This window comes from Tenrec ecaudatus, chromosome 2 (assembly GCF_050624435.1).
Source record: "Tenrec ecaudatus isolate mTenEca1 chromosome 2, mTenEca1.hap1, whole genome shotgun sequence".
In the NCBI taxonomy this organism is placed as follows: domain Eukaryota; kingdom Metazoa; phylum Chordata; class Mammalia; order Afrosoricida; family Tenrecidae; genus Tenrec; species Tenrec ecaudatus.
Window position 1 is genome coordinate 160,350,870 of NC_134531.1, and position 144,179 is coordinate 160,495,048.

At 50.2% G+C, this 144,179-nt stretch overlaps 1 protein-coding gene across 1 annotated transcript; it reads right to left on the bottom strand.

Moving 5' to 3' along the window:
* Nucleotides 1-8,141: 8,141 nt before the first annotated feature.
* On the bottom strand, nt 8,142-75,947 carry FAT2 (FAT atypical cadherin 2). The gene is made up of 23 exons (XM_075543162.1): nt 72,686-75,947; nt 68,369-68,683; nt 64,529-64,587; nt 62,669-62,980; nt 57,929-58,139; nt 55,477-55,616; nt 54,294-54,575; nt 52,479-52,689; nt 46,289-50,347; nt 43,302-43,498; nt 39,292-39,445; nt 37,018-37,251; nt 33,359-33,742; nt 28,725-28,939; nt 27,652-27,789; nt 27,101-27,244; nt 22,132-22,329; nt 17,303-18,113; nt 14,458-14,603; nt 12,478-12,919; nt 11,113-11,236; nt 9,704-10,167; nt 8,142-8,754 (listed from the first exon to the last, which is right to left on the bottom strand). The coding sequence occupies exons 1-23, from the start codon at nt 75,945-75,947 to the stop codon at nt 8,222-8,224; spliced, it is 13,035 nt and encodes a 4,344-aa protein (XP_075399277.1). The 3' UTR covers nt 8,142-8,221.
* Nucleotides 75,948-144,179: the final 68,232 nt, after the last annotated feature.

The window sequence follows — 144,179 nt, forward strand, 5'->3', positions numbered from 1 at the left end:
CCCTAGGCCCCCTCTCTCGGCTGCAGGAATCACTAGCTTCCACCACCGCAGCTTTTAGGTGAAGGGCTTACAAAACCTCTTCTGAAATATTAACCGAGGGTCAGACGGAGCAGTTTTGCAGCTTGTTTTCCTTCCACAGTCACTCATTAAGGACCAACTTACTCATTTCCTTTGTGCAAAACACTCGCCCTTTGTACATTGTCCTCCTCTTCAGGTCTGCCTCTTGCGTACCTCCAACATCCACAGCGAATGGCTCTTGACTTAACCCCCCTTCCTGGTAAACAGCCTTGCAATTAGCCCACTGACCTGTGAATGGCAGTGGACAGAATTAAGAGCCTGAGCTCAGACTTAGGTAAACTGACTTCCTAAAACTCATAAGCCAGTACTACTATATATGTATAATCAATACTACTATTGTGTTGATAACCGAGTCATAAACTAAAACCAAACCCAGTGCTGTGAACTTGATTCTAACTCACAGGGACGCTGGGACGATACATCAGCACAGGAGCAGACAGCATCATCTCTCGTCTACGGAGTGGCTCTTGGGTTTGAACTACTGATCTTGCAATTAGTAGCCCAATGTCTACGCTGTAGGACCACCAGGGCTCCTTAGTTGTTGTTAGGTGCTGCCAACTCACAACGACCCAGTTTCACAGAAAGAAACACCACCGTCGTGCCAGCGTCACAGTTGTGCTTCAGCCATTGTTGCAGCCACTGTCCGTTCAGTTAGTTGAGGTGTCTTGCTCTTTTTTCACTAACCCTCTACCAAGTATATGATGTCCTTTCCCAGACACTGGCCTGTCTTGATAACATGTCCTAACTATGGGGGACAAAGTCTCACCATCCTGGCTTCTAAGGACCATTCTGGCCATACTTGTTCCAGGACAGATCTAGTTATTCTTTGGCAGTTCATGGGATTTTCAGTATTCTCACCAGAATTCAAATGCATCGATGGTCCAACTTTCACTCGCATATGAGGTGATTGAAACTAGCATGTCCTTGGGTCACCATGTGCTACCCTGCCTCTTAACACTTTGGGGAAATCTCATGCAGCGTCATTTGATCTCGTGACTGCTGTGTCAATGGACATTGAGGATAGGTCCAAGCAGAATGAAATCCTTGAGAAGTTCCATCTTTGACACCTATTGGTCCTCACAAAATCCTGTTGTGAGGATTTTGGTTTTCTTTATACTGAGTTGTAATTTATACAGAAGCCTACAATTCTTTTTATTTTTTAAATCATTTGATTGGGAGTTCTTACAAATAGTATACCAATCCACAACTCAGTTAGATCAAACATAATTTTACAATTGCTACCACCATCAGTTTCAATACATTTTCTTTTTTCTTGAACTATTTGATATCAGCTCCCCCCTTTTTGGAGGGGAAGTTTTATTTTTTATTATTATTTTTTAATCATTTTATTGGGGGCTCATACATCTCTTTTCACAATCCATACATACATCATTTGTGTCCAGCACATTCGTACATATGTTGCCATCATCATTCTCAAAACACCTGCTTTCTACTTGAGCCCTTGGTATCAGCTCCTCATTTTCCCCCTCCCTCCTCACTTTCCCTGCCCCTGAACCCTTGATAATTTAAAAATAATTATTATTTTATCATATATTACATCCTCCAATGTCTCCCACACCCAGCTCTCTGCTGTCCGTCCTCCAGGGAAGAGGTTACATGTAGACCTTGTCATCTGTTCCCCCTTTCTCCCTCACCCTCCATCCACCCTCCCAATATCACCACTCTCACCACTGATCCTGAGGGGTTCATCTGTCCTGGATTCCCTGTATTTCCAGTTCCTATCTGTGCCAGTGTACATCCTCCTGTCCAGCTGGATATGTAAGGTAGAATTGGGATCATGATAGTGGGGGGGGGGAGGAAGCATTTAAAAACTAGAGGAAAATTGTATGTTTCATCGTTGCTACACTGCACCCTGATTGATCAGCTCTCCTTTATCCTCCCCCTCCCCCACCCTACCCCCCAGGGACCCTTTACACACACACACACACACACACACACATATATATATATCTATATATATAATATACTTGAGTATAAGCTGACCCACATATCAGCCAAGGCATGTAATTTTACTACAAAAACTGCATTAAAAATGTGCTGAAAAACTCGGCTTATATATGAGTATATACTATATATTTTTTTTCTTCTGTATCCATTCATCTGCAATTCTGTTATTTATTCCCCTTCAGTGGGATTATACAATCATCCTTGCTATCAGCTCCCCCTTCCTGCCCCAACTTTTCCCTTACTCTCAGGGAGCCATTACTCCCATTACTGTTTCTGAAGGGTTATCTCTCTTGAATTCCATGCATTGAATGATCTTATTTATACAGATGAACCTACCCAGGTCTAACACGATTAATGAGGTAAAATAAAAACCATAATAGTAAGGGGAGGAAATATCAAAGAACTGGAGGATAGCTGTGTTTTTCATTAATGCTATACTGAACCCTGGATATAACATCCCTTCTGGGTGGCCCTTCTGTAAGGGACAGTCCAATTGTCTTACAGGTGGGTTTGCCCATGCTCCTTCACATCAATTTGATGGCTTGTTTTTGAACTTTTGATCCCCATCCCTTTCGACATCTCGTGATCTCACAGGCTGGTGTGCTTCTTCCATGTGGGCTTTCGTGCTTTCCTGCTAGATGGCTGCTTGTTTAACTTCAAGCCTAAGACCCCAGATGCTATATCTTGTAATAGCTGGGCACCATCACCAGCACCACATTTGCTTATGCACCCATTTTGTCTTCAACGATTCTATTGGGAAGGTGAGTATCATACATTGTCACATTATTAGAGCAAACCATTCTTGTCTGAGATAAGATTTAAGTAGAGGCCCAAAGTCTATCTGCTTCCTTGTTGGGTGTGTGTGTGTGTGTGTGTGTGTGTATACACATAGACAAATGCACCTATCTTTACATATTTATATATTTACATATCTATATTTATACTTATATATATAATTTTCACTCTTCTTCTTTCCTCTTTTTCTTTTTTCTTTCCTCCTGCCCCACTATTGTGTTTACCCATTGCTCACCTCTCAGTAATTCCTCTTGGATGCATTTCAATTGATCAAACAGGACCAGGAATGCTACACCCTCCTCACCATCAGTTTTGGAACCCTTGCTGTTCCCTTCTCAGTTGTAATTGGCGCTCTGCTCCCCTCCCCTCCTCCCATTCCCACCCATCTCAGAACTGCAGGCCCGTTTGCTGTGTCTCCTTGGGATTGCTTGGCCTGCAAATCTTATACAGATAGGAAAAGACGGAGAAGAAAAAGAAGAAGAAGAAAGGCCACACCAATAGTTCCAAGCCTAACTGTTATCCGGAACCAGAGTAGATCGGTATCTCTGTTAAATAGTGGGCAGGACCTGTTATAATCCATCAGTCCAATTCCCTTTTCTTTCAGGGTTCCATATCTGCGGACCTCTCACCATTACATAGCCACAAGTAAGCCTTAATATTGGCAAGAGTGAGTCCTCACACATTGTCTTTTTAAACAATTGTTTGCGCTACTTTAGGGCCTTCCCTTTCAATATAAGTTTTAAAGTGGAGTTGACAGATGCCACAGGACTCTGTCCTTTGACACTGCAATTGGTCACCTGGCCTCAGAGCCCTTCCCTGCTGCACTATCACCCATTCATCCTGTAGGACAGCAAGGATGGGGCGGCCGCTCTGTTCAGAGCCAGGTGTGGGATCTCAGGCTCTTCACTCCCAGCCCAACACTGCACACACTGTGTGTTTGCCTCGCTCTCTCCTTACTGTCTTTCAGAGCCTCCACAGTACTTGTTCCACAAGAGAGCAGTTTTCCCTCACAACCTTGGACTCAGTCTTCTAAATCCTCACATTTGGGGGTTCTAGCCATGGCTTCAGTCCTCTCTCTAACATGGAAGGGCCTCCCTCCAGAGCCCTGCTCTGATTTTGAAAGGATAGAGTTATCCTGCCTCTAAGACCTTACAAGGAGCCCTGGTGGCCAGCTGATCCATAAACCGTTCTGTCCCCCTAAAGATGTATAGACTTGGCGATCTAAAGCAGCAGTTCTCCTCTGTCCCTTAGGGTCCTGGTGAGGTTGCTGTGGGTTGGCATGAACTCCATGGCTGGGGGTTTATAAGGCCTCATGAGAGTCCTGACGGTGCAGTGGGCTGGGTGTTGGGCTAACTAGTCAACATGTTGCCAGTCAAGTCCCCCAGCTGCTCAGAAGAAGAGAGAGAAGGCTGTGTGCTCCTATAAGGACTTCCAATCTTGGAAACCCACGTGGGGTCACCATGAGTGGAGCTGACTTGATGGCAGTGGGTTTGATAAGGCCCTCCAGGAGCATTTGCCTGCTAACAGAAATGATGGTTCAGCCCCTCCCAGCAGCCCCTTGGGAGAAAGTGCTGGGGATCTGTTCCTGTAAAGACGGGCGGAGAAAATGTTATGGGGACATTCTACTCTGTCAATGGGGTCACTGTGAGTCCAAACAACTCAGTGACACCTGACGGACACCACCCATGCAATGACAAGGCTCATGAGCCGCCCACCCTCCATCACCAAATGAAGGAAGCAAGTGGACCACTATCTTTCCCTTCGTCTCGGTGAGTGCCGCTTCCATGCTCCTCCTGTCGGAGCAGCTTTCCCTCCCTCCTGACCTCCATCCCCCAAAGAACATGGCCGTCAGCACTCTTGTCCTCCTCCGTCCCTTTCGTTTTAACCATAGTCCAGGTTGCCCGGTCCCTCCGAATTCACTGTCCCCATAACTGCAGACATTACAGGAGTGGCCCACGGCCTGAAAGTTGGACACTCTGGTTCTAGTAATGCCACTTGATTTGCTGTCAGACCGGCTACACATCTAAACGCTGCATTAGACAAACCCCTCAACGTCGCACTAGCCTCCTGATTTTCATTTGCCGTGACTCTATTTGTTTAAGTTCGTTTGTGTGTTTGTTGTTAACATGGGGTGGCGCTGTTGGGTAAGTGTCCAATGGCTACCTCCAAGGTTGGTGGTTCACACCCACCAGCTGTGGGAGAAAGTTGAGGCTGTCTGCTCTCATGAAACTTCACAAAACCACAGAAGCCCTCTCTCGAGCTGCGCTGAGTCAGCATGAGCTCAGTGGCAATGGGTGGGTTCATGAACCCCAACCAAGGCGGAGAGCTGGAGTCAGAGGGCCCTGGCTTCAAATCCTGGTCTGGCACTCATGAGCTGGGCACATCCATCGCCTTCGTTGAGTTGCTAGCATATGTTACTTAATTTCGCCGTGCCTTGGTTCTCCGTGTGTAAAACGGAGACCAAAGAGCCTACGTTGTAGGCCTCTGGTGAAGATTAAATGAAATAAAATGTCAGGGCTTTGCAGAGAGCCCAGCATATAGTAAGGACTCTGTAACAAGAGGCTGTCCTGGGCTAGGTCAACGGTAATGAGGAGGATGGCATCATGGGGAATAGTGGGGGGGGAAATGCCCGTCCTGGTGATCAGGAGACCCAATTCTGCCTTTCTCTCGCTAACATTGTGTCAGATTCTGCACATTCAGGACCAGAAATTCTGATGACCTAGGATGGGAGCAGATAGCTGAAAGTCCTTGTGCTCTCCCCAGCTCAGTAGGCTGGGTCTTGATCTTAGGGAGCCCTCTGGTGGTCATCCCTGAAACTGCAGGCCAGTAGAGCGAAGGAGGGAGGGGGTGTGGAGAGATTCTCCCTCATTGAGGAAATTAAGGGCACAGGGAGACTGCCAGGCTGGGTGTCAGCCCTACATTTGGATCTTAACTTCTGTGATGTTCTGTGTGTGATCACAAATCCCTTCTCTGGAGTTGGGGACATCAGGAACTAGGGGACTGGGCTAGACCAGTGCTTCCCAAAGAGGATTTGGCGACCGCATTCCCTGAGCAGTCATTTTAATCCGAATAGCTGGGCATTTTGAGGTGTGTTAGAGGACATGCTGTTGCTGTTAGCTTCCTGCCATTGGCATTGACAGATGACAACCGTATGGATAACGAGTGGCTGGCCCTGCACCATCATCATGACCATCGGTAAGTGTGGGTCCCTTGTGGCTTTGACATCAGTCCATCTCGCTGAGAGGCTCCTGTCATCCTGGTCCCCACTTCTCACTGACTCTGCTGTGAACTCCTCCCAGTCATTGAAATGCGCTGCTACCGACTCACAGCGACCCCACAGAACAGGGAAGAATGGCCCCTGTGGGTTTCTGAGACTGTAACTCTTTGTGGGAAAGCCTCAACTTTCTCCTATGGATAGGCCTGTGGTTTAGAACTGTAGACCTTGTGGTCAGCAGCCCGCTCCACCACCGCTCACTCCACCTATCAAGCCCCCATGAGTCGGAGTCAACTCAATGGCAGGAAGGTGTTTTGTTGCCCTTGCTTTCTCAGGGGCCAAGGGTGCTGCTGAGTCAAGGCCCACTCAGGCAGCAACCCTGCAGGACAGAGAGCACCTGGCTCCCCGCCTCCCCCCAGGACTCTCACGGTTAGGCATCTGTACAGAAGCTCACTGCCTCACTTGTCTCCTGCGGAGCCGCTGGTGGGTTCAAGCCGCTGGCCTTTTGGTTCACAGCAGAGCACTTTAACCGGTGCGCTACCAGCGCAGGGCTTAGACCCCTGCCACATGGCCAGTGCAGCCCGAGCACTGCCAGGCTAGGGCTTTCCTGTTTTGGGTGATCTCCAGCATTCATTCCGACTTCCAGATTCCCCAGTCTTTGCTTGAAGGTATCCCTAGACTTTGCTCTCCTCCCTTGGACCCAGCTCCCTGCCCCTCCAAAACACAGGCTAAGTGACAATGAAAATAACAGTAAAAAATATATTTTATTGTTAAAAAAAAGGACAACCAACGCATCGAGGCATTCCGTCACTCACGCTCATGGACACACACACAGCCTTTACTCATTCATCCACTAGGTCTCCCACCCATACCCAGTCACTCTGTCTGTCTGGGGACGGAAGTCCCGCTGCTCTTCCTTCTGGCTCAGGCTCCAGAAACAGCACATGTGAAACGGCAGTGGACCAGAGGAGGGAAAGATGGCGGGGAGGGAGTGATGAGGCGATGCAGGCGGGCGGTGTAGGGGCTCTGGTCCCCACCCCTCCTGGCTACATACAGTTCACACAGGTGCACACATTTACTGTACACGCATGCCCACGTATGTAAACGCCTGCCCACACTGACCCTCCATGCATAGGGTTGAGTCACTGCAGGGAACACTTGGCTTGGCAGGCATCTGGGGTGGAGGGGGCGGGGAGGGCAGGGTGGTCCATCTGGACACGTGAGTGTCCAGCTCCTGACCTCAGCCCTGCCCTGAGTGGGAAGTCGGGAGTTCCTTGCGTCTAAGGAAGACATGTCCCTTCGGGGAAACTCATCCAGACAACAAGGCTGAAAAGTGCCTCAGAGTTTCGGAAGGAAGAACTAGTTTCTTCTTGACTTCGGCCCAAAGTGTCTGGGAAACTCGCGCCGAAGAGCCCAGAGTCCCACGAGGTCTGATGCTTCCGCGGAGAAGGTCCTGGCGGGCACCAGCTGGGAATGGACAGCCGTGTGACTTGCACAGGCCACGCAGGCTCCCTGCAATCCGGGTGGTCGCTGGGGGCTGTTGGGAAGCTTCACCGGGGGCCTCTGGCCTCTGGTTCTTCCTCGTATCTCAGCGTCCGCCTGCTCATGATGTGGAGCAGGCACCTGAACGTGACCACGCACAGACGTCACGGTGCACGGGCTACGTTTGGTGCCCGCTGACCGTGGACCACCTCTCAGACCCTAGAGGACCCCTGAGCCCCCCGAGGGACAGAAGACCGCGGAGCACACCTCTCATAGCAGGTGTGGTGGTCGTGTGTCAGACACAAACCTGCGCCTGCGTCAGGACACATCCTCCAAGAGCTGGCCCCCAGGCTCGGCCCGCTGTCCCTGGGGACTGAGAGATGGCCATCAGTCGCGTGACCGAGACCCCCGGTCTCACCCAGCTAGGACGCAGCTTTCCCGGCTCTGCTGCTCGGTGCGTCCTCCCCTCCTGAGGACCCTCGTGTAGTCTGTGAAGCTCGACCCTCAGCCTCCCGACACCTTCAGGACTGGCTGGGGACCCGGAGAGCACATATTCAAGGCTGGCAGCCTGCACTGAGCCTGGGGCTTCCCTCCGTCTCTCCCAGCGGTGCGGTGCGGCACCCTCCCAGTGCGGTGGCACCAAAGGCCGTGGCGGCTCCCTGCCCACAGCGGAGAACCACGGAGCTAGAACATGACCTCTTCGCAGCTCCCGTAATCACTCTCCACCATATCAGAGCCCTCGTAGTGAGGGGGTGCCCTTGGCTGGCCGCGGACAGCGAGAGGTCCACCCGCCAGCTCGCAGTCTGCATAAGAGGGCCCAGCGCGGCTGAGCCGCATGCTCACCCCCTTGTAGCCCGCCTCGGCCAGGCTGTGCCCTCCCCCTTCCTGCCGGAACTGGGAGTGGTAGTAGCTGATGGCTGTGTACTCATTGAGACAAGGGTCCAGCAGGTGCTCGTGGGGGCTGGGGGTCCGCGGGGGCATCAGATCTTCCAAGTTCTGGTTGCTGTAACGGGGCGGGAGGGGGGCCCGCTTGTTTTCCAGTCCCAGTGGAAAGGGGAAGCCCCCATAGAGGACAGTAGGCTCTGGCATCGTGGCCTGGGATGCATGGTGATGAGTGGGGCCTGGCACAGGGCTCTGGGTCATCTCTGAGTGGGGGTGCTCCCAACGTTCCGTCCTGGAGGAAGTCGGGGGCCAAACTGCAGTTCCTCCAGGGTACACTGAAAGAGATCGAGATAGGGTAAGCCTCCCGTTTCCCTGGTGAGGGCTCTGCTGATGCCCGTTTCCCAGCGGGGCAAGGGGACAGTCAAAGGTGGGGAGGCAGGGCAGCCCGTCCCTGTGTATGGCCTCAGGTGGCCCAGCTGGGTGAGGCAAGGCCAGAGGTCTAGCTCCAAGCCATCTTGCTATTCTGTGACACGGATCCATTCGCCAGTGAGCAAGGGAAGGGTGGAAGTGTCAGTCGATCCCACTGCTGGCTTAGGGAGCTCCCTCGGAGAGGAAGGGGTCAGACACACGCCATCACTAGGAGGTGGATGGAGTCTATACAGAGGGGCCGAGAGGCCACCAGGCCTGGAAGTCAGAAGATCAAGAGGCCTTGGTCCTAGCTCTGCCCTGCGACCCAATCGTTGGCTGTGCTGCGCCATTTGTTTCACGGTTATGGGCCCTTGTTCTGCGCTCCCTCTCTCTAAAGAAAAGCATGTAAACATCCAGCTGACCTGTGGGCAAATAAGTCAGAAAAGATAGTGCTTTGCACATTCACTTCTGTCGGAGTCAAAGATGGAAATGAAGTGAAATGCCCAGTGGCCAGTCTCTTTTCTTCCTTCCCAGAAAAGCATGTATGGAAGCCCCGTCTTCACTCCAGATCCCACCCACCCACAGCAGGGTCCATAGGTTTGTTTCTTCCATAGGCACGAGCCCTGTGGGATGGCCTGGAATCTAGAGGACAGGGCCATGATGAGGCTGGAAGGAGCCCAGAGGCTGAGGACAGAGTCCTGGTGGTTAACCCAGCCGTTCGAGCACTGTGGTCTTGCACAGGCCCCATCTAATCTCATCCCCAGGGACGAGACAGGATGGTGGGCAAAAGCCTCTGAGCCTCAGATAGTGGAGCATTTGGGTCTCCATGTCCCCATCCATCAACCCCGGAGGCTAAGGAGTTCTGACCATACTGACCTATTTCCTCACCTGACCAGGTCCTCTTGATGATGGATTCATTGTCTGAGCTAGAAGGGGCTGTAGCAGGTGGGAGTCTAGGAGGTACGCTGCAGACCATTGGCCGTTGCTTAGCGCTGGGTCCAAAGGTGACAAGTTCATTTGGGAGCGAAGTCTTGCTGGGCTCTGTTGGGTTCAGGTTGTTGCAGGAGCTAGTGCTCAAGGGGTCAAGCTCCAAGGCAGGCATGGTTTGGGTATCAACACCAATGCTCCTGGCCAGCAGATCTGGGTCCTCTATGGCCACAGGCTTGTGGGACTTGCAACGGCGGCAGTAGAGAAGGAACCCGACTATGACCATAATGGAAAAGATGACCAGTACTGCCACTATGATGATCAGTAGCTCCTGCTGCCCCCAGGCCCCCTTTGTTATCTCAGGAGTGACCAGGCAGTGTCCTTCCAAGCAACCTCTTGCTTCCATTTCGCACCTGAAGACAAGAAGGAGATATCAGAGACCGCGTCATGGTACTGTTCAGTCATGTCCTCCCTTGCAAAGATCTATGCCATCGAGACCCCTGCCCTCCAGTTTCCCCCTCTCCACTTTCCAAGAGAAAAAGAGAATGATAAAAAAAAATCAGTGACATATCAACTTCAGTACACTCTCCAACCTTGAGACCAGAATAGCTAGATGGTGCCCAGCTACCTCTACCAACTGCTCTGAATAGGATCACATTAGGAGATCTTTGGCAGCATGAGAGAAAAGCGTGGAGAAGAAATCAAACTCAAAGCAGAGATCTGTGGGACCCCCAAGACTAAGGCCCTTACCCTTCAGGTCTGTAACGAAAGTCACCCCGGGCTTAGAATAACCAGCTATTTAAGATCAAAGGGAAGCATTTACCCAAGGACATAATTTAGAGGTTAGGCTCGAGGGAGAACTGCCAAGAGGAAATATGGGGAGGGGGGATAAGCAAGGGTGCACTGAGGGGACTGCAATGGGTGAGTGGATCAGAGTGCTATCCATTGTTGAATATAAAGCTCTGCTCTGCTCATCAACCTTCATCTAAGTCACACGAAAAAGTTAACTGCAAAAAAAGGAATTAGCCAAAGAGAAAACAAGCATGCCACGGTCCAAGGACCCGGGAATGGCACCTAGCATTATTGGTACCCGCTAGTCTTTATAAATAGATTACGGGAACCCAACTTGGCCCCACAACGATCCATTGCCTCACATTGGATAACATTCTCAAAGAAAAGGTTTGAGCCATGGGGCAGTCCAGGTGTAGCATTCCAGAAGCCGTTTCTCAAGTGCAGGTTGCTGGAGCACCCATCCTCTGGTCTCAGTTGGCTTTACCTACCAAAGTGTACCAGCCATTCCTTAATGGTACCAAGCCCCGGGTGAGGAGCCGATGGTAAGTGGCCTCTCCTTTGCTCACCTGTGTCCACTATCAGGGGAAGGGCAGCTGCAGGAAGCGCCTTCCGAGGATGCGGATGTGCAGTTCTCCCTCCGTTGTTCACAGCGCTTCCCAGTGAACTGTGGGGGGCACTCACAGACATAGCCTAAGACGACGAGACGAAGGGTGAGAAGACACAGAGGCTGGGCAGGTAGGAAGCCCCAGATTGAAGGGCCCTTCTGGCCTCATGGTGTGTGTGTGTGTGTGTGTGTGTGTGTGTGTGTGTGTGTGTGTGTGTGTGTGTGTGTGTGTGGAAATCCTCACTCATGTTCATAAGGGACAGGTAGGAAGATGTTCACTCCATCACATTGGTGCTGGAGGTGGGAATTCAAAGCCCAGGGATTCTTTGGTAGAAGAAAACTGTGGAGTAGACATGGCACGGAACACGGAGCAGAGATGAAACTCGGTGCGTACATGCTTTCACAGCAGGGCGAATGCATGCTACAAAGAAGTGGCTGAGTGAGGGTATAAAGCAGAATATGCGCAATGCTGGTGCTGTTTGGTGCCACTGAGTGGATCCTGGCTCATTGACCCAGTAAAAGACTAGGACTGCCCACGTCACTGCTGGACGTGCGACAGGATCGCTGAGTTGGCATGGATGCCATGGCAGTGGGTTTGGTTGGCTTTGGTTTAATCTTTACGGGAGCATATCACCAGGTGAAGCGCTGCTAGGTGAGTTTCAACTGCATACCCTTCAGCTCCCAGCTGGAGCTTAACCTCTCCATGGCCAACTTGAACATGAAGTTGATCCTTGAGCAAGTGCGAAGATCCATGTCACAAGAACTCATTGAAAAATTGCCATCGTAAAAAAAGAAAGAACATCTGCCATCGTTTGCCTATGGGCTTGGGATAGGGACTAGGATGGGGTGTAGATGAAAGGGGAATAAGAGGTTTCCCACGCAGCAACGAGGACAGCGAAGTGTGGGATGAACTCAGCCCTATGCCTGAGGCCCCATTTATGCCCCACTTCCACCCAAAATCTGAAAGAAAATTCAGACGGAGAAGGATGGCTGCTGGCACCCCCGAGTGTAGCCTTAGCTGATCCCAACCCTTTATCAACAAGATGGTAAGGGGAAGTGGGCCAGAGACTTTGGAGTCAGGAGTCCTCCACGTTGTCAATCTGCCCTCAGAACAAGGGGGGTCTCTGGATCACAAGCCGAATGACCTTGGACACTGCCTGGGCCTCACTCACACAGCCGCCCAGCATCCTGGGCACCTAAATGGAGCTCTGGGGCTCTCCCCTCCCCTGTCCTCATGGGGCATGTGCAGGACATTCCAAACTCTACACAGCTACCCAAGTCAGAGTCTCGAGAGAAGCCTCTAGGCCCTGCCCTGCCCCACCCTTACCTGCTTTATGTGTCTGGAAGCACTTCCCACCGTGGAGGCACGGGTTCTGGCTGCAGTCATCCCTGAGGGGGCAGCACTGGGTGAGGGCCTGCATCTCCAGCACCCGGGCCACCTTCTTGCCGTTGACCAGCAGCTCCAGGGCCTCTCTGTTGACCACAACGGCATCCAGGCATCCCTCAAAGCCCTGGGAGACGTTTGAGGAAGAAAGAGAGGGGACCAGGCCACCTAGCAAGAGGTCTCTTCTAGGCCCCAGGCCCTCGCAGTCCTCTGGGAGCTCCAGGGAGTCGTTGCCTGTGCCATCCACCCACAGGCGAGCGGAGGTGGGTGTCTTCTCCAGCAGAACCGTGTGCCACACCTGGTCATTCACGTGGCTCCGGGAGGACAGGTTTCCGTGGAAACCACCTGGGCAGTGATACTCCAGCTGGAGCATCCCATCAGCCAACTGAAAAGAAAAACCCACTTCTGAACCAACTGCGTGACTCTCCGACTTGTGTTTACCGTCAGTCTCCACCCTGGCAGACAATGGAAGTTCTAAGAAGGATTTTTGTGTTGTTTGATGCTGAGACCCAAGCACCTAGAACAAAGCTGCCATCATGGTCGTGCTCAATACATGTATTTCAGTCAACAAGTAAATACATATATACACACACAAATATAAAATACAAATGTATATATGTATATCCTCATAAATATGTATCCCTGTGACTCCGTGCTGGGTCTGCCGACTCCAGCACCCTGGGCAGCCAGCTGGCACTCCGCTTTGGGAACACCAGTCGGCCAGTGTGGTAGAGCCCGAGTGTGAAGCAGCCTCATCCATCTCGGGTTCTGTTTTCAGAGTGTCTCTTATGCCAGAGAGCAGCCTGGCCTCCGGTTGTCCACTCAACCTGTGTCTTCAGGTGGCGTGGCTGTGGTGGTCTAGGGCAGGAATGTCCTGTCTCTTGGCTCAGGCATTACACCCAACATCCCCCAAAACCAAGCAGACTGCTTTGCCTGTCAGCCCTGCTTACCTATCCTCCAGGCAGCCCCCCTCCCACCCCAGCCCCATTATGGATGGAATTGTGGTCCCCCCAGTAGGTTTTAGAATCCTAACCTGGGGCTTCCATTTGGGAAGGCGGAGTGGTTCTGTGATCTTAATAGGGCCCTTATCAGGGTAGGGTATGTCCTAGACCGAACATGTCTGTGGTCTAAAAACAGCAGAGCAGATGCAGAGATGAGCACACACGGGGTGCAGCTAGAGGCCAGTGAAGCTGGCTGAGTGGGGCAGTTAGATTTGAACTCAACTGGATAGTATCTGGGTAAAGGTAGGGGTGGCCCTCAACCTGTCAATCAAGTGGTAGCCTGATGACACCTCCTTGAGGTGGAGTATGTGCGTGGAGCCTTTTGTGTAAGAGGGAGAGAGACACTGAGAAATGCTCTCTCTGCCTGCTGGGTCTCTATGCCTGCACCCAGGGGCGGCCCCATGTGGGCTGCCCAGCCCCGAGAGCTGTTGGAGCCCTGCCGTGTTTCCACTGCACCCACCAGTCTGTGGTCTCCCTGCTTCCGGCTTCATCTTTCTGTGTGAAGCTGTGTGCATATGTCTGCGGAGGGCCCTGGCCAGCATCAGACCCTTGGGCTTCATTTGGACTCGGCTGGGATGCTTTCTTGAAGTAAGATCCCTTCTTGATAGAAAACTCTTTCTTACAGATATAGGCATGTCACTGGCTTTGTTTCTTTGGACAGCCTGGCCTAACACAGAAAGCAACCAGGGACTGCTCCAAGAGACAAGGGTCTGCCCCCAGAACCAACAGAGAGAGAGAGAGAGAGAGAGACTTCCCTTAGAGCTCCGCCTCTGAATTCCAACTTCCCACCCTAGAAAATAAATGTCTGCTCTTTAATGGCACTCCCTGGGAAGCAAAGACTCCCCCCACCCACGCACGCACGCATGCACCCCCTCGGAGCCTGGCAGGCCACATGGACTCTCTCAGGCCAGCAGAACCTTACCCTCAGGGAGATGGACACACTCCGATTGGCGAGCAGCACGGTGGCCTGTGGCTGGAGTGTTTTCAGACGGAAGTGGACGTGCCAGTTCTGGGTGTCGGGGAGGAGGTACCGCACGTAGCTCTGACCGCTGAACCGCACAGCGGTCCCTGCAAAAAAAGCAGCAAGAGGTGTCACCTCTGTGCCAATTGGTCCCCGCAGAGTACACCGAGCCGGCTTCATCTCATACAGGCCTCGCGTGGCAAGGAGTGTATTGCTCACACTTCACAGACACAGAGCCTTGGCTAGGGGATTTCTTGTCTAGGGTCCCACGGCTAGATGGGGGTCACTACCCTGCACACCGTCCTGTGGCCACCAGGACCATTGCACGGGCCCAAGACTGGGTCCAGAACTAGGAGCACAAACGATGCAGCATGTGGGAATCGAGTCAGAAATGCCAGCAGGCATATCAAGTTGGAACAGCAAGTGTGGAGAGCCAAGTCTTGACCTTACACGGTTTCTAAGTTATTTCGGGCATCATTTGAAGAAGAAAGAGGTAGTGTTGGATGTTGGAAAAGAGTTTGCATATGTGCATGTTTTGAAGCAAGTGAACTTAACTGACTGGACCCATAAAGGACAAGCCTGGCAGGGATGAAGGTGAGCGGAAGGTGTGTTTTCCTTTTGCCAATGCTCTTGAGCTCGCCCAGAGCAGCGGCCTTAAGGTTTGGGTCACGGGCTGAGTCTTTTCAGACACCATGCTCCAGAGCAGTGTGAGGAAGAGCTGAGGCTGAAGGGTGGAGTCTGCCAGGATTTACCCAGCTCTTCATTAAAGGCAGGAGCCCTGATGGCGTAGTGGTTATGGTGAGCAGCTCTGGGCTGCTCACCAAAAGGTCAGCAGTGCAAAACCACCAGCCACTCTGAGGAAGAAAGAGAAGGTTTTCTACTCCTATAGAGAGTTACAGTCTCAGAAACCCACCGGAGCAGTTCTACCCTGTCCTATAGGGTCACTCGGAGTCAGAATCAACATGACGGCAGAGTGTGGTTTTATTAGATGGTAGCATTTCAGTCAACCCAATGTCATCGCTACACTTCAATGTCAGGACTGAACTGGGTCCCCTCAAAAAGGCATGTTGGAGACCCTAAGTCCTTTCTTTATGATCCCACGTGGGAATGAGTCTTCTCTGTTGTCTTCAGTGAACAGGATGGGTGCAGGGGATGAGTGAGGGCAGGTGTAGAAAACAGAGACCCAGGGCCTGGCAGGTGGGACAATGTCGGCTACCAAGGGAATGGAGGCCACCACTGGTTGGGTGGTGATTATGGACCAGGCATGGGTGCTGGCAGTGCTGGGTGCCGTCATGTTGATGTTGACTCATAGGAACCCCAGGGGACAGAGTAGAACTGCTCTCTAGGGTTTCTAGACTAAACTCTTCCAGAGGACAGCAGAGCCACTGAGTGAGTGGGCCTTGAACTGCCTCCCTGTAAGTTAGCAACTGAGCTCTTCATTGTTGGGTGACCAAGGCTTAAGGGTTTTCTACCCACGATGTAATTTACTCTCCCAGGAACAAATAATCTGTCTTGGAGGAATTACAGCCAGCAGCTCCTTAGAAGCCAGGATGGGGAGACTCTGTCTCATGCACTTTCCACAGCGGTCAGAGGAGACCAGTCCTTGGTACAGGGCATCCTGCTTGGTGAAGTCGAGGGGCATGGAGAAAGAAGAAGACTCTCGAGGAGTTGGATGGACGCAGTGACCGCGTCGATGGGTCCACACAGAAGCACAGTTGTGAGGATGGCCCAGAGCTGGGCAGTTTTTCCTTCTGTTGTGCACAGAACGTGGCCATGAGTCAGAACCGACTCGACAGCACCTGACAACAACCACACAAGGACAACTAACTAATGCCAGGAGGCACGTGTTATTATTCTCCCTGTTTTGCAGAGCAGAAACGAAAGCGCAGAAGCCCATACTAACCCACCCAAAATGTATCCTTCTAGTAAGTGAAGGTGTAAGGATTTGAACTTGGGCTATCATAGTAATCATAGTACATGTGAGTAACCGTACCAAGGCCGAAACCAAGCCAGTGCCACTGAGTCGATTCCACTTTCTGATGACCTGTGTGTGTAGATTAGAACTGGTGTCACAGGGCTTCCCATGACTGACTTTTCAGAACCAACTCTCCACATCTTTCTTGCCAGGCACTTTGAGTAGATGTGACCCTTGAACCTTTTGGTGCTTAACTGTTTGTGCCACTAGGTGACCTCAGCAATAGTCGCAGCTCACGTTTATTGAGCACTTGCTATGTGTTTGGTGCTGTTCTAAGCAAGAGATTCATATATAATATTGATTTACTCCCCACAACAGCCCACAGGCACGAAGAGTTAAGTGATTTTCCTGGCGTCATGGGGCTACTAAGCGGAAGAATTAGATGCCTGCTGCCAGGGAGCTGTGGCACCACAGTGGGCTACGCACCACCACATGGAGCTACTGACCATAAAGCCAGGGGTTCAAGCCCACCTAGTGCTCCGAGGGTTTGGGGTTCGGTAAAGCTTTACAGTCTCAGACACCCAAAGGGGCAATTCTAGAGGGACCCTAAGAGTCAGAATCAACTCGATGGCAGAGAGTTTTGGAGTAAGTCCAATCCCGGGGTCTAGCTATACTCCTTGCCACAATGCTAAACCACTTCTTGTATTCTTATTTTCAACCCCCCCAAAGTGGCCAGGAATAGGGTGTTATGCCATGACTAGTCATTATGCGCCTACTCCCTGTCCAGTGGGAGTTGTGGCCTTGTTAACACGCCCCCGATCTCCCGTGGAGGCTCTCCCTGGGACCCCACCCCGAGTCTCCCTGCATCCCCGGGGAAGGCCCCCTCCTCACCATTGCAGGAGCAGCTCTTCCTCAGACGGTGCCGGGGGGTCAGGATGCTGAGCCGGGCCGTGCTGTAGGTGGGCCCCACCTTGGGCTCCAGGTGTACTGTCTCTTGGCAGTCCTGGCCCTGGCAGCTTGGCCCTTGGCAGGGCACCACGGGCATGGCTGACCTCATCCGAATCCCCACCGAGTGCTCCAGCTCCTTGGCGGAGCGAGTGATGACAGATGCCAGGTCCTGGAGCTTGTAGAAGGTTCCGGAGTGCCCCTCGAAGACCAGGAGCACGTCCACACCGGCCACAGCCTCTGCAGGCTGGAGGCTGGCCAGGTGGATGTGGGCTCGTCTGACATCAAGCTTGTTGCTAAGGAACCTCTGCAGGTTCCTCCAGTGGTCGCTCACCAGCTCCTCCGGGCTGACCTGGTGGAAGCCCATCAACACGGCCTGCTGCAGTGCCTCCCTCCCCGCGTGCCACACGTGGACATGGACCCCGGCGGTGGTGGTGAAGGTTCCATCGCTGACGGTGACGTTAAACGAGTAGCGGCCATGGGGCAGTCCCTGGGTGGCAATGATCTTGCCGTCAGAGGCCCCTACTGAGAAATGCCTGCCCAGGGTCTCTTCTCCTGCCAGTCTGTAGGTGAGCGTGTCCTGGGGGTCTCGGTCTGTGGCATGGATTTTCCCCACCATGCCCCCCGGGAACTCCTCCTCCCCGACACTGATGAAGATGTCCAGTGGGAGGGCAGAGGGCGGGTAGTGGCTCTGTTCCGTGATGCAGACGCTGACAGATGTCAGAGAGGAGAGGGGAGGGACGCCGCTGTCTGATGCCTGTGAACAACACCAATACCACCATTACCCACAAGGCTTACTAATTCCTCTTCTCTGGCCCCTCTGAGAACGGGTCTCATTCTTGTTGCTCCCGGCCATCAAGTGGGCCATCGTGTACAGAGTAGACCTGTGTTCACCAGCGTTTTCAACGACACAGCCTCTGGGAAGCTGACTAAAAGACCTGCCTTTTGAGGCGCCTCTGGGTGGATCAGAACTGCCAACTGGTTGGCTGCTTAGCCATCTGTACCACTCGGAAACACCGGCGCCTCCTTAGGGAGCCGCATCTCTGTCCCTCACGCCCTCGCCCAAATTGAGGTCAAATTCAAGTGCACCACTGATTTCTAAAAACCGATGGAGAAGGCCAAGTGTAGCTCAATCCCCGCTAGTGTCTCCTCTCTGAGGCTCTTCCTACAGCTCCCCAGTCACAGGCTCTGGCCTCCTGCCTCTTGCAGCTCCCTCCTCCTGACCTGGTCGCTTTCCGCACCAGAGGTGTCTTAGCATGTCCTGTACACAGTGCCCAGAGAAGATTCTCTTTGGGACTCCCCTTTGGCATAGGAGATTGAGGGGTCAGGCTTCAATGTTTCTTGAGTGCCTTCTTTGGGCCAGCCCTCTGCTGGGTACTAGGGATGTGGCCATCTTCCGAAGAAGAGGCAATGCATGAGTTATCAGACATAAGAGGCTCTGACTCCGAGGAGGTGCACTGGAAAAAATCAGGAGAATGGAGAATGAAGAGCCGGATTTAGATCCGGTCTTAGGAGGGCTGTCTCAGGTGATGTGGGAGCTGAGTCCTGAAGGCTGAGAAAGGGGATGGACAGAGGGAACCGCAAAAGCAAGGGCCTTATTAAAAAAAGTTTGGAAGTGCCACATCACACTGTTGTTGACGGCTTTTTTTGCTGGTCTGTGGTGCCCACTGAGTGATGGAGTGAGTTGGGGAGGCCAGAGGGCGGGAGATACGCAATTAATGAAGCAGTGACATAACCTTAGCTAAGGGAAAGAATGCACATTTTCTAGAAAGACATTTCTCTCCCATCGATTTCAGTTCCTGTGATTGGAGGCCACATCTCTGTGACCGGCTGCCGGGGCTCAGGGAAGACAGTGCTCCCTTCCCCTCCCCGGTGAGCTCACTGCACCCTCAGCTGTGAGCAGGGCTCCCCTAGGCCTGCCTTTGGAGAGCAACCCAAACAGGCCACCCATCACCAAATGTGTCCACACACAGCCCAGTGTTTTAAGTGAGCGAGGACACTGCAGAATTTCACCTATGGGAGGGAATCGTGTGTGACTCGGGTGAAATATCAGTAAGACCAACAACTATCCACACTGCTGGTCATGACACGTAGCCGACGTCCACCAAGAACAAATGGTGTGCCAGTCCTTTTGAAATGCTTCAAATGCGCACAACAGGTAAGAGCCGGGTAGAACTAGAACTTGTATCTATGGCCATAAACAGGCACGCGCGCACAGTGGCCATCACCAGGATTCTGGCCCATGGGGACCTCCGTCGGAGTGTGTCGCAGCAACACCAGGCCCAGTGGGGACTTCCCAGGCTGATAGCCAGGCCTTTCCCCTGGGTGCCTGCAGGTGGGCTCAAACCTTCAAACGTTCGATTATCACCTTCAAACTTCTGACTATCACCCAGGGATCAGTGTCCACAGCCTGTGAGGTTTCTATTTACTTTGTTTTTGCTGGTCTGTAGTGCCCCCCACTGAATGGAAGTGGCAATCCGGCTGACCACGAGAGGCAGGGATGATGTAATCCCTGAGTGCCTGGCTGGGCCATGCCCTATGCCTGGACTGAGAATACAGAGGGCAGGATGCTACTCCCTCCTCTCTCTCCGGAGGCAAATGTATCCATGGCCCGGGAGGAGCCATACAGATGATGCTCAAAGCCCAGGCTTCGTGTCCCCTGCTACATCCCTGGCAGCTAGCATAGGACCCAGAGCATGGCAGGGCCTCAATAAATTCTTGAAAGACAGATCACTTATGAATGGACGAGGTATAATCTTTACAAATTATGCCAAGAAATAAAGTAACTGCCCCTCGTGTGAGATGCAGACTGCTCCTAAGTCTGAGAGGGCTTGGGAAACCTGAAACAAAGATTTGCAAAGCCAAGCCGTCATTTCACCCCCTCTGCTGTCCTTACTCCCTCCCGAGTCTTCCCAGCTGCAGACATGGCACTACCGCCTACTCTTCATGGAAGCTGGGGTCTAGAAGTCTTCCCGATGCTTGTCTTTGCTGTCCTTCCCTCGCACCCTACCCGTCACCAGCTCCCATCCACGTGCCTCCAAAAGATGTCCCACATCTTACAGCTTCGCCATCCGCTCCATCTCCGGTGGGCTGGCTTGTCATACATAGTCTTCCTCACCCACTCCTGCCATCCTCAATTCTCTGTAAACTTTCACAAAGGAGTCTCTCAGGACATGGGAGTGGTCGCTTTCCTGCTTGAGAACTCTCCTCAACATCTTTTACTTTGGGAATCCAGGAGCATTACCGAGGCTCGCAGTTAGGTCAGCCAGGGAGCCCTGGTGGCATCGTGGGTCACCCACTAGGCTGCTAACTGCAAGGCCAGCAGTTTGAAACCACCAGCTGCTCCACTGGAGAAAGCGGAGGTTTGGGGCAGGGAATGTATGGATGTGCTTTATACAATTGATGTATGTATATGTATGGATTGTGGTAAGAGTTGTTTGAGTCCCTAATAAAATGTAAAAGAAGAAAAGAGAAAAAAATGATTAGGGCAAAGACTGTACAGATGTGCTTTATACAATTGATGCATGTATATGTATGAACTGTGAAAAGAATTGTATCAGCCCCAATAAATTGTTAAAAAAAAAAAAAGCGGAGGTTTTCTACTTCCATAAGCAGCTACCACTTTGGAAACCCACAGGGGGCGTTCTACCTGCCCTATAGGGTCACCATGAATCAGAATCCACTCAAGGGCATGCCTGGAACAGTCAGGTTGGCCCAGGGCAGTCTCAATCTCCACATGCTGTGGATCTCGCATTCTCAAGTATGTCCCGTTTGGGTTTCAATCAGATGGTCGCCCTCGCCGGGAGGCCCGGCATCATTCCCACCACTGCTGACTGTGCTCTGACCCGTGAACATTGCCGCAGGTCAATCCACTCGCGTTTTTCCTAACGCAGGGCTTTCCTAACCTGCTCGGAACACCTTCCTGTGCACCTTTCCCAGGACTGGCCCCTTGGCCCTCAGCTCAGAGGTCCCCTCCTTGAGAGGCTGGATACATGTCCGTGTGCCATCTGACGCTCTCATTTTAGTCCCATATCATAATTTATAAAGATGGTATGTCTTTCATCAGATGTTTGACCTCAGTTTGTCATCACAATATGAAATGAAAATCCCTGGAGAAAAAGACCATCTTCTTTTTGTTTTCTGCTATATGCCTAGCCCGGCTGGCGTGTGGGTTACATGTTGGGCTATGGACTGCAAGGTAGCAGTTCAAGTCCACCAGCTGCTCCAAGGGAGAAAAGATGAGGCTTTCTATTCTTATAAAGACTTATAGTCTCAATCTCCCCACCCCCCCTTCCTGAGAGCATTCCACTTTGTCCTAAGGGATACAGTGTTCTTTGGGGCAATCATACCACCACTAGCATAACCCTGCTCACTGCCAACTCAGTGACCCTACAGGACATCATAGAATCGTACCGACAAGAGTAGAAAACCTCATCTTTCCCCTGTAACACCCCACCCCCCTCCCACACATCAGCATGCTCTCGCTTGGGCCCTACGGAATTCTGTGAGGAAGGGCTTGCTAGCTGGGGAGGTCAGAGAGCTGCCTTGACCAATCTCCAGGAGGTCCCGGTGGAGGGTGGGCATTCTGCCGGGATGCCGTGTGGGGCTGAAACACGGGGGCTCTGTGGTCAGGGCACTGGGGTTTAAAGAAACGTGCCTCTGATTGTCCTTGGGAGCACGGGGAGCAGGTAGCCTAGTGCTGGTCCACAGCAAGTGCCCCACAGAACACTGTCCGCACCGCAGACACATGGCCGCACCTTTCCTGGCACACCCACCTCGATCTGAAGCTCGAACCGTTCCTGCGGCCTTCTGCTCAGGCCCTCTGTGGTTACCAGCCACCCGTCTGGGGTCACATGGAAGGCTGAGCCCGTGTTCCCCTTGGTGATCCGGAAGGAGAAGGGAGGGCCGTTCTCTGGAGAGTCCGGGTCGCTGAGGACCAGCTGCAGGATTTTGCTGCCGATAGGAGAGTTCTCCTGACAGTGAGAGGAAACCGAAGAATGACTCCTGGCTGCTCTGCTCACACCTTCCTGGGCCCCCTCCACCCGGACAGACATGGCCCTCCGACTGCCCCCCAGCTAGGCTCGGATCTCAGGTTCACACTCACCTAGTCACCTTCGCTTTGAGTCCAGTGGTGACCTGTGTCAGTCTACACCAGTAGGGGGTGGGGGTGTCTTAGAAACACAGCCTGCTGGGGCTTGCAGGGCCCTGAGAGACTAGAAGGTTCTCCTCCTTATTACACAGTGGGGACTTGCCCAAGGTCACACAGTGGACCGTTCCTGTATAGAAGCTACCATATGTAGTGCCTGTCAAGAGTGTCTAGGGGACACAATCAGGCCATCCGCCCAGAGGCACCATGGGAGAAAGGGCTGGTGATCTGCTTCTAACAGGTCAAAGCCACCCACACCATATGGAGTGACGCTCCACTCTGCACCGATGGGGTCACTGTGTCAGAGCTGACAAGATGGTGACTAGGTTGGTGTTTGGTTTGGGCTCTCATGTGGGGACTTTGTGATTTGTGGGGTCAATTGCACACCTAGAAATAGCTTCCTACAAAGAGGACCAGTGCAGCACATGTTCAAACAACCCAGGATCATTTCCGTGTTTGTCCTGTAATGTGGGGGTTCCAGTTACTCCATGACAATGCTAAACTCGCTTTTGAGCATCAAATTTTTATCCACACAGAATCATAAATCATTCTCTATCCAGTGGCCCTTCTCCCTTCCTGCAAACCTGCCTTTGCTCAAGGGTGAGAGGGCACACTCTCAGAGCAGGCGTGGCCTCCTGAGACGAGATGGACTGCGCTGTTTGTGGTTGAAGGACGAGCATTTGTCGTGGGTGGGAATGAGCCTTCCAATGATATGTACAGGGCAGTCGAGGGGCGTGGAAAAGGGGAAGGCCCGCCTCTTTTTTTTAAGCGGGCTGGAATCAAGGAGGGTGTCTTGGAGAAGAAGAAGGTCCTGCTGTTCCAGAGACCCTTAGGAAAAAGTGAAGGAATTTCACAGAACTAAGGATCAAATACCTGAGAAAGAAGTTTGCCCAAAAGATGCTTCGACAGGCAAGGAGGAAGCTGATCTACGAGAAAGCCAGGCATGATCACAAGGAACTCAGGCAGATGGACAGAACTGCAATCCGAACGACTCGGATGGCAAGAAAAGCGGGCAACTTCTATGTGACCGGAGAGCCCACACTGGTGACATTTGTTTTCCGGATCAGAGGTGTCAATGGTGTGAGCTCAAAGGTTTGAAAAATGTTGCGGCTTCTTCGCCTTCGCCAGATTGTCACTGGCACCTGCGTAACGCTGAGCGAGGCTTCAGTGAACCTGCCGGGGATTGTGGAGCCAGACGATGCACCCACCCATACCCAACCACACCCAGACCTGAAGTCGGCGAATGAACTCACGTACGAGCGTGGTGATGGCACAATCAATAAGAAGCGTATGGCCCTGACAGGTAGCGCTCTGATTGCCCAGTCTCTTGGTCAATAAGGCACCACCTGCACGGAGGTCGCATTCATGAAAGTGCACTGTGGGGAAACGCTTCAAAGACGCAAATAACTTCCTGTGGCCTTTTCAAGGATCTTCTCCACGAGGGGGAAGGCGGAGATGCAGGCAACAGGGAAGACCAGAGCAACGGGCTTATTAGAAGGATGAACTAAGGTGTCTGCCATGGTTGGTTTTACAATCGGGCCCCTTAATAAAACAGTGCTTTTGAATGAAAAAAAAAGAGAAGAGAGGACGAGAGGAAGACCCTCAACAAGACTGACTGACACAGTGGCTGCGGCAATGGGCTTGAACTAAGAACCATTGTGAGGCAGGCGCAGGACCAGGCAGTGCTTCATTCGGTTGTTCACAGGGTCACTCTGTGCCGGGACAGACTCCATGGCACCTAACAGCAACAGTAACAACAACGAAGAGATGTGAAAGCCCTAACCCCTGCACCTGTAAAGGGGACCCTGCTTGGATGCAGGGGGGATTTATGCTGACAACATCATACCAGAGTAGGGAGGTCTCCCTCTAATCCTTTCTGAGTGGTATCTTAGAGAAGAGCAGAAAAGACTCAGACATCCATCCACCACGGCAGATGGGCGCCAGGCGAGGGCCTGACCAAGCAAAGGCGTGCACGCATCGCCAGCACGCTCCAGACACTGCACACCTTCATGTGGATGCTGAGCCTCTAGAATGTGAAAAGGAAATCCCTGTTTCTGAAAGCCACCCACTTAGGGATTGCCGTTTTGTTACGCAGCACTAGCTAGCTAAGGGAGCAGGACAGGGTCTCAATTCAGACGCTGGAGAAGTCTACCAGGTGGACGTTCTAAAATGAACCCTTCTTTGATCAAAGCAGATTCCTCAGCGAGGTAGGATGAGGTTCCATGCAGCAGATCTTATAGAACAGCCTCTGAATAATGGAAATGGCCATGTCTACGCACACGGGTCGATGATGATCAGGTCTGCATACCGGGACCCCCGACCCCAGCCTCTCCTTCCCTGTATCAGTAACTGCAGGGATATGGCCCCTCTGGCTATAGTCTTTCTGACTCCAACTAAGCAACTGGACAGGACAATGTAAATATGAGGTGCTTGTGGTCCACAAAGGGAATGGTTAGCTTGCTAGCACTATTAATAAGTGTGTGCAATGGATGGATGGATGGATTCTGATAAGAGTTGTTCGATAAAATGAAATGATTTTAAAAATGTGTATGACACCCTCATTAGGTGGGACCATGTAAATAAGGTGTATGGAACCCTAACAGAGCAATTGGCCAGTTTTGCCATACGACTAGGCTTAGAACAAGCCATTTCAGAGACAGAACCGAGGCCCTCATTACCATCAAGAAAGAAGAACCAGGAGTAGAGCATGTCCTCTGAACCAAAGATCCCTGCCCTGTGCTTCTTGAATCCAGGAGACAGAGTGCTGTGAAGTGAGAGACAGCAGGAGATGGCAAGAAGCAGAACAAGGAGGCTGGCAGCAAACAGCGATGGGCTTCCTGGTCCTCCGAGAGAAAACACTGGGTGTCTTCAGGCAGCAAGCTTGCTGGCAGAGTGGCATGCTTCTGAGCACTTGTCTAGGGAACTAGGTTTGTTGGCCCATGGAGCGAGAGCTGAATGCCTTTGGGCTGAAGCTTGCTGGCAGAGCAGGGTGCTTCAGTCCACATAATCAACAGAACTAAAAGAACTTTGTAACACTTTCTCTGACAGGTTCATCGTGGCTGAAAGGCCCAATGCTGGAGAGAGGTGTATTTGTGGGCCTGGCTGAATGGAGGCTCTCCTGATTCAAGAACTGTATTCCAACCATTTCTGATCCTAAATGGTGACCTGTTGCTTTCTAATAAACCTCATGGCTGTGAGTATTGCCTGTGAGTTCTGTGTGGCCGATACAGTGAATTCTGGAGAGGTGATTAGTATCAGCACTAGCAAAAGGGTTGGCAGATGGAGGCATGTTTGACTTGAACCTTGGAGGGATCGGCCTTGGGCTGACGCTGATGCTGATTGTCCTCCCGCTGCCCCCTTGTGAAGCTGGAGGAGGTCACACATTTCCTTCACGCCATCTCACAGTAACTCACCTCAAATAGAGGCAGTGACTATATCTGCCCTGTGGCCTGCGTGATCGTGGGGGTCTATTTTAATTGTTCTCAAATGTTATGCTGATTTCAATCACACAAATGTCAGAGAGTTTTATGTAACCAAATCAACATTTTCCTTTATATTTTTGTTGCGTTGCTTTTATGCCTAGAAAGACCCTTCCCTTATGGATGTCAGCTACGTATTAAGTGATATTTTCAGAGTCTATTCAAGATGGCGTCCTTCTGAAGTTCAACCCTTTATCCACTACGTATTGTCATTTCTGATGTCATGTGCGTTCTGACTGGCCTTTTATCCAAAGGTCCCATCTCCTCAACATCAAACTGAGTAATGGTTGCTTTTTCCATTGATTGACAACTCTATTCTTTATCATGTGTTAGGCTCTTCTGCCACCAGTGTTCCTCATCATGGTCCTAAAGCAAATGGATGATGCTGGAGAATCCCTTTCTGGTTGCCTGTGATAAGGCGTGACCAGGAGGGGAACGCTTGGAGCTACAGTGGCCACCTTGCAACCCTGAAGGAGAAGGCGAGGGAGCTCCGGGGAGGATGACACGGAGCCCGGACACCACTTTCCTGCCGAAACTCCCAACTCTGGAATGGGACTGCCCATCCAGAAGTAATACACCTTTATGACTCAATGCACTTCTAGTCCGGTATTCTGCTCTTTGCAGTCAAAGCGTCCTTCTTCGGACCCTAACACATAAAACAGGTCCAAGCAGAGCAGCCCTAGCTGAAGCTGGGCCCGGGGCTCGGCGTCTTTATCTCCCTCTCCTTCCGCCATTCCTGACAATTCCCCATGGACTCCAGGGCTCTCTCCCAAAACCTCTTACCCACCACCGTGTGGTGGGAATAGCTTGGGCTCTGGAAAGCCCCTGGGATTTCCTTGCAAGTTTGCCACCTGTTAGATGTGGCGCTTTCCTGTGCCTCCATTCCAAGAATCTGGAAGCTGGGTACTCTCTACTCTGCATGGTTGTTGTCAGCCTGGGATAAGACAATGCCTATGGGAGATACATAGCCTGATTCCTGATGGTTTAGACAGCCCACAATTCCCTTCAGCGGGGTGTGTTGCCTTTGGGGCTATCAGTGGGCAAGAAGGACTTGTTGATACCACTGGAAGGACAGGGAGGAAGACAGGCCTCAGGGCCTATCTGGAAGTTTGTCCTTACCTGGACAGTGGTGCTGTAGTTGAGCTGGAAGAATCTAGGGGAGTTATCGTTGACATCAATCACTTGGACATCGATGTCTATGTCCCCGTGGAGTGGGGGCCGCCCGCTGTCTGTGGCTCGGAGCGTCAGTGAGTAGCTGGAAGTCTGTGCAGAGATGCCCAGTAGAGGGTTAGCAATGAGGCCCTCAGTTCTAACCCCTGCCTTATATCTAATGTCTTTGAGACAGTACTCTGTGCCCGCCCCTGTTGCCCACCCCTGGTATAGAGGGCTCAGGTTCTGAGTCAGACAGAAATAGAAATGATTTCTAAGTCAGCTACTTCGTAGCTGTGTAACCATGGACCGGTGTCTAAGCCTCTCCGAAAATAACAGTGATTGCTTAGGACTGATTTCAGAGTCAAGTGGGATAATGCATGTAAATCACTGATCAAAGTGTCTGTCACAGAGCAAGTGCCCAGCACATAGTGGCTATCATTGCCATATGATGACAACAGAGCAGTGGGGGCATCTCGGTGCTCTGGCGAGGTGAGTTGGGGCCACTCCCCATGACTCACCTGTTCCCAGTCCAGGGCCTTGGCCACTTGGAGTGCCCCGGTCTTGGGGTGGACGGAGAAGTGTCCCAGCTGGTTCCCGCCTACCAGGCTGTAGGTGATGGCACTATTGAGGGGCCCATCTTCATCGGTGGCTGACACCTACAGGGGGGAGGTGGGCTGTGAATGGGGGATATGAGGGACCAGAATGGAATCCTGGCCCCTGGAAACACACGGGAGACAGGTGTGGCCCTGCCCCTGGCATTGGGTCGGCAGTCCCTGGGCCACACCCATCCCTGCTGAGTGAGTCTCTTCACTCACATCCTGCTAGGAGCTCCACATGCCACCGTTCACTTGTTGGTCCAGTCATTCACCATTCACTCACTCCGGCAGGGGGCTGGGGGTCGTGGGAGGTGGAGCAGGGGTCCTCGAACATGGCCCGCGGGCCACATGCGGCCCACCGAGGACAATTATCCAGCCCACTGGGTGTTTTTGCTTCCGCTGCCTGTCCTGCTTAGCAGCCGACTTGTCCAGTGTGCATAGGAATTTGTTCATAGTATTTTTTTAAACTATACTCAGGCCCTCCAACAGCCTGAGGGACAGTGAACTGGCCTCCTGTTTGAAAAGTTTGAGGACCCCTGACGTGGAGGCTGCTTTCCTGCATCGCAGGAGAGAGCAATGACTTACTTAAGGCAAAGGGGTGGTTTTTAGGGTTTCCCCAGCCCCCACCCCTGCTCACTGGCACTCGTATCAGTCCCTGTGACCAGGCCCTCTGCAGGCACTTGAGCCTCTGGCAGCCCACTGGGGGCTGTCTCTGCTCTTCTCTCTCCTAAGCGTGAGAGTCCCCTGTCCCACTCTATCAGTAGCCAATCACATCAAGCCCCACCCTGAGACACTATGTCATGAGAAGCAGTTTGGCCAACTGGCTAGCCATCAAGAGTCAAGTTCACAGGGTGTTAACTTGATAAATAAATCCATGTTCATAGCTGACTAGGTGTGAGTGTGTGTGTGTGTGTGTGTGTGTGAGTGAGGTGGGGTGGGGGCGAGAGTCCACCCCTGAGTCCCTGCCCAACAAAGAACAAGGCTGGAGTCCTTACCGTGAGTACAATGTCACCCACAAAGGCATTCTCCAAGACCGTCACGCTGTACAGGTGCTGGGGGAACCTGGGCTGGTGTTCGTTGACATCAGTGACATTGACTACGATTGTGGTCATGTCATTGAGGGAGGAAGAGCCCTTTCGGCTGCATTCGATGGACAGGAAGTACTTGGGGCTTGTCTCGAAGTCCAAGCTCCTATTGACATACAGGATCCCTGAAGAAGCAAGAGGTGAGGGTAGCAGTGAGGCCATTGGAACCCCAGAGGAAGAGGCCTGAGAAATCTTGAGCAATGTCCCAGTAGAGACAGCTCAACAGAGCTTCTCGCAAAGCAGTCTCCTTCCCCCATCTTCAGTATCATGCTCCAAAGCAGTGTTTCCCCAGCATATACTTTCTGTAACATGTCATTGAAATCTCAATGAAACCTGTAATAGTAAATGTGTCCCAATTAAATTGCAATAATCTTATAAAATAGGAAGAATCACTGATGTCCCTTTTCCAGATTAGTCGATTGATGTTCATCGGACAGTAAGCGACAGAACTGAGATTACACAAAGAGCTTAATAATAGCCCAAGCTGTTCAATCCACTATTAGGACACACACTTATTATTCTGAAAACTGGAATAGAAAAGGGCAAGGGCCCATCGTTCCTTGGCTCAATAACCAAATAGTTAAAGGTAGAAAATAGATCCTTAAAAAAAGAATTCCAGCTAGTAAGTGAATGAGGAATGAACAGATTAGAAAAATGTTATCACTTCTAATGGCGATGATCCTGTGAACCAGGCATTGGGTTGCTAACCAGAAGGTTGGTGGTTCAAACCCACCAGCTACTATGCAGGAGAAAGATGAGGCTATTTTCTCCAGGAAAAATGTGCCATTTCAGAAGCCCTATATAGGATCACTATGGGTTCGAATCGACCAAGTGGCAATTAACAGTCCATACAAGCTGGGTTAAAGCAGCCTGCTGCTAACCAAAAGGTGAGCAGTTTGGACTCACTCTCTATGGGAGAATAGCCTAGCAGTGTGCTTCCATAAAGATGTACAGCTTTGAGGGAGAACCGATAACAAGGATCTACATATGACCCCCTCCCTGAGGGACAGACAACAGAAAAGTGGGTGAAGGGAGACGTCCAAAGAAATAATAATAATATATAAATTATCAAGGGTTCATGGGGAGAGAGTAGGGAGGGAGGAGAAAAATGAGAAGCTGATACCAAGGGTTCAAATAGAAAGCAAATGTTTTGAGAATGATGAGGGCAAGAAATGTACAAATGTGTTTGACACAATGGATGTATGTATGGATTGTGATAAGACTTTTATGAGCCCCCAATAAAATGATTTTTAAAAAGAGAGGAACTGATACAAAGGGCTCAAGTAGAAAGAAAATATTTGGAAATGATGGTGGCAACATATGTACAAATGTGATTGATGCAATTGATGTATGGATTATTGTAAGAGCTGTAAGAGTCCCCCAAAATGATTTATTTAAGACAAAAAGTAAAAGATGTGCAGCATAAAACCCCTATGAGGCAGATCTAGTCTGTGAGTCATAATGGACTCCAACTGCAGTGAGTTCGATCAGGTTTAAAAGAGCAAACACACAAGGGCCCCAGCTTGAGTCTACCCAGGGACCCTGGAAGAGAGGCGTGGCTACCTCCTTCAGAAAAATCAGTTCTTTAAAAACCCTTTGACACACAGTTCTACTCTGACACCCACAAGGTCACCACGTGCAGGAGCCACTATGGTGCCAACTGGACCCATTGAAGGGCTCGTGGGTGAAGAATGAGATGTCTAGGGTTGGCTTTGAAATCCCTCCGCAGTGACTGGCGTGGGGCGAAGCGTAGAGGTGAAATGCGGATAATTACAGAAGACGGTGCTGCAGCATGCGCCGCCTACGCTGTGCGTTTCAGGTGCATGCAATGCACACGTGTTGGAGGCACCGCTGAATGATACGAGGGCTGTGTAGGAAGTTGGTGAGAGAAAGACATCCTTTCGAACCAGTGGAGAGGTCTGGGGGGTGGGGGGGGGAGGCTGCCTCAATCCCAACTACTAAGTGGACCCTTGCCCCTCCCCCCAGAAGAATGTATTTCAAAGGACGGCATTGAATTTGCAGCTCCGGGAGAGGGACATATCTGATCAGAGCATACAGGAGCAGATGAAAGGGGAGGAGGAGAGAGTGGAGCACATCCTGACCTACCAGGCTGTGAGGACTATGTTCCCAAATAGAGCAGCCAGTCCACAGAGAGGACCACATGGCCGGCCCCATTATGAGACATGGCGTCCTTCACTGACCCATAGCCCTACAGGGGACACCACCAGAGACACAGTGTGAGAATTGCACCCGATCTGATCCCACCACACTGAGGCAAAATACTAAGGGGGTGCAACAGAACAGCAAGGGAATGGAGCATTGAGTTCCCCAGGGAATGCTGAAGGTGGACTTTGGGACCAGGGCGTGGTGTCCCAACAGACTGAACTGGAAAACACTCCTAAAGGCCAACAAACAATCCTTGAACTAACTACAAGCTTTTCGTTCTTGTTGTGTTTTGTCTTGTCATTGGTTTGTTGTATATTGTTGCTTGGTTTTGCTCTGTCTTGTTTTTGTGCATGTTATTATCTCTGCAGGTCTGTCTGAATAAGATAGGTTGGATGAACAATCTGGAGGAGAAAACAACGGGACTGACAGTTCCGGGGGACATGGGAGAGGGGGACATGGGGGGAAAGGTAGTGGTGTTAACAAACCCAGGGACAAGGGAACAACAAGTGATCCAAATCGGTAGTGAGGAGGGTGTGGGAGGCCTGGTAGAGCATGATCAAGGGTAATGCAACCAAGAGGAATTGCAGAAACCCTGGTGGGGACTGAGCATGATAGTGGGACAGGAGGAAAGTCAAAGGAAATAGAGGAAAGAGCTGGGAAGCAAAGGGCATTTATAGAGGTCTAGATAAAGACATGCACATATGCAAATACATTTATATGCGAGGAAGGGGAAATAAATCTATGTGCATATATTTATAGGTTTAGTATTAAGGTAGCAGAAGGACATTGGGACTCCACTCAAGTACTCCCTCAATGCAAGAATACTTTCTTCTATTAAATTGGCATTCTTTGATGCTCACCTTCCTGACACAGCCGCTGAAGACAAAGTGGTGAATAAGCAAATGTGGCAAAGAAAGCTGATGGTGCCCAGCTATCAAAAATACAGCGTCTGGGGTCTTAAAGGCTTGAAGGTAAACAAGCGACCATCTAGCTCAGAAGCAACAAAGCCCACATGGAAGAAGCACACCATCCTGTGCGATCACGAAGTGTCAAAGGGATCAGGTATCAGGCATCATCAGAACAAAAAAAACTCTTATCATAGTGAATGAGGGGGGGAGTGCGGAGTGGAGACCCAAAGCCCATTTGTAGGCCACTGGACATCCCCTTACAGAAGAGTTATGGGGAGGAGACAAATGAGTCAGGGTGCAATGAAGCATCAATGAAACATACAACTTTATTCTAGTTCCTAAATGCTTCCTCCACCCCCTATCCCCAATTATCATGATCCGAATTCTACCTAGCAAGTCTGGCTAGACCAGAGGATGTACACTGGTACAGATAGAAACTGGAAACATAGGGAATCTAGGACGTATGATACCTTCAGGACCAGTGCTGTGAGGGGCAATACTGGGAGGGTGGAGGGTAGGTGGATTTGAAAGGGGGAACTTATTACAAGGATCTACATGTGACCTCCTCCATGGAGGACAGACAAGAGAATATTGGGTGAAGGGAGACATCAGACAGGGCAAGATATGACAAAATAATTAATAAATTATCAAGGGTTAATGAGGGAGAGGGGAGCGGGGAGGGAGGGGTAAAAATGAGAACCCGATGCCAGGGGCTTAAGTGGAGAGCAAATGTTTTAAGAATGATGAGGGCAATGAATATACACATGTGCTTTACACAACTGATGTATGTATGGATTGTGATAAGAGTTGTATGAGCTCCTAATAAAATGATTAAAAAACAAAAGACACCCTTTCTTCTCGGGTCAAGCTACAGTGCCGGAAACTCACAAGGGCAGTTCTGCCCCGTCCTATAGGGTCGCTGTGTGTCAACATCGACTTGGTCCATGGCAGTAGTCTTGCTTGGGCTTTGGGGTTTGGCACAGGGGGGCAGCGCTGTGCCATGTGGGAGACCCCTCCAGGTAACTGTGAAGCTGACCTAGACCCTTCTCCTGTGAGAAGGTGAGAACATGCATGGATGCTCAGATCTTGGAACGAGGCTGGCAGCCTTTTCCTGAGCTGCACAAGCACCAGCTTCCAGCAAGTGTTTCGGGTTCGGTGGCCGAGGGTCAATCGAGCCTCACCTCCAGAGCTGCGCTGAGCCCAGGAAGCCTCAAGACATGCCTGAGGAATTGGGTCCCCGAGGGCCCGAGCACCCAGTCCTGGGGTGGGGGGCGGTGACGAGAGTGGACAAGGGGGGTTCCCCACTCAGCCAGGCCCAAGTTGGAAGAAGGCACGTGAATAGACGCAGGGAGTGGAGGACAGCTTCGTGAGTGGGCGGTGTGGACAGACATCTGCTGGTCCTCCCCAGCAGGCCCTCTCATCCCGTGTCGGGGCGTGCGTGCAGACGCGTATATGTGCGCGCTGCCTCACCTGTGCGAGCGTCGAGGCGGAAGCGGCCCTCCTGGTTCCCACTGACGATGCCATAGCCCGTCTTCTCCGCGCCGGAGCGAGTGAGGGCAGCCACGTGCAGCACCTCCGTGCCCGGCTGGACGTCCTCGGGCACCCGCACGTTGTGCTCCGTGCTCAGGAACACCGGCAGGTAGTCAGCCAGGCCTACCACGGAGATGGTGACGGTGCCCAGTGTGGACAGCGGAGTCGGTGTGCCCAGGTCAGAGGCACGGACCGTGAGCTCCAGCACAGCCTGCGGCCTGTCTCGCAGCGGCTTCTCCAGCCTGATCACGCCAGTGGTGGCCTCGATGGAAAAGTGCCCATCAGCGGAGCCCGGCAGAGAGTACACCACCTGGGCATTGGCACCTGTGGGGGAGACGGAGGCATGGTGATACTGAGGCCCCTCACAGGCTCTGCCTGTGGCGAACCCTTCAGTGAGAAGCGCTTGGGAGAGGGGTCTCCATACGGATAATATGCAGAGGCTAATTGAATGGGTCACGCTTGCCTGTCACGTTTTCATACTGTGGTGGATTGCATGTTGCTGGCATGCTGGGAGCTTTGTCCCTGGTATTTCAAATGCCAGAAGGGCCACCCAGGTGAACAGGTGTCAGTGGCGTTTCCAGACTAAGAACAGACAGCGAAGAAGGAATCAGCTTTCCGCTTCTGCGGAACCTGCCACTTAAAACCTTCTGAACAGCAGCAGGGCATTGTCAGATACTGCCAACTCCGCGGGTAAGCAGCCCAGCGTCGCCAGCGTCCTCAGGCACAGTGCTGGGAAATGAGTCTGGAAGGCATTCCAAACATGGCTGAGGAAGAACTCCCTTCTCAAAGTAGAGGCCACCAGAATTCTGTTGACACAGGAAAGCCTTGGGGATCTCCGTTTGCTGATGGGGCACTACTCAAAACAGCGGAAACAGCTGCAGACATCTAGTAATCATTGGAACTTGTAATAGACAAAGTAAATTTCTCAATCTGGGAAAATCGGAAGTCGTCAAAGTGAAGTGGAACACATGAAGATTGATCATCTGAGGCATTAGTGAGCTGAAATGGACTGGTATTGGCCATTTGAACTGGGTGATCATATGGTTTACTATGCCACTGATGATATTCAAGAGGAATGATTTTGCAGTCGGGGTCAAAAAGGACATTTCAAGATCTATCATGGAGATGCTGCCCGTGATTGGGGAATATCTATGTGAATATAAGGAAGTCTAGTCAATATACATGATATTCAAATGTAAGCAACAAACACTAAAGCAAGTGATAAAGAAATCAAAGAATTCTACCAACTTCTTCCATCTAAAATTGATCAAGATGCATCGAAAATTATTGGCAACTGAAACGAAAACGTTAGAAGCAAAGAGGAACAGTAGTCAGAAAATATGGCCTTGGTGATAGAAATGAAACTGGAGATCATATGACCAAATTTTGCAAGACCAACTACCTTTTCATTGCAAATATCTTTATCAAAGACACAAAAGGGGACTACAGGTGACTTCTCCAGATGGTACACACAGAAATCAAATTGACTACATCTGTGGGAAGAGATTCCAGAGAAGCTCAATATCAGCAGCTAAAACCAGGCCAGGGGCCCACTGTGGAGCAGACCATCAATTGATCATATGTAAGTTCAAGTTGAACTTGGCTCCTCAAGAGCCAAAATACAACCTTGAGTCTACCCCACCTAATTTCAAGACCATCTCAAGAGTATATTTGATGGATTGAACACTAGTGACAAAAGATGTGATGACGTCAATAACATCATATATGAAGAAAGCAAAAGACCATTTAAAAGGCAGGAAAGAAAAAGATCAAAGTGGCTATCAGACAAGATTCTGAAGCTTCCTTTTGATCCTAGAATAGCTAAAGCAAATGGAAGAAATGATGAAGTCAAAGAGTCAAATGGAAAATTTCAAAGGCAGCTGGAGAAGATAAAGAAAAGTATTAACATGAACTGTGTGAAGACCCATGCAAGTACCATGAACTGCAGGATAATAAACAAACCTGTCCTGGAAGAACTACAGGCAGAACACTCTGTAGAGGAGGGGATGACAAACTCCATCTCCTGTACTTGGAACGTATTACCAGGAGGGACCAATTCCTGGAAAATGACACCATGCTTGGTGAAAAAGAAGGTCCGTATCAAGGAGGAGGATTGTCAAGGAGACAGACTGAGAGAGTGACTATCACATTGGACTCAAACAGCGATTGTGAGAGTGGCATAGGAGTGGGCAAGGCTTTGTTCTGTCGTAAATAGGATCATTATGAGTAAGAACTGACTTAACAGCTCGTAACAACAATATCCACACATTCACACCTGGATAATCCTTCTTACACCTCACCACACAGGCACAATCTCCACACACATTCAGACACACACACACACACACAAAATCTCCACACACATATATAAATGCAGTTTACACTCACACATTCACATATACACACATAAACTCCACGCATACACAAACACAATCTCCACACACTTATACATACACACATAAACTCCACGCATACACAAACACAATCTCCACACAGTTATACATACACATAAAACACACACACACACACACACATACACACCTGGGTTTCCTGCGTTTGCACTATTTGCCTTTCTAGAACCTCAGCATCCCACAATTCCCCACCTCCTTCAAAGTCAGGCTAACACTCTCGTCCACTAGAGAGTCTCCAATTCCCCTTGCAGGTGTCAAACTAAGGAAAGTTTTGTTCCCACTTTTATTATATTGTTATCATTATCCATCTATACTGGCTGGAAACTTTGATCTCAAAGGTTTTTCTTACCCTTCTTGAATGACGAAATTTAATCCAGGAAAACCAGCTATACTAATGAAATGCTAGCTTGTGACTTGTATGGTCTATGAATACACATAATCTACACATACGCGCACACACACCCCACTGCACTTCAGGATGGCAGAAGCGAGAATTTATATAATATGATAGAGATGATGTGGATGCCTCCAATTCACCTTGTAAATTTGAAAAGAAAAAAATGAACCCCAATGAGAATAGCATCAGGAATGTTACTCTGGAGCAGTGGTTCTCCACCTTCCTCCTGCTGTGACCCTTTCATACAATTCCTCATGTTGTGGTGACGCCCCAACCACAAAGTCATTTTTGTTGCTACTTCATACCTGTCGTTTGGCTACTGTTACGAATCAGGCGGCCCCTGTGAAAGAGTTGTTCCACCCCCAAAGGGGTCGCGACCCACAGGTTGAGAACCACTGCTCTGAAGCATATTGGGGATGATTCAAGTTCACTATATAGATAACCCATTCAGGAGTTCACTAGACTGTAGGAAGTGTGTGTCAAAGTTCTTCTGGAAAATTGTGTTGAAATCGCTGTAATTGGTATGTTTTGGGTGAAAACGTTTCTATGCAAAATGCCCGAGGTTGAGTGGCAGGATTGACGCACTCCCGGGTCTGGGTGCCGGGACAAACAGTGAGGATGAAATGCCCTATACCTCCCTCACAAGGTGGTTATATCTTGAGCTTGTGGACGCACATTTCCCACTTTTCCATAGACTCGGAGAGCAACGCAGAGAGCAAAGCCATCACCCACAAGGAGCCCAGGAACTAATGGCAGAGCAGAAGTGACCCCCCATCCCATCTCCCACCTACCTTGGTCAGGATCCCGGGCAAATACCACAGCCACGGGAGTCTTAACTGTGGTGTTGTCGAAGACAGCCACAGAGCAATGGCTGGGGAAGAACCGGGGGGCATTGTCATTCACATCCTCCACTCGGACCGCCACGTCTGCCTGGCACGACCGGCCTCCTCCGTCTGTCGCCTTGGCAACAAGGTTGTACACATCCTTTCTCTCTCGGTCCAAGGCTGTGATTGTGGTCAGCTCCCCTTAAAGGAAAAACAAGAGCAGGTGAGCTTTCTTTGGGGACATACCTCAGTATGTGCCTCTATCCCCCAGACCTTTCTGAACCCCAATTCGCCCCCAAAATCCCACCACCAGGATCTCCAATCTAAATTGCCACCAACAAATGACAGAGGCACAAGGGCAATTGGGTAATTTTTAACAACACTAAAAATGTTACCCTTTGACCCATGCTTTTGCTTCTAGGAATGTATCCAAGAAGGTGGAAGAATTCACCCAAGGGTCAACATATCTGCCACACGTCAGCCTCTGCAGCATTTTTTAATCAAAGGGACTGGTTACACATATTGTGTTAGCCATATACTGCAAAATACTGAGTCCACAAACAAGAATTGTGATAGAGTTTTACATACTGTCTTACTAGAATCTCTGAGACATTGCTAAGTAAAAAAGTGCAAATCATAAGTGAGCACTCTGTTTGTGAGAGTGCAGAGTGCGGAGCTGCACAGAGGACCAGGCTGAGGGAATATATATCCACAGCGCTTCTTTTTGCTGGTGAGGGAGGAGGTGTCATGAAGACTTGCCAGGTTCTGCATAATTTGAAAACCATTAGTCAAACACAGGGCTTGCAGTTTTGTACAATGAGCATGCATTATTTCCATAATCAGAAAGACCACTGTGTGTGTGTGTGTGTGTTTTAACCCCCACCAATTCATCCTGCAGCTGAACAAACAGCAGCAGAGAGAGGTAGGTAAGATGCCTGGGTCATCGCTGAGCATGCCCATGCTGAAGGCAGGAAGGACAGTGCTGCCTGCTGTCCACTCAGACAGAGTCCTGGGATACCATTCCTACCTCCCTACTCAGGAATCTCCAGGCATCCTTTGAACTACTGGGTCCAGGCCAAGTGTTAGCAGCTGGCCCTCTGTGACCTGGGCCTTCTGTGCTCCACAGGCCCATGTCTTCCCCTATGGCAGCAAGTTAAGGACCCCATGCTCTCCCACCAAAAGCAGGCCCCATTTGGCCCTCCCAACCAGGATCTCACAGCCCAGCTTCCCTAAGATATTGGTCTCCTGGGGACACAGTGCCCAAACTAATCATGATGATAATGACTGAAACTCTGTATTGAGTTCTTATCAAGTGCCAGGCCTGGGTTAAGCCTCCACTTCTTCATCGCCCACACACCTCACAGAAGCCTGTGAAGTCTTCTCCCGTGAAGGCACAGTCACCTGGAAAGCAGGGAGGGAGCAGTCCCTGACCCGACACTCACCTGCCTAAACCCCCCATACTCTAAAGGTGGAGCTGGGCCTGGAGGGGCCCTAGGGCCTCGCCCTTTGCCCGCTCCTCTCACCCCTTTTGTACCAGGCTCTCAGAAGCACCATGCTGTTTCTGACACAAGATTCTTGTATAAATTTACTTTTCTGCTTAAATGTCCTTCCCTGTGACTCCACTACTTCCCTACCCATAGACAAATTCTCAAATAACACATAAAACAGAATTTCCTCAGAGAATTTATACCTACCTCCTCCCAACCTAAATCAAGTCCACCTATTGAACACCCCCGTAAGCACCCAGCATTTCACCTGAACTCAACATATTTCAACCAGTCATCCATTAGCTGCCTTCCTCACTAGATTACGAAGCGTGAAGTCTTGTCTTATGTTGACTGCTCATGTCTTTAGCCCTTCCTAGGGCATCCTGGTGGCGTTGAGGGCTAGACATTGGGCTGCTAGCCACAAGGTCAACAGCTTGAGCCCATCAGCTGTTCTCAAAGAGAAGGATGAAGCTCTCTGCTCCCATACAGAGCTACAAGCTCAGAAACCCCCAAGGGCGGGTCTGCTTTGTCCTGTCGGGTTGCTACAAGGTGTAGACTGGGTGGCAGTGGCTTTGGGTTGCTTTGAGTTTCAGCACCTCGGACTAGGCCTCACACAGAGCACGTCCTCGGTACGTGTTTGCTGAGTGGATGGACGGATCTGAGACCCCCTGCTCTGGAGAGTCTATCAGGGTGCTGGGCACTTAACACTCAGTGAATACGTTCTTGGCTTCATCCTGCAGCTTCGGAAACGCACCTGTGTGTGGGTCCAGCTTGAAGTCCTCAGACCCCGGACCGTGGAGAGAGTACGTGATCTGAGCGTTGGTGTCGGTGTCCAAGTCTGTTGCAGAAACTTTCAGCACGAAGAGCCTTGGAGCCCCGTCTTCGCTGACCTTGCCGGCATAGAGAGGCTGGAGACGGTCAGGAGAGGGCCAGTGACCCAGAGGGCAGCCAGAAGCAGAGAGAGGTGGGAAGTGAGGAAATACAGAGAAGGAGAATAAGATATAATATGCCAGGAACTAGGAAACCAAATATGGGGAAGGCTGATGAGACGTCGTCAGAATAGACTGACAGAGAGGGCGGCTGCACCCTCCAGGAAGCACACACCCAGGGCTGGGGGACCCCTCAGCGGCCTTTTCAGCTTCTGCAGGAGGTGGGTGGGATGGGCATTCCCAAAGGAGGCAGGTCAAGGCCGTCCTCCCACCAGGCTGGGGGTGGGGGACCTGTGTGCTCACCTCCCTATCCACACCTCAACTCAGACCGTTGGCTGTCTGAGTCAGACTAAACCCCAGAGCCACCACCACCTGCCTCCTGCACAGGCTCCTCTCCGCTGCAGGAAACATTATGGGATGACTGGGGAGGTGTCATAGGGAGGCCAAGTAACCCAGTTTTTCTTTGCTGCTGGCCTTAGCTTCCAAGCATCCCAGTCTCAACCACTAGAGGGGGCGAGTGAGCACAGATCCCTGTCCATGCTCTGGGTGGATGCTTCGTGCCCCTGCTGGCTCTACCTTAGCTGGTGGCCACCCCACCCCAGCCTCTCCCAGCACAGGGCTGCTGCCCAGGCCTGGGAGGATGTAGGCTGGCTGTAAGGACGGTCTAAGGGAACGAGGAAAAGGACATGGGCGCTGTTCTCTCCTCAAGGGCTGTTTTGAGGCCACCCAAAATGTTGGATCCTGCAACTAATTTTCTATATATCCTAATAACTGTTCTTAGACCAAAAAGAAAGAGAGAGAGAGAGAGAGAGAGAGATGGGATATATATGTGTGTGTATATATATATATACACATTCCAAAGTGTGCATGTGTGTGTGGGGTGGGGGCATTTCAGAAAGTTCATGGAAAAAATGGAATGAAAAGATAATGGAAGGGGAAAAATGAGGAGCTGATGCCAGGGGCTTAAGTGGAGAGCAAATGTATTGAGAATGATGAGGGCAATGAAAGTACAAATGTGCTTTACACAATTGATGTATGTATGGATTGTGATAAGGGTTGTATGAGCCCCCAATAAAATGAATTAAAAAAAAGAAAAGCTAATGGAATTTCCCCCTATCAATTGTTAAAGCCTCCTCATCATGTACACATGAATATCTATGTGTAAATATGTAGAAGTAAGTATGTTTGTAAATTATGTGTAAATTTATTGTCCTATGAGGTATATATACAGAAAATGTGTGTAATGATGTTTGTGGATGGGTGTGTATTATAAATGCAATTTTCATGTGTGAGTGGATATACACATGAATGGAAGCTGTGGCTATATAGATACATGCTTCTGTGTACATGTATGATTTTATAGGTATCTGGTGTAATCATGTAGGTTGCAAATGATACTCTATGCAGGTATATATGTGTATGTATAAATGTACATTTACATATGTAAATCTGCTACATGAGACCTCTTTAGAGTACTGAAGAGCAAGGATGTTACTTTGAGGACCAAGATGCATCTGACCCAAGCCATGGTATGCTCCACTGCATCACATGTATGTGAAAGTTGGACACTGAATAAGGAAGGCAAAGAAGAATCGCTGCATTTGAACTGTGGTGCTGGGGAAGAATATTGAAAGTACCATGGACTGCTGAAAGGACAAACTCATCTGTGTTGGAAGAAGTAAGACCAGAGAGCTCCTTAGAGGCAAGGATGGCAAGACTTCATCTTACATACCTTGCACATATTATCAAGAGGGATCGGTCCCTGGAGAAGGACATCATGTTTGGAAAAGTGGAGGGGCAGGGCCTCACGGGATTGACACAGTGCCTCCGTCAATGGGCTCAGGCATACACACGATTGTGAGGATGGCACAGGACCAGGCAGTGTTTCATTCTATGGTGCATATGGTGCGTGGCTGTGAGTCGAAGCCTACTCAATGGCATGGAACTAAACACACACACATACACATATATGCATGTACACAGTGGCTGCAACAATGGATTCCGGCACAGGAATGATTATGAGGACTGGGTAGTGTTTTGTACTGTTGAGCAAAACACTGAGTTGGTCACTAGGAGTCAGAATGGACTTGCAGGTACCTAACAGCAGTATACCTATGCAGAATGACTACATTTTATCCAAATTTGAAATATGCCAGTTTTGATGTTAAAATAGTAATACTTTCGGGTCATCCGTAAATCTCCCCAAATTAAGATTATTGGCTATCCAAAAAGAAAAACAATTAAGCACAGTTATATAATAATGATGTCCTCTGAGAAGATAATTCACACACACACACACACACACACACACACACACACGCACGCACGCACACACACGCCATGTGATCCAGAGCATGGTCCTCAGTTTGGCCCTGACTCACACAAGGTCTGCAGGACAGGGCCCTGTACCAGAGGGAGCTGCCCCCTGTGCTTTCGTGTGCATGGCCCTGCTCTGAAGTTGTCCGTCTACAATCTGTATTGCATTTCTCTTGCAGACGTGTGGAGGTGGGCAGAGGGCCATCTCGGGGCAGGCCTCAGGACGTTGGGCCATGCCAACCAGTGGAGCAGTGGTGGCGGGGTTTCTCATTGCGTTTGGCAGCATGTGTTTGGAGAATGCAGAACTTGCTTTACTTCTGGATATGCTTCACAGATACCTAGGGCTTGGTTACAAAGGAGGGGCACGGGCGCGGATGGCCTAGTGGGTTGCTAACCCAAAGATCAGCAGTTTGAAACACCAGGCGTTCTCGGGGAAGGATGAGGCTTTGTCCTCTTCTAAGAGTTATAGTCTGGGAATCCCACAATAGCATTGCTACCCTGCTCTGCAGGCTCGCTGTGAGTCAGAGTTGACTTAACGGCAGTGCATGCGTCATCTGGGTTTGGACCCTGGTAGGGACTGTGGGACAGGAGATGTACACTAGTGGTCCTGAAGAGCTGGGTGACATCCTGGTGGGGATGAAGGAATCACCTGTGGAATATAAAAAGACTTTCCCCCAGCTTCTCTCCCCCAAATATATGCCAGACCTAGGACACTGCTTGCAGCTTATGGTAAATGACTGTCAAGTTATCCCCCTGAAGGTATCAGCCATCCAGAGCAAGCAGACCCTATTGTCTGTCCCGCCATAGGCGGGGCTCACTCCCTACTGTTAGGACAGTGGAGTGCTTTCCTGGAAGGACTCAGAATAAATCAAGTCTCCAGCTCAAGGACAATCCAGGTTAGGCCGTCATCATGAATCTAGGATCCGCCCATCTTGTCACATGTGTACCCCTTAATCCCTCCCCTTCCTGTAGCATGTACACCCCTAGATCATCCCTCTCCCATTACTGTATTACCTATAGTACAACCCCATCCTGTGACATATGTTTTTAACTGTAAGCCGGGGGCTTACATGCCTCCAAAAGCTATATAAGCCTTGGTTAGAAAGAAATTGCTCTCTCTCTTCTGCCCTCTCTGCCCCAGCTGTGTGCGGACCTGGCTGTTGAGGTCATGGCCGTCCAGAGGGTGAGCGTGCTACCAGGAAATGTGTCAGACTCCTTTATTTTACTTTCTGTTCTATCTCTCTTATTCTCTATGACTTTACTGTAATCTTTACATATTATTGCTGTACGATTGCGTCTGCCGGGCCTGTGACGATTTGTTTGGGGCTGGTTACCCTGGCAATCACCTACTATGACCCTTGCTCCCCACACGAGTCTGAGGGGAGCTGGGCAGTAAGGGTAGGTGCGGTCAAGGATGTCCTGCCTCAGAAGTGACCCTCTGAGTCATTCTCCCTCCTCTAGATCTTCCCCCCTCCCCCAGCTTGCATCCACTCCCACACACAGAATGTTGGGTTCTCACCTGTGAGCACTGGGGGCTGTTATCATTGATGTCCAGCACAAAGATCTCCACAGGTACTGATGCCTGGAACTTGCCATCAGAGGCTGTGATGCTGAGAAGATACTTGGGCATGAGCTCGCGGTCCAGGGTCTTCCTTGAGAAAATCCTCCACTCACCCTCAACTTGGCTGATGCCAAATTGGCCCAAGGGATCTCCCTCTAAAAAGAGAGCACAGAGCTTTCAGAAGCCAAACCACAAGAATATCTGCTTCGTGGACATTTGGGCCTCGACGCAAGCACTCCCTCAATGCAAGAACACTTTGTTCTATTAAACTGGCATTCCATGATGCTCACCTTCCAGACACAATTGCTGAAAACAAATAAGTGCATAAGAAAAATGTGGTGAAGAAAGCTGATGCTGTCTGGTTATCAAAAGATATAGCATCTGGGGTCTTAAAGGCTTGAAGATAAACACGTGGCCATCTAGCTCAGAAGCAACAAAGTCCACATGGAAGAAGCACATCAGCCTGTGCGATCATGAGGTGTCGATGGGATCAGGGATCAGGCATCAAAGAACAAAAAATCATATCATTGTGAATGAGGGGGAGTGTGGAGCAAAGCCTCAAAGCCCATCTCTAGGCAACTAGACATCCCCTTACAGAAGGGTCTTGGGGAGGAGATGAGCTAATCAGGGTGCAGGGTAGCAACGATGAAACATACAGCCTTCCTCTAGTTCTTTAATGCTTCCTCCTTCCCACTATCATGATCCCAATTCTACCTTACAGATTTGGCTAGACCAGAGGATGTACACTGGTACAGATAGGAACTGGAAACACAGATGAACCCCTCAGGACCAATAATGAGATTAGCGATAACAAGAGGGTAAGGGGAAAGTGGGGGACAAATGGGGAACCGATCACAAGTATCTACATATAACACCCTCCCTAAAGGATGGACAACAGAAAAGTGGGTGAAGGGAGACGTTGGGAAGTGTGAGACATGATATAATTATAATAAGTTATAAATTATCAAGGGTTTATGGGTGGGGGCAGGTGCAGGAAGGGAGGGGGGAAATGAGGAGCTGATACCAAGGGCTTAAAGCAAATGTTTTGAGAATGATGAGGGCAACAAATGTACAAATGTTCTCAACACAATGGGTTGATGTATGGATTGTGATAAGAGCTGTATGAGCCCCCAATAAAATGATTGAAAAAAATATCTGCTTAGGATTTCTGGGAGAGACAACCATTTCTCCAATAATGACTTTCTGAGCTGTTATGACTGGGCGTCAACTCTTGGTGTCCCCATGCCCAATAGAACTGCACCATCCCCATCATCGGTTATGGCTGGAGCCACGGTGATCCACAGGGGCTTTCACAGACTAATTTTCTGGAAGTGGATTGCCAGGTCTTTCTTCCTAGTCCGACTTAGTTTAGAGGGGTCCCTGTTTGGCACATAATGTTCAGCAACCCACAACCCACCACTGAGAAATGGATGGTTGTTTTGCTTGAAGTGCACTGGCAAGGGATCAAACCCAGGCATGCCAGGTGAGAGGGCAAGCCCACTGCTGAGCCCCATGCTGTGACGCTTTCTTCCAGAACGCAAGTTGAGGAATGGACTGCCAGATCTTTCTTCTGAGGAGCCACTGGGGAAGCTTGAACCTCCTGCCTTTCTGTTAGTAGCAAAGTGCTTAGTTATCTGCACCACTCAGGGACCCCTTAATGGCTTTGTTCTTTTCTTTTAAATCATTTTATCGGGGGCTTATAACACTCTTATCACAATCCATCCATCCATTGTGGCAAACACATTTGTAGATTTGCCTTAATGGCTTTCTAAAACCCAAACTAGTTGCCTTTGAGCTGATTGCAATTGATAGCGACCCTGTAGAACTGAGTAGAACTGGCTCTTAGCGTTTTCAAGGCTGTAGTCTTTGGCTCTCTACTCCTGTGAGGAATTACAATCTCGGAAGTCCATGAGGGCAGTTCTACTCTGTCCTATAGGGTCACTGTGAGTTGGAATCGACTCGATAGCAGTGAGTTTGGTTTGGGTTTGGAATCATAGAAACTTCAGACTCATGAACTCTCCCCAAGACAGTGTGATGGAGCAGTGCCTATAGAATGGAATGTCATGCACCCGAGGAGGGGAAGGAAAAGATGCTGAGAAGTGAAGAAACTCTCTCACGACCAATGGTTGCCTGGTCCAGCCATTGGGAAGGGAGTGGGTCATTCTTCAGTCCTGGCCCTGATGCAAGCTCAGGCGTGACATTGGCCGAGCTCCCACTCCTCTAAGCCTTGGCTCCCCCATCACAGAAATGAGAGGATTGGACTGGAACCCTATCTAAAGAAGCACTGTCACAGCAATGTTTAGACCCTGCGATGGACTGAGAAGTATTACCTACTTCCACCATTTTCCCTGAACAGGACACTGCTCTAAAAGCCAGTCATCTGCCAATGTCCCTGGGTTGTACAATTGTTGATCTCTCCTCCTCCTCTTGGAAGCTAACTGACAATCTATTCCATCTAAATCCAAATCCAACCCACTGCCATTGAGTTGATACTGAGCCATAACAACCACTTGTATGTTTTCCAAGAGTGTAAGTCTTTCTGGGAGCTGACAACCTCGTTTGTCTCCCAAGGAGTGGCTGGTGGTTTTGAGCCACCAACCTTGTAGGTTGCAGTCCAGGGCATCCTGAAGCATTACCAGGGTTCCTACTATTCAACTGACATCACTTTAAACCATCTACCTTCTCTTTGCACCACCTGTAACAATAGGGGCCATTAGGGATTTCTCCAGTTAGATTTCCCAGCATCCTTGAGAGGTTAATGAGAACAAGAATGCTGTCTGTAGATGGACAACTGAGGTACTGGAAGAGCTTGAGGTCCTAGAGGACTTGCCCAAGGTCACACTGTTAATAAGTGACAGCGCCGGTCTCAGCTCCAGGACTGAGGGCCCCCTTACTGAACTTTTTCCACACAACCCATGCTTTCAGTGTAAGACAGGTATTCCTACCTGTGATGTAACAGTTGACTTGTCTATTCTCTTCAGAGATATCATCATCCAGAGTCTTCAAAGTGGCGACAAGCTCACCAGGCTCACTGTTCTCAACCACAAATCCTCTGTAGTCTTCAGAAGCGAATCGGGGAGCATTGTCATTCTCATCTGTGATGGAAACCTCGATCAGGGCCTGAGAAGAGAGCTGGAGGGGATGACCGTGGTCATGGGCCACCACATGAAAGTGGTAGGTCTGTCGAGTCTCACTGTCAAGTTCCTGGAGTGTGGTGATCCAGCCACTCTCGCTGTCAATGGTAAAAAGCTCATGGGCGTTGCTCCCAGGGTCCGTGGCCAATCTGTAGCTCACCTGGCCATCGCTCCCAGTGTCATGGTCATTGGCAGTCACTTGAATGACTGTGGTGCCCACTGGCATATTCTCAGTGAGGAAGGCCTTATATGGATCAGCCTCAAAAATAGGCCTGTTGTCATTGACATCCTTCACTTGGATGTTGATGGATACCAAGGAGACCAAGTCAGTGTCCTTGTGGGAGCAATGTGCCATGGCATCAATCTGGTACCACTTGGTGGACTCATAGTCCATGGCCTTGCTCACCTTTAGGACACCTGTGTTTTGGTCCAAGGAGAAGACACCATCCTTGTTGCTCTCTGGTGTGGTGCCCTGCACTAGACTGTAGATGACTGGGTCCTGGGCTGCCACTGCTTTCACCAGTCCAACATCAGAACCTTCTGGAAGATCTTCAGGGGCAGAGAACGTATACAATGGCTCAGAAAACTTGGGCAAAGGAGCTTCATTAGAAACCACCTGGAGCTGTACTGGCACCAGCGAATCCCAGTGAGGGGGGCCCCCATCTTGGGCTTTGACCTTGAAGTCAAAGGCTCGGTTTTCCAATCCCACCAGGCTCTCTTTCACCCTGATCACACCAGTGGTTGGGTTGACTTCAATGACCTCTTCAGCCAAGTCCTCCATCGAGTCCACTGAATAGGTGACATCCGCATTCCGGCCTTCATCTGCATCATAGGCCAGCACCTGGATAACGGGGGAGTCCTTACTGACATTGGATTGAACGGACACAGTGTACTCAGATGCTTTGAACTGCGGGGGGTTGTCATTTTCATCTGTGAGGATGATCTTCACAGTGCAGAAGGCCACTTTTCCCCCACCATCTCGAGCCATGACCTTAATAGCTATGACTCTTTCCGTTGAGTTTTCCCGATCCAGTTTCTGCAGAGTGGTGATCTGGCCATTGGGGTTTATGGAGAACTTCTCGCCGGCTAGTTTGTTGATGATGGTATAATCCACAGTGCCATAGGGACCACTATCTTTGTCGATGGCTAACAACTCTATCACCTTGGTCCCCACCCTTGCATTTTCTGCTAATTCGGCCTCATAAAGGGGCTGCTGGAACTCGGGGCTGTACTTGTTGGCATTCGTGGTGTTGATGTACACAGGCACGGCCGCTCGGAAGACGCCATCAGAAGCACCCACCTTCAATTGGTAAGAAGAGTCCAGGTGCTTTTTGCAAAGGTTGAGCATGGAAATGATCCCCGATGAGCTGTCGATCGAGAAGTGCCGGTCCTGATTGCCAGAAAGGATCAAGTACTCCAAGAAAGAGGCGTCCCTGCTGTCAGGGTCAATTGCTTGGACTTTGAGGACCAGGTGTCCACAGGTTGCTTGCTCACTGACATTGGCTTCATACTGGGGTTGTCCAAACTCTGGGGGGTTGTCATTGATGTCAGACACGTTGACCACCACGAGGGTTTCACCGGTGAGTGGAGGTTCTCCTTTATCCAGGGCCCTGACCTTCACATGAAAGTATTGTTGAGTTTCATAATCAAGTTCTTGAACTGTGGACATTTCCCCCGTACTCCCATTGATCTGGAAGAACTGGGAAGCATCTGAGCCATCCTCCACGATCTGATAGGAGACATCACGGTTCCGCCCTGAGTCCCGGTCAGAAGCCAACAGTTGGATTACAGGAGTTTGTGCAGGCAAGCCTTCGGAGACGGACGTGGTGTAGACCAACTGGGAGAAAGTGGGAGGGTTATCATTGATGTCCTCGACCAGGACTTCCACTGTGGCTTCAGAAAATGACCCTAGAGCTGTGTCTGTGGCTCTGACTGTGAAGACGTGCTTGGTCTTAGACTCAAAGTCCAATGGCCCTGTCACTGTGAGGACACCGGTCTTGAAGTCTGTGGTGAACAGCGTCAAGGGCTCTTCCTCTACAATGTTGTAGATGAGCCGGAGCCCCTCCGGGCTCCGGGCCTGGGTATGGAGGATTGGGGTGTAGAGGGTAATATTTTCAGGAACCCTGACTTTGTAGTAGGGTCTCTGAAACAGAGGGTTAGATTTATTTCTCGCGGTGACAAGAACTTCCTCCTCCGTCTGGAGGGACGGACTTCCTCTGTCCTGAGCAATGACTTTGAGGCGATACTTATTTAAAGCTTGATAATCAAAGGGCTTCTTGAGTGATATGTCCCCAAGGTAGGGGTCAATTCGGAAATATGCGTAATCTTCGGCAAATGCAAACGTGACAGCCCCATTTACCCCCAAGTCCTGGTCAGTGGCAGATACCTGAAAGAGGACATCCCCTGGCTCCATGCCATCTTGGAGGACCGTGTGGTAGGGCAGATGCTGAAACTGGGGGGGATTGTCATTGACATCCTCGACAGAAACCCGGACGACAGCCTGGGCCACTCGCGGAGGCGTCCGATTGTCCCTCACTTCCACAGCCACCGCATGCATAGCCTGCTGCTCCCGGTCCAAGGCCACACCTCTGGTCTGCAGCACCCCTGCGGACCTGACCATACAAAACTTATCTGTGCCGTTCAAGAGGAAGTAGGAAAGGGTATCATTCAAGTGATTTCCCTGGACACCAAGCATCACCAGTGCTGTCTTGTTCTGCAAGTTCTCCAGCACGGCTGCCTTGTAGACAGCTTGGTCAAACCGGAGGCTTGTGTTGAGAGCTGGAGTCACCGTGATTTTTAGCAGTGCAGTGGCTTCATACAGCCCATCGGAAGCCCTGAGGGTGAGCTCTCGAGAGACAACCAGGACCGCAGGTTGCAGCACCGATATGAGGCCAGTGGTGGGATGGATGGTGACAGCTTCATCAGCATTGCCAGTTTTAATGCCATAAGTGATCTCTGAGTCATCGTCACTGGCCCGTACCGTGAGGAGCTCCATGCCCCGATGGGTGGGCTGAGCAACTGCTACCTCATATACCGGATCTAAGAACACGGGAGGAGAGTCATTCACATCTCTCACGTTGATGGTGACCTGGACAGGCCTGGGTGCAAATAAGAGGGGGTTTCCTTGGTCGTGGACAAAGACACTGAATTGGAAAGAGGGCCAGCTCTCGTAATCCATCTCCGATATAATGGTCAGCGTTCCCATACTGGGATCAATTTTGAAACACTTCAAGGCTTCCGGATCCAAAATCTGGTAAACCAATAAGGAATTGGCTTCCTCGTCCCGGTCAGTAGCGTGAATCACAAAGGGGTTGTTGCTTTCATCCAGGACCATGCTGTGCAAGGGGGCCGCTTCACTAATTTGGCCCATGAATGCTGGCTTCGAGAACATGGGCGCGTTGTCATTTTCATCAATTATGTACACAAGCACCTGGACATCAGTCGATGCGCCCGCCAGATTGCTGCCTCGGATTTTCAGCTGGTAAGATGAGATTTTCTCATGGTCCAAGTTCTTCTGGGTAGAGATGAGGCCAGAATATGAGTTCATAGAAAAGACGCCATCCTTGTTTCCCTCTCTTAACTCGTAGGTAACTTCTGAGGAGCTTGTGGCTGAGACGAGGAGGATGGGAGAGCCGACAGGGATTAATTCAGGGATCTCTACAAAGTACTCAGGCTTTGAAAAGACGGGGGCGCTGCTGTCTGAGGGGTAGACGTGAATGACCACTGTCGCTAGGTCATGTCGCTGCGGGGAGCCTTGATCTTCCGCCTTCACGGTCAGAGTGTGCCGGCCATGATGTGCCTGACCCAGTTTCTGGGCCACCGTGATGAGGCCTAGCAGGGTATTGATGCTGAAGAAGCCCTTGCTGTTGCCTGAAACAGAAGACAAGACCAACTTCATCACAGCCGCCAGCTTTCTCGATGAGTAAAGAGCTTATCCCACAAACCTGGGCCGCGCCAGGGCCACATTCCCGGGGCACTCAGGGTTAGCATGGCCTAGTGACTATCAAAAGTGAACAAACAAACAAACCCACCAACCCACCCCCCTAAACTGAACTCACGATGGCCCCGTGAGTTTCAGCCTAGAACTACCGCATAGCACTTTCTTGGCTGTGATCTTCCAGGAAGCGAGCACCAGGCCTTTCTCTGGTCTGGTGCTGGGTGTGTTTGAACCACCAACCTTTGGAAGAGCAGTTCAGCACAGTTTGCACCACCTAGGGACTTTATTGAACAACAAAACAAAAACAAAAAGGCCAACTCATGGCCATCAAGTCAGTGCTGACGCAGCTCAGCCCTCCGTAGGGTTCTCCAGGTGGAAGCGGCTCTGTTGGAATTAGTCAAGCACCTGTCTAAATGGAACTGCGGTTCTGCCAGTTAGACTGCATGGAGAGAAAATGGGGCACAGATTTGCATATTTGTGATGATCTCAATATTGCACATGGATGCACAGAAAAAAAGATGTGTGGGACATGCCCCAAAGTACTCTCTATGGGAAGTGAAAGTCAAGACTCCTGCTCTTTTCTTTTTCATGGATTTCTGTTCTACTGCTCTTATTTCCTTTTTGAAAATGCACAAACTTCTTTGTATGTAACCAGAGAAGTATTTTCAAAATCCTCTTGTCTATAAAATAAAATTATTGTCTGGATCAGCAGTGTTGTAAGTGGATACATAGGATAAAAGGTATGATTATATTTCATAAACCACAAAAATCAATCAATAAAGGGATTATGATTTATACTGTTATTCTTCAAAGATGAACAGAGTGCTATCATCTGAGAAAGTACAATACTCTCTGCTTCTGCCAAAATGCTGTAAAGGCTCTGATTTACTGAAAGTGTTATGAAACCAACAAGCCACAAAAGGACATTTTGTTCTGGGAGGGAAGAGAGCAAGACAGGCTCGTCCTTGTCCCTCCACAGCACCCAGCTCGGTGAAGCGCCCATTATTACTAAAGCTAAGCATTGCTAGGAAATGCCATTAATTACGCATTACTGACCACCATACATTCTCACTAATGATTTATGGAAGGCTGCTTACTATCATTTTGTTAAATTAGGTAGTGATAATAATTAACATGTACCAATGAGCATAACAAACCTTGACTCTTGTGTGCTTGCTATTTTACCATTTGTAACATATGTCACCACACCGTTTTGGGTTCAGTCTTTAGAAAACCTTTGTGGCACAAGTAATGTTATTCTCGCTTCTGCGATAAGGAAAACCATTTCATAGATGTTACTTAACGATGTGTCATTAGCAGAAAATGGAAATTACTCCTCAAACGATACCGTGCGCCTTGTAATGGACCCGCACATGGGGCCCAGGATGGTGCAAAACTGCCCTCAGCTAGTCACCACAAAGTGGGAGACTCGAGCCCACCCAGAGGTACCTTGGAATAAAGTCCTGGCAATTATGCCTGAGGAGCCAGCTATTGAAAACCCTATGCAGTTCAGTTCCATCCGAACGCACCATGAGTTGTGGGTGACTTCATGGCCACTGGCTGATTCCTACCACACACACGCCAAGTTATTACATTTGAAAATTTCGCACGGACTTCCCACACAAAGGGCCAGGCTGCTGCCCGCAAAGTCACAGTCAGCCCTTGAAGCCATCAGCTGTTCCACAGGAGCAAAGCGAGGCTTTCTGCTCCCATGGGATTGACACCTCTGGGACCACAAGGGCAGTTGTACGCTGTCCTATAGGATAGCCATGAATCAGAATCAACTACGGGGCAGCGAGTTTGGCGTGGTTTGGGTTTCCCTGTGCAGACGGAGGCAGGTCTATGCAGTAGAATGTCTATGTCAGTGTGTCCACAGTCTGAGCTCATCTCTCTGTTACTTGGTTATTACCATCTTTGGAAGTGCACTAACCTAGGTCATTATCGTTCTGTGGAGTGCTTTCAAAGTGCACTTTGTCAAAGTGGAGTAGAGAGCTTGACGCTCGTTTCATTTGCTTCTGCTGTTTCCCTTCCTCCCAAGGCACCACACGTGGCCGCGGCTCTCACCTTTCTGGAAGGAGTAGTGGACCTCGGCGTTGGCTCCCCGGTCGTCATCCAGGGCTCGGACCTGCAGCAGGTCTGTGCCGGGGGCTGTGCTGTCAGGAACACTGGCCTCATAGTGGAGCTGGGTGAAGCGGGGTGGGTGGAGGTTTCCGTCCTCCACGTGGATAGTCACCCACACAAAGTTCCTCTTGATCGGCATCTCCTGGTCTCGGACCTGTGGGCCCCAAAGGGCACGGAGGGGACCGCAGAGGTACAGGAGGAGGCAGGGTTGGTTTAAGGTCCATGAAATACAAGGAGAATGAAAAATATACCCAGCTGTAATTCTCTGCATTCTTTTAAATACTGTTCCAATGTATGCTTTTTAAAAAAACCAAAAAACCTTTTAACAAATTTAGCAATTAGTAGCTATTGGGCTTAGTTATTTTAACGGACAATTCCACCTTAGGAGGAAATGAGCAGAGACGTGTACTGAGTACTTCAGTATTTCCAAATTAGTCTTCAGTAGTATTAGTTCTTCAAGATATTGACATGTTATACTCCCTGCAATAGAGTCAGTTATAACTCATCAGGACCTTATTGGACAGAACAGAACTGCTCTGTGGGTTGCCTAGACGGCAACTCTTTCTGGGAGTCAAAAGCCTCATCTTTCTCCCAAGGAGATGGTGGTGGTTTTGAACTGCTAACCTTGTACTTAGGAGCCTGACATGTAACCACTATACCACCAGGGCTCCTTCTACCATGTTTGTTATGTAGGGGGGGCAGGGGGGGAATTCAATGATGTTAGGGTTTGAATTGTGTGCCCTAGAAAATATAAATCGAGGTCCTGGCCCTTGTACCTGTGAACATGGCCTTATTTGGGGGATAAAAAGGATCCTCTTGTTATGTTAATGAGGTCACACCAGCGTTAAGGGGGTCCTAACCCTAATGCCCTCTGAGCTGTCAAAGAGCAGCGCAGCAGCAGGCTGGCGAGCGGAAACAGAGCCCAGGGAATGCTGTGGAACACCACGAGCACCGAGGGCTCCAGGCCTGTGCAAAAACGACAAAGGATCTTCTGCCCGAGCCATGGCCTGAACGGGCCTTCCAGATCCTGAACTGTGAGGAAACACGTGTCTGTCCTTCACAGCGCTTCTCTTGTGGTCTTTTTCGTTAGAGCCACACTAAGACATATGGCCGGTGAAATTTGGGGACACCGGGTTAAGTGAAGTTAAGCAGTTTTCTTTGTGGGGAAATTTTTCATTACGATGTTAGCTTTTGTACATATAACATAAAATGTATTCAATATAGGAATGCACCCAGAGAGACGAAGCTGACACACAAAGAGACGCACAGCTCCGTGAACAGGCCCCTCTGCCATGGGCCCCCACGAACACCACAGACCCGGGCTGGGGCAAGAGCGAGGCAAGAAATGGGCCGAATCGGTGCAGACGCTCAGGCTCAAAGTTGTATCCTTGAACTTTCTTTCACACCCGTGAGTACCTTCTTACATGCAGTGCCCTTCAAAGCTCTCTTACCCCTGGGTGGGCTGGTCTCTGGACTCCTTCCACCTCTGACACCATGTGAATCCACAGTGGTGGTCATGGAGCAGGGAGAGGAGAGCTTGGAGCTATCTGGGGCGAGTCCAGGAAAAACAGCCATCTCTGTCCTCACTGCCAGGTATTCCTTATGGGAGGACCCTCTGGCCAGGCCTGAAACGCCACACTTCTGCTGTATAAATTGCCATATGGACATCGGGACACCTGGCTCCTCAGGCCCCTCCATTGGTGTCCCTCCCCATGCACTTGCTTTTGGGACAACCTCATGAGTTCTCAGTTGACTCACCATCACTGTCAGTGTGTGCTGGGAGGGCCCTGAGCCCAGGTCCAGTTTCCCCACAGTCACCAAGATACCACTGCTTGGGTCCAGTTGGAAGAGACTGGCACTTCTTGGGTCTTGGCTGCCATGTATGGTGTAGATGAGACCTTTGCCCTTGTCTTGATCTGTGGCCTGGACTTGGAGAAGCTCAACCCCAGGCAGTGTGTCCTGGGGAACCCTGACCTCATAATGAGGCTCCAGAAACTGAGGCCGATGGTGGTTAATGTTGGCAACCACGGAAATCTGGACCTAGAGAGGGCAAGGAGAGAAGGTGGACTGTAAGCGCCATAGTGCCCTAGCACAGAGCAAGCCCTCCGCGAACATTTGCTGGATGCACAATCCCACTTTTCCAAATCCCAAGGCTCCTAGATGCTACAGTCGTGTGTGTGTGTGTGTGTGTGTGTGTGTGTGTGTGTGTGTGTGAGACAGAGAGAGAGAGAGAGAGAGAGAGAGAGAGAGAGAGAGAGAGAGAGAGAGAGGTGGGGGGAGCTTCAAGAAGTTCATGGAAATGGAATTAGAAGGCAAGGGAGAGGTTGTAGAACCGGAGAATGTTCTGTTGTGCATATTTTTGCTACATTTAGGAAAAAATGATACGAATAAGCATGACTTCAAGGAAGAAGAAAATGTTCTAGAATTGAATATGGTGGCAATGGTATAACTCTTCTTGATATGGTTGGATTATTGAACTGTGACATGTGGATGAATTGCTGGTAAACACAAGGCAGCGGAAATTGTTTTTAAACACAAGGCAGTGGAAATTTTTGATGAATTTTTTTGAAGCCTCCTTAAAGGTAGCTTAAACATAGATAGATATTTAGCGAAGGATCTTTTCTTCCAATTTGAAGTCCCAATACATGAACACGTAAGCGCCACTTGAAGCTGCAGAAGTCAAACGCCCCACTTAGCACTGGTTCATACCACCACAGCCCCAGTGTGACCCCATCTTTCATTCAAAAGCACCCATTCAGACAAAGCCTCTCATTTTACAGAGACTCAGTATGAGAATCGAATTTCCTCAAGTATACAGAACTATGAAGTGGGACAGGTGGAGCAAACCCAGAGCTTTGACTCGGAGTTGAGTGTGATCTCAGAGAGACGCCACCTCCTTACAAAGCCTCTCCTTCCCAAGTCCTCTGCCGAGGCCTCTCACCTGGGTGGCAATGCTGTGGGACCCATCCGTCACCTCCACGGTCAAGTTGTAGGCCGCCTTTCTCCTTGTATCCAGGGGCCTGGCGATGACGATGCTGCCTGCAGTCTTCTCAATGTCAAAGTCCATGTCCTTATCCCCACCTGGAATTGGGGGTGGGAGGTGGGGGGCACACGCAGAGCGTCCATGACTGAGGCGGAAGTGGCCCAGCATGGGATTTGGTCATCAGATTTGGAGGGGCAGTCCAACCTGGGTTGAGGGGATTGTGGGGATTTCAGGACAGGCCAAATCAGAAACTCTGAAACTGTGCAGACACAGTATGATGTTTCTGGGTGGCAGGCTATTGTTTATCCAAAAGGCTGCGGTTTACCTGTGAAGTTATCATAAAGGTTCAAACAATGGCACAGAACAAGGCTAACCTGTAAGGACCGAAGTGCCCCAGAAAGAGACCAACGTCTGACTCAGAGCTCGCGCTGTGCCTGCGATGGAGAGCTACTCCTGCCACGTGGGTAAGGCCACTTCCCCTCCTACCTTAGGCGTGTGCAGTGCAAGGGGCCAACAGGGAGGGGACAGGGAAATAGTACATGTTCATCAAGAGCTCTTTGTTTCTTAAATACAAAAATCCAAAACACCGAACACCCGGCAGGGCTTTACATGTCCTAGGAAAGTATCTTGTGGCACAGAAATAAGTTTATGACTGATCATGTTTTTAAACGATTACAAAGGACTCCATTTATTTAGATGTGCTGAAGAGACAGCCCACAGAGTCAGGAATGAGGCTGGCGGTGGCTGGGAGAAAGGGAGAATGGACCGAGAGGTCTGGGGAATGGATACCGAGGCTTCTAGGGCCGCGACACACATGCGGTGGGACGAGAGAGCGCTGCACAACATTGGGGATGTGACATGAGTGCCACTTTAAAACAGTGAACAAGCTTCACCTCAATCTTTAAAAAACGTGTTTTAGCTGTCTGTAAATAAACCCTTCAGGTCTGGAACTGAACCTACTCCTGAGTTAGGAAAGCCCAGCCATTTAGGAAACAGGGAGGCAGCTCTGAAAGCGAAGGTGCGTGGAGGGGATTGCGGGGATGAGCTGAAACGCCGTGTGCGGGGAAGTGTCGAGTGGACCACTGATGGTGTTCTCTGCAACCCTTCAGCTGACCCGCAAGGAAAACCTTTCACAAACCAAATGAAAAATGAAAGACATCGAGCGTTGGAGATTTTTTAAAAGTCTGTAAGACAGCATCTTAATATAAATGTGTGTGCGCCCATGTGCGCCTGCGCGAAGGGAATTGACAAGAAGAGCGCATGTTAAAATTGTAAAACCGATCCCCTGATTGGTGGGACTTACGGGGGGTGCTTATTTTCTTTGGGAAACCTTTTGTACCTTCTAAACCAGTGGTTCTCAACCTTCCCAATGCCGAGACCCTTTCATATGGTTCCTCATGTTGTGGTGACCCCCCCCCCCCACCCATAAACTTACTTCTGTTGCTACTTCATCACTGTCATTTTGCTACTGTTATGAATCGGGCGAACCCTGTGAAAGGGTCGTTCGACCCCTGAAGGGGTCTCGACCCACAGGTTGAGAACGGCTGTTCTAAATGATCGCCAGGGCACACAAACGAATTGTGCGGAGAGCAGGGAGAAGTTCAACAAAGGAGCAGTGAGGTCCGAGGGCTTGGGACAGCTGCAGCCGCACCTGGGCCAGGTGGGAGCACTTGTAATAGGACTGGCTCCATGGTTCCGAGGGAGCTTAGACGAGGGGCTCTCCGCCTGGATGGGCTGCTAGGTAAATTCATGTGTGTGTGTGTGTGCGTGCAGTGTTCTGGGAGGAGGGCCTGTGTGTACATCAGACTCCCTTGGCTGTGAGCCTCAGCTGTGTAAACAACACCTTGATTCAGAGACAGAAAGGAACGCCCAGGCGACATGACCCTCAGTGTTTGGACCCAAGAGCCTCCTGGCGTGGGAACGGGCACCCTCCCCCAGCCACTAGATGGCCCCAGGGGGCAGTAGTCTCAGGCTCAGGGTCAACCCAGCATTGAGTTTCACAGGAAGTCAGAGGAGACAGCAGCCCCTGGGCTTTCTCCTCTGAGGTTCCCTCCACCATTTGTCTTCGGTCCCCCAGTTGTTGGGGTGGCTGAGGCACTGCCCACTCTGACCGGAGTACCCAGTGAGATCAGCAGGTCAGGGCGTCCCCCACCCCCCCTGAAAGCAGAACATGGCCATGAACTGAGAGCCACAGCCTCGGCCTGAGATAGAGGGAAAGCTGGGCAGAGGGATGCTCCTGCTGCCCCCACCGTAGAGAACACAGGGAAACAGAGGTTACCACTCTCGGCCAGAGTGGAGCTTTGAGGGAATGTGACCTTAAAGGGGTCAGGAGGATTTCACCACGGAGCCTGGAGCTAGTCTATAAGGATGGGAGGGGCTGGCTCTTTCTGAGTCCTTGTTCCCTTCTTACCTGCGATGTTGAACCAGAAGAGGCCAGGGCGGCCCTCCACACTGATGACCCCCACCATGTGGTTCACAGGGTCGGTCTCCATGACTGTAAAGCTGTAAAGGGTCTCGTCAAAGGCCAGGGCGATGGAGGAGGGTTGGGGATGGGGGATCCACTCGATGTGCAGCCGGACACTGGCCGAGAGTGGTGGCTGTCCACTGTCTGTGGCCCTGACCTGAAAAGTAACAGAAACAGGAAATGAGGCTTTGCCTAGAGGGTGAGAGCCAAGAGACAGGAAGGCCAAGGCAGCCCAAATGAAGCCAGGCATGAGACAGAGGGCCCGGGACTCCCTCACCCATTTGTTCATTCCCTCAATACACTGTTAGGCAGGTGCTAATCCAGTTGCTGTAGACAGGGTGGTAATGACACAGATAACCTCAAACTTAGTGGAAACATAATAAGAGCGTTGTTAATTGAAGGTTGACTGTATGCTCATCACAATGTGAGATTCTGTCCACGTTGTGTTCTTTACCTTTCGTGTCAGGGATTGAATGGTGTGTCCCCATCCCGTCCCCTACCACCAAATTTATGTGTCAACTTGGCTCATCCACAGTTCCCAGTATTGTGTGGTTTTTTGGCGATCGGATATAGTTATCCTCCACTTCATGTGTTGGAAACCCTAATCTCTATGTGCTAATGAGGCAGGATTAGTGTGGGACATATCTTATAAGACTATGAATTAAGACTCAAGTCAAACACTTACTCAAGACCCACCCTAACTCAAAGTCATTCCCTTGCCTGACGCATATCTTTTATCTTACAAGAGATAAAAGGAGAGTGAAATGAGCCGAGAGGAGAGGTACTAACTACCACCAAGTGAGAAGATCCCGAGGCAGAGCAGGTCCATCAGGCTCAGGGTCCCTACAAGGAGAACCTCCTGACCCAGGGAGAGATGGTTGCCAAGACATATGGAGATCTCCAAGGAACGATGCCCACGCCCACGTATGCGGAAAGGGGACAAGAAACTTTCCCTAGAGGCTGAATTCGACATCTACCGGCCGGCCCTAGCAGCATAGTGGGTACGTGGTGAGCTGGTTGAAACCACCAACCGCTCTGTGGGAGAAAGCTAAAGCTTTGCAGTGTCCGGAGCCCACAGGACAGTTCTACTCTGACCTATAGGTTTGCTATGAGTTGGAATCAATTCGATGGCAGCGAGTGTGAGTTTTTGAGTACCCTCCTAAACATGAGAAAGCACATTACTGTTCAGTAAAGTCATCCACCTGGGGCATTTCTTCAGTAGCAGCACTAAGACCCTTTCCAATAACCATAAGCACAATAAACTAGAAATTATTGATCCCTCACTGTTACCAGGCCCTATTTTATAAGGGGTTGTATGTCTGGCAGGGTATCAGGCTGGGGTTCATCAGGCTATCGGGCACCAGAGTTCATGGCCTATCACTTGCCATATTGGCGGTCTACACGGAAACTGTTCTTAGACCTATTTCACAAATGATAAAAATAAGACTCAACGTTCCAAAATCACACAGGCAGTAAGTGGCCATGCTGGAACCAAGGCTTATCTAGACTCCAAAAATCAATGCTCCTTCCACTAGTTTCCTTATCTCCTAGAACAGAGGAGGTTTCCCAGGCTAGAACTTTATTGCCCTCAAAGCAACAGGCTCCAGCTTCTGATCCTTTGGCAAAGTTGGGAATCTGGTTTCTCTGGGAGACAACCAGGCGGAGCACCGCCTCCATGCCTTCTGGCTGTCTCTCTCCCTTCTTGTTCAGTTCCACTGAGCTGGTTCCAACTCAGAGCAACACTCTGTACCCACAACAGAATGAAGTCCTGCTGGGTTCTGTGCCGTCCTCCCCATCGCTGCTATAGTTGGGTCATTGTTGCAGCCCCTGCTTCCGTCCTTCTCATTGAAAGTCTCCCTCTTTTTTCACCGACCCTCTTCTTTACCGAGCATTGAGTCCCTTTCCAGGCATGGTCCCCTACTATACACATGTCCAAAGCACGTGAGACAAAATCCTGCCTCCTTTCTATGAAACCTGGAGATGGTTCTCCTGAGACAGATCCAGTCATTCTTTTGTCCACAGTGTATTTAATATTCGTTAATGGCACCATAATTCAAAGGCACCCATTCTTCTTTGGTCCTACTTATCCCATGTCATGCTTTTTCATGCATGTGAAAGTATCATGACTTGGGTCAGGAATATCTTAATCTTCAAGATAACATCTTAGATTTTGAATACGTTAAAAAGGTCTTGTGCAACCCAGGGGCAAGGGAATGACAAGTGATCCAAAGTCAGTGGCGAGGCGGGTATAAGAGGCCTGGTAGGGCTTGATCAAGGGCAATGTAACTGAGAGGATTTCCTGAAACCTAACTGAAGACTGAGCATGATAGTGGGACAAGAGGAAAGCTAAAGGAAATAGAGGAAAGAACTAGGAGGCAAAGGGCCTTTAGAGAGGTGAAAATATGGGCATGTACATATGCAAATATATTTTATATGATGATGGCAAAATAGATATGTGTGCATATATTTACAGGTTTAGTAAATATAATAAGCTAGCAGATACACATAGGGCCTCCACTCAAGTACTCATTCAATGCAAGAACACTTTGTTCTACAAAACTGGCATTCCAGATGGTCACCTTCCAGACACAATCGCTGAAGACAAAGCGGATGCATAAGCAAATGTGGTGAAGGAAAGCTGATGGTGCCCGACTATCAAAATATATAGCATCTGAGGTCTTAAAGCCTTGAAGATATTAAAAAAAAAAAGCGGCCATCTAGCTGAGAAGCAACAAACCCCACATGGGAGAAGCACACCAGGTTGTATGATCATGAGATGTCGATGGGATCAGGTATCGGGCATCAAAGAACAAAAAAATCATACGATTGTGAATGAGGGGTGGAGTGAGGACCCAAAGCCCAGCTGTAGGCAACTGGCCATCTCCTTACCGAAGGGTCTCAGGGAGGAGACGAGCCAGTCAGGGTGCAGTGTAGCAACGATGAAACATACAACTTTCCTCTAGTTCCTAAATGCTTCCTCCCACCCCACTATCATGATCCCAATTCTACCTTACAAATCCAACTAGACCAGAGGATGTACACTAGTACAGATAAGAGCTGGAAACACAGGGAATCCAGGACAGATGAGCCCCTCAGGACCAGTGGTGAGTGTGATGAAACCAGAAGGGTAGAGGGAGGTAGGGTGGAAAGGGGGAACTGATTACAAGGATCTACATATAACCCACTCCCTGGGGGATAGACAACAGAAATGTGGGTGAAGGGAGACATCAGGCAGTGTAAGACATGATAAAGTAATAATAATTTATAAGTTATTAAGGGTTTATAAGGGAGGAAGGGTGCAGGATGGAGGGAAAAAATGAGCTGATACCAAAGGCCCACATAGAAAGCAAATGTTTTGAGAATGATGGCAACAAATGTACAAATGTTCTTAACACAATCGATGTATGTAGGAATTGTGATGAGTCGTATAAAATAATAAAAAAATAATGATAAAAAAGCTCAAGCTTGGGGAAAAAAGGTCCTGTGCAGCAAACTTGCTGTGCTAATTACATAATCTGTTGTTGATTTGAGACTAATAAGAGTGAAGGGGTGGAGTTTAGCCTGTCAATCAGATCGCAGCTAGATGACCTCATTTGGAGGCGCTAAGGAGATAAATAGCTGACTGGAAGCAGGACATGTGCTCACTTCCTGCGAGACATCCCTGCTGACAAGACACACGGAACTATGCAAATGCCCTGGAGCTGGGGGAGGCACGTGGAAACCCCTGCCAGTGCTGATATGTCTCACTGCCACTGGATCCACAGACTTTCTCCCCTCTAGCCTGTGATCTTCCTGCATTCAGTGTCATTGCATTTTTTGCATGAGTTTGAAGAGGAATTTATACATTGGTATCGGATATATGGGCTAATATCGAATTTATGGACTTGATCTGGATGGGATGTTTTCTCAATATACAATTACTCATTTATGTAAAGGTCTTTCTTACACACATAGACATATGAATTTGTTTCTCTGGTCTACCCGGATGAAGACATCGATTTCTTGACTTCTGCATCCATGAGGATTGAGTGAGTGTGCTTCCAAGTGAAATGAAATCCTTCTATGTTTTCCCCATTGTCATCATGCTGCTGACTGGCCCCATTGGGAGCATTTGCTTAGATTCTTTATGCTGAGATGTAACCTGATCTGAACGTTGGAGTCTCTGACCTGCAGCAAGGGCTTCCCGAACGTTCACTTTCAGCAGCAAGGGTGTGTCCTCTGCACCTTGCAGGTTGTTTAGGAGTTTTCCTATAATATCAAGTTCTTCTTCATGTTCTCAAAAAATTCCCTGCCACTGAGTTGTTTCGCACTCATAGTGATCCTACAGGACCGAACAGACCGGCCACTGTGGGTTTCGGAGGATGTAACTCTCTCTGGGAGTAGAAAGCCCTGTTTCTTTCCTGTGGAATGGCTAATAGTTTTGAACTGCTGACCTCGTAGGTAGCAACCTAATGTGTGACCGACTACCCTACCAGGATCTCTTCTCTTTGCCATGTAGTCCAAGGGATCTGTTCAGCACACAGAATGACTGGTCTGGGGAAAGGATACCACACTGATTCTAAACCGAGCAGTCTGCCCTTATTCTGAGCAAGGGGAGCGGTATCCCACTGTCCCCCTCCTGTGTCACCCCAAACACTGCCAACCATGGGAGCCACTACTCCCTCGGACCGCCATCCATTCGCTTACCGTTAGGATGTTGTACTCCCCCGCTGCAAACGTGCTACTAGAGGACACCACGCCTGTGACGGGGTCGATACTGAAGCCCTCCTCGTCACTCTCCTCGATACTGTAGGTGACCTGGCCATTTAGACCCTCATCCACGTCTGAAGCCACCAGCCTGTACACAGGCCCTGGGGTTTCCTGCCTCAGCCTCTCTGGAAGGCGGACATTGAAGAGTTTGTGGGAGAACACAGGTGAGTTGTCGTTGACGTCCAGGACGCGGACCACCACCCTTGAAGTGGATTTTAGGGGTGGCTCCCCATTGTCCAGCACAGTCACCTGGGGAAGGAGGGGAACAAGAACACCTGAGCTGTCAACGGCAAAACACTGCATGTATTGCAACCGTGATCAATTGACCCCTCCCCTGGACAGCCTGTGTGGCCCCCTGTGCCAGGTTGTCTTTGCTTCTGGCTTATTATTTTATTACCATAATCTCACCCACTTGGAACTTGGGCAGCCTCACCCATGGGAACGCCGGTGGGAATAGAGAATGGAACCAGAAAGAAGCGGAGGAAGACGGAGTCTCCGGCCCAAGCTGCCACTCTTTCCCAGGAAGGCCCTGGGTCATTGCTAAGACCACTGCCTTTACACCTCGTAAGACTTGTGCCTGGGTTTCCTTAAGCGACTCGAGGTTGGAGAAAACAGCCACGGAGATGTTTCTAAAGGAGGGGATTATACCCTTTCAGCCAAAATGCCACCCAAGGCATGAAATGAAAGCAAAATGATTTCAGAGTCAGGAGTTATTTCAGGCAGGATGAATTGTCCCACACACCAATAGTCCCAAGGCATTGTGAGAGATAAGACGTTTCCACCCAAAATGGTTCCGAATTTTAAAAGCATGTTGGTGTTTAAAAATTAAATGTTGACCTGAGGAGAATGATTGAGTCCCTAGGAACATTAGAAGACCAGCTAGCTGCTGCTTTCCAGTCAAACCTCCTTCTTACAAAGCGGGGAGAACGGGCAGAGCTTGGAGCAAAGAGCGCAAAATACATCTTAGATCTGTCAAGGAATATATACCCTCCCCTCCTGAGGCCTTTCAGATGAGGAAAAGATGTGTGCTTATCAGTTCTGAAGAGCTCAGTAGGGTACCTAACTAGAGTCTCCAACTGACATGGATGGGTTAAGCGTTGGACTACTAACTGAAAGGTCAGTAGTTGAAATCCCCCAGCTGCTCCCCTGGGAAAAGGTGAAGCTGTCGGCTCCTGTACGACAGTCTTGGAAACCTAATGGAACAGTTCTACACTGTTCTCTGTGTTGGAATCAGCTCGATGTCAGTGGGTTTGTTTGTTTGTTTTGTTGGTTGGTTGGTTGGTTGGTTGGTCGGTTGAAGTCAGTGACCAATATCTCCCATTGGAATAGGCATTGGGAGGCTTATGGGATTTTAGAAACAGCTGGGAAAAATCTGGATCTAAAGGATAAAAGGTACGAGTTTACATCCTAGCAATGCTGCTGACCTGGTGTTTGATCTGGGAATGACCCTTTCTCTAAGCCAGGGGGGATGGACTTGAAACCACATTAGACAAGTTCATAGCACATAGCTATACTCTGCATTCCTGTGCTTCATGCAGACATTACTAATCAATCAATGTCTCCCACCCAGGCTTAACATGGTTTCAGATTCATCTACAGAGCTGAAGAGCCAGCAAAGAGCTCTACTGTCTCCACCACCAACCATAGCCAGAGTTAGCTCAAGTACCACCTCTGTCCTGAGCCTGCACCCTCCTCAGCCCAGATCTTGAATGCAAGCATGTGGTCTCAAACCTGAACTCCTTCAGGAGCCTTGCCACCTCTGGAATCAAACACGGTGGCTTCACCATGATTACTCACCTCCAGGAGGTGCTCATCTTTGTTCTCTCTGTCCAGATGCCTCGCGGTAGATAAGAGGCCTGGTGGGAAAGAGGGCAGGAGGAAACATGAGTATGGAGCTCCAAGGCTACTTGTCTGGGGTAAGTCCAGAGCAGAATGCTTCTGTTCTTTCATGAGTGGGTACACTTAGGGGAAGTGGAGCTCTGCGGAAGGGAAAGTGGTGGGAGACTACAGCAGGGACAGTAGTGTCACCTGAGGTGCCCACCCACTTCCCACCATCGCCATTATACGGGAGTGATAGTTTACGGCAACCAGGCAGCAGGAACGCCTCTTCTTTTTCTCCTCCAAACCAAGGTTTCCCCATCTCTCTCTCTCTCTCTCTCTCTCTCTCTCTCTCTCTCTCTCTCTCTCTCTCTCTCTCTCTCTCTCTCTCTCTCTCTCTCTCACACACACACACACACACACACACCACTAGAAATCTCTGGCCCATCCTCGGCTCTTTTCTCTCTCCCCTCCCTCATCCAGATGTTTGCAAATTGCTATTGGTTCCCTCCCTGCTCGTTTCTGTCAACCGTATCCATCACAGTCACGATGCCGCTCAAGTAACCATCCTGCTCGATTTCCCCCTCTCTCCTGCCGTAACATCATGAGCCAACACTCACCGACCACTCATATGCCTGGCGTTCTCCTAAATTTCTTACAGTGTCTCCATAGGTAGTCACTTAATCTTCCCCACCCCCACCCACAGGAGGTTAGTACATCCATCTTGCTAGTTTGGAGGAAAGAAAGTACCTAGGAAAAGTTCAGCAGCTTCCCAAGACCTCACGGTTCACAGGTGGTGAAACCAGGATGTGCATTGGGAAACTCATCCGCCCCACAAGCTCTGGGTCGTCTTCTCTCCCAGCCAAGGCTTGGGCCACACTCTCCCCATCTACCAGCTGCCTGGTCCTCCCACCTCCAGCTCAGCACAACCACCCTCGGGCCCAGGGGCTGAAGCAGAGCCATCGCCCTGAGCAGCTTCCACCCTCCCCTCTTCCTCAATACCAACAGGACGCGCCTGTCTTTGGAGGGGCGTGCTTCCGTGCCCTGGCTCCGCGGTTATTTCCACCCAGCTCTCCGGGCTTCTGATGGCCGCAGTGCCTCGAGGCCTGAGACCATGTTTTATTGACCTGCACACTTCTGCGTCACCCATGGTTTTGAAACCCCGCCAAGGCCTCCTAAGTGGTTTCTGAGTAAATGAAGGACTTTGACTTAACAAGAGAGTCATGGATGTATTTAGCTATTCCCAATGGAGCTCTGATGCATGCCGTGCACTAGGGATATTATGGTGAGCAAAACTAAAGTGAACCAGACCAAACCAAAAAGTCAAGGTGTGTTTCTCTCAGGAACTAATCTTCAGGATGATGAATGGAATGACCACACAAATAGTCTTAATATTGTGGACGGTGTTCGCGAAGGGGGGGGGTGCCAGTAGGTGTTATGAGCCCAGGAAAAACATCTTTAAGGAAAGAACAGTGGGAAGCAAGATGTAAAAGATGAAGGGTGAACTCGGGAAACAGTGAGGAAGAGAGAGCCCGGGAGACAGGAGCAGCATGCGCACAGGTCCTGTACCAGGAGGGAGCGTGGAGACAGGTCCCGTGGCTGAGCCAGGAGAGTGGCAGCTGAGAGGAACAAGCTGAGGCCTGCCAGGCTGGCCAGGTCTGAGGGAAGTCTAAGTTTGTGAGCGCTGGCAGGACCTGGCTTCAGTTTTGAGGCCACGAGAAAATCATCCCAGGTGTCCAAGTGGGTGTGGGACCATCTGATGGTGATGCTGAGAAGGAAGCCTGTGCTTTTTACTCTCTTTTCAGAGTTGACTTAATGCTTTATTTTTAAAGATTAAAAGAACGTGTTTAACTTTACAGCTTTTAAAAGTTTTCTGCTCTGCAGATTCAGAAAAACTAGTGACATCTCTGCCCTATAGGGCCTGCTGCCAGCCCTGGTGTCAGGGTACTGTTGACAATCAACAGAACAAGGCTCTGGCTGAAGTTGAGAAACTAAAGCCCCAGGCAAGTGCTCTCTTCCCAGCATTGAAAAGGGAGGGAAAGGGCAGCCTGGGGAAAACCAGCTGTGAGCTGTTCCCTAGGCTTCAGGGAAAGGCGTCCTCCTTAGAGGAGGACTAATCCCTACCCTGAGGTCCAAGGTTAATAGGAAAAACTCCCAACAATATCAATGGATCCATATATGCTATCTCATCCACCAGCTGTCTGCCCCCAAACTCTGCTCCGGGCTGCTCCTGATTTCCTGTTGTCTTGAGGTTGGGGCATTCCCTGCTTGCTACCTACCTCTCTCCTTCCTCCAAGCACACCAGAGTTCTGCCCTCCAGAGACAAAGGGTACTCTTGTGGACCTGAGGCATAGGGCACCGGTTCTGAGTGAGAACATCAGCCTCTCTACAGTAAGCTTGCAGTTCATCCTACAGGAGTCAGGTGTGGGCCCTGAGAAGTAGTCGCAACCCTTAAACTGACGCGCAGACTCCAAGGCAGTAGGAGCCAGGCAGGTAGCACCGATGAGGAGTGTGCTACAATCGGGCACGGTGGGACCAGTGAGGTTAGAGGGCCCGTGCCTGGCCTATGTGAGGAGCGGCTGTCAGCGTGGGAATATGGAATCAGTGCCGTCAGATCTTCCAGTGCTCCAGGAGCAAGCAGCAATCTGGAATTGCGTGTCTGTAAAATTTCCTAATTTTTTAAGTGTTGGCAATGATTGGGGGAAAATAAAATTGTTCAAAGATTGTCCAAGGCCAACAAAACTCCTGAGCAGGCTGCATCTGGCCCACTGCTGCTAGCCACTGGACTGCATCTGGCCCACTGGACTCTAGCCATCCGTCCGCCATCCTGGTCCCAGACCATTTGTGCTCAAGGACAGATGTCAGCGAGGTAGTTGCGTGGCTTGTTGTTGTTGCTAGTTGCCAATAGATTTCGTGGCAAGTCCGGGTTTGAATTGGTGTAACCCAGAGGGCTTTTCCTGGCTGATTCTCAGAAGTAGTTTGCTAAGGCCTCACCTCCTAGTCCATCTCAGTCTGGAAGCTCCCCTGAGACCTGCTCAGTGCCACACAGGCTTCCCCTGACAGATGGGCGGTGGCTATATATGAGGTATACTGCATGACCACTGAACCCCGTCTCTTACACAGAAGGTGGGGAGAAGTCTACCACTGCCCTTGATTTGACTTCATTGGGTTCTGATTGTCACCTCTTGGTGGTCAGGCTAGGAATTCACCTGGAACTCGGGTTAAGAGATTCTACCTGTGGTTTGGGGCTCAGTGGGGGTGTAGGGGGTATGCGTCTAGGTGGGAGCACTGCAAGGGTCTGAAGTAGCCCCAGTAGGCAGTGTGGGTCCCAAGGCCCTAAGAAAAATGGAATTGTTTTTTCTTCATTTTCCGCGAAGCGGATTTTGCAGACTATGGTTCTCAAATTGGCGTACACACCAGAATTGCCTGAAGGGCTTGTTAAAGCCAAGATGGCAGGGGCCTACCCTCATAGTTCTGATCCAGTAGATCTAGGGTGAGACCAGGCAGATGGATTTCTAACAGATCCTTAGGTGATGCTGATCTGGACCCTCACTTTGAGAACCACTGCTATGCAGAGCCTGGTGGAGCAGTGATTACGCATTGGGGTGTTAACCGCAAGAACCCCAGTTTGAAATCACCAGCTGCTCCTCAGAAGAAAGATGAGGCTTTCTACTGCACAGAGTTAGTCTCGGAAACTCACCAGCGCAGTTCTATCCTGTCCTATAAGGTCGCTATGGGTGGGCGTCAACTCAATGGCAGTGAGTTTGGGTTTGGGTTTGGTTCATGGCTTCTCATCAGGAAGCTGTCCAGGGTCCTTACCTGTGAGAGGATGGATAACAAAGAATCCCATGGGGTTCCCACTGGTGATGTTGAAGATCAGCTTCCCGTCGGAACTGGAGTCTGGGTCCCACGCATGCAGCTGGATCACAGAGGTGTTCAAGGGCGCGTCCTCCTGGACCGAGGGGTAGAACACAGGTCTAGACATCTGCGGAGGGTTGTCATTGACATCCGTAACCTCGATGTAGACTTCAGTGATAGAAGAGAGGGGCGCGGAGCCCCTGTCCACTGCCAGCACTGTCAACCAGCAGTAAGATGTAAATTCTCGGTCCAGGGGAGTCAGTGTCTGGATCGCTCCTAGAGACAAGGAATCACCAAATGCAATTATGTTTGTGGTTTCTTAAAAACTCGGAGGGACTTTAGAAATCACCTTACCCAATCCCCCCCCCGCCCCCCAGTGTACTATGGACAGGATATTAATTAGTGTTCCTTTTCTTTCTTTTTCAAAGGAAGCAGGTGGTGAGAGACTGTTGCCCATACAGTGTGGGAGGTGCTGAGTTAAACAAGAGGACTTTTGGATAATCCCCTTCTGGTAGAAGCTCTCAGAGCCTGTCTCTGCTAAAATGGGCCTATGTAGGTTTCCCACGTTTATTTAACCCGAAGTCACTGAAGCCCGCGCTCTTGACTAGCGCCGTGCAGGAGCTCCGTCTGGGAAGCCACCCGTCTCCCTGTTTGCAGACAGGGAAACTGCAGGAAGCCCCTTCTTGAGTTGATTTGATTTCACCCTGGAATGGCATTTGATGTATTCGAGAGAGAGCACTGCCTCTAGAGGCACACAGACCAGGATTTGAACCCTGACTCAGCCACTTCTTGGCTCTGGGACATCAGGCGCATGACATCTGCTGCTGAGATGATGACTTCCTTTTGTAAACTGGGTGATGCCTTTCAGGGTGTTGTGAGGTTCGAACAAGGCACCACTTACAGAACATAGCACAAAGCTTAGCACAAAGTGACAGGTCAGTCTGTGGTTCTTGACCTACTTTCTCCTGACTCCTCCAACCCAGGCATCACTGGTTTGTTTCACACTCTGTCAAGAGGGGTTGCTATGACAATAAACAGGTTGAGGTAGTGGTCACATGCAGGGCTGCTAACCATAAGGTCAGCAATTGGAAACCAGCAGGCACTCTTCAGGAGAAGGACGAGGCTTTCTACCACTGTAAAGAGTTAGAGTCTTGGAAACCCACAGGGACAAGTCTACTGTGTCTCACAGGATTGCTTTGAATCAGAACCGACTCAATGGCAGTGAGTTTGCTTGTTTGCTTGTTTTTGGTAAACAGTTTCAGTAGAGTTCCTAGACGAAGATGAGCCAGAAGGAAAAGCCTGGCAATCGACTGTTAGAAGTCAGCTGATGGAAATCCAATGGGTCACAAAGGTCCAATTGGCAACCAACCTTGAGGATGGTGCGGTCCGAGTATCACTTAGTTCTGTTGTGTATGGGGTCCATGGGATTGGGGACCAATTCAGTGACAACTCACAATAACCACAGAGTGAGGTTTTTTTACTAGTCAATCTGTCTTGTTGTTTGTGCTTGGGGACTCTCTTGTGTCAGGGCTGAGAGCCGTGCGCCATAGGAAGGTCAAAAGCTGATTTCTCAGACGTAGATCCTGAGTCTTCTCTGCTGATGTGCCTTTGGATGGGCCCAAATCCAAACCACTTCCAGCACTCCAGGGTTGCCGCACAGCTGTCTTACAGCTGCTTCCTTCAAGCTCTCCATCCTCTGATTTTGGTGAATGCATTACCTCCATCATCTCCAGTTCACTCACACCACAACTGTGCCCTGGAACTCGGTCCCTGTGGGCCAGAGCTGTTCCAAACTCAAGGACTCACCGGTGAGCATCAAAGGCTTGCACCCTGAGCTCTCTCTCCTGAGTCACATCCAACTGGCAGAGCCTATGGGGAGGGCAGGGCCCGTGTGCTCACAGACACAGCATGTCTCCACCGAGGCTCCTTTACCCCCCTCGACAGATGGGTAACAGAGACCCAGAGAAGGAGCATGACTTGGCTAAGACGTAGAGCATGTAAATGGGAAAATGGAGACTAGCATGCCCTTTCCCTCACAAGGCTCTCAGTCGAACGTTGTGTTAGTCTGGGTACTTCGGAGAAACAAATCCATAGCAACTCATGTATAAGAGAGAGTTTTATGTAAAGGTTAAGTGAACATCAAGAAAACATCCCAACCCAGTGCTGCCCAAGCCCACAAGTCCAACATTAACCCATCTGTTCGACACCAATCCGCAAAGTCCTCCTCCATCTCAGAAAACACACGCAATGATGCCGACTGCAGGAGGAAAGCTCAACCAGTGAATGTGTAAGCATCTCAGCACTGGCAGGGGTCTCCACACCGGTGCTCCAGCACCCAGGGCTGCATTGGGGTAGATCCATGTGGCTTCTCCTTGGTGACATCTTGCAGGAAGCCAGCCTTGAAAGCTGAAGCAGGGAACTGCTAAGGCAGTTGCACCTTGGTACGACCATCACAAAGCAAGAGACCCGAGAACTAGAAAGGCAAACCATTTATCCCTCCACTCTTCAATGAACCCCACATATGTGTATCGGCCAGGCTGGCACAATAAACTAACCACCTCAGATGCCCTTTCCACTAGATGGCACTGGCCTTTCCCCTGTATTCTCCTTGGCTCTCTTCCAAGTGCCCATCTTAGGGCATCACAAGTAGCAGGTACTCAGTCCATGTTTGCTGACTTGCACTGGTTTTTCTGACTCTATCAAGAAGGAAGAACTGGGTGACACATGTTTGGAGAGCAATTTAGAGATATCCATTCACATGAGCATTACATTATTCGTTGTCCCAGCAACTTCATCTTTAGGAAATTTTCTATAGTTACTCGTGCATACGAATGAAATTATGTGAACAAAGCAGTTATATCTATAAAACAAAAGAATATCAAACTATTTCTAAAAGAGTAAAAAAGACTTATACACTGCCCCCATTATCATTAATAAGGAGCCCTGGTGGTGTAGTGGTTAAGCACTGGGCCGCAATCTGCGTGGTCAGCAGTTCGAAACCACCAGCACCTCTGAGGCAGAAAGATGGGGCTTTCTACCCCTGTATCGGAAACCCACAGGGGTCACTATGAGGCTGCATTGACTCAATGGCAGTGAGATGTATCCTTATTTGAAAAAAATTAGTTTCAGAATCCGTGTCTGTTGTGTCCTTACAACAAAATAAACAATGCTAACATATAAAATACAAAAAGGCTAACGAATAGATTATGTACCCAATTGTGAATAAGGAGATAGAGCCAAGAGGCACTCATTTTTAATTATAAAGAAAAATTGACAGTTGGCATGTATTACTTTTATAAGAAGACTATATATATATAACATGTTATATGTGTGTATAGCTATGTCTAATGTGTACGTGTATGTAACATATGTGTGTATACATGTGTATATATATATATAGGCGCACGGAGTTATTCTGGTCCACCACAATGAAGCGAACATCACAATACAGAGAGTCAGATGGAGTTATGTTTCCTAGTGCAGATAAAAGTTGCCCTTCTCTCACACTGCAGTCCAGTAAAGGAGCCTTGGTGATGCCTTGGGCTCCTTCCCATAAGGCCAGCTGTTCAGCCCCACCGACTGCTCCAGGGGAGACAGATGAAGCTGTCTGCTCTCCTACAGCTGTGGGGTTAGAAGTCCTACATAGGGTTTCCCCGAGTGAGAATTAATTTGATGGCAGTGGGTTTAGCTTTCTAGTTGACTATCTTTACCCAGTGAAGACAAATTGCAAATAAAAAACAAACCCATTGTCATGGAGTCGACCCGGCGGGGGGCGGGCTACGGAGTAGAACTAAGCTCCCGGGGGTTTGCTCGACTGTGATCTTTATGGAAGGTCATCACCAGGCCTTTCTTCTGCAGGGCCATTAAACAAACAAACGCATGGCTGCCATCGAGTCAATTCCAACATACAGCAACCCTCCAGGAGGACAGGGTCGAATTGTCTCATGGGTTTCTGAGACCGTGACTCTTGATGGGAATAGACAGCCTTGTCTTTCTCCCTCAAGGCAGCTGGTGGTTTAGAACAGCTGACCTTCTGGTTAGCAGCTCAACACATAACCACAATGCAACCAAGCTCCTGTGTTTGTTCAATGCCCCCATCCCTTCAGTTAGTAGTCAAGCACAAACCTTTGTGCCACACAGGGACCCAGAGGAAGGAGCGTCCCCCTTCATTATTTCCTCCACGGCCTGCAACCTGATTTCTCTCAGGGCAGCCCTTGATTTCCCTTGGGCTCATCCTGCCTCGGACCCAGTGTGTTCATCCTCCCCCACTTCCAGTACCTGTGTCTTGGTTGATGCTGAAGGCGGAAAGGCTAGTGCCAGCCCGCAAGAAGTACTGGAGCTCCCCGTCCAAGCCACTGTCCTCGTCATGAGCAGTCACCACCATGACCGGGGTTCCTGATGGGCTGTTCTCTTGCACCTGGCCTTGGTGCACAAAGGAGGTGAACCGGGGAGGGTGGAGATTCTCATTCACATCCAGGACTATCACCTCCACGTGGCAGAGCGTCCTGCGGGCCAGGGGCTGCCCACTATCACTGACCCACAGGCTCAGGTTGTACCCAGCCCGCCTCTCGAAGTCCAGCTCCTTCTCCAGAGTGAGCGCTCCAGTGCTGAGGTCCACCCGGAAAGTGCTCTGGGCGCCATCCACCAGGATGTAGTGCACGTCTCCTGCAGCGCCCAGGTCAGGATCCGAGGCATCTAGAAATGTCAGGATGGTCCCTGGCGGCAGGTCCTCTGGGACCTTGAGCCTGCTCAGTTCTGTGAAGCACTGGGGAGAGTTGTCATTGACATCTTCCAAGGTGACGATCAGGTCGGTGACAGAGAAGAGCTGCCGGTCCTTCCTAGGCTGGTCCCTGGCCTCCACTTTGAGGATGTACTGAGATTCCGATTCCCGGTCTAAGGGTCCTGTGACGACCAATTCCCCGGTGAGCGGGTGGAGGGAGAACTTCTCCGCGGGACTGAGCAGGGCGTAGCGGACCCTCCCGTTGTCCTCTGAGTCTGCATCTTTTGCTTTCAGCGTGGCAATTGTGCTGCCGACATCTGTGTCCTCCGAGATGGTTACCTGGTACCCACCAGCAGGAAATCTGGGTGCATTGTCATTGCAGTCGATCACGGTCACTGTCAGCAGCTTCCAGGAAGACTTCTGGGGCGTGCCCAGGTCATACACGGTTACATTGAGGATGTAGAAACTAGTGGCTTCGTAGTCCAAGGGGGCGGCCACACTGAGCAGCCCTGTCTCCAGCTCAATGTCAAAGCAGCCATCTTCATTGCCGTCTGCAACCACGTAGACCAGTTTGCCATTGAAGCCAGCATCGGGGTCAGTGGCTGCCAGGTGGGCCAGGGGGGTGTTCACAGGAACACGTTCGAGGATGTCGATGGCCTGGGGGAAGTGGGCCTCAAACTGCGGGGCGTGATGATTGATCTGGTACGTGCTTAAGAATGTGAATTCCTCCGCACCGGACTCCTGACTCTGAAGCCCAACCGAGTGAAGAAGGATGGCCTTCGTAAACTCTGTCAAGACTCCTGTTTTATCGCACGTCACGGGGACCTCAAGGCGAGGGTCCTTTACCACGGTAATATTTAAAGTGGTGGGTAAGGCATAGTATTTCCCATCGGAAGCTGTAATTTTCAGGGAGTACCGGGTAGGTTGGCCCGCAGTACGATTCAGAAAAGCGCGGTTGAGGGATACCTCACCAGAGAAATGGTTGATATCAAAATATCCGAGCTCATTGCCAGACACGATCTCATATTTCAGATTCTGCAGCTCATCCACATCTATGGCTGACACGGTCATCACAGATTTCCCCACTGGCGAGTCTTCGTGGATAGACCCAGTGCAGTTGACTTCCTCAAACATGGGCTGGTTGTCATTTAAGTTCTTGAGCCTGAGAGAAACGGACACTTCCTTCACCCGGCGAAATGGGGACCCCCAATCTGATGCCCACACCTGGAAGGTATAAATTCTTTTCATGAGCTCATAGTCCATGGGTTTGGAGGTAGAGATGACCCCCAGGTAAGGGTCAATAGAAAAGGGCACAGTTGGGGCACCAGCAATGGAATAGGTGACTTGCCCATTCTCCCCATGATCCTGGTCGGTGGCAGTCACAGTCAACACACTAGTGCCTGGCGGGAGGTTCTCGTCAAAGGTGGCATCATAGGAAGACTTGCTGAACACGGGGGCATGGTTGTTACAGTCCACTATGTCAACGGCCACCATGGTGGAGGCCAGGCCCAGCGAGGTTCTGATGTGGAGCTGGTAGTGGGCTCCGGCTCGGAAGTCCAGGAACTTGGTAGTGGTGACTAGCCCCGTGTGCACATTAAGCTTAAAGCCCGCACTCTCTGAGGAGGGCTTCAGAACATAGCGCAGGCCGGGGAAGGCCGGGGTGGCCTTCACCATCACCACCCGGCTGCCAGGAGGGGAGAACTCGCTAAGCTGCACTCTATAGGCAGCCTTCTCAAACTTGAGGGAAGCCAGTTTGGTGGGAGGTAGGTGAAAGCCCCGGATCTGAGAATGAAAAGCCGGCTTGCTCCTGCTCCTGGCCTGGAGGCTAAGGTTGAATCCATGAAGGTATTCCACCCAGTTGATGTCTTTGACGGACACCAGACGGAACTCATTGCTCTGGGCATACGACTTGATGGCTTTGAAGTGCTTTCCAGGGTCACCACCCACAATTTCCATGGAGTCCAGGTCAACTCCTGAGCTGCTGGCACCCACCACTATGGTGGCATAGGTGTTATCCTCGTTGCCATCGGGTGGCATCAATAACACCGAGGCAATGGCTGGGGGCTTCCGGGGCACAGGCTCCACCTGGATGACCAGTGCAGCCACGTTGCCAAACCCATTGCCCTCTGAGATTTTCCGCATGCGGTCGACAGCCAGCACCTGGAGCTCATACTGTCTGCGCCAGGTGACGTTGAGCTTCCCAGCCACGGTCACCATGCCACTGGTGGGATGAATGGCAAACATCTCTGACCTGGTGTGGAAGGCATAGTAGAACTCAGCGTTCTGGCCCAGGTCAGCATCAGTGGCGCTCACCTTGCAGATGGGGCTCTTGAGGGGCGTGTCCTCAGAGATGGTGACTTTGTAGGAAGGCGGGGAGAAGAGGGGCTTCAGGTCATTCTGGTCCAGGATGTGGACCACCACTTGGGTCAGTGCTTCGAGCTCCGAGGTCTTCTCGGTGGCTTGGATGACGAGGGTGTAGCTGTCTCGCACCTCCCTGTTCAGAAGAGCTGTGTTGCTACTTTTGGTCCTGACTCGCAGAAAGCAGAAGTTGCCCACCACGTACTCCTCGGTCTTAAACACGTTGGCCACGTCCCCAGAGATGATCCGGTACCTCACTGCCCACTGGGGCTCGGCCAGGTAGATGCCCATTTTCACCGAGCTCTCGACGTAGGTCTTCGGAGCTGAGTTTTCACAGATGGTGGCGTTGTAGAGCGGCTGAGTGAAGTGCCATGCGGAAGGGGAGCCGGCCCCCTCAGGGGGCTTCTCACAGGTCACGCAGTAGAGAAAGAAGAAGGCAAAGCCCAGCGAGGGAGTGCTCATGGTGGAACGGTTCCTGAAACCCTGGGCATAAAAAAGGAAAAGATCAAAGTTAAGGAAGAAACGGGTCCTGCTATTTGGGCTTCAAACAGGGGTGAGGGCAAACAAGTGTGCCCCCACCCGCACCAGGGGACATTTGTCAATGCCCGAGGGGATTTTTGTTTGTCACGGACAGAACACTATCACTACTCTACTGGGTGGGGGCTCAGATGCCGTGAAACACCAGACAATGCCCAGGGTAGGGTTACCTGCCCCAAATATCAACCGCGGCATGGCTGAGAAGCCTTGTGCTTGAAGAAGAACAGACTGGTTTGAAAAGCTCTCGGGAGCACCCAATAGAGACGCTACCATTCTGTCTACTAATGCCTCCCCCAAACCTTTGGTGGTTCATCAGGCAGGCAAATAGTCAAGCTCTGCCACCGTGCTTCCCCGCCAGCTAGCCCCCACCCCCACCAGCCCCATTAGCTGCCTCTGCCCAGGAAGGGGCTGCAGAAAGACAGCGGGCCTCAGTCCCGATTCCACCACCGATGAGCTAGGTGACTTCAGCATGGAGGTAAGGTAGCCTCTCTGCGGCTTGGTTTCCCCTCTGGTGGTGCTGTGGGTTAAGTACTGGATGGCTAACTACTAGATGGGCAGTTCAAACTCATCCGTCCCTTCCTGCCTGTCCCACGAAGAGTTACAGTCTCGGGATCCTTAAAGAGGATCACTGGGAGTCGCAATGGACTCAAGGGCAGTGGGGTCTTGCGGGGAGAGGGGGACAGTTTCCACCTTCTGATGTATTGAGTTCCGACAAACTGCATTCTTGGCCATGGTTTGTTTGCTGTGTGTGACTTATCATTTGTAATATACGCAACACGCACCGAGACCACACATAGGCTGCTGATGTTACCATTCCCAGATAGGCAAGGCTGTGATTCACAACGGCACTGACAATACGGCAAACTAAACATGTACTAGGTCAGAACCCACTGAACACAGTCACGGTGGGAACAGCCTCCCGTCTAGTCTGGGATGACCGGGCTGCCTGTTGTGAACACTGAGTGCACTTACAAGGTTGCCGGCACGTGGTAGGGTGCACAGAGGTAGTTTTAACTAACATTGGTCGGTACCAGCAGTAGGAAACTGAGGTTCAGAAAAGAGTCTGTCAGTCCAATAGTCACCGTGTTCCCCTGCTAACCACAACCCTCGAGGACCTTGCCATCTGCTTTCGCCCATCGAGCTCTGTTGAGAAAGTCCAGCGGGACAGTTCTCGGCTCTGCAGGATCACGGGGAGAAGGAATCCACTGTATGGTGCACAACCAGGCCCAGAACGGGAAGGGATCGGCCCGGGGCCTTCCGTCTAGCTCGTGTCAAATCAAGAGCTAGAGCTCATGCCTTGAATCACAGAGCAGCGCTTCTCCCGTGGCAACTGCCCTCGTGTCAACTCTTACCCGTGGTGACCCCTCTGTGTCAGAGGAGAACTGTGCTCATGGGGTTTCCAGTCACCAGGTTTCCAGAAATGCTCTACTTTGCACCTCTGGGTGGACTAGAGCCTTCAATCTTTCAGATTGCACCTGGGGACTATTGCTGCACCCCTATTGCAGGCTCACCCACACCTTTCCTCCAGGGCCTTTATGGGCAGGGACTGTGGGGAAGGGAAATGAATTTCTTCGTATGGCTCTTCTATCCATTTCTCTATTACTCTCACCCACTGATTGGCTGGGACCTTGCCGATAAGATGCAGAGTGTGCTAACTCAAGGAATGGTCAGTATTACGATGCCCCCCTGTGTACAAGAGCCATCCCCGAATTAGGAACTGAAGGACCATAAAAGACGAACAACTGCCAGGAAGACCAACCATTTACCATTCCTGCCTGACACGGCAGAGGCAGCAGAGGGCCTATCTTACCGGGAGCAGATCTGAGGCCAGAAGGCGGGAGACAGAAAGAGGAGCAGAGCGAGGCTCAGACTGAGGGGCAGAGCAGTGGGCCGGGTTCCTGGCCTGTGGACACTGGAGATCCAAGGGATCATGTGGCTGAGAGGCTGGGGACCAGAGAGACAGACTGGGCAGCTGGCCAAGGAGAGGTGTTGCTGTATCCGTAATGCTGGTGTCCGTAATGCTTTCTGACCCCGGCTTGTGCTAGCTGTTAACGTCCCTAATAACAGCCCACCCCACCAAATTGTGAGAGTATCCTGTGCGGTCTGAGTGGCTGCTACAAGGGCTACTGAAGCCAGCAGAGAAGGAGAGCGTTGGGAGAGGCTGGGCTAGAGTCAGACTATAGTGAAGAAGGAGGGCAGGTGGAGGTGGGTCTGACCTCTGTGTTGTGGTCCTTGGCCTTGAGCTGGTGTGAAGATGCATTCTTCCCCTCCCTTCTGAAGCCAGAGGAGGTCAGATGTGGTCTCCCAACAGTTTGCCCAGGGATTGATTCTGACTCATTTCATAACCAGAACACATAAAATTCCTACCCACCCCCCTGGAATGTTAGAGCTGAAATGGACCTCAGAGAGGACAGCGTTCTTAGCTCCCGGCCCCAGTGCACTGAGAGGGAAATGCCCTCCCAGAGGCATAGGGGTCTCCTCCTGTCACAAAGTGAGCCGCCAGCTGAGAACTGATGCTAGGAATGGATGGATGCGCTAACCAAACAGGACTACTCCGCTCCTGTGGGATTTGCGAGGGGCCCGTTCTCTTTCTTACCTCTTCCCATTACTGAGCATGAAGATCATGGGGATGAAGGGCTGGGCAGTGGGTGAAGGGGAGGGCAGGGTTCCATTGCCCCTGAACATCCTCAAAGCCTCGAATATGGGCTGGGCCTATCAGAGCTTGACTACCACCTGATGGTTCCAAGCCAGATAAGCAGAGCATTCCTGGGTGAAAACAAGCAAGACTTGTTCTTCCAGTTCCCTTGTTCTTCAAAGGCTAGGAAAAGTCAACCTTCCAGGACAGTGGAAAACGGCGGCTTGGAGCCTGGTCTCTTTGAGTCCTGACTGAACAAGCCACAGGTTCCACAAGAAAGATCCTCTTGTGCAGTGACCGTGGAAAGCGATATGGCACTCCCTCTGACCGTTGGGCATAAACATTCCCTATGAGCGAAGAACCCCTCTGCTAGGGACATTCCCTGAGCCACAGAGAACAGACATCTGCTCGTCTCCGCACTGTTCACAAGAACACAGGGATAGAAACAGCCCCAGTGCCCATCAGTAGGAAAATTGATGAAGCAACGTGGGTGCCTCCACACTCGGGAATCCGATGCATCGCTAAAAACGATGATGAAACCAGTAAGCACCCCATGACATGGAAGGACCTGCAAGACAGTACGCTCAGGGAACTTAGTCAATCACAAAAGGACAGCCATGTTGCGAGCCCACTGCTATGGGGACAAACTCCAAGATGAAGGCTCGCTCACCAAAGGGAACCGACTCCGGAGATTCCCCAAGGAGGAGAGGCCGGGAGGGAAGAGGAAGGCAATGGGCTGGAACAAGGGTGGGCAAACTTGTGGGAAGGAAGAGCCGATCCTTCCACTCACAACAATTGAAATGGTCTGAGAGTCATAAGTATATTTTTACAAACAAATGAAATCATCATTTATCTGAATCATCTCCTTTGATTTTACTTCAGAGCCTCATGTATGTACTGAAAAAGCCACATATGGCTCTCGAGCTGCAATTTGCCGACCCCTGGACCAGAAAGTTGCCTAGTATAGACTTGGGTGAAAGGGAGGGTGGGGATTCATAGAGAAGAGAAATAAGTGGGGGGTGGGGGCAGGGAGGATAGACTAGGGGGGTGACGAGTGGTTTTTATCTGTTGAATGCAGACTTGATGGTCTGAAATGTAATCTCTCCACCTAATTCTCTCTCTCTCTCTCTCTCTCTCTCTCTCTCTCTCTCTCTCTCTCTCTCTCTCTCTCTCTCTCACTACACACACATCATCATCATCATCATCATCGATAGAAAGAAAGAAAAATCCTGCTGGAGGCATCTTGAAATGAGGGGCAGGGTGCAGACAGGAAGCCTGTGGCCATGAAGAACTTGAATTTGTCCCATCCACCAGCCTCCCTCCACCCTCTAACCCCCCTCCCCCAGCGGTGGCATCATGCAAGACCAGGCACCTGAGAGGAGAAGGGGGCTGGATAGAGATGGAAGATACACTTAAGCCAGTGGCAGAAAGAGCTTCTGTCTGCTCTCCACCCTTGCTGCCCCCTACTCCCATTCCTTGTGTGCCGACAGTCCCCAGTGGAGCCCTCCTGGGGCAGAAGCCATAGCCGCCCCACCTGTGGCACCTCAGACACAAGCAGCAGGAGACCCTTGAGCCAATCACCCCACTCCCACCCCACCCCTCCTGGCAGGGTGGCATTTCTTTTGACGCTGAAATCCCTGGGAAAATGAGTCCTTACCCCAGTCCCGGGTCATCTTATGTCCCCGCTCAGGGAGCCTAGGCCGCGTGCAGCCTCCACCTTTGCCTGCCAGGCTTTGCTGAGAACTTTCCTGTTTACCAGGTCAGCCCCGTGTCGGGCAGGCCCCAACAAGACCCACCGCTGGGTGGCTGCACCGGCGCCTGGCAGAGCCGGAGCCGTTAGGAGATGCTGGAGGGACTGGAGTTGGGGTGAGGTGTCCCCTGGAGGAGGATGAAGTGTGGGAGAAGGTGCCCTAGGAGGGCCATGTGGTACCCCTAACTGCACCCAAGCTGCAGGGCCTGAAAGTCTGGCGAATGCTTAGCTCAGGACGTGTGTCTCCTGGCACCAGGTCTGGGCAAGTGAGAGGCCTGCAGGTGCAGAGACCTGGCCACAGCACCCTGGAACTCTATTTTGAAGCATCTTGAGACAACATACATTAATTCCTATCTCTTCCCTGCCTAAAAATTTCCAGTGGCTCCCTTTGGCAGTTCGATTAGAATCTATCTCCTTAGCATGGCAAGGCCCCATACCATCTGGGCCCTGCCTGCCCCAGCAGGACTGCCTCTTCCCACTCTTCCCGGCCAATGAGCGCCGCCCCACCAGCCTCCTGCCTCCCCTGCAATGGCACCAAGTCGGGGCCTGCCTCTGGGCCCTGAGCTTGCTGCGTCCCTCTACTTACGATCCCACAGGGCTGGCTGCTTCTCGTCACTCAGCTCTCAGCTCGCAAGTCACCGGCTCACCCCTACTGTGCCCTGGGGGCTAAAGAGGGCTACTCTGTCTGGCTGTTAATGGAAAGACTGTAGGTTCCAGCCTTCCAGGGGTGCCTGGAAAGACAAGTATATCAGTGAACCACGTCTGGAGACTTGGACACTGGAACCCCCTGGAGCACCGCTCTATTCAGACACTCATGGGTCGCCTTGAGTCAGAAGCAACTGGATGGCAGCTGCGTTGGTAACTGGTAGCCCCCAGTTCAAAGTGACCCCCTCCCTCACCATCCAGCACACTCTGGATTCTGTGTTGGACTGCTACCCCACTAGACACTCCACGCAGACGGCAGCAGCCTGGCAGATCCCCACTGCCTCTTGAGAAATAGAAGGGCTTGGATTTAGGGAAAGTATTGTCGTGGTGGAAGCTGAATGACCCTTTAGGGACCAGGTCCTCTTTTGTGAAGTTGGAAATAAAGTCCCAAAGACATGAGGGGGTCTTGCCCAAAGCCACAGAGTGAAAGCAAGAGCCAAGTTCTTTCTTTCTGACCCTGCTGCCGGAAGAGAAGCCACGGTTACTTGGTTTGGGTTCAAGTCCCACCTGCACTGCTCACAAACGGGAGTAGTGAGTAAGTGACTTCACACCTCTGATCTCCAGTGTCCTTATCTGCAAGATAGACTCATTAAAGCACTCTTCTTAAGGAGCTTTATTAAAACTAACTAAGTTCAATTTCTGGTCAATGCACCTCATACACAGGCAGAACTCATCCGTCAGAAGAGGCATGTATGTTGCTATGAGGCTGATAGGTTTCAGCAGAACTTTCCACCTAAAAGAGACTAGGAAGGAAGGCCTGACGATCTACTTCTGAAAAAATCAGTCAATGCACACCCATGGCTCAAAGCACACCCATGGATCCACAGCTCATCTTGGAAATGAGGCACCTTGTCCCCTTGTGGAGGGGTCCCTGTGAGTCAGAGGGCGGCAGCAGCATCTAGCAACAATGCCAACAAATAAGATCACATACAACTTCGTGCCTACAAGGCCTGGCGCATAGACAGCACTTAATAAATATTAGTTACCATTAACTTTCAATGCCAAGGTAGAATCAAAGCCAGGGGCTGAGGTGAGGGCTTGGTACGCTGAGCCTTGTAATGCCTGGAGAAGCTCCAGCCTCTGGCCCAGTGGAGCAGGAAGCCCTTGGTCTCTGGTCGAGTCTAAGCTTGCTGGTCCACCATGGGCTGTTCTGGGAAGCTGCGAGCAGGCGCTTGTCAGGGGTGGGGCCGTCGTGTGCCTGTGTTCCGAGGGGCCAGGGGGAATTCTGCATGTGGGTGAACATGCATGTTTGCAAGAAGGCACACACACACACACACACGTAGGGGACACCTTGCAAATAGTTGTGTGGGTCTCTTCGTTGTAAGTGTGTGTTTGACAGAAGGAAGATGGTGTGAGTAAGTCATTGTGGGTGTGGGGCTTGTGTGTGCATCGGTGCCAGTGTGTGCAGGTGTGGGCCCTGGTATGAATCAAACTCTGCCTCCCAAGAGCTGCTGACCCCCTTCCACAGATGGGGAAGGCAGCCACAAAGGGTCGACACAGACTGGCTCTGCGACCTTGGTCAAGTGGCTCATCTTTTCAGAGACCCCGTTTCCCTTCTTCATGTGATGAGGCTAAGAAGTAACCCAGTTAATGCCCACAAAGACTGAACATGGGACATGACACATAGTCATCAACAAATATTGCCCAAGACCGTTTGTGGTCTCTTTGACCACTCATCTGTCAGTCTGTCACGCTGGGGTGGCCTGCCTGATGCTGGAAGCTGGGCCACTGGTGCTCCAGCACCAGCAGAATCCCTTGTGATGAAGACGTTTCAGCAGAACTTCCAGACTAAGACAGACCAGGAAGAAAGGGCTGGTGACCTACTCAAGGAAGTGAGCTGATGAATACCCCACAGACCGCATCAGATTGACCTGCTGCACGACACCGGGTGGGAGATGAGCTCCCGGGTGGCAAGGTGCACACAGAAGCCTCCGCCATGGAGTCGCACAGACAAGGGATTGAGAAGATGCCCGTTTAGTGAAGAAGCTTAGTGAAGCACATGGGGCACAGGGATCACTACTACGTTTTAGACGATGACACTGCATCATGGAAACTCTCACAGGTACCGTCGCACACTCTCCAATCCGTCCTTGCATGAGCTGGCCTACAGTGAAAGGCCGGGGGCCTTGAATCAGATGTCAGTTCATTCCACCCTCTTTCAGCTGGTCCAGCTTCTCAGAACCTTGATTCTGACATTCAGAAGCTTGGTGATGATCACATTTATGGCTGTGTCCAATTCACTGAGAAGCGGTTCAACACAACAGGGTAGACCAGTGTTCTGACATCGGTCCTTGTTTTCTTGGCTACCAGAGATCTCAGGACTGAGTTTTCTACTCCTCCCAACAGTTACACTCTCAGAAACCCCTGGGGGGCTGGGGGGTTGGGAGTTTGATGGCAGTGGGTTTGGGAGGTTTTTTTGGAGAGAATTCTCAAGTATGATCATGGAGCAAGTATCTCAAAAGGTAGGCAGCTCCTGGTCCCAGGGGGCGTGAGCAGAATTGGGGTGGCCAGTTGCAAAGGATGCTTTACTCAGATTCGGGGCTGGGAACTGGGGCCAGAAGAGCAATAAGTTCCTCCAACCCGGGGAGCGGGTCCCTCCTGACTGCGCATGCCTCTGCTCCCTTCTGGGGTGCCCCAAAGGGAGAGCAGGTGTTTGCTCGTGGTCATTGTAGCAAGCTGATCATTATTACCTTGGTTCTCAGGAGACCTAGTTCTAAAGTCACCCTTCACCTGTGTGGCCTTGGCCAAGTGGCTCATGTAACCCCTGGAGACCTCTCTCCTTATCTACAAGTATTGGATGGCTCCTTAGGGGACAGACTGGCAAAGATCAGTGGTTTCAAACCCTGCTACTGGGTTCAGGGGCAGACTCTCCTTTTCCCGATGAAACTGTTCTTGGAAGCATGGTCTATACACAGACCCATGCAGAGCTTCAGAGTTAGAAGCAGGGCAGAGTCAAGGGCCCTCCCCCAGGCTGGTCCATTACCTGCCTGGGGAAACACCTGTCTGCAAACTAGATGGGCAACCTCTCAGAGCTCGTCCGGGTCTGACAACCCAGGACCGCTCTCTCCGTTTTATTCCATCCTTCAGACGTCTAAGCTGGCTGGGTGGGTGTGTTGCAGTTTCATGCGCTGGGACCTGGTTGTGCAGTGGTCCCGGAGCAGTGATCCCCATGTTCTGGTTCCAGGAGCTGAGGGCACTCCCCTTATCCTCTGTCCATGGGTGGCTGAAAGCCTGGCCTGTGGGAGGACCCAAGGGTCTGGCAATTTGCTTCAGCAATGTCATGACCATGAAATCCCAAAGCACACGCAGAGTTCTGCCCTGGCCCGCATGGGTTCGCCATGGCTCAGAATCTACCCAGGGACCAGTAGCAGCCACCACAGTGTGTGTGTGGTTCTATGACTAAGTTCATTCCTTCCATGGAGAACCAGCTGTTCTGGGAGGCCTTTGTAGCTCCTGACCAGGTTTGTTCAAAACACCAAGCTTTGTTTCTGACAAGGGGGCCCCTCCCATCACTCCCAGAAGTCAAAACGACAGGCACAGGTCAGGTCCTGTGACCTCCCTGTGACCCAACAACTCCCCCTTTCTCAGGCACTTCAGACATTAATTGGTAACCCACGTCCTCCCCTTAGGAAACACCTCTGCCTGTTTCCCCCCATTCCTCAGACAAGGGAAACTGAGAGCTGGCGGCACAGCTAAGGCCACCGAGGCAGGCAGTGGCGGAGGCTGCACTGTCAACAGTCAGGATCTGGAAGCTGGATGCCCGGCTTCCTCAATGGTGGGGAGGACTGCAGAGATAAGATACACTGAAGAGCTCAGAGAGCCTTTCATGAGAGAAGGGGCTGCTGGTGTCCTTCTTCTGGATTGCAGAAAGCTCCTCCTCCACCCCCTCTAGCGGCGAATCGAACTGTAAGCTTGCAGTGGGCTTGGGCATTCCCCGGCCTCACGCCGCTTCTGACCCAGGGCGAGGACTTCGTACTGTGGCTCCCAGTCTTTGTCTGAGAAGAGGTTCAGCAGTGGGGAAATCATCGGGAGGGATTGTGCCTTTAAACCAGGCTGAGGGTCTCCAACTCCTGGCCCCAGCCTTACTCCCATGGCCGCACAACCCACCAAATAGCTTGAGTGCTTGTGGATTGTGAGTTGGATTGTGTTAACCACAAGGTCAGCGGTTTGAGCTGATCCTTGAGCGCAAGAAAAGGCTTTGTGCGCCGGTAAAGACCGACAGCCTCCCAGAACTGGCTCCCGTGCCTTCGAACCGCCCTGAAACCCGGCACAGAGCCTTGCGCTGCAAGCAGCAAACAGCTAGTCAGGAAGCAGAAGAGACCACAGAAAGGTGAATTCAGCTCCTGCAATCACCTTTCTCCTCAGGTCATAGGGAGCCATTGAAGATTTTTGGAAAGAAGCAAGACCATAAGAGAGCTGCATTCTGGGAAGAGCAAGCTAACATCAGATCAAAAGGAGGATTTACTTTTTCATTTAAGACTTCCACTTCTACGAGAGGAAAATAAAAGGAAATAGAGAAAAGAAGTAGGAGGCAAAGGACATTTATAGAGGTCAAAATACAGGCATGGACATATGTAAATATATTTATATCTGATGATGGGGAAAGAGATCTGAGTGCTTTTAAAAAGCTGCAAAATGTTTTAATTTATTTGAAACTCAGAAGTGAAAAAAGGTTTAGTTTGAATAAAATTGTTTAATATATAATATGAATCCATTCTTCCTTCTACCAATGCTGTTGTAAACTAAACTTTTAGTATTTTTTTCAAGAGGAAGGGGCTGGCCAAGGCCACCGTGCTGAGGGCCCACAGGAGTGGTGGTATGGTTCTGGCCACTTGAGACCAACAGCATCGGCCCCAGAGCACGGGGAGAAGGCGGCATTGGGGAGGGAAGAGGAATGAGAGTGAGAAAGACAGGGGGCAAGTGGAATTTGTGAGGTTTCATCATGGGGCTTGCAGTCAAGGGCATGGTCAACAGGTACGTCCAGGAACTGTTGGCAGGAAAACCCATTTGTTGGGGAAGCCTTCATCCAACTCACAACAAGAGTTAAATAAACAAATAAAAGAAACAAAGGGTGTGTAGGCACCAGGGCTTTGGGGAGAAAAAGAAAGAAAACGGACAAAGCATGGACCAGTAGAAAAATATTCCACCTCCTCTTCTCAAGTTAATATACCTCCTCTTCACAAGTCATCCATTCATTCAATGCATGCTCATTGAGGGCCCCCCTGGGTGACGGGAGCCCCTGAGTGGAGCTGAGGGGTAACAGTGAGCTGCTACCTGGAAGCCCGGGCAGTGGGTTCAAGCAGAAGCACCTCAGAAGAAAGGCCTGGCGCTCTACTTCCGAAAATCAGCCACTGAAAACAAAGGAGTGAAGTTCTCGCCTAACACCTACAAGGTTGTCCTGAGCTGTAGCTGGCTCCACGGTAACTGGCAACGGCATGTATGGTGCCCATCCCACTCTGCCCCCGCCCTCCCTGGGACTGCCCCACAGGAAACTGAGTGCTGACCGTTAGCCCCTTCACATCATGAAAGCCATTGTCCTAATAGAAGAGAAATATGCGTGCTCACATCTCTATCCACACTCTAAAGAACGTTAGCAACTCAGGGGTCACAGGTTTCATACGCTGGGCCATCCTCACCCTGACACCTCGTGCCTGGCTGCTGGAGACAGGGACCCCAAGCTTCCACAGATCCCAAGGAGAAAGTAAGAGGGGTGCCCAGCTTCCCCTCTGGGCTTGCCTGCTTTGACCTTAAAGAGATCCCAAGTCCAGAGGGCAAAAGAGGAGACAGGACGTCTGAGGCCGCCGCACTTCTCTGGGACTCTCCAGTGAGGTGGTGGGGTAGGGGTGTGTATGTAAGATGTGGCAGAGGATAGGCCAGGAGAGATCACATGAAAGCTTGGGAGATGGAGCAAGGGGAGTGGGGGGTGGAGCACCTCCCAATGTTCTAGGGTGGCCCCCGAGAGGGAGAAGAACCTGAGGCTGGTGCAGGCACAAGTGTGAACTCAGCACTGTGGGCAGGTCCGGGGCAAACCCTGGCTCCCCCCTCCCTTCTCCTTGCCGCTGGGCCGCCTCCAGCCCGGAAAGGAGTGTGAGACCCCAGTGTGGGAGGGATGGCTGGGGGGGGGGGCACTCTTTGAGAAAATGCATAGACTCGCCAAGAGGACTGGAAAGCCTCTCTTTGGGAAAGGATGGAATGATTTGGGGGAGCAGGACGAGCCTCGTCTGGTGGCTGTGGGGAACTGACAAGTCAATTCTGAGTCATAGTAGCCCATGTGACAAAGGCAGACTTGCTCAAGGGGCTTCCTTCCTTCCCAGGCTACCATCTTTATGGGAGCGGAGCACAGAGCACCCCCCACCTTTCCGTTAGCAGCAGAGTGCTGAACCCCTGGGCCACCAGTGCCCCTTGAGCCTGGTCTAGGGAGGCACTGTATTTGCCATCTCCTGTTCCTTGAGCCAATGGAGTTCTCTGCAAAAGGATTTGTTTTCAAACAGAGACTTCCACACGTGACTCCGGGGGCCTGGGATTATTGACTTAACCTGTGAACGTGCATTTACTCCTCTTCAAAAGAAGGGCACTCTCAGAACCCAGATCACTGTTCTAGACAACTGACAAGTAAACATGGAGCAAAGCAAGCGCTGCAACAGCAACAACAACAACAAACACCTAACTGTTGCTGTTTCACACCACTACTAGTGTGTCAGCGACATTGAAGACTTCCAGCCAAAACGATCCTTAGAAAGGACAGGTTTGGGACACACCCACAGGAGGGGCTGCTCCTTGGAGAAAGAGACCATGACACAAAAAAATATTGTATTCACTGCTGTCCAGTCACGGCTGACTCAGAGCGGCCCTTTAAGACAGGGTAGAACTGCCCCCAGGGAAATTCTACGACTATCTCTTTACGGGAATAAAAGTCCCATCCTTCTCCTGGGAGCTGGTGGTTTCCAACTGCTGAACTTGCAGTTAGAGCCCAGTGTATAACCACTATGCCACCAGGGCTCCAAAGAAGTACTGGGTGGAAGACAAAGAGGAAGATTGTCAATGAGCTGGGCTGGCCCCGTGGCTGCAGAAAAGGGCCCAAGCAGGATGGCCGCTGTGCAGCTGGCCTGGGACCAGGCAGTGTTGTTGTTTTGTTTTTAAAATCATTTTACTGGGGGTTCATACAACTCTTATCACAATCCATCCACACATCCATTGGGTCAAGCACTTTTGTACATTTGTTGCCATCATCATTCTCAAAACATCTGCTTTCCACTTGAGCCCTTGGTATCAGCTCATTTTTCTCCTCCCTCCCCGTCCCCCTCTCTCATGAACCCTTGATAATTTATAAATTATTATTATTTTTGTCATATCTTACACTTTCCGACATCTCCCTTTATCCACTTTTCCGTTTTCCGTCTCCCAGGGAGGAGGCTATATGTAGATCCTTGTAATCAGTTTCCCCTCTCTACCCCATCTTCCCTCCACCCTCCTGCTATCGCCACTCTCACCACTGATCCTGAAGGGTTCATCTGTCCGGGATTCCCTGAATTTCCAGTTGCTATCTGTACCAGTGTATAACCTCTGGTCTAGCCAGATTTGTAAGGTAGAATTGGGACCATGATAGTGGGAAGGAGGAAGCATTTAGGAACTAGAGGAAAGTTGTATGTTTCATCAGTGCTACCCTGCACCCTGACTGGCTCATCTCCCTGCAACCCTTCTGTAAGGGGATGTCCAGTTGCCTAAGGTGGGCTTTGGGTCCCTTCTCTGCACTCCCCCTCATTCACAATGACATGATTTTTTCCTGGGTCTTTGATGCCTGATACCTGATTCTATCAACACCTTGTGATCACACAGGCTGGTGTGTTTCTTCCATGTGGGCTTTGTTACTTCTCAGCTAGATGGCTGCTAGTTTATCTTCAGGCCTTTAAGACCCCAGACACTATATCTTTTGATAGCCAGGCTCCCTCAGCTTTCTTCACCACATTTGTGCATGCACCCACTTTGTCTTCAGCGATTGTGTCGGGAAGGTGAGCATCATGGAATGCCAGTTTAACAGAACAAAGTGTTCTTGCATTGAGGGAAGTACTTGAGTAGAGGTCCAATGTCCATCTGCTACCTTAATACTAAACATATAAATATGTGCACATAGATCTATTTCCCTGTCATCATATATAAATATATTTATACATGTTCGTGCCTGCATTTAGACCTCTATAAATGCTGGTCAGTGTTTTGTTCCGTTGTGCACAGGGCTGCTGTGAGTCACAATGGACTCTACCACACTCAACAACAACAACAACAACAACAAGTGAATTGAGGCAGGGCAGCAGCCCTGGAAGTGTGAAACTGGGGCAGTGGGGAACCCTACCCCACCCCCACTCTTTGGCTTCTGAAGTGCCTCTGAAATTGTAAGCCTCCTCAGGGCAGCTAGAAGGCCATTGATATCATTCTGTGATGATGGTTAGCTGTGTCCAAAGCCACATAGCATGTTAGTAGCAAATCTGGAACCAGAACCCAGGCTCCCCACCTTGGCTCCTGCCACCACCTAGGAGGGCCTCAAAACAGGAGCCCGCACCATCATCACCTCTCTACCCATTGACCAAGAAGTGAGTTCAAGGGGAAGAAGCCAGGTTGCCCCACTTCCTGGCTTTACCCCCACCCTGGGGCTTGGCTTAGCCTATCTGAGCCTCTATGCCGCCCTTTGGGACACGGGGCTAGCTGCGACACTCTTCACTGGATGATGGAATGAGCTCAGGTCTGCAAAGCAGGGACCCAGCGCCAGGCCCTCAGTGTTCATTACTGGGCTGTAGCTGTGATGGTTACAGGAGGCGCTCGGGAAGTGATAGTTGAAAGAGGGCATTGTTCTCGGTACGTATGCTGCTTCTGACCCTGGTGGCCCCAGCAGGAGCCCGCGCACCTCCCTGGGGGCTTTTTAATATTTGGAATATTCCTTTCGTTTATGCAGTGATCGGAGGCAAAAACAAAGCTCGAGTCATGCTCTGAGAAACATCGATGTAATAAGAATAATTGCAGTTCCTCTCCCTGTTCCCATGGTGGGTGCGGGGTGGTCACAGCCATGGTCCCATTTGAGCCTAAGAAGGGGTCCAAGGGATGGGTGTGGAGTGATCCAGAGAGGAAGGACAGTAGAAATAAGGGGTAGAAGATCTTCCCCATGGGCGCCCTGCAACAACTTGGCCTGACCTTTTGTACTCTGCTGCTGATATACTGGGGTGGCCCTTTAGGTCTCATTTTTTTATGATCTATAAATGGGGGCATTCATCACAATTCCTTTCACTGTCCAGAACACAAGAAAACTCTGCCTTCCCATTTATGAAGATGCCAGCAGGCCTGTGGCCACCAGTGACGAAGCTACTGAATGGGCGCTTCTCCTAGTTCCCTGCGTGTGACCCCATCAGCCACCCCCGGCCACTTGCAGCCAGTTTTTGCCTCTAAGTCGGGCACCCCCAGAGGTGAGAATGTGGGAAGTTCCTGTCAGGACCATATGCTCCATCTCAGCTAGGCGCAGGCTCTGGGGAGAGGTGGCCTTTCTTCAGGTTCTATCTTGTCCCATTGCTGGCTATGTGACCTTCACCTTGCCCCTTAACCTCAGTCTCGCCAGACAGGAGGGGTGGATGTCCAGGCTGTTGTGAGGATCAATGAAGGTCAAATGCACCAAGCAGGCAGCACAAGACTTGGAATGGGAGTTGTCATGTGACAGCCACTGTGATGAAGATGACTCTCCCGGGGTTGGAACCCTGCCCTCCGTTTTCTGGGAATTGGAGCCTGTCCTTGCTCGCCTGCCTCCTTGTGCTTTTGCCAAGTGGCGTCCCGAAGGTGATAAGATTTGGGAACTAGTAATGCGTACAGAGGCACATCCAGGGCGGCTAGAACAGCTGCCTTTTATTGAGCACTTACCATGTTCATGGGTGTGTGCCAAACCCTTGGTAAGCACTTCCAGCAAGCTGGCAGCAGCCCCGTGATTACCCTCATCTTGCAGATGAGCTCCACGAGGCCCAGAGAGGTTAGCCAAGCTCCGGGGTGGCACAGCTCGCCTCTGGCCAGGCCACGATAAGCAACTCAGCTCATCTGTGTATCTCAGAGTTCCCTAGCTTGCCTCCCTGTGCCCACAGGTGGGAAAAGCCACGAGAAGGGGGAAGGTTATGCGATCCCTTCCCCGTATCAAGGATCATAGAACAATTGATCGTCTTATGCATGCAAACTCAGATCTCAGCAAAGGGTTCGGCTCCAGTTCTCCCTCTCCCTCCCATTCCTTATTGGTGCCATTCCCTCTAGCCCAGCCCAGCTGTCTGTCCGTTCTATCACTGCAGAGCTGAACAGCTTAGGGCAAGGCCAAGCAGGCAGGCAGGTCGTGGCAAGTAGTTAGCAGTGGGGCAAGACTGCCAGTTCCGCTGTCTGAGGCATCCAGTCCTGTTGCTGAGCTGGCTGAACCTCAACCAGAGGCCCAAGAGGGGCTAGAGATGATTTAGGAGCATCCTGAAGTGACCCACGGTGCATACTGAGGAAAGTCACAGGAGCTCTGCCGGCGGGCTCCAGACCAAGCCCGGAGTCCACAGTCAGTCCCCTCAGCTCCGTCCGCAAGACGCCTGCGTGCCCGGCCCAGCCACAGGAGACACGGAGCCCACCAGGGCTGCTGGGCCAGGAGGGCTAGGTTTTCATCTAGAAAGCTGGTGGTTCAATTGAACTAGAGGTTCCCACAATTGGGAATCCCCTAAAGGGGGGTGGCTGGAGTTAAAAAAATTCCCAGCCCCACCCGAGATCTACTGAATCAAAATTCTCAGGGGTGGGGCTCAGGAGTCCATGTTTCACAAGCTCCCTGGGTGATTTTGATCAGGCCAGGCAGGACTAAGAGCCCTGGTGCCGCCAGGAGTTCTGTGTGGGCCTGCTAACCCCAGGTCAGCTGTCTGAACCTCCAGATTCACAGTCTCAGACACACACACGGGCAGGGCCACCTGCCCTCGGGGATGGTTAGGGGCCTGAGAAAGTTTGCCTGGGGAGGAGGGGTTTGAGTGAGCTGAACCAGATGACCATCTCTTGGGTTTCTTTAGGATTTTACAGTCTCTTGTGTCTCCTCCAAAATGAGTATCTTTGAGGTCCCAAGGAAGAGGGTGTGAGAGAAATGAGGGGTGCAGGACAGTCTTAGTTATCACGAAGAAACGGAGTCAGTCAGACAGCATGCTATGGGGTCCCCCTGGAGAACAGGCACGTGCCTGGAGACCAGAAGGTATGAGTGGATGGGGAGCGGGGCAGGAAGGCATTGCGTACAGGACACTGAGCTTCTGTGAAGTGGTAGAAAGAGACCGGGGGGACTGTTGTCAGCAAGGTGCCCACGTCCATGCCGCTGGGCTGGGCCCAGAGAAAACCCACCACCCCGAGATCGATTCCCCTCATAGCCGCCCTGCTCCTTTGAAGGGTGGGTAGGTTTGCACCACTGACCTTGCAGTGAGTAGCCCAGCACTTAACCCACTCCACCACCAGGGCTCCTGAACTTGGGTTGTTACACGTATTTGATCACAATTACTAAAAACAAATAAGCAAACAAACAAAAACCTCCTGTCTTCAAGACGTCTCTAGGTTGGAATCACGTTAAAATTAAGAGCCCCACATTCAGGAAGCCTGATTGGGTAGGGCTATGTGGGTCCAGAGTGCACTTCCATGCCTCTCGGTAGTCCTCTGACTGCACACACAAGGTGATCTCAAAAAGTCTAGCAGAGGGCAGGCAGGGTGGGGAGAGGAGGCAGGGGCTCCGCTCTCACACCTGACTCTCACCTGGAAGTGTCTCAGAGGCCTATCTCCCTGCTCATCAGCATCTCAAACCCCTGAGGTGACTATTTACCTTCCCGAGGACAGATCTGTCTGCCTCCCCGCTAGAGACCCAACCCCAAGATCCACGCTCTACCTGCAATAAGTAGAAGCGAAGCTGAAAATAAGCCTTCTGTTCATGTATGCCTACCTCACCATCTAGCAGTTCCACTTCTGGGGAACCTACACGGCAGGAGGGAGTTCACCAAAAGGTTCATCCAAGTATGTTCGCGACCACCCTTTACAGGCACCGCACACGGAAACAACCCAAATGCCGCCGCAGAACAGCTGATCGAACCGTGGTCGGGTCATGTAAGGGAATGCTATAGAGCAAAGAAAATGGACAGGCAGTCAGCAGGGAATCAAACAAAGGAACCTAGCCTGCTCACGGAGGATGGACGAAGCCAGCCTCATCTACCAGGTAATATTCCACCCATCAAAAGTTCAAGCCACACAAATTAAGCTGTGGGTTCCATGAGGACAGAGATACCCTTGGGGGGGTTAGGACTTCAGCATGAGCACACAAGGGTTTCCGGGATGGTTGGATGGCTTGCTGTTGATCTGGGTGCTAGTCAGTTTGTGACAAGTTCTCTTAGCGGGGTACCTATGGTGTGTGCAGGTTTCTGTGTACATGCTGCCCACCCTCTCCTCCCCATAAAAATCCCACTATCATTAAATCGATTCTAACTCATAGTGACCCTATGCAGGGTTTCCAAAGTTACATATCTTTATATGAGCCGAAAACCTCATTTTTCTTCTGAGGAGCGGCTAATGGGTTTGAACTACCGACCTTAGAGTTCAAAGTCCAGTGATTATTCAGTAGTGCCACTAGGGCTCCTTTTCTATATGCATTTAAAGATCAAGCAAAAATCCCACAGTCATCAAATCAATTTTGACTCATAGCAAACCCATAGGACAGGGTGCATTTCTAGACTTTCACTCTTTATAGGAGCTGCTTATGGTTGCAAAGTGCTGACTTCTTGGTTAGCAGCCCAGAGAGAAAGCCCGAACCACACTTAAAAGTTTACAAACAAAACCAAACACTCACAGTCCCAGTTGCCACCCTGTGGATTCTGACTGGCGAACCCGTGAGGCTCGGAGCGGAACTGAGCTCTTTCTGTAGGGCTGGCTGGCTCTCAGTGACCGGTTTCAGAAGTGTATCACCGTGTAGACTAGCGCCTTCAAGCTCTTGGTCAGCAGCCAAGCACTATAACTGCCTGCACCACCCAGGACTCCTTTTAAAACACCAGTGAAGAACTTAAAAGAAGACTTGAAGAAAAGGCTATAAATTTAAATAATAAGGCCATTCTGTCCATGGGCAAACTGCAAGGAATTTCATAGCCAAGCGATGGGATCTGGAAGGAGGCAGTTCTCAGAAACCCAGGGGGATGGGAGCCGTGCCAGGGCATACCAGGGCACAGCAGGCTGTGGAAAACCACCGCCTGAGCCCTTCCCTTCCCCTAGCTCTACCCAGCCCTGCCCTCCGGGAACGGCAAGGACAGTGGGAACCCACTTCCCACCCTTTCCTGGGGGTTACTTTATGCATGTTTTTCTCTTCTGAGAGCAGTGTCTGCTCCATTGTATTATTCAGTCCCCGTAAAGGCTGTTTGAGAGAGGTAAGGACCGTTCCTATCCAACAGATGGGAGAACTGGAGCTTAGGGAGGGCAGCCAGAAACCTTGTTCAAGGTCACACTGGAGCTGGAGGTCCAGTCAAAACTCACACACCAGGCATCCGATTCCAACATCTTTCTAACAGTCCCTTGGCTAGCCTGCCCAAACCAGTGGTCATCAAGCCAACTTCAACTCATGGTGCCTGAGTATGTTTTATGAATTGAATGATTGATGTCCCACAGGTTTTCATTGCAGCGAAAGATGGGGCTTTCTGACCCGTGAAGAGCTGCGGTCTCGGAAACCCACAGGAGTAGTCCTACCCTGTCCTATAGGGTTGCTATGAGTCAGAAGTTACTCAATGGCAGGGATTTGGGCTCTAGGATTTTTTTTTGGGGGGTGGGGGTGGGAATCAGTCATTGGCTGATATTTTCAGAAGTAGCCCTTGTTCCAAGGTGCCTCTAGTGGGGATTTGAATACACAACCTTTCAGTTAGCAGCTGAGTGAACTAGCCCAGAGACTCTGGCTACACCATAGTTGGGTTCCTACCCACAAGAGTCATGCTGACTATAGGACTCCCCTCATCCCACCCCACCCCCACATTCACACTGAGCATGCTTCTACTGATCTCTTTGAATTCTTCAACAACTCAAATCAAACTCATTGCCATCGAGTTGATGCCAACTCCTAGTGCCTCTACAGGAGGGGGTAGAACCGACGCTGTAGGTTTCCGAGACCATAACTCTATATGGGAGTAAAGTCCTGCTAATCCTGAGGGGTGACTGGTGGCTTTGAACTGCAAATGGAACAGATAAAATGAAGATCAAAAGGGGACAACAGCCCCACCCAAGGCCAATGCCCTGGAAGCACGCAGTGTGGGTGAGCAAATGCTCCGTCTGACACTGACACCCAGCTGTGGCGCACCAGCCAAGTGGTTCCCAAAACTACTTGAACCTTGAGACCCCTTAGAGCTTGTGAAAACGCAGGTGCATTGGCCCCACTCCCGGGCCCCAGACGCTGAATTTGTGGGCACAGACTAGGGCTGAGGAATCTGTTTTTTTAATAACAATCGTAGGCATTTGGGTGCTTAACTCTAAACTGGGCACTGTCTTTGCCTCTGAGTTATGACAAAGCAAAACAGCTGAAAGGTAAAATCTAATGTAGCAGCTTCCAAACTGGCTCACTGGAGCATGCTGGTGTCTAGAGTTCTCTGAAAGGAGGAGTGGCTGAGCCACTTCAGGAGAGCCGGGCTGGGCTGGTGGACAGCAGGTGCCACTAAGGGGACATCTGAGGGCAGGGGATGTCTGTTTCTTGTCCTGGTTGCCGGTTAATCACAGTGGATGTTCACTTCGTAAACAAGCCTTGTCATTTACGCACGATCTTTTGTGACTATTTACCAGAAAGAAGTAAGGCTGATGACTTCTCAGAAAAATGACATGAGGGATCGTTACAGAGTAATGAGTTATGCTAAAGGGAGCATTCTTCTAATTACAAGTTTCCAAGAGTTTGAGGTGCTCAGATTTGCATTCTCCAAAATGCTATGATTCTCTGGGCCAATTTCCAAGAGTTGACAAGTGTTTCCTGAATCTATAATGCTGTTCTGTACCTGCAAGTGGATTCTTGACTTAGAGCAACCGTCTATGACAGGGGAGAACTGTCGAGTTTCCTAGGCTGCCATCTGTACAGGGGAAGACAGCCAGATCTGTCCTTCGTGGTGGTAAGTTCAAGCCACTAACCTTTCAGTAGCAGCCAAGCATTTAACCAGTGTGCCCCCAGTGACCCCGTAAAATTATAATAAGAATGCTTAATGTTAAGTGCCACCACCTGGTGGTCAGCTTATCGTGCTGTCGTGGCTCGCTTGATGCGATGATGCTGTTCTCTGCCACCGGTATTTCAAGTACCAGCAGGGTCACTCGTGGTGTACAGATTTCATTAGCATATACAGACTAAGACAGGCTAGGAAGAAAGGCCTGGAAATCTATGTTTGATAATAGCCAAGGAAAATTGTCTCAATCAGCAGAAGGGGAAAAAAAGAGTCACAAGAGGGTCACAAGGAAGGGATGCGTCAACCAGGGCAATAAAAATCAACAGTATAGCACTGATGAAACACCCAATATTTCTGTGGTTCCTTGAGCCGTCCTCACCCCCACCATCATGACCCCAGTCCTTCCTTTCACTGCGGGCTAGACTGGAGCCTGAGCAGCGTTACAGGTAAGAGGTCAGGACACATGGGATCCAGGTCAGATAAAGCCCTCAGGAACAGAAATGGGAGTATCAATACCAGGAGGGTAGGGGAAGTTGGGGGGAGGAGGGGTGGAAGGAGGAACTGAGTGCAATGATTGATGCCTACACCCACCCACCCGCCCTGAGGGAGACAAGCAACAGAAATCATGGGGGGAAGGGAGACAGTGGTTGGTGTAATATATGAAAACAATAATAATTTATCATTTATCATGAGGGTGGTGGGGGAGGGAAGATAAAAAGAGGAGCTAAGCCAAGGACTCAAATAGAAAGTATATGTTTTGAGACCGATGATGGCAGCATCTATGTACAAATATGCTTGATACAATTGTTGTATGTGTTGTTATAAGAGCTGTAAGAGCCCCTGATAAAATGATTTTTAAAATAAATAAAAGAAAAATGTCAAAAGCAAACAAAAGAAATGAACTGTGTGGGTAACTGTCTGCCCGAACAGCAAGCCCCTTTGCCGTGAGACCAGCAGAAGAGAGCGGGGCCCCTCTCTCCGTGTTATCATTCTGATCAAAGAGCCTACAGAAGAATCCTGAACAAAAGTGGGCGGATTTTCAATTTCTCATGGAATCCAGACTTGCTGGAGATATGGAGTCTGGATGAACCCCTGAAACTTGGCCTGGGACCTTCTTTCAGCCTTAAGTCAAACATAGCCCCTAAAGCCCCAATCAAAACCAATCGTCGTTTAGCTTACTTAGTAGAGACCGCCAGCCTTGAGTATTTCTGCTCTTTTGAGAATATCTAGTTGGGATCGCTCTGGTCACAGCAAGTCAAAGGGCGAGCTAGGAAGCTGACGGAGCAGAGGGTTTATGTAAAAGGGAAAGGAGACCATCGCCAATGTCCCTGGCCTGGCCACGTAGACTTGGTTGAATAGGTGGATGTTCTGCTGTGCGTATTCTCAACAATAAAATAAATAAAATTGAGAGAGAGAGAAAGACAGAGAGAGCAAAACCATTTCTATGATCACAGCAGAATAGTCCTCAGTGTAGGCTGGGCGATGACCCTGTAAGTGGGGGGTGCTCAAAACATACAGTAGCCACTATAGCGGGCTTGAGCGGAGCAAAGAACAAGGAGATCGGCTAGGATGGGGACCCCCATGAACAGGAGACGACTCATCCAAGGAACCACAACAATGACAAATCAGTGCTTAGTGTGTGCTGCGAAGCCCTGGTGGAGCGTTGGATTGCTAACTGCAAGGTGATAGGTTTGAGCCCCCTAGCTGCTCCGAAGGAGAAAGATGAGGCTGTCTGCTCCAGTCGAGATTACAGCCTAGAGACCCTAGAGAGCAGCCCTAGTCTGTCCTATAGGCTCGCTGTCAGTGTGACTCCACCCACAGGCCTTCCTTCATCATAGTACAGCCAGAATGCACCTTAGAAGTGAGGATGGTGGGACTTTGTCTGGCGTCCTTTGGCCATGTTTTCAGGAGCGACCAGTCCCTGGAGATGGGCGGCATGGTCGGTAAAGTGGACAGGCATTGGAGAAGAGGGCGACCCCCAAGGAGACGGAGTGACACGGTGGCTACAAGCGTGGGCTCAAACGTAGAAGTGATAGTAGGAGGGGCGGCGCTCCCTTCTGTTGGGCACAGGGTCCCTGACCGCATCTGTGAACAACACAGATCAGTATGGGAACTGCTTTGCATGTGTCCGCCACGTCTCTGTCAGCAACCAGTCTCAGAGGGGCGAGGAGAAAGAACGTGCTTGAGCCACCACAGGGACTCAAGCAGCGCGCATCCAGGCCTCACCCCCTCCACCTGCGTCCACCGGAGATAAGCGCCTACCTCTTCCCCAGGCTGCTTCCAAGTGGGTAAAAGGATACATTTTGCGTTGCTTAGCCTTCCACTTGATGGGAGAGGAGGGGGCCAGGACAGGCAGCGGCTCTGACCTGGGGCACGTGAGCACACGCAGGCCTACACGCACACACATGCTGACGTTACCCCACAGCTGGCATGCACGGTCCTGCTCAGCTTGCACCGAGGCCAACTGCTGTGGGCACTGGAACTGAAGGGGAACTGGGGAATTCTCCACTGGGCGCCCCACCCCCCCAGCCCGCGTGGCTAGCTGCCCTTTTCCTGCTCCCTCAGGTGGCCTCAAAGGGGCCCTGCCAGTCTCAGGGACAGAAAGTCAGGGGCAAGGGAGCTGGTGCTCCCCTCTGCGGCCTCCCACCTGGAAGCTGCTCAAGGCATCGCCCCTCTCGGGAGAAGCTGGAGCTGAGCGAGTCATTCTTTGTTCATCTACAGGTGATGGAATGTCAGGCACCATGAGAAGCCCAAACCAAACCAAACCCATTTCCATGCGGTTGATTCTGACTCATGGGCAGAGTGAACTGCCCCCTAGGGTTTGCAAGGCTGGCAACCTTTACAGAAGCAGACTGCCACGTCTCTCTGCCAAGAAGCGACTGGTGATTTCAAACCACTGGCCTTTTGGCTAGCCATTGGGTGCTGACCCTCTTGTCCCATCAGGACTCCTGGTGGTATGCCCAGAGGGAGCCCCAGACCAAGCCAAACCTGTTGCCCTTGAGTGGATTCTGACTCATGCTGACCCCGGCCACTTCAGAATACAGCTGGGCTCCGTAGGGATTTCTTGGCTGTGATCTTTATGGATGCAGATCACCAGACCTTTCTTCTGTGGTGCTGCGACACACCGGGTTTGACAGCCAAACTGTCAGTTCACTGAGTGTTACCATGTTGACCTTCCCATCTGATAGCCCTCATTAATTCGCCCTCCACCCCACATAAACCTAACCAAGGCTTTCTGACGCTAACACCTTCAATGGTTCCAATACTTAGAAAAACACACGAGATCTTCTATGAACGGGCTCCATCCTGTCTCAGACCTGCCTCCAATGGCCCCCTGCCCCGTGTATAGTTCTCGGCACCCAGCCTGCCCTGTTCTTATTTCTTAACCTCTGCGTCATTGTGTATGCTGTTTCCTCTCCCTGAAATGACTTTTCTTACTCAGCTCTTGCTCACCTTTCAAAATTGATATCCACCAGGGTCAGCTCTCTTAAGAAGCCATGGTGGAGCTAACTCTCCCCGCATCCTCTCGGCAGCCTGAGGTTGCCTCTATTTGCTGCTCAAACTCACCAGGCGCTTCTGGGGAGGAGGTGGCAGCTATCTGCTCCTGAATAGACATCTGCTCAGAAACCCAGTGCAAGCTTAGTGAGTCAATCGACTTGATGTCATGGGCTCATGGTGCTAAACCATCCATTGTGAATCTACTCCACACACTGGGAGTCCTTGGGCCCGACCCGACAACACGCTGTTCATTAAGGACCTATTGAGATAGCAATAGTTGGGGGCATCTACGAAGCCTCCCTCTCTGAGACTTTCTCTATTCATCTCCACCAGGAAATCAGCAGCAGCAACAATAAAAAGAGGGAGAATTGTGGTTTGCAGACCTGCACCGCAGTTGTGCAAAGTAGAAGGGGAGGTATTTTTACAAAACGGTCTCATCTGGCGACAGGCGCATAGAGGGGCTCAGGAGACCAGAGTGATCCATGTGTTGTCTAAACCCCATGATCCGCAGTGGTCCTCTGTTAGGGGATACTGGCCAAGGACACCAGCTCAAACTGACCATGAGATTCTAGACCAGTGGTTCTCAACTTTCTTAATGCCTTGACCCTTTAATACAGTTCCTCATGTTGTGGTGACCCCCAACCCCAACCATAAAATTATTTCCATTACTACTTCATAACTGTAATTTTGCTACTGTAATGAATTGAGCGACTCCCATGAAAGGGTTGATCAACCCCAAAATGGGTCACCACCCACAAGCTAAGAACCACTGCTCTAGGCAAAGAAAGCAAAACCTATGGTCCTGTCTCTAAACCAGGACCAAGAAGGCCTACAGGGAGGCTCCAAGAGGCTCCTGAGGATCCTTCCAGTGCCGTAATGGCAGATACCTGCTAGCAATGGTGATGAAGATGTGCACATCTGTGTGTGTGTGTGTGTGTGTAAAGAGATGTCTTACTTGTGAGCCTTATGATCCCTGCAGGGTGATTTATAGCTTAGGGCTCAACCCTTTTGCTAATCTCAAATTGCATCTAGGGAGTGTGTGTGTGTGGGGGGGGGGGTTCACTGGCCTCCATGATGGAGCGCCCACATGGGAAATGTGAATGCTTCCTGAGCCTGACTAGGCAGAGAGAGGCCGAGCAAAGTCAGAGTTCCCTGTGAGTTCCCTGTGACAGTCCTGCCTTCTGCACCCACTTGCTGTTTGACCTCCATCAAGTTACTTGTCTTCTCTGATCTGCCTCAGCATCGCCACCTGTCTGACCCCGTTCTTTCTGAGGACCCTCCAGCTCTGGACTTTATATATGATGGGGGTGTGGTTAATACCTCGGCTTTCCAACCAGCTGTTCTCCTCCATCAATTAGAGGCAAAGACTCATTCCTTCACTTCACAAAGGTGCACTGAGCCAGGCAGTGTGGTAAACTCAAGAGCCAGACCAGTGAGCCAAGGAAGAGGCACGTGTTGCATTTCGGTAGGAAAGACGAGATATCAGCAAATTTAATACAATTTTTTTGTGATGGTTATGATTTGTCTTAGGAAGGAAAACATCGCAGTGCTGATACAAGGCCCAGGGAGAGCCGAGAGGGGCTAATGAGTCATGGTCATGAACATGGAAAGAAGGCCGGGGTCCTAGTGTGCCTTCCTCATTTCAGTCTCCACCTGTTCCCTGTGGAAAGGACTATTTCTCTCCCTGTCCCTCAAATGAGGAAACTGAGGTGTCGAGAAGTTGAGACTTGGGTTCCCGAGGAAGGGTATGTCTAGTACTTTGTGAACCACACACTTCTCTGTATAAACCAGTCTATAAACCTCCATCATACGCATTGGCATCACAGGTGGTAGAAAAACTAATGCCAGGCTCTAAACTTGGCTCAGCTTGTCCTGGAGAACCAGGAGACTGAAAGGCTTTCAGGGGCGACGCTCACCCCACCCCACACTGAAAGGAACTGAAAAGGCAGGGCCCTTCAGGGGGCACAAGAAAGGCCTGCAGGTGGTGTCAAGCCCTTAGTCCATCAAGCGCCCACAGGGTTCCTCAATGCTTATCACTGGCCAAGAAGCAGCTGGAAGGGTGCTCACAGGCCAGGGTGAGGTCAGCAGCACCCGGGGCAGGGTCCAAAGTGAGCAGAGACTGGCAGCCAAACGCACGGCAACCAGGCACCAGGGAAAGCACCAGCCCCACCAGCACAGGGGCCGGACTATCAGAGGCCCTTGGGTCTGGTTCCTAAAGTCCGTAAGAAGACCCCTAGAACCACAGAAACATGGGACATTCCAACGAAGACGAGATTCACTTAGTTTCTCCCCCATTTCACAGATGGGAAAGATGAGGCCTAGGAAGCGAGTGGTAGAGGGGGGACAGGCATTGAGGTTCTGCGCATCAGAGGGGCCCAGTACGTGTAGTCAGTACCTCCCTCCAAGGAGTGTGCTCAATGGGTCATTGAGACCTTCCGGGGCTGCAAAATGTAGACCATTTTTTCTCCTCTGCCTCCTCAGTGGGATTGGTGGGGTGAACTGATCAAGAACCAAACCCACTGCCATCCAGGCAATGCCATCTCAACAATCCTCTAGGACAGAGTAGAACTGCCTCTTGGGGTTCCTAAAGCTGTAAATCTGTCCAGTAGAGAGCCGTGTCCTTCTCCCACACAGATGCTGCCTTGGGGTTAGGTGCTCCCAACACCTAATCCACTATGCCACATGGCTCCAAGAACAGACCCGAACAATAACCCACCCCCTTTATGCAGTGAGAGAGGCCCGGAGAGGTAAGGGACTTTCCAAGGTCACACAGCCCATGAGCCACAGAGGCATGACTAGTAACAGCTCTACCACACGGCCTCAAATTGTTCGAAAACCCATCGGCGTCAATCACTCGGCACACCCTTCACACGGGGAGCATCCAGTGGGGAGTTGCGATGGTAATAACTGTGAGCAGTATTTGAGATCCCTGGGTAGTACACAGGGTATGACCTTGGCTACTAACCTAAAAGTGGGCTGTTCAAACCCAGCCAGTGGCAAGTGTGGAAGAAAGGCCTGGCCACCTACTTCCATAAAGATTACATCCAAGAGAATGCTTTGGAGCGCAGTTCCACGTTGAAGCACACGGGTTACTATGAGTCAGAATTGACTCAATAGCAGCCCCCCCACCATTTTGTATAATAAAACATTTGTATAATAAAACACGAGCCTCTTTTAACCTGTGTCAGCCTCAGTGGCCTCCTTGTGCAACAGGGCTGAAGGAGCAGGCATTCTCAGGTCTTGGGGTCCTCTACCTGCCTCCCTTCTCTCCCCTCCCAGTGTGGCTACCTTCAGTAAACCTGTCCAAGCCTTGCTGCTGTGCACATGGGCCACCAGCACCCCCACCCTCAGTGTCCTGGGCTGTGGGTACCTGAACCCTGGCCCAGTGAGTGGTTCAGCTCAGTGCTCCACTCTGGCTCTCTTGCCTCCAAAGATAGGCATCTGATTCTACTTCCCCCAAAGACAGCGGGTGGGGGGGAGGGGAGGAGCTAAGTTGCTGTTACCTCTCACCTCTCACCTACCTCTCCCCACCCCCAATGTCTCTCAGGCTCCCCGACTTTCCGCAGGCCTAGAGTCTGCGTGCACCCCGTTTTACAGCCAGGAAAACTGAGTTCTACTGAGGTTTCCCCTGAAGAGACACAGTAGAGGGTGCAAGTGACCTGATGTCTAAGGCCTCCTCGCCCTTCCTCGCTGCATTCCGTGCCCCCCCCCCACAGCCCCCAAGCACTTTGCCCTGAATCTGAGGAAGAACTTTCCCCCAGGGCCCCACTGCAGGCTCACCCAACAAAATATACAAGCAGGGCTTCTGATTCTTCCAGGAACAAGAATCCGCTTTTCCAACATGCAAATATGACCTTGCTCTTCCAGGAGCTCACAAGCCCCAAACCCCACACGGGACACTTCCATTTTTATTCCATGTGCTCAGGTGCTCCAGCCCCAGGTGACCTTGCCTGTCCCAGTCACACCAGCCCTGTCAGCTGCCTGCTCCTGCTCTGGACTTCCCGGTGCCCCCATTGCCACCAGCTCAGAGACCAGGCACAAGACCACCAGCTTTGCAGCCCCTCCCCTAGCTCCCCTTCCTGGGCAGCTCTTACCTGTGCCCTCCGGAGAGGAGGGCGCCCTGGGGTGGGCTGCTGGGCTCAAGTCCCTTTCTGAAAGGCCAGGCTGACGCGCTCAGGTAGGAGGTGCAGAGCAGCTGAGCAGGAAGGAGCTCCGAAGAGGCACTGAGAAAGTTGGAGTAGGTGTGTCCCAGGCCTGGAGGCGGAGGAGGGGAAAGGAGGTGGGGAATGAGGTGGATCATCCTCTCCTGCCAGCCCTCTGTCTCTCCCTCCGAGAGGGAGGGAGCAAGCCAACTGGTTTGTGGCCCAGAATGACGGGGAATGATGGCTAGGAAGGAGTTTAGGAACCCGGCCTGCCTCCCCCTGCCACCTTGTCGGCTTCACAGAGGGATTAACTGAGCGCCCCCCCTCCCCCCCCCCCGCAGGCAGTACTGCCCCACAACTCAGAGACCATGCAGAACTGAGCAGAACTAGCTCTCTGCATACCTCCTCCCCCACCCAGATTGGAAACTTCCCTCTAAAAGTCAGATCCCATAAAGCCCAGTGATTAAGTCTGTGGGGCCACAAAGAAGACCTAGTTCAAACACTGATGCATCACCGGCCAAACCAGTGAGCTCAGGTGAATTACTTAATTGAGCCTCAGTTTCCTTATTTGAAAAGAACAGGGATACTAGTAGCTCCTACTTCTCTGTGTTGTTCTCTCTCTCTCCTCTCTCTCTCTCTCTCTGCCATCAAGGCTATGCCAACTCAGAACAGGGTAAAACGGACTCTGTGGGTGGCTGAGATGGTCACTCTTTACACGGGAGTAGAAAGTCCTATCTTTCTCCCTCAGAGTTGCTGGTGGTTTTGAACTGCTGACCATGTGGGTCACAGCCCAATGCCTGACCACTGAGCCACCAGGGGTCCTCTCACTGGTTGTTAGAAGAATGAACTAAGCCAAAGGTTGATGAGAGAGATTTAGCAGAGAAAAAATCCACCACCCAAAGGATTTCTTGTCCTTACTAGCTCAATTTCTTGTCCCGCCTAGATCAATGGCTGAAACCTCTGTAAACTTTGATTGCCAAGAGTTAGAATGCAGCCCTAGAGAAATGGGTGCTTTTAAGCTTTGCTTTCGCATCTGTAAAGTGGTCATGTAACAAGAAGACTCTCATACGGCTGTGCGGGTTCATGAGACTTAAACATGCACAAAGTATAAGGTGCGATGTGCTAAGACATGCTAGCTTTGGTACTTTTTATGAGGTGCTCTGGGGGCCACGGGCAGAGGACATCAATGACAAATTTAGAGAAAATTCCAGAGACACGTCTGGGGAGTCAGTGCCCGTAGAAGATGGCTGTCTCCTAACCTGGACATCAATCCTGAGTGCCAGGCTGTGGCTTCCAGATGAAAGATACAGTTCCTAGACCCATGAGCAAGCTTATCAAGCTTCTGGGACCTGGTGGAGTCAAGTCCTGGCCTCTCCCTGGGCCTTGGTCTATCCTGGGAAGATGAAGGGGGTGGGCTGGACCAGTGACTTTCAAGCTGTGGCCCCAGGACCAGCAGGATTAGCATCATGGGGAATTTGTTAGAAATGCAAATTCTCAGGCACCAGCCCAGGCCCACTGAGTGAGAAACTGGTGGTGCAGCCCAGGAATCTAGGTCTCAACAAGCCTTCCAGAAGATTCTGATGCTCCACATTTGAAGCCCATGGACTAATTCAAGACCCTTCCCTGATGTCATAGACTGCCAATTGCCAGGACCCCCCAGGAGATAATGGACTGCTGCCTTCCTCCTCCTGCCCTTGTCCTCTCTTTCCTGTCACTGGATTCCAGTTGGCTATAGCCATTGATTGAAATCAATGTCATGACATTGGAAAGGTGCCAAGGGCAAAATGTCCCTTATAAGGTGATGGCTTTCAGAGGTCCTCCACCCAGCTCCACGTTGTTGTTGTTGCTGTTGTTGGTGGTGGTGGTGGTGTCAAGTCGGTTCCAACTTACACTGACCCTACCCACAACAGAACAAATGCCACCCGTCCTGCACCCCCCGCACACTCGTTCTTGTTTGAGCCCATTGTTGCAGCCGCTGTGTCAGTCCATCTCACCCAGGGCCTTCCTCTGTTTCACTTTACCGCAGGATGTCCTTCTCCAGGGACTGGTCTCTCCTGACAGGTCCAAAGCACGTGAGACTAAGTCTCACTCACCAGCTTGGGCTCTAAAGGAGCCATACTTTTTCCAAGACAGACTTGTTTGCTCCTTTGGCCGTCCATGGTGCTTTGGAGCTTCTTCACCAGCATAGCTCAAAGGCATCGGTTTGCCTTCTGTCTTCCTTAGTCAGCATCCAACTTTCACATGCATCTGAGGCCATTGGGTCAGGCGCCCCTTAGTCTACGAAGTCTCATTTCCACCTGTTAAAGTGGCCTTGAGCAGCAGACTTACCTGGTGCAGTGCATCATTTGATCTCTTGACTGCTGCTTCCATGAGTGTTGATTGTGGATCCAAGCATGATGAGATCCTTGGTCCAGTTGTGAAGACTTTTGTTCTCTTTGCTATAATCCTTGATCTTCATCAGCAAGGGCTCCAAGTCCTCACTTTCAGCAAGGTCGTGTCATTTGCATATTGCAGGTTACTAATCCTTCCTCCAATCCTGATGACACATATATTTAAACTTCTCTGATTACTGGCTCCACCTGAGGCCGGGTTCCAGCCTCCCTCGCCCCAATGGGTGAGGCTCGGGCATCGGCATGATTCTGTTGTGGAGCCCAGGCAGAGAACCAGAGTTTTGAGGGAAGAGAAGTGTTAGGTGGGAGCCAGCTCTCCTCTCCCCAGTGCTACCCCTTTTAGTACAGCACACCGTCCTTTGCTTGTTTGTTCCTACCTGTGTTGGTCCGGGTAGACTAGAGAAACAGATCCAGAGACACTCATATATATATTAGAGAGCTTTATATCAAAGAGGAATAATATATTATATTAGTATAATATATTAAGACATCCCAGCCCAGTCCAGATCAAGTCTTTAAGTCTGATATGAGCCCATATGTCTGATACCAGTATATAAATTTCTCCTCAGACTCTTGCAACACATGCAATGTCACTGAATGCAGGAAGATCACAGGCCAGTGGGTGGGAAGTCTTGTGGATCCAGTGGCATGGACGCATCTCAGTGCTGGTGCATGTCTCCGCGTGGCTTCCTCCAAATCCCTGAGTGTGTCTCAACAGCAGCAGGACAGTGAAGCATAGAAAGAGTGGCCCACGTACAGAGAGAAAGAGAGGAAGTTCCCAGAATCTTCAAGAGAAGGCCATGCCTACACAGAGGCCTCATTGGCTATGATGTGATGGACAGGTTAGACTCCACCCCTTTGCAAGTTGACAGGAGGTTATATAACTGCCACGCTACCTTCTTTCCAGGCATACCCCAGGCATAAAGAATATAGAAATAGGTGAAATAGTCCCTGCTTCACAAAACTAGAAATGATTGTGTAAGCGTACTCTCCAGTCCCTTCTCCAGCCTCCCCACTCCCCCCCCCCACCACCCCAGGGCTTAAAGCCCCTCTACAGCACCCCTGGCAAAGGAGTGAGTCTTTGCTTGCGCAACTCTACCTGCCAGGTTCTCACTAGCTACTGGGCCTCTGTGGGTCAAAGTCGACTGTGGCAGGGATTGGTTTTGAGCTCATTACCTATTTCAGAAGTCAGTTCAGCCCTTTTAGCCATTTGACCTGATGTTCAGCTGAGCAGCAACCCCGGTGAGTAGACACAAATTCTTCCTGATCGATTACTATTATTATTGTAAGCGATGTCCTCTCAGGCGGCTGACTATGATTTGCTAGGTTTCCATTTCCTCCAGGCTAAGGGATATCACAATGGCTAGGGACAGAGTGCCTTTGCTCCCTGTGCAGGGGGGACCAGGGCTGAGCCCTGGATGCAGAGGGATAGTGTGGCTGGGCGTTGGTCATGCCTGAGCCCAGGCTGGATCCTGGAAATACATGGAATATCAAAGGTCCTGGCCTTGCAGCTGATGCAGGAGTAGAGGCCCTTGGCCATTTCCCAGGCCTCGGTGGGATGTCTCCTCTCAGAGCTGCTGCAGGGCTGTGGGCCGGGCCCAGGGGATGCTGGCTGGCCACTGCTGCCGTGGTGTTTTCCAGGATGTCAGAGGATTCTCTGGCCATCAGAAGCTCAGAGGCCTCCCTCCTACAATTTGCCGAAGCCCTGGGGGTGAGGCCTTGAGGTTTGCTCCTGTGTCTGACTCTGGGGAGGCTAACCTGGGAAATTATCCACTTGGCTGATTGCTGCCCAAGCCTCTGAGTCTGGGCAGGTTAGGCATTAACTGAGGCACGGTGCTAGGTGGCCCCACCAACCTTGACTGCTCACGTGCAGAGCAGCAGTATCTTCTTTCAGGGCCCCACTTGAGCCCAGGCTGAGCTCCAGCCTGTCCCCCTCATGCAAGAGCTATCTGCAGACTGACTGGGGGTGGAGATGGGTATCAGATGATATCCAGAACCCCATCCTGTTGTCCACAGTTCCCTTTCCAGGTCCCCTGGCCTTGTCCCTATCTGATGGGAAGAGTCTCTTATGCAACAGGAAAATTGGAATCCCACAAGGAGCTTGGTAGTTCATTGGTTAAGCACTCAGTTGCTAACTGAAAAGTTGGAGAAAGCCCTGGACCGGGGGAACTCTACCCTGCCACGAGGTTGCTACGAGTCAAAAGCCCCCAGGTTGCCTAGCGGCTGTCCCTAGCAGACTTGAACCCTTCTCCTTCCTGGCCCTTCCCTGCTCACAGCTTTCGGGACATCTAGAAATCCTCCTCTTCCTACAGAAATTGCGCCTACCCATCTTGAGTTGGGCTGCTAGCCTGAAGGTGAGCAGTTTGAGACCACCAGCTACTCCAAGGGAGGAAGATGAAACTTCCTACTTCCCGTAAAAAGTGAGTCTCGCAAACTCACGGGGGCAGGCCTACTCTGTCCTATCGGGTCTCTACGGGGCCAGAATCCAATCGGTGGCAATGAGTTTGAGTTGGTTTGGGTTTGGATCTTGGTGAAGCTCACATGCCCCTCCCCTGTGTGAACTCCGCTGACCTTGCCCTGAGCTAGAAGTAAGGGTCATGATCATCATCTTTATCTTTCAGGGTCTGGCCGAAGCAGTCTGCAGGGATCGCATCTTCATTTCTCTGGACACCAACATGGTGCATTGGGCACTTCTTCAGAGACAGAAGTTGACGCTCAGGCAGGCTGTACTTGCTTGCCTACAGTCACGGCTCTGATTGCAAACCCTTTCTCGTCTCAGCTTCTGAACTTCCACTCAGAAGTCTCCGCCTCTGCCCACAGGGTTTTGGCTGACCCTCCTGTTTGGTCCTTTGTGTTTCAGTTCTGTGTGGACCCCTGATCGCTTCTGCTCCTACCGTTACTCTATGTTAAGTTCCTCAGGGATGGATCGGTGTCTAAGCCAGAGGTTTTCAACACTGGCTGCATATTGCACTCCCTGGGGAGCATTTACAAGCCCTGATGCCCAGGCCATACTCCAAGACAGCTGTGTCAGAGTCTCTCAGGACAGAGCGCAGACAACCAACGTTCCATCCCAGGGCAGGCTCCTTGTGGGCCGTACAAGTGTTTCTGTGGGAGTGGGAGAAAGAGGAAGTCACTGCTGGGTGGGAATGGGATGGGGGACATTGAACTTTAAGAGAGATGAGAGAATCTGGAGATGGGCAGTGGTGATGGGTTCACAGCACGATGGCCATCATTAACATCACTGACCTGAACATATAAAAGATGCCGAAATGGCCAACTGTTAGACATACACTGGCTGTTGTGTTGCTGGGAGATGTCGAGTCAATGCCAATGGAAGCTGGCCTCCTGTGAGGGTAGAACCGTCTCATAGAGCAGAGGCAGATCGCCGGGTCTTTCTTCTGCAGAGCCCTTGGAGGAGTTTGAACCACCAGCCTATGAGTCAGCAGCTGAGCATTTAGCCATCTGACACATATGACACTTTCCATAATGTATTCTGTAAGTTACATATGATTCTAAATCCCATACCTGGACCTCAGTTTCCCTATCCCAAGAATGCAGGTTCTCTGACTGTCTCCATTTCTAATCTTCTTTCCTGGCATGTTGTAATGTTGTAGGCTTGGAGGAAGAGTCCTGCAGACAGTCCATTTCCCCTGCCTGCTCTGGGGCAACGGTGCTCGCCTTTCTCCCCAACTCTTAGACTTTCCTTTCTAGAGCAATCCAGCCGTAGTTAGCATGAAGGGAAACGAGGGGACTGAGCAGTGGCATAAATGCCAACCAGGTAGGCAAACTTCAGGGTGGTCCTCAAGTCCAGAAGCATTGAGAACATTATTGCAACGCTTAAAAGACCAAAGCCCCTTAAACTCTACTTCTGGGGCAAGCTAGCAGCTAAGGTTTATTCGGTGAAAGTTACCCATGCAAACATGGAGGCAGCACAGCTCAGACATGTGTGCAGAGGGCTGGCCAGCCTTCTGGTTTTCCCAGGGCCAGGGGCCATAGTGAGTTACAGATTGAGTTACTTACTAACCTCAAGGTTAGCAGTTTGAAACCACCAGCTGCTCTACTGGAGGAAGATGAGGCTTTCTATTCCCATAAAGAGTTACTATCTCAGAAATCCACAGGGCCAGTTCTACCCTGTCCTATCAGGTCATTGTGAGTTGGAAGCAAGTCAGGGCCAGTGAGTTGGGTTTGGGTTTGGGTTTGAGGAGGTTTCCTGGACTGAAGGCCTTTTACTACTAAAATCAGAACAGGTCCAGGGAAACTGGAATGATTTCCCTAGTTGAGGGAAATGGGACATTAGGGCACCCCAGGTTGTGTGCACGCAGAGTAGACACTAAGTCCAGCCCACCATAGAAGAAGACCCGTCTTACGGGAAGGCTTGGCTCAAGGAGGGCATTAGCTGATGGCTGTTTACCTGGAAACTAGCGGTCCATGAACACCCTTCAGAGCTGGCGTCCCCCATACCCTGCAGTGTTCTCCCTGGAGAGGCTCACCAAGCAGGATGGGAGTAAAGCTGGGGCCAGGAATTGGAGACCCTGCAGCCTGGTCTATGGACCTATGGATGAGAAGGTTCCAGAGGACTGGCTGTCAGGGTGATGTGATGCCTTTAAGGAAGATGAAGTCATCCAGGCAAGGCCATCTGGCTCCCCGGGCTGCAGCTGAGAGGAGGAAGCAGAAGGTGGAAGGCAGGTGGGCTGTGGAGGCCGGGCCTGGGATGCCAGCTCTGTGGCGGACAGATGGGAGCCAGCAGGAGCGGGCACGGCCAGGCCGGGCATGGCCTGGGGTGCCCGGGAATGTAATCACACACTCAGCAGACCCGCTGGCCATGGGCATCTGGCACCAGTGGACTTTTCAGCTCATCCTGGCCCCCAGCTGGCATATCTGACAGGCTCCTGCCAGGAGAAGCGGCCGGCCTTGTTGGACAGGCCCATGGGCATGAGCTCATCCATGGCCAATCAAGTCCTTGGCTGGCCTGCCTCGGGCTAGTGCTGGCAAGCCGGGCTCTCATGGTAAGCGCTCCTGCAGCCAGGATGGCTGGTTCCCTGGCCTTGGTTAGGTCACCCCCACAGGAAGATTGGGAGGGGCTGAGTGCCTTTGAGGACTAAAACAGGACCTCTGATGCTATTTCCACCTGCCCTGCCCCCAGACTTGGGACTCTGGTGTGGCCCCAGCCAAGGTGCCCTTCTCCATAGCCATCAACTTCACTTCAGCATGACCTGCCACCCTCCCATAATAAGAATAAATGAGGTCGGAGCAACAACTGGTGTGTGTCAATAACATATGCACTACCAGGCAGAGCGCTGAGCCTCAAATAGATCCTCTGTATGGGGGAGGGGGTGTGGGAGGGGGAGGGCTGTTACTATCTGCCTCTCTTTGCAGACAGGGGAAGGAAGGTGTGGAGATTCTTCGGAGAGGTTTTAGAAACTTGTTCCAAATCATCTTATCCTCAGATTTAGATTCAGGATGCGAGCTGTTGATCTAGCTCCCAAGCCTGAGCTATCAGCCACCGCCTCCCCCAGGCGGTCCTCCCAACCACCGGCCCACCATGGCTGTAGGGCAGTCCCACACTGGACTTCGAGCTCTGATGGTGTGATCTTAAAAATCTTCATGCTCCCCGCTCCCCTACACACACACACCACACACACACACACACACACACACACACACACACACACAAACCACCACCACCACAAAAAGAACAAGGACAACATGAGCAATGAAAACAAGGCAAAACCAATTACAGAAAAGGAAAAAAAATCCATAAATTCCTCTTTACATTCCTGGGTTTATACATTACAAATATTTCTCTATGAATTATGTCACACACAGGTTGGGGTATACATTCACCTGGAGGAAAGTGACAGGGGACCTTTGAAACTCAGACTGCACTTACCAAAATACTTAGAACTGGTGTCTTTGATATCTCCTGGCTTGCATTTTACAGTACTTTGGGTACAGTACATTCAGTTATTATTTAATAGTCTAATTTACTGAAACCCAAAAGCCTAACTCACTGCCATCAGGTTGGCGCTGACTCGTAGAGACTTTACAAGGCAGGTAGAATTACCCCTGAGTTTCCCAAACTCTAACTTTTCACAGGAGCAGAAAGCCCCAACTTTCTCCCAAGGAGCAGCTAGTGATTTCAAACTTCAGACCTTGGGGATTGCAGCCCACGGTATCACCACTATCCACCGGGGCTCTAGGATATCTTAAAGTGACTTTCACTGGAGCAGTTCATCATACTACTCCTTTGTAAATCTTTGTTTGACACTATAACTATGTATTCATATGCCGGGGCTCTCCGAGTGCACAGAAACAAAATAAAACAAAACAAAATTCACTGCCGTCTACTTGATGCCGGCTCATAATGACTCTTTAGGACAGGGTAGAACTGCCCCTGTGAGTTTCCAGACTGTACCTTGTTACAGAAGATGTCTTTCTTTCTCGTTCGAAATGCCTTAGATTTCGTCTGATTTTCAGACTTCACATTAGAAGTAGTCCTAACTTCCGGGTGAAAGTCCTTTGTTTTCAGTGCGCACTAACTCAATGCTGTCAAGTGAGTCCAATGGTGTCCGTGAGGAGTGGCTGGCTCCCTAGAGTTTCCAACGGCTGACTCCTTGGGGCCAGACTGCCCGGCCTTTCTTCTGAGGATCCTCTGGGCAGGTGGGTTCAAACGGACAGCCTTGTGGTTAATGGCTGAGTGATAAACCATTTGGACCACTCAGGTGACTCCTTTGCTTGGCAAAGGACCCCACCAATTATGTAACAAGGTGCTGCACATCAGCCTCCAAGTGCAGCCGCTTGTCCTGCATTTACTCAATCCACCCATACCTACCGCGTGCACCTCAAGGTTCACCAGTTCAAGACTCCTCTTCATCCTCACCCCGCTCCCTGCCCCCGCCCCCAGCATGCCTCCTCATGAACTTCCAGGGAATGTCAGGGGGAGCCCAGGGCAGGAGACGCAGGGGAGTGAAGCTCAGATGGAATCTGGACCTGAAGTTGACAGACCTGGGTTCAAACCTAGATCTGCCATTCAAACCCAGATCTAGGACCTTGGACAAGTTGCTAGACCTCCCTGGGAGCAGTTTCCTCATCTGCCCCTGGCTCTGTCCTCGGTGCTAGTGAAGCCCGGAGGAACCCAGGTTGTTCAATGGTTAAACCCTTGGCTGCTAATGGGTTGAACCCATCAGCTGTTGCAAGGGAGAGAGGTGGCAGTCTGCTTTCCTAGTGATTCCAGCCCGGGAAGCCTCTGCCCAAGAGGGTCGCTAGGAGTCAGAATGCAGGGCATGTGACCTGTGCGAAGGAATGATTGGATAAAGGCAAAACCCACTGGAAAGAGCCCAAAGCCTCTCCATTGAAGGAGCAGGATGTGGCTTGACCCCTCCCTGGGATGCTTCTGTCTGGCCCGGTGGATGACTTCAAAGCCAGCAGGACAGAGGCCCTCAGGGCAGGAAACGGTCTCTGCCGCCTGGATTCCAGAAGTGGCTCTGCCAGCCGGACAGTCTGAGTCTCCCTGGACAGCCACATTCCAGGCATTCTGTGCAGGCCCCAAGACAGACGGGGAGAGAGGACGGACGGGCCTTGCGTCCTCTCTGGATTCCTCACACAATCTCCCCAAATCCAGGCCTAAGGGCCATCTTAGAGCCAGGGTGTTCAAGTAGTCATAGCAACCGTGAGCACAACAGAAGGAAACACCACCCACGCCTGTGCTGTCCTCGCAATTGTGACGTCGGGGCCCATGTCAGGCATGGCATCAAGCCATCTCCTGAGGGCTTTGTTCTCTTGTCTGCTGCTGTCATGGACCCTTAATCATGGTGACTTCGGTGTGTCAGAGTGAATGTGTGGGCCCGGTAGGGTTTTCAATAAGTGATTTTGTTGGGAGTACGCCATCAGGCCTTACTGCTGAGCTTCCTCTGGTAGGCTTGAGGAGGAAAAACGACTCATTCGCTCAGCGGTTTTCTAATTCTAATTTCTAATTCATATAATAAAATCCAAATCCAAAGGCGGCAATGGAATCAGAGGCTCAGTTGTGAACCCCTGGTCTGCAGAAGGCACTGGATAATAGTCGGAGATCAAGATCCGTTTGCAGGATCCACACGTGGGTTAAAGCTTCCCAGGGTTCCCTCTGACCATCATCCAGGGAGATGAATAACCTGCGATCAGATAGCTTGTAACAGATGCAATTAGGTTAAAATGTGATCCCTGATCATTCAGTCTCCCTTTTGACCCATTTTAATTTTGCTCTAGATTGCAATATTTCCTCCTTTTTTATTAAGATTCCCCCCCCCTCTGGTTTATTTTTATATTGTTGTTGGTCTTTCTTTTTTATATACATTTGTCCTTATTGCTGTTTGCATGTTTTCCAGGTGATGGAATCCACGACGGCTAAATCTGCAGAGACAACAATGGTGTAATGGCTTATTGGAGTCCGGGGTGGAGGAGGTTGAAGGGAAGTGGGGAGCTGATGATGAGTCCAAGAAGGAAGGAGGGTTCCAGAACTGATTGTCGTGATGTTTATACAATTCTTTGTAACATGACTGAATTATGGAAGCATATGGATTATATCTCAATAAACCTACTTTAAACAGAATCATATGGCAATAGCAAAGTGGGGGTCATTTAAAATGTACTTTCCAGACCCCACACCTCATATTTTCTGAATCACGAATCTCTGGAGCAGCCCAGAACTCTGCACTAGTACATGAGGCGGAAAAGGGATTCTTGTACGAAGAGAGGTTTGGAGTCAGTGGTTCAGTCCACCTTGTAGATGAAGAACTTGAGGTCAAGAGAGACCTCCCAGCAATAAGGTGGGAGTCCTGTGGCCCTCCTGCCTACAGTGCACAGGACAAACTTCTCCCCAGAGAGGTGAGGAAACCCGAGTCCAGGGAGCACAAAGAAAGGCTAGAAAGATCACCAGTATTGGCTTATCCACCCTTCTTGCTCCACGGCCATCCCTGCAGCTCCCACCCTCTGCTGGAGCTACAAGCTGGTGTAACTCAGTGGATTCCTGTCCCCTCCTCTCCCTATGGCTCTGACATCCACCCTTTCCTGAGCCTATTGCCACCTGGGCTGGGATGTCTTATTGATACATAATTACTTCTAAATATAAAGTTCTCTCTTACACACATATGAGTGTCAATGAATTTGTTTCTTTCATTGACCCAGACTAACACACTTGCTCAAAGTGAGGAGAACTTGAAGCACTTGCCTGATGAAGATCAAGATTGCAGCCTTCGGTATGGATTACATCTCAATGTAAAAAAACAAAAGCAAAAAAAATAAATCAAACCCAAATCCTCACAGCGGACTGAATAGGGAACATTATAATAAATGGAGAAAAGATTGAAGTTGTCAAGGATTTCTATTTGCTTGGATCTACAATCAATGCTCATGGAGGCAGCAGTTAAGAATTCAAGCCACACACTGCATTGGGCAACTCTGCTGCACCAGACTGCTTTAAAGTGTTGACGAGGCATGATGTCGCTTTGAAAATTAACGTACACCTGACCCAAACCACAGTCTTTTCAATCACCTCATACATTGACAGTTGGGCAATAAAGTAAAGAGAATGGAGAAGAATTGATGCCGCTGGTGAAGAATATTGAAAGAACCATGGACTGCCAGAAGAACAAACTAGTCTTAGAAGAAGTACAGTCAGAATGTACTTCCTAGAAGCAAGGATGGACAGACTTAGTCTCACATACTTTGCACATGTGTTCAGGGGAGATCAAGGCTCTGGAAAAGGGCAGCATGCTGGGTAACAGAGAGTCGGCAGTAAAAAGGCAGACAGACCCTCAATGATGTGGACTGACACCGTGGCAGCAGGAGGCTTAGCACAGCAATGTGTGGAGGTCTCAAGACAAGCCGGTGGCTTGTTGTGTGGTGCACAGGGTCACTGTGGGCCTGAAGTGACTCAGCAGCACCCAGAGCGACATGTGCCATTTTACAACTTGTTGACTCAGGGCCAGTGATGCTCCTGCATTCAGTTGGGATCCCCAACCCTTCCCTTCGAACTCCCAGGGCCACTCCCTCCCTCCCTGGCCACTCTGTTGTCATCAGGGCAGCCAGGGCTGACTCGGAAGGCTGTTCCCCATGACTCTCGAAGGGCGAGGTTTGACTTGGTGAGACAGCTGTGGCTTCTCAATGCCTCTTCTCTGGGGATCAATAAGCTCATACCTCCTGGCTCTCTGGGAGACTCAGGTTTATTTGAGCCCAAGTAATGACATTCTCTTCAGTGTCATCAAGATTCTGCCATAGCTATGGGACCTGGGCTTCCCTCTCTCTCTGTAACATGAGGAGGTTGGATTCACTCTTTTTTATGCTGTGTAAGAGCATCTAGCAAACAGATCGATGCAAGATTTAGCAAATGACTACAAGTTGGAAAAATCCCTTTCCATTCCCAAGGCTTGGGAATTCAAGTCAGCCAGTGTGAACCAAATCCATACTGTGTGCTTAGCTCTAAGGTGAGAGCTGTGTGGGAATGGAACACTGGGCCAAACACCATCCTTGCCCTTGAACAGTCAAGTTGGGAGTTCAGCCATTCATTCACTTCAGTCTAACATCAGGTGGAAATAAAGTCGGATGGGAGGGGTCGGAGGCCACGCGCAGAGCAATCAGGGAGAATGTGGGTCAGGAGAGAGGCACGTGTCATGGCCACACCGAAGAAGGATCTTGCTGTCAGAGGAGAGCGCATGCGGTGGGTTTGGAGGGGAAGAAGGGGAGGGAGCCATATGGAGAGTGGAAGCAGGAGACAAACAAGGGGAAGGTGTGCATCACCTGGCATGGCCAAGAGGAATAGACTTTTAGTGAGATGACATCACGATCAATGGAGAGACAAAACTGGACGAGATTAAAGTCAACTAGCAATGCACGGGCGCTGGGCACACAGATGGATGAACAGAAGGGCAGACAAGAGACAGAGCATCTTGGTCAAGGGCAGTGGTGTAGAGTCAGATTTCCACGTCTGAATTTGGTCCTTCTGTGTCTGATCCGAACTTGACCGTGAAGATTCTGGTAAACAGGGCTGAGCGGTCCAGCTTGCCACCTTCCAGAAGATCATGAGAACCAGCCAAAGGGGCGATTGCAGCGAGAACAGCACACAGCTGCAGGCACTTGTCAGAAGATGGTGTTTCTACGCAGATGGGAGGGAAGATGCACGCAAAGGAACCCTGATGGTGCAAGAGGCTCGGAGCCCTGAGGGAGAGAGCAGATGGACTTTATATTGCATCAAAGTACGTTCGACGGCATCTTGTGGCAGTTGAGAAAACCCTGCCCCGAATTTCTAGGAGCTACTGGAGGTCAACGACTGGTTTCCTCACCTCGTTTCCCTATCCCAAACCCACCATGATCCCCAACACAGCACCATCCCCAGGGACGCCCGGCTCTGCCTTCCCCTCTAGAATTGCTTGGTACTGACAGGGGCCCTGGAATAGACAGTAAAAGAGTTTGGATTCAGAATGCAATCCTTCCGGACATGAATGAGTGAACTTGGCCACGCAGTAACAGCAGCAAGATCCCCAGCTGATACTTGACCAGCCACTGCCCGTAAAGCATGGAGCACAGAGGGCAGAGGTGGGTATCCGCATGGTGCTGAAACAGGTGGGCCTTGGATGCAAAGCCACTCTAGAGGCGAAGACAGAGCTAGGCGGCCCTGGGGATGGTGCTGTTTTGGGGAGCAAGGAAATGGTTCACACAACCTCTCTGTGGCTCTAGGCTCTGAGGTATCAGGCTTCTTAGAAGCTCCCAGCCACAAGCCACTCAAATTGCCTGTGGATTTCGAGCTAAGCCCTCCTGCTTTCGCCAGGCTGCCAAGGGGATCCTCGGAGGACCTGGGGATCAGCGAAGCCTAACGGGGATAAGTGGTTCTTGTTGTGGCTCCTCCCGTCTGGCTGCTGCCCAGAGGGAGGCCACTCCGAGGCTGACACCCAAGTGCCAGGCATGGAGCTGTGGGGTCCACGCAGGCGAGGCAGAGCCGCTAATTGCCCACAGAAACCCTAGGGAGGTTTAGCCCAGTTGTTCTCCCCGCCGGTTGCTCCGAGGAATTACCTGTGAGGATTTCATAGGCCTTGCTAGCTGGGCCTGTCCCCAGAGAGTCTGGTTTAATTAGCACGACGTGCAAGCCTGGGCATCATGATTATTAGAACTCCCAGGTGAGGCAGTATGCTGCCAGGGTTAGGATGCAATCCATGCTCACACATAGCCCTTCCCAGCAATGCGCTGTGTTCTTGTGAGAGTTCCAAGCCTAGAATCCCCATTTCCTTGATGGAGAAACAGAAGACTTGGACATGTGCACCAACATGCTCCGGAGCACAACTGTAAGAGCTTCTGAAAGCCTCAGACACCAACCCCATTTGGTTTACACATCAGCTGCTGGCTCCAAATGTGAAGGTTCAAGTCCACACAGCGGTGTCTGGGAAGACAGACCTGGAAATCTACCACTGGAAAAAGTATCCATGAGAAACTCTATGGCCTGTGGTCCCATTCCTACAGGGACAGGGCTGCCAGGAGTTGGAATCGACTCAGCGGCAACCACAGAGGCTGAAAGAGCAGGGTTCCCAGTTAGATTCCAGAAAAGACAAGAACCAGGGATTTACTGTCAGTCTGCTCAGACACTATCACCACCAGAAACCCACCACTCCTCTCTGAGAGCGGATCATCTCAAGATCCATATCACTCTGTGCGTGTGCATGTGCGTGTGTGTGTGCGTGTGTGCGTGTGTGTGTGTGTGTGCACGAGGGGGATCAGCAGTCTGGCTGGATCTGCATCCAGACTGGGACCAGGTGCAGGGCACAGCCCTGAATGGCTGTTGACGGCAGGGAGTGTGGGCTCTGATTTGAGGGTGGGCGCCCTAGATGCCTGAACACCACTCATCTCACCCTGTTGCTGGTCCTGCTCCTGTGCTTGCACGGTGGTCCTGGGGGACAGCCTGGAATGGCTCTCGCAGCCATCAGGGCATTGGAGCGGGGAGGGTGGGGGTGCGTCTAGGCTTGATTTCAAGGTTGTGACTCCTGTAAACATGCCCCGGGGGCAGACTGGGTTACACAGTGGGTGGCTGACTGTAGGGCCAACAGTTCAAACCCACCAGCTGCTCCAAGGGAGAGAGATGAGACCTTCTTTCTAGAACATATTATTGGGCACTACCATCCTACAATATGCAGGTATCAAAACTTGGGTTGTTTAACGTGAGGTGGACTGGAGGCACTTGCTGATGAAGATGAATGATTGCAGGCTTCAGTGTGGATGACAACTCCATGTACAGAAGACCAGCATCCTCAGAACTGACCTTGTCATCTTGACAATCCCTCCAAATGCATTGTACTTCAAGACAAAAAGGATGCTGCAGGAAACAGAGGAAGGAAGTGGGATAAGGGAGTTGACCTGTGGGGCTTGCAATGACATGAAACAAAGTGTGTACGAATTGCTGAACAGAAAACTGATCTGCTCTGCAAACAATCACCGACTTCATAATAAAAAGTAAAATGAAAAGAAGGGTTCCTTGTAAACCAGTGGTTCTCAGCCTGTGGGTCGTGACCCCTTTGGGGGTCAAACGACCCTTTCACAGGGGTCGCCCAATTCATAACAGTAGCAAAATGGCAGTTGTAAAGTAGCAACAAAAATAATCTTATAATTGGGGGTCACCACCACATGAGGAACTGTATTAAAGGGTCACAGCATTAGGAAGGTTGAGAACCACTGTTCTAAACTATTTATGTAAAATGGGCTCTTCGGGAATATAAAATGAAACACATGGCCATTCGGTCCATTTTGGCTCAGTTTCTAAGACTGCAAGGAGAAATAGGCTCATCTTTCTCCCCGGAGCAGCTGGTGGGGGTTCAAACCTTTCGATGATTGAAAGGTCTGCAACCCCAGCAGGGCTCCTGGAAGATGCTCCATGTTTATGCAGTGGGTTTCAGCGTCTCTCCTCATGCCCCATTCTCCACTGCTCCCCGCAGGTCACACGGCCCAGCTTGAGGCCACTTCTCCCATCACCCAAGTTTAAACAATCTTTGTCTAGAAACACCCCAAGTCAAGAGTTGAAAGCAAATGGTCCACGAGTCACAACCAACCCACACTGTGTCACACTGAACCCATTGAATTTTTTTTCAGTGTTTAATTTCACATTTAAAAAAATTCATAGCCCAGGTTTAAAATTGGGTGGTTTTCACAGAAAGATGCAGGCATTGGCACCTCTTGAAATGTTGAGTGATGCGCACAGTGGACCGCGGCAGCAGAGCAACAACACAGATGCTGCTGATGTGGGGGGAGGCACGAGTGCCAGGGCCCCAAGTCTTACCTGCCTGCCTCCCTTGGTCCCTGACCTGTCTGACCTCTACCAGCCAGGAAGTAGGTGTCCCTTGCTAGCTCACCCTGTCACCGCTGCTCCCCATCTGATCCCACTCCTGTCCTCTAGGTTCTTCAAAAAATTCCTCCCAGATCCCCCCACTATCTCAGACAGCCTGTCCCAGATAGGTCTCCCTCAACCTCAGGGGCCCTCAAACGATGTCAAACAGGTCAAATCTACCTTACCACCTGGGGTTTTTTGTTTTAATTTTTTTATCTTCTAGTAAAATACACGTAGCCTAACGTTTCCCATTTTAAGTAGATAGGTGCACTTAGTACATGCACAATGTTATTCAATCCTCACCCCTAACTAGTTCCTGGACATGTGCATCACCCTACAGGGAAGGTTGGTACCCATACCCATCGACAAGTCTCTGCCCTTTCCCCGGCCCTGGCAATGAATCTGCTTCCTGTCTCTTCGGACTTGCCTTTTCTACACATTTTGTACACAGAGACTCACATCGCGGGTGGCCTGGTGTCCCTGGCTTCTTTCACTCGGCAGAATGTTGCCAAGGTATAGGCATACCGTCCCATGTTTTGGAACTTCATCTCTTCTTATGGCTGTACAGATTCTGCTTTGTGCATGGACCACAGAAGGCCTACCCATTGTCAGTGATCCAGAGTCGAGTGGTTTCCACCGGGGCTGTTTTCAACAACACCATCATGAATGCTCGTGTACGAGTTTTTGTTTGAGCACCTATTGTGTTCGAATTTCTTTTTAACTTTCAATTTTGTTTATTTTGCTTATTTTCAGTTCTTTTGGATAGTTCCTAGGAATAGAATTGCTAGGTCATTCCATGTTCTGCTGACTGAGAAAGGTTGATATCCATTTCTGCACCACACTAAGCTCAGGATGAGCTGCGTGATGTGCTTGGGGGGGGGGGAGGGGAATCAAAAGAGCAGTATTTCCTGACTGTGGAAATGATATGAAATTCATATTTCAGTGTCCATAAGGAATGTGCTTTGGAACACGGCCATCTTCATTCAGCCATGTCTTACTTATAGCTGCTTTGAGCTGAGGCAGACCTGAGTAGCTGTGTCCTGCTAGGCCTAAACTTTGTCCTGTCATTTGCAGCTGAAGTTTGGAACCTCCGCTGGTGTCGTTGCCATCAGGGGGGTTCTGACTCATGCCAGCCCTCAGTGCCACAGAGCCAGACATGCCAGTCTCCTATGAGCCGACCCTGCTTGCCCACAGAATCGTTGCCGGGTCAGCTTATATGCTTTTCCATTTGGATAGCTTGCCCTGTCTTTTGCTCTTTAATGAGATTGTATCATAGACCACCTTTGTGTAGCTGAGGTGAGCTGGATCACTTTTATATAGTCAGTGAGTGGGTATGTTCGGCCAGGCTGACTAGGGAAACAAATCCAGAGACACTCATATGTGTGTACAAGAGAGCTTTATATCAAGGAATATTTACATCCCAGCCCAGTCTAGCTCATGTCCATAAGTCTGACACTAGTCCATGAATCCTTCTTCAGACTCACACAGCCGCATCCAATGATGCAGAATGCAAGAAGATCACAGGCCAGTTGTGCAAAGTCTTTTGGATCCAGTGGCAGTGGATGCATCTCCAGAGCTCGCGCATGTCAGTGGCTCTCCGGCACGAAGATGAAGGCAGAGGGAGAGGGGGAGGTTGTCAGGACCCTCCTTAGGAAGAGGTCACGCCCATCAGGAGGCATCATCAGGCTATGACCTGATTGTCAGGCTGGAGTCCACCTCTACACTTCAAATTGACACAAAATTATGTAACTACCTCGGTTATTAGAAAAGTTGCTAATAATGCAAATAAGGTGTCTGGCACCCTTGTGGGGGAACAGCCAGGCCAATAAGATGTCTAGTCAGTTTTATCGTCCTGATAGACTCTACGTGAGCACCTGGGAGGCAGAAATGAATGCCCTTGCTACCATTAAGAAAAAAGTCCATGAGTAGAGCATGTCCTTTGGACCCATGGTCTCTGTGCTGAGCACTTCCTAGACCCAGGAAACAGAGAGAAAGAGATATTGATACCACAAAACAGCAAAATGCAGCAGCAGGGGAATGCCGGCAGCAGCACCAGGAGAGCAGCACAAAACCGGCCCACAGAGCAAGGTGGCAGCTGCAGCCGGGCAGACCCATTGAGCAAGAGAGCCGAGTGCCTTCAGGCAGGAGACTTGCAGACACTTACCAAGGGAACTAGATGAGCTTTAGAAATACTAGTTGTCCAAGTAGGGAAGAGGTCATGTTAGGAAGCCAAAAGGCCGAGGGGCAGAGAGAGAAAAGAGGAAGAAGGGAAAAAAGAGAAGGAGGAGAAAAAGGAGAGACCTGCTTGAGGGCACCAAGGAACAGCTGTACTGACCGGACGAGCTGTATCCTGCGTCATTCCTCACCCTGATATGTAACCTACTGTGGAGTGTGGTCTGGTAGTACTTATGTGGTCATGGTGGCAAATGATCAAACCCAGCAGAAGAGTAGAGAGCTCCATGGGAGGGCTGGTTGGAGTCAAAACTGGTTAAAAGGCTGGAGGACGGAGGCACAGCTGACCTCCACCTCACAGCAATCGGTCTTGGGCCTGCGATCCTTATAATGATTTCCCTGCATGCTGAGAGGGACACCCCAACTCCATTGTTCACGACCACCCTGTGCTGCCTCAGAGCGCGACAAAGTGGTCTCCTACTGCAGGAAAAGGAGCCTCAATAACCCGAGCCTCTGGTTCCTCTGCCTCTGGAAATGGATTTGGGGTTGGAATTGGAAGACTGAGGAGAGTTGCCGAGTCAAAGTGCTGAAGGTAGCAAAGACCTGGAGACAGGGGGTCAGATTCCGTTCCTAGCCCTTGTGTAGGTACCAGTGTCTGTCCGTGGAGGTCGAACAGATTTCAGCCGAGCTTCCAGGCTAAGACAAACTGAGAAGAAAGGCCTGGTGATGGGCCTTTGAACATCAGCCTTGAAAAGGCTCTGGATCACAAGGGTCCAGCCCTGTGCACACGGGGCTCCTCCGAGGTGAGAGCTGACTGAAAAGCAACTGACGGCAACAATCACAGAGACGCTCGAGAGCCCTGACTCACTAGTCCTGGAAGGAACTTCACAAAGCCTTTCATCCATCCCTCAAACCCTTAATTCATTCCATCTTCTCACACCACTAACTCCCCTTGCACATGTGTGCTTGGCTAGGCTGGGGACATTGACTTGGTGTCTCATCTAATGGGTGAGACAGACGCCTAAAGAGAATTCTATTCCAATGTGAATAGTCTACATAAGAGAGACCCAAGATCAGCGGTCAAGCAGATGTTCCTTCTTTTTGGTCAGCAGTTGGATTGACATATCGTTCACGTATCATACAATTCAAGTGTTCAGTCACATCACGGAGAGTTGCACAGTCGTCACCACAACCCAGTGTAGAACATCTTCTTCATTCTTGTACTCGTCCTTATTAACTCCGCATTTCCCCACAACCTCCCTGCCACGCCCTCAAGGAACCATGAATCCAGTTACTGTCTCTTTAGATATGCCTAGCCTGGATTTCATATGCAGAAAAACACTTGAAAACAACAACAAACTAACAACAGCAACAAAGTAAAACAGATAAAAATCTCAGTTGAAAAAGCAGAAAATAAAATGAAGAGGGAAAGAGAGAGCGTGGAACACTTCCTGGACCACCAAGCCCCAAGGACAATTTTCCTTCTCAGAGCAGCCAATGCACAGAGAGGACCACAGGGTCAGCCCCACCACAAGACACCAAGTCCCTCACTGACCCATAGCACTATGAAGGACAGCACTGGGGGCACAGTGCAGGAATTGTGCCTGATCTAACCCCACCACACTGGGGTGAAACACTGAGGGTGTGCAACAAAGCAGCAAGGGGAGCAAAGCAATGAAGTCCCCGGGGAATACCAAAAATAGACTTTGGGACCTGGTAATGGCACCCCATCAGACTCCACCAGAAAACAATCATAAAGGTCAACAAATAGACCTAGGACTATTTATAGGCTTTTGTTGTTGTTGGTTTTTTTGTTGTGGTTTTTTTTTTTTAAAAAAAAAAACACCTTTTATTGGGGGCTCTGACATCTCTTATCACAATCCATACATTCCTCCAATGTGTCAAGTACATTTGCACATATGCCACCATCATCATTTTCAAAGCATTCTCTTCCCACTTGAGCCCCTGATATCAGCTCCCCATTTCTTCCCCCTTCCTCCCTGCCCACCCTCCCTTATGAAGCCTTGATAAGTTTTTCCCCCATATCTTACATTGTCCTCACCCACTTTTCTGTTGTTCGTCCACCTGGGTGGGGGTTCTAGGTTGATCCTTGTGACTGATTCCCTCTTTCTCCCCCCACCCTCCCCTAATCCTCCTAGTATCTCTACTGGCCCTGAGGGGTATATCTATCCTGGATTCCCTGTGTTGCAGGTTCTGTAGCAGTGTGCATGCTCTGGTCTAATACAACTTGTAAGGTAGACTTGAGGACATGATAGTGGGGGGAAGGAAGCACCAAAGAGCTATAGGAAAGTTGTGTGTTTTATCGGTGCTATCTGCACCCTGACTGGCTCATCTCTTCCCTGTGAGCCCTCTATGAGGGGATGTCCAGTTGTCTACAATTGGGCATTGGGTCTACACTCCATGTCCCTCCAACCCCATTCACATCAGGTATGGTTTTATTCTGGATCTTAGATGCTTAATACTCGATCCCATTGATACTTCATGATCACACAGGCTGGTGTGCTTATTCAATGTGGGCTTTGTTGCTTCTCAGCTAAATGGCTGCTTGTTTATCTTCAGGCCTTTAAGACCCCTGACGCTATATCTTTTGATAGCCGACACTATCAGCGTTCTTCACCATATTTGCTTATGCACACATTTGTCCTCAGTGATTGTGTGTGGAAGGTGAGCATCATGGAATGCCAGTTTAATAGAACAAAGTGTTCTTGCATTGAGGGACTACTTGAGTAGAGGCCCCATGTCCACCTGCTCCCTTAATACTAAACCTATAAATATGTGCACATAGATCTATTTTCCTATCCTTGTATATAAATATATTTCCATATGTACATGTCTGTAGTTAGAGCTCTATGCATGCCCTGTGCCTCCTAGCTCCTTCCTCTGTTCGGTACTACATGGATGCTGCTCCAAAGCGGTATGGTACAGGTACAGTTCACGGTGGCAACGATATCTCTATTGCCTTCTGGGGATGTTGATTCACATTGAATTGAAGGGAGGGATTCTGGTTAAGATGTGAAAAGTAAGAGGCTTTATCTCTAAGTACACAACTGACAGTAAATGAGACTGCTAGAAGCCAGTTGGTTACCCCAAAGTAACAAAGCCCCTCTTACCTTCCCATAATTGCTCCACTTAATTCATTAAAGGATTACTCTAGAAGTTGGGGGAGGGGTGGGAGCCCAACCTGGGAGTTCTGGGGAGCCCCCGCCTCCTCTGAAGTAGAAGAAGGGAACCCCAATGGCAGGGGAAACAGGTACAGTCATAGACCAGGGAATGGGGGTGTGGTCCGAGTTGACCACTGAGAGACTAGGTGACCATGGGCAGGTCTCCCTCCTCTTTGAACCTCAGTTTTGTTGGTGATATTTGGGCGCTGTCTCTGTTTTGTTGGCTAGTACAGATTTGTGTTGCCAAGAGCATTTGTGAACGAGTTTTCTTTTCTCTTAGGTGGAGGCCCAGGCATGCAATGGCTGGGTCATGTGAGCAGGCTTCCAGAAGTTCCTGAGAGATCATGGCAAATGTCCATAGACTTTTTGAAGCCCCCAGTACAGTCCCTCTGGGGGTGTCTGAAACACTTTGAGGAGCTGCCCAATCGTGCTGTGTTGTGGACAAGGGTGAGCTGACAACTCAGCTCACTGCCATCAAGCTAATTCTGACTCAGAGTAACTCATAGAACAGAGTAGAACGATCCCCGTGAGTTGCCAAGAGGCACTCTCAGGGATCAGAAAGCCTCATCTTTCTCCTGTAGAGCAGTGGGTGGTTTCAAACTGCTGACCTTTCAGTTTACAGCCCGATGAGTAAAAGTGTTTATCGATAAATAAACATGTCGGTAATCACTATACCGCCAGCTCAAAAGAGCAGTTTCAAAGAGGATTTCTACCTCGAGCAAAGAGTCCCTTGGGTGACGACGGGTGCTTGAAAATGTGAGTCCACCCAGAAGCACCTCAGAATGTAACCGGGGGAAATTCTTCACACACACGAGGTCCCTGGTTAGGGTCTGACCTTGGGGGAAGGGGCAGTAGAAGGTAGGAGAGATAGAGCAGGAGCCCCAGCTCTGTTCAACCCACTGCAGCATCACTGTAACCCGTTTCCCACTCTGTATTTCCTAACGAGCATCACGGACCCCTCACACATTGTTGGAGAGCCCATGTGATGATGTATTCAAAGCACTGCACAGTGAGAGAGTTGTGGAATGTTTGGATCTCCGTATCACAAATGAGGAAACTAGGAAACGGGGGCTCTAACCAGGTAACTAACTTGCCCAAGGTCAAGGCTGGGATGCACTTTACGCCAGCACTGAGGGCCTGCACTTTCAGCCATACTCCCTGTGGTGGAGGGGACAGGTACTCTGATGGCCTGGCTCTGCCGTGGTCTACGCCCGTGACCCTGCACCTCCTGTCCCCTGGACCTCAGTCACCTCTTTGGTAGAATAAGGCTAAAAATAATAGGATCTTTCGCCAAGGATTATGAATGAGGTAATAATGCACATTAGATACTTAGCATAGTATGTGACTTGTGGTAAGGACTAAATCGTTGTTAGCTATTATTATGATTACGATTATTAGTATGATAATTTCATGTGAAGACTGACGCCACTCCTAAAGTATGTTTGGAAAGCACTGGAGAAGGTGATCCCTGAAGATCTCCCAGGCCGGGCTTTCTCATTCTCGGTGGGAGGGATGGTACCCCGGGAGGGTCCTTGCTTGCCAGCACACCCCCTGTTCCCTGCTCCATGGCTCTCCAAGTAGAGGCCTCAGATGCCCTCAAGCTCTTGATGGTTTTAGAAAATGAGAAAACGAAGGGAAAACCACTCAAGATGGTCATAGATTTCCATTTAGAGCATTGAAAGGACTGGCCTGGCGTGTTAGACAGGCTTCTCTAGAGAAACAAAGCCAGGACACTAATAATTTCATCTATATTTAGATAGAGAGAGAACATAAGAAATAAACAGCTAACTAATCTATGGAGCAGTACAAATGGCTCAGTGCAACTCACTTCCTTGAGACAGCTAGTACACCGGCAGTCCTTCAAGTCTGGAGGGCCGCAGGGGAGTCCTCTGTGGAACAATTCCGACTATCCGGCCACAGGCAGCAACCAGCAAGCAGGTCACCAATGGTCAGTCAGGTGACAGGGTCTGACAGTCCCCAGCTCAAGAGATATACCTTCCAGTAGCGTGGTGAAGCAAGACTTGAAGGAAAATCAAGTTACAGTGACCCAGGCCGTGGGTTAGGCGTCCCACAGGTAGTGTAGCTTGCAAATGGAGGCACAGAACAAGCAAGGCAGCCACACACTGGTCTGATGATCAAAGAGAGAGAGAGAGAGAGAGAGAGAGAGAGAGAGAGAGAGAGAGAGAGAGAGAGAGAGAGAGAGAGAAAGCGCGGAGGGGGCGAGGCTCGCTGAGCCATTTATCTCTCCACCCCTCAACAAATCTCACATGTGTTCATTGGCTATGTTGGCACCACAAACATACCTATCACACCTTGAACCAGAGAATGGCTTGTTTTGAGCACTCACTGGGCTCTAGGCACCTTTCACAGCCAGTCTGCCTTACCTCTCACAATACTTTCCCATCAAGTCAGCACCCATGACAGCTGTGGACACAGAGGCTCTCCAAAATCCAAGCACACTATCGAGTCCATTCCCGGTGGCTTAGTGGTCAGCAATATGAACGCACCAGTTATGCCATGGGAGAAAGATGAGTTTTCGACTATCATAAAGTGTTTGCTCTCTCTGCCATCGAGGCAACGCTGACTCATGGTGCCCACACGCACATGCACTTTGTGGGTTTCTGAGTCTGTAACTGTTTCCAAGAGTAGAAAGCCCAGTCTTTTCCCTGCAGAGCTGCTGGTGGTTTCAAACTGCCGACCATGGGGTCACAGCCCAATGCCTAGCTACTACAGCATAGGGCCGGCCCCTAGAGCATCACAGTCTCAGGAGACCACGGGGGCAGTTCCACCCTATCCTATCAACTTGCGGGGAGACAAAAGCATAGCACCACCGAATGGTTTGCCCAAGGTCCCAGCAGAGCTGGGACTCATAATTAAGACTTGGGGACCCCACAATCCTGCACTCTAAGCCATTATTGTGTCCTAAGACTCACTCTTATTTTTAGCAGCTTGACATAATTTGAGATATAATTTGCATACCATAAAATTTACCCTTCAAAAGTACACAAATCCATGGCTTTTAGTTTATTTACAGAGTTACAGAATTGCCAACAGAATCTAACCTTAGAACCTATTCATCACGTCCCAAAACGAAATCTCATATCCATTAGCAATCATTCCCAGCCCACATCTGTCACCACGAGGCCCTGTTGCAATGGTCAGGTGCTGGGGTCGATTTCTGCTCATGGGCAACCACTAATCTACTGTCTGTCTCTGCGAATGTGCCTCTTCTGGACATTTCTATAGATAAAATCATATGAAATGTGTGCTTTTAGTTTCATTCATTGAGCATGATGTTTTTAAAGTTCATCCATGTTATCCATAGCATAGATGAATAGTCCACTCCTTTTTTTAAAAACATTTTATTAGGGGCTCATACAACTCTTATCACAATCCATACATGTACATACATCAAATGTATAAAGCACATCTGTACATTCTTTGCCCTAATCATTTTCAAAGCATTTGCTCTCCACTTAAGCCCTTTGCATCAGGTCCTCTTTTTTTGCCCCCTCCCACCCTGCTCCCCCCTCCCTCATGAGCCCTTGATAATTTATAGATTATTATTTTGTCATATCTTGCCCTATCCAGCGTCTCCCTTCACCCCCTTCTCTGTTGTCCATCCCCCAGGGAGGAGGTCACATGTAGATCCTTGTAATCAGTTCCCCCTTTCCAAACCACTCACCCTCTACTCTCCCAGTATCGCCCCTCACCCCCTGGTTCTGAAGGTATCATCCACCCTGGATTCCCTGTGCCTGGATGCACCAGTGTGCAACCTCTGCTCTATCCAGACTTGCAAGGTAGAATTCAGATCATGGTAGTTGGGGCGGGGGAGGAAGCATCCAGTATCCGGGGGAAAGCTGCATTCTTCATCAGTGCTACATCGCACACTGATTGACTCATCTCCTCCCCTAGACCCCTTTATGAGGGGGTCTCCAGTGGCCGACGAATGGGCTTTGAGTCTCTCTCAACGCATGAATACTTTCTTCTATTAAATTGGCATTCTATGATGCTCACCCTCCTGACACAACTGCTGAAACCAAAGCGGGTGAACAAGTAAATGTGGTGAAGAAAGCTGATGGTGTCCAGCTATCAAAAGAGATAGTGTCTGGGGTCTTAAAGGGTTGAAGGTAAACAAGCGGCCATCTAGCTCAGAAGCAACAAAGCCCACATGGAAGAACACACCAGCCTGTGTGATCACGTGGTCCCAAAGGGATCAGTTATCAGGCATCAAAGAACAAAATATCATATCATTAGCTGCACACCTCCATGATACGATCACTGAGGACAAACAGGTGCATAAGCAAATGTGGCAAAGAAAGCTGATGGTGCCCGGCTATCAAAAGAGATAGTGCCTGGGGTCTTAAAGGCTTGAAGGGGAACAAGCGGCCATCTTGCTCAGGAGCAACAAAGTCCACATGGAAGAAGCACACCAGCCTGTGCGATCATGAGGTGCCAAAGGGATCAGGGATAAGGCATCATCAAAAAAAAAAATCTTACCATAGTGAATGAAGGGGGAAGGGCAGAGTGAAGATCCACTCCTTTTAATGGAATATTTCACTCTATGAATCTATTGCTTTTATCTGGCATTATATTAATAACACATTTTTTATCACTTGATGGTATTTGGACTCTTTCTAGTTTGGGGTTTTTATTTATCACTCCTGCTATGAATATTTGTATACAGTATATTTTTTGTGCAGACTAATTTTTATTTTTCTCAGGCAGACACATAGGCACGAAATGGCTGGGCCATGTGGTGACTCTGTCTAATCTTTTGAGGAATGGCCAACCTGCTTTCCAAAGTGACCGCACCACTTTGCAGTCCCAGCAGTGGTGTGTAACAGATGCGATCGCGCACGCCCATGCTGTCTCAGCTACCTAAGGTTGCTGGAGCAAAGCAGCGCAGGGAGTGGCTTTGACAAAGGACTTCATTTTCTCACAGCCCAAATTCAGGGTTCCTGCTCTAGGGGAAAGATTTCTCTCCTACAGGCTCTAGGGGAAGGCTCTTTTTTTCAAATGTTTATTTTATTAAAAGATCATTTTACTGGGGGCGCTTACAGCTCTTATAACAAGCCATCCATCCATTGTGTCAAGCATATTTGTACATATGTTGCCATCATTATTTTGTAAGCATTTCCTTTCTGTTTGGGCCCTTGGTATCAGCTCCTCTTTGTTCCCCATCCATGCCCCGCTCCCACCCTCATGACCCCTTGATCAATTATTATTATTTCCATATCTTACACTGACCACTGTCTCCCTTCCCTCATGGTTTCTGTTGTTCGTCCCCCTGGAGGTGGTATGGGGGTGCTATTTGTCTATCATTACAATTGGTACCTTCTTTCTCCCCTACTCTCCCCACCTTCCCCTACCCTCCTGATATCGCTTTTCTAGGATTCCACGTGTTATGAGCTCTTATCTCTTATCTGTACCTGTGTACATGCTCTGGCCTAGCCGCAGTGAGAGGCACGACTGGGGTCATGATAGTGGGGGGGTTCCTTTAGGAACCAGAGGTATATTGTATATGTTTCATCGATGCTTTAGTGCACCCTGGTTGACTCTTCCCTTCCTTGTGACTTGTCTGTGAGGGGATGTCGCACTAGTCTACAGATGGGTTTTGGGTCTCTACTCCGACCTCTCTCATTCTCAATAATATATGGGCTTTTTGTTTGTTTGTTTGTTTGTTTGTTTGTTTGTTTGTTTGTTTGCTTGTTTGGGGTCTTCTAATGCTTGTTCCCGAATTTTGTCAACATCTCATGATCACACAGGCTGATGTTCTTCTTCCATGTGGGCTTGTTGCTTCCCTGCTAGATGGCCCCTTGTTTAACTTCAGGCCTTTAAGACCCCAGATGCTATATGTTTTGATAGCTGGGCACCATCAGCTTTCTTCATCACATTTGCTTATTTACCCATTTTGTCTTCAGCAATTGTGCCAGGAGTGTGAGCATCACAGAATGCCAGGTTGTTAGAATAAAGTGTTCTTGCATTGAAGGAAGGCATGAGCCTAGGCCCAAAGTCTGTCCACTACCTTATATATGTATATACATAGACCAATACCTCAATTTTTATGAATTAATGTATTTAATATGTACACACCTCTGCTTATATGTCCAGCCATAGCTTTGCTTCCTCGATCTTTCCTCTGTTCCCTTTTACCTTTCTTCTGCCCCACCATCACACTCACCCTTCTTTAGGGGAAGGTTATCTCCTTTCAACATCTGTGGGCCTAGAGTTCCGTGGGGATCTCCATGAGTCTTGGCATCAATCTTCCTCTGGGTCTAGGAGGTTCTCAGCACCATGGATCCAAGACTGTGCTTCCCTCCTAGCTCTTCTTTCTTGATGATAGTCAGATCCCTCTAATCTCTGTGTATTGGTTTATCAAGAAATAGATGGACTCAATATACAACCTAATCCTATCAATGTGTCCAGCCTCATTAACTTAACAAATACATGCTAATCCTCCTTAATATAACTTAATCCTGTCTCATTAGTCTATGTTGTTAAGTGCTGTCAGGTTGGTTCCAACTCATAGCAACCCAATGTACAAGAGAAGGAAACACTTTCCAGTCCTGTGATGTCCTCACAATTGTTGCTATGTTTAAGTCCATTGCTGTAGCCACTATGTCAATCTCATGGAAGGTCTTCCTCTTTTTTTCCTGCTCTTGGACTTTACCAAGTATAATGTCCTTTTCCAGGTACTGATCACTCCTGACAACATGCCCAAAGTGCATGAGACAAAGTCTTGCCAGCCTTGCGGTGTTAGTCTGGGTAGACTAGAGAAATAAATCCAGGAACACTCATATATGTATAAGAAAGAGCTTTACAGCAAAGAACAATTGTATATTGAGAAAACATCCCAGCCCGGTCCAGATTAAGTCCATAAATCTGATATTAGTCCATATGTCTGTTACTAGTCTAAACATTTCTCTTGAGACTCACGCAGCATGTGCAGTGATGCAGAATGCAGGAAGATCACAGGCTGGGGCTGAAATGTCTTATGGATCCAGTGGTGGTAGAAGCATCTCCAGGGCTCTCACAAGTCTCAGTGTGGCTCCATGTGGCTTGTGAGAGCAGAGAGAGTGAGTGGCCTGCCACAGAGAGGAAGTTCCCAGAATCCTCAGGAGAAGGCAATGCCCATAAGAGGCATGAATTTCAGAGTATTTTCTTCTCATATTCATTGTTTTTATCAATCTCCTTATTTCCCCCATCCTCTCCTGACATGCCTCTAGGTAATTATTAATTGAATTACTATAGATTTACCTACCCAGCATTACATATACAGAAAATCATAGAAAACACCAAAGGGAAGCAAACAAATAGCCCCTAAATGACTAGATAAAATGTAGCAAAACCTCAATCAAAAAGAAAGCAAATTGTATTTTAAAATGAGTCCAAGGGGAGATGAAGTGCTAAGGCACTGCACGTGATGGACTTTCCCTGACAACAAGGCTACTCACAGTCCTCAGCTTGATCGGACGGACCCCCTGGAGGCTAATGCATGTGAGCACCCCGCAAGTGGATGTGGGCTTCCACCGTCATCCAGTGCCTTACAGTCTTTGGCTCACACAGGCTGGTGTGCTTCTTCCATGTGGACTTAGTTGACACCTGACTTAGATGGTTGGTTGTTTTTTTTTTAACACCGGTCTTTAAAACCCCAGATATTCTTTCTGATAGCCGAGCACCATCTGTTTTTTCCACCACACTTTACTATAGTTTCCATCTCTTCAGTGATTGATTGCTTCATGAGGTTGAGCATCAGGAGGGACATGTCATAAGAACTAGTTGCTCGGGTCTTAAAGGCTTGAAGATAGGGTCTTAAAGGCTTGAAGATAAACAAGCGGCCATCTAGCTCAGAAGCAACAAAGTCCACATGGAAGAACACACCAGCCTGTGTGATCGAGTGGTCCCAAAGGGATCAGTTACCAGGCATCAAAGAACAAAAAATCATATCATTGACTGCACACCTCCATGATAGGATCGCTGAAGACAAATGGGTGCATAAGCAAATGTGGTGAAGAAAGCTGATGGTGCCCAGCTATCAAAAGAGATAGTGTCTGGGGTCTTAAAGGCTTGAAGGTGAACAAGCGGCCATCTAGCTCAGAAGCAAATAAGCCCACATGGAAGAAGCACACCGGCCAGTGCGATCACGAGGTGCCCAAGGGACCAGGTATAAGGCATCATGCAAAAAAAAAAGATATAAGTGTGTGTATGTATGTGTATATGTATATATGTATGTGTATATATGTATATATATATATCATATCAAATGAAGGGGGAAGTGCAGAGTGGAGACCCAAGGCCCAAGTGTCGGCCAATGGAGATCCCCTCATAGAGGGGTTTAGGAGAGGAGATGGGTTAATTAGGGTGTGAGGTAGTATCGATGAAGAACACAGCTTTCCCCCAGATCCTGGATGCTTCCTCCCCCCAACTACCATGATCCGAATTCTACCTTGCAGGGCTGGATAGGACAGAGGCTGTACACTGGTACATATGAGGGTTGGAGGTACAGGGAATCCAGGGTGGATGATACCTTCAGGACCAAGGGTGTGAGGGACAATGCTGGGAGAGTGGAGGGTGGGTGGGTTGGAAAGGGGGAACTGATTACAAGGATCCACATGTGACCTCTTCCCTGGGAGAGGGACAGCAGAGAAGGGGGGAAGGGAGACTCCGGATAGGGCAAGATATGACAAAATAACGATGTATAAATTACCAAGGGCATATGAGGGAGGGGGGAATGGGGAGGGAGGGGGGAAAAAAAGAGGACCTGATGCAAGGGGCTTAAGTGGAGAGCAAATGCCTTGAGAATGATTGGGGCAGGGAATGTATGGATGTGCTATATACAATTGATGTATGTATATGTATGGATTGTGGTAAGAGTTGTATGAGTCCCTAATAAAATGTAAAAGAAGAAAAGAGAAAAAAAATGATTAGGGCAAAGACTGTACAGATGTGCTTTATACAATTGATGTATGTATATGTATGAACTGTGAAAAGAATTGTATCAACCCCAATAAATTGTTAAAATAAATAAACTTTAAAAAAAAAGAACTAATTGCTCTTAGATGAGAGCTAGAATTAAGTGCTAGCCCAAAATCCAACAGATGAAATTCATTTTAGTAATATGTTTTCATTTAACTCCATGATCCAAAATGTTTTACAATTTTAATATGTAATCATTCCTTTGGGGGGCCAAGTCTTTAAAATACAGTGTGTTTATATATATATTTATACAATTTTAACTCAAGTGCCACCTTTTCAGAAAAATTAGTTAAACTGCCTTTAGATTTAATAAAAATTAAACTTGAAAAAGTTACTTCACATTTCCAAGTTATTTTAAGCATTCTTAAAGTGACCCAATATAGGTACATAGATATGTGTATGTGTAAATATATAAACATAGGTGTATTTGTCTATGTATATTGTGGTAGTTATACAATCGTTTGTCAATTTTGAGATGATTAAAGGTAAAGGGATGGAGTCTAGCCTGTCAATCAGGTCATTGCTAATGAGGCCTCTGTGTGGGCATGACCTTCTCCTGAGGATTCTGGGAACTCCAGTATTCCTCCTTGGAAGCAGGACACTCTCAGCTCACTTCCTGGGAGATATTGCAGCTGACAAGCCACATGGAGACAGGCTGATGGAACCCAGAGCCTCGTAGTTGGAGAAGCCACTTGAAGACCCCTGCCAGTGCTGAAATGCTTACACCACCTCTGGATCCACAAGACTTCCCACCCACTGGCCTGTGATCTTCCTGAAGTCAGCAACATTGCATGTGTTTAGTGAGTCTGAAGAGGACTTTACAGGTTGGTATCGGACACATGCACTAATATTGGACTTATGGCTTGATCTGGACTGGGCTGGGATCTTTTTCTCAGTATTCAATTGCTCTTATATATATAACCACTTCTTATACACAAATAACTAACCATGAATTTATTTCTCTAGTCTACCCAGACTAAGAAACACACACACACACACACACACACACACACACACATATACATGTAAATACAATAAGGAAGCAGATGGACTTTGGGCCTCTACTTAAATCTACCTCAGTACAAGAACAGTTTATTCTAATAATATGGCAATGTATGATACTCACGTTCCCAACACAATTGCTGAAGACAAAAGCATAAGCTAATGTGGTGAAAAAAGTGAATGGTGCCCGGCTTTTAAAAGATATAAAATCTGGGGTCTTAAAGGCTTGAAGTTAAACAAGCATCCAACTATCAGGGAAGGAATACATTGCTACATGGAAGAAGCACACCAGCCTGTGTGATCATGAGGTGTTGATGGGGATAGGTATCAGAACTTCAAAAATAAGCAAATTGACATGAAGGAGTGTTGTATTAGTCTGGGTACTTTAGAGAAACAAATCCACAGAAACTAATGTATAAGAGAGAGTTTTATATAAAGGTTAAGTGTGCATCAACAAAACATCCTAACCCAGTGCTGCCCAAGCCTACAAGTCCAACATTAACCCATATGTCCAACACCAATCCACAAAGTCCTCCCGCATCTCACAAAACACACACAATGATGCCGACTGCAGGAGGAAAGTCGAGTCAGTGAATGTGTAAGCATCTCAGAGCTGGCAGGGGTCTCCACACAGGTGCTCCAGCACCCAGGGCTGCATCAGGGTAGGTTCATGCGGCTTCTACTAAGGAGTGTCTTGCAGGAAGTGAGCCTTGCGAGCTGAAGCAGGTAACTGGCTAAGGCAGCTGCACCCTGGTCCGACCATCAGAAAGCAAGAGACCCGAGAACTAGAAAGGCAAGGCTCACTGAGCCATTTATCCCTCCGCCCTTCAATTAACCCGCATGTGTTTATTGGCCAGGTTGTCACAACAAACTAACTAACTCAAGTGTAGACAAAGTGGTGACCCAAAACGCACCTGTAAGATACCTGGAGAGTCTCTCACAGAAGGGTCACATGGAAGGTATGACATCTCCAGGGTGCGGTGTAGCACTGATGAAACACATAACTATCCTCTAGTTCATTAATATTTCCTCCTCTTGCTATTGTGGTCTTAGTTTTATCTCATTAATCTTGTTAGGCCTGCATATGTTCATTTGTATAATTAAGATTGTTTGATGCATGGAATCCAAGATAGATAGACCCTTCAGAAAGAGGAATGGGAGCAATGATTCCCTGAGCGTACATGACGATAGTGGAGGGAATGGGGAGCTGATCACAGTGATGACTATATAACCCCACTCTAGGGGAATGGATCACAGAATTGTAGGTGAACGGTTACATTGGATGATGTAAGATATGGCAAATATATATATAATATAATAACAAGGGTTCCTGAGGAATAGGGTGCAGGAAGGAAGGGATAGAGAGGAGCTGATATCAAAGAGTTCAAGAAGAAAGAAAATATTTTTAAAATGATGATGGAAACAATTATACAATGATGCCTGATCTAATTGAATTATGGATTGTTATAATATATACGAGAACTCCCAATAAAATGATTTTTTAAAAGATGATCCAATAACAGCACCAATTCTATTTTGAATCTTAAATAAGATAATGTTTAATTTTCCACTTATCAGCACACTAGCTAGATTCCAAATACTTAGTAACCATGGGTGGGTAGTGACTCCTTATTAGACAGTTCAGGCTTAACTTCCAGTGTCCTGGGGACATGTCCACAGGACATCTGCTCCTTGACCACTGCATTCTTTGCATTGCATGTGCATATATAGGTATTCAACATACGAGGGGTACCCCACCACCACCACCAAAAAAATCCCCAGAATTTTGCTGGGCAGAGTCAAGCTTTTATAGTATGCACTTTTCCTGCTACGCACGCAGTGAGCAATTCCCTCTGAGTTATTGTACCCAGTGGCATCACCTGGGAAGTTTCTATCTGGTCACAGTGGATTTTTTCGTAAAAGCAGTTTCACTCAAACCTCGGGTTTTGTGGTGGCTGATTTAATAGGACAGTGTGTGGCTGTGAAATTTTGTTTCTTGCTCGGGAAAAATGCCCCCAGAAACTGTTGTGATGTTGAACACAATGTACAGGACAGCACTATGGGGGAAACTCGAGTGTACGAGTGGTTTTCTCATTTCAAAAAGGTGGAAGGTCAATCCATGACAAACCTCGCTCTGGATGTCCGCCGACTTCCCAAATGGAAGAAAATGTCAACTTGTAGTACATTTGGAGTTCATTTCACCAGGTCAGATTGTTAATCAAGCTTTCTCTTTAGAGGTTCTGTAAAGTTTGTGTAACATTGCGACAAAAAGGGCCTGATTTGTGGCATGTGGGGCACTGTTTTGCCACCACAACAACACACCTGCTCATGCAGCCATCTCAGTGTGCCAGTTTTGGGCAAAAAATCTCAGCCTGCCTCTCTTGCCCCATGCACCTCACTCGCCTGACCTCACTCCAGGTAATTTCTTTTTGTTTCTGCCACGTGAACAGGGACATGAAAGGACAGTGATTTGATGGTGTAGAAGAGGTGATGAAAAAAGCTAGGGAGGTGCTCTCAGCTATCCAAACAGATGAGTTTGAAAAATGTTTCCAAGAATGGAATCACAGATTTGGCAAATGTATTGTGATCGAGAGTACTTTGAAGGTGGGAAGGTTGTTCTGTAAAACAATATAAATACATAGCTTTGGGGAGGGGGTGACTCCGGTTTATTTTGGGTTCCTCCCCGCACATTTATTGACTAGCTGTATAAGCACATGACTTCATAAGTAAAGTGAGCTAATGAACAGTTTCTGTCATCCCAGTTTGTTAGCTAGAGAAGCTGAGAAGATAAAATAACTAGGCCAAATGCCTACAGCTAGGAAGTGATGAGAAGAGAATTCAAGGCCAGAACTGACTCATTCCAAAACTTACTGGCTGCAAGAAACCTGTGTGTGCATAGGAAAAGGAGACTGCAGCCTGGCCAATGAGCCAAGTGTTCACAGGGTACCCAAGTGCCCTGCCAGCCCCCTCCACAGTCCTTCTTTTACTCACCCACCTTCCCTGACTTTCAGGGCAGCTTCAGTCAAGCTCTGAAGTTGCTCCAGGAACCCAGAGGAGAAAGGGTGGGTGGGGGTGGGGGGTGCCACGGACATGGAGACAGCTGGTTGAACCGACCGCAGGGCAGAACCCTGAGCACAGGAAATAGGCACCGCTGCACAGACAGAGCCCGCGTTTGTCTGGGGAGATGGAAGGCGGAGCTCATATCTGGTCACAAGTCCTGGGCCTGGCCCAGAACTGGAGAGAGAGGCTGAGGGCAACTCTAATTTCAGTCATAGGACTTCAGAGCTGGAAAGAGTTGGGAGGACGGGCCCGAGGCAAACATTCCTGTGGTAAATGAAGAGACTGAGAGTCAGGTAAGGCCAGCTCCCATTCAAGGGTGCCCAGTGGGCCTCTTGTAAGGGAGAAGCCACGTCTTAGTTGTAGTATTATTGATGAGAAACCCGCTTCCTTTCTTGAAGGCGATACTGGCCCCCTGCTGATCCTTCTGTCCCCCCACCCCACCCCTTAATGCTGGATCTCCATGCTCTTTAGGGACGTGCCACAATGCTAAGAAGTTCAGCAGTTTCCACGGTGAGCTTTGCTGACCCTATTCTGTATCTGAAACATCACCTCCTCCCTACTGCCTTTCACTGAGCCCTGGTGGTTCCTCAGTGGGCTGTGATCCAAATGGTTGGCTGATGGAAACCACCAGCAGCTCCTCAGGAGAAAGACTGGGCTTTCTACTCCTAAACAGTTACAGTCTTGGAAACCCACAGGAGGTCGGTAGGAGTTAGCCTTGACTCCATGGCAGAGAGACATGCCCCGCCCCCCTGCCCCTTCACAGTCTCCCCTGGCCAAATTATACCCACGCTCTTCTAGACTAAGTTCAAATGTCACTGTTTCAGTCATGCATGTCCTCTCTCACTGAACATGTGCACCTGCTCTGCCCTTTTCCCAGGAGGCTGTGCATGGTGGTTACTGGGAAACGAGGTGACTTCAGGTAGGCTCCACGGCTGACAGCCTAGTTCAGGAGACCCTGGGGGAATTAAGATTGGGAAGAAAAGTTGAGGCCAGAGGGGAGATTGGAGCAGTTGTGAAGGGCTAGCTCAGGGGAAGCAGAGGCCCCGCTGTTCCTGCCTGGGGAGAGACAAGAGATCCGGCCTTGGCTTTGCTTAAAGTAGGGGCATTTGACTCTGGGACACCCCTGGGCCCCCTTTGCACAGAGAAATGTGTAACACTGTGGTCTAAGGTGTGACTGCAGGGGCCACCCAGAGCTTCAACACTAACTAACAGAGGAGAGTCATTCATTCAAATCAGTCAGCACTCGCTCACTGAGAATGCAGCCTTGTGTCCGGCGCTGCAGTGGGCACTGAGGAGAAAGCAGGTTTGCAGGTGTGCGTGCGTGCATGTGCAGCAGGAAAACGATAGACCTGCAACTGTGCATTCTTACAGCACGCCAAGCACTGGGTTACATGCTAAGGGAACAACTGCGGATAAGGCCAGTGGGTTCCTGTTGTGGAGAGCAAAGATAGTTACTGAAAAAGTCAGGGCCGGTGTGACGAAGCGCCATGGGGACTGGCAGCAGAGATTTTGACTCTGACCTGCTGCCTGCAGGATGAGGGACCTCCCATTGGCCCCTCAAGCATGAGAAGGAGTTGACCAGCTATGGAAACAACCGTGAGAAATACAGAAGGCACGGTGCCCGGGGAGGGCTTCGGAAGGGTATGGACCCTCAATGGGACGGACATGGCCTCACATGATTCCACGTCGTCACATGCATGGACGTGGGGAGCGGTGAGAACCCGGACAGAGCTTTGCTGACGAAGAAGTGCTTGAGGCAAGGACTGAGGCATTGTCCACTGGGTGTGAGGTGGGAAGACGGGGAGTCTCACAGTGAGGGGGCCCCACATGTGTGAAGCATGGTTCTCTGTGAACCCCTGTGCTCTCCAAGTCGGTTGATAAGGATTTTCAGGTCCAGGCCATCCCTGATGATGGAGGACACTCAGGTCTTGCGTTTCCTTCCCAAGGAGCTTTCCTGGCACGTCAGTGCCTCCCCTCCCACCTAGGAACCCTGCCTGAGAGTGTGAAGAAATGTTGAAGAGCATATTGCACTTGCCCCGCAAAGGCACCCCAGGGCCAAACATAACTTGGATGGTGAGTCGTTGACTCTGGGCCAGCTGTGGAAGGTTAGCCCCAAGAGACAGACTGAACCCGTGGCCGCTGCAACAGAGGGCCCAAACCTCACAATTGTGAGGATGGGCCAGGACCGGCAGGGCTTCGTTCGGTTGTGCACAGGGTAGTGGTGATTCAGAACCCACTTGAAAACATCTGACCCGCACACCCATCGGTACCTGTACCGGCCCCTGGGCTCGCACTTCTTGCCTCTCATTGCTCCCATGCCTTTACTAACAGAGCTTATCCAATCGCACCCTTCTGAGTCTGTGCCGAGCTGCTGTGCTGACCTTTTCTCTGTCTGTCCTGCAGCCACAGCTAGGGCGCAGCCCAGAGAACAGGTGGGCAGACGTCCTGTGGAAGCAGCGAGGGCGGAGGCCCCTGGACCCCAGACTCTCAAGACAGATGCCACCAGCCTCGTTAATGCATGGATGATCACCTCCCGTGGTAATTGTCACCTTACATGGTTTGCGGGGAAATCTGCTGGGAAATGAGTTGTCCACCCCGGTCGGGGGTGTCATGTGATCCCATTATTGCCACTTGCCAGGAGAACATATCAGCCCCAACAGGACCCCCTGAGCACTGTGCTGGGGGGCCTCGTGCCAGTTCATGGAATTCCTTCTGGACCTTCTCCAGAGCCACTGTGGGAAGAGGGTGGTGGCAGTCCCTGGACTGGGGACCTGTACACATATTAGATTGCATGATCTAATTTGGCATCAGGCCGGGACAATTATTGGTCTCCTTTTACAAACTGAAAAGAAAAAAAAAAAGCTGAAACAAAAAGTAAAGGTCAATTTTCCCCCTTCTCCTTCTACCCTGGGGGGTGGGGGAAGGGAAACTGATCGCAATGATCCATGCCCAGCTACCACCCCACCAGGGGGACCGACATCAGAAATGTGGCTGAAAGGAGACAGCGGGCGGTGTGAGAAATGAGAATTAAAATGGTGTATAAAGGATCTAGGGTTCATGAAAGAGGGAGGGAGGGAAAAAAAGAGGAGCTGATGCTAAGGCTTGAGTAGGAAGGAAATGTTTTGGAAATGATCATGGCAACCTACATACAATATACTTGATACAATTGATGTGTGAGTTGTTAAAAGAGCTGTAAGAGCGACCAATAAAATGATTTCTTGAACAGCCTGAGGTTTCCAGAGGGGACCCTGCCTTGTTCATTCCTCAAGAGGACAGTTCAGGTGGCTGGCCCCGGAGCCTACACTCCACACCCATCCTACACAACCAGGTTCTCTGAGTTCCAGCCTGGGGCTTCCGCCATTGCCGGAGACATTCGGTCTGGTTTACACCTTTTAAGAGGCCTCCACATCCCTGAGCAAGACTGACTGGCTTCAGATAGGTCCACCCCTAACTCTTCAGTGCACAAAGCAAGAGTAGAAATAGGGGGCAGTGGCCCCAACCCGGGTTTTCCCCCTTCCCATCCCTTCTCTTGCCTCAAGGGGCCATAGGTCCTTATTCACCCAGTCCACGTGCCCAAACTTGGTCCAGCCATCCTAGCTCTTCCCAGCAAACAGCAACTCTGGTCATGCACAGTGATCCCAGTAGAGCCCTTGGGGAAAAGACCCAAGCAGAGACCTGCTGGACAGGCCCCGGGAATAAGCTGAGGTCCTCAGAGCAGGAAATCCAGGTCTTAGGTGCCTAGAATGTGATTCAGAAGTGGGGAACACAGCTTGGGTTAAGCCATGCCCTCTGCTCTGCAGATTCCTCACCTTGGAGAGGGAGCAGCTGGAGGGCGGTCAGGCAGGACTCAGCAGCCCTGGTGCATGGGGATCCTGAGCACAGACAATCCTGAGCTTAGAGCTGGGTCCCCATTCTCCCAGCTTAAACCTACTTTCCCGCCAGACTGATGGGTGCATATTTCTTATTTGCCTTCCAGACCCACAGCCCACACCCTACCTCCTCACCTGATAGTGACCTTCCCCCCTTCCCCACAAAACCACCCCATCCCCACCTCAAGTCATGCCTCAACCTGTGCAAGCCACAGGCCTGTGTACTGGGCCGAAGCAGGATGAGTCAGGGCCCCAGCCGTCGGCGCTGAACACTGGGAGACTGTGGGAGCAGGGAGAGGAAGCTCTGTGGCCCCAGAGAGGGCGTGAATCAGCAGGAGTGGCTGAGAGCCTGGGTTCCTGCCTCTGATACTCAGCAACTACTTGTAGGGACAGAGGCTATGGAGTGGGAAGGGACACAGGGCTGGGGTCCGGCAGCCTTCAGGACGCTCTAGAGGAGAGTATAGACATCATTGCTACAGTTGTTGAGGTTGAAATTTGCTTAGTCGGAAGAATGTCAGGATTTAAGAAGCCTGCACATGCCCGCGGGTCCGCATGTGTTGCGTGAGATGCATGTTGTGTATCTCTGGGGCGGGCATATGGCTACACACAGGGGTGTGTGTGTGTGTGTGTGTGTGTGTGTGTGTGTGCGTGCGCAAGGTCTGTATGTCCATGTGTGAGTGTGCAGGCCGCTCTGCCTATGTCGGGGGAGGTGTGTATGTGTGTGTGGTGGGGGGGGGGGTGTATGGATGGCTTTGCATGTGTAAATTCAGGTGTGTATGTGTGTGTGGGGGGTGTCTGTATGGATGGCTTTGCATGTGTAAATTCAGGTGTGTATGTGTGGGGGGGTCTGTATGGATGGCTTTGCATGTGTAAATTCAGGTGTGTATGTGGGGGGGGGGGGTCTGTATGGATGGTTTTGCATGTGTAAATTCAGGTGTGTCTCGGTGCGGCAAAGGCCCCCTTGCTTGGCCCAGGCCGAATGGTTCCAGAGTCCAAGGTTCAACTGTGGCACTTGCCTGTTAGCTCCCACTGTGAGAATGTGGCAGACGCTCCATGCATACTTGTCGAAGTACTATGCCCAAGGGGTCCACTCTGGTCTAGGTGGAAGACCTCCCTCCCCCAGGCTGTACTGCGTGGGAAGCTCCAGCAACACAGAGAGGATGCCAGGGCAGGAGAGGAGCTGCTGCCAGCTGGGCTGGTCCCACTTGCAGCTCCAGGATCTAGGCCTGCCCTGACTTCTGCCTGCTGAGACGGGCACT

What these genes read in the sequence shown, in the direction of transcription:
- FAT2 (XM_075543162.1), bottom strand. Translation starts at nt 75,947, where the DNA reads ATGAGCACTCCCTCGCTGGGCTTTGCCTTCTTCTTTCTCTACTGCGTG. An exon ending in CAAGCTGGACCCACACACAG is followed by an intron (nt 37,252 to 39,291) that starts GTGCGTTTCCGA and finishes TTTTCCTTTAAG; the next exon opens with GGGAGCTGACCACAATCACA. An exon ending in CTGGTCAGGTGAGGAAATAG is followed by an intron (nt 8,755 to 9,703) that starts GTCAGTATGGTC and finishes GATCTCTTTCAG; the next exon opens with TGTACCCTGGAGGAACTGCA.